The sequence below is a fragment of the Argiope bruennichi genome, chromosome X2 (genome assembly GCF_947563725.1).
Source record: "Argiope bruennichi chromosome X2, qqArgBrue1.1, whole genome shotgun sequence".
Taxonomy (NCBI): domain Eukaryota; kingdom Metazoa; phylum Arthropoda; class Arachnida; order Araneae; family Araneidae; genus Argiope; species Argiope bruennichi.
The window spans coordinates 116065656-116209834 of NC_079163.1; the positions used below are offsets into that span (position 1 = coordinate 116065656).

General features: G+C 28.7%; 3 protein-coding genes across 7 annotated transcripts; 2 read left to right on the plus strand and 1 right to left on the minus strand.

The window, feature by feature from the left end:
* Positions 1–3250: 3250 nt before the first annotated feature.
* Positions 3251–20111, minus strand: LOC129960751 (synaptobrevin homolog YKT6-like). The gene is made up of 7 exons (XM_056074361.1): positions 19953–20111; positions 19015–19226; positions 6815–6971; positions 4877–4922; positions 4685–4750; positions 3449–3550; positions 3251–3350 (listed from the first exon to the last, which is right to left on the minus strand). The coding sequence occupies exons 2-7, from the start codon at positions 19202–19204 to the stop codon at positions 3315–3317; spliced, it is 597 nt and encodes a 198-aa protein (XP_055930336.1). The 5' UTR covers positions 19205–19226; positions 19953–20111; the 3' UTR covers positions 3251–3314.
* An 8032-nt stretch (positions 20112–28143) lies between these two features.
* On the plus strand, positions 28144–61128 carry LOC129960350 (transforming acidic coiled-coil-containing protein 1-like). Of its 5 annotated transcripts, none has more exons than XM_056073729.1 (16): positions 28144–28279; positions 30157–30264; positions 41856–41956; positions 45185–45807; positions 47184–47334; positions 48422–48474; positions 49400–49472; positions 52643–52694; positions 52784–52922; positions 53680–53727; positions 54548–54729; positions 54878–54989; positions 56109–56201; positions 58024–58130; positions 58623–58743; positions 59161–61128. In XM_056073729.1, the coding sequence occupies exons 4-16, from the start codon at positions 45355–45357 to the stop codon at positions 59224–59226; spliced, it is 1650 nt and encodes a 549-aa protein (XP_055929704.1). In that variant the 5' UTR covers positions 28144–28279; positions 30157–30264; positions 41856–41956; positions 45185–45354; the 3' UTR covers positions 59227–61128. The 5 variants fall into 5 exon arrangements, with proteins under 5 accessions (XP_055929704.1, XP_055929706.1, XP_055929705.1 ...); XM_056073731.1 differs by having other exon boundaries at positions 28153–28279; positions 47223–47334; XM_056073730.1 differs by having other exon boundaries at positions 28153–28264.
* A 19251-nt stretch (positions 61129–80379) lies between these two features.
* LOC129961070 (spondin-2-like) lies at positions 80380–118055 on the plus strand. Its single transcript, XM_056074878.1, has 5 exons — positions 80380–80766; positions 98676–98890; positions 110007–110395; positions 111861–112018; positions 117830–118055. The coding sequence occupies exons 1-5, from the start codon at positions 80589–80591 to the stop codon at positions 118033–118035; spliced, it is 1146 nt and encodes a 381-aa protein (XP_055930853.1). The 5' UTR covers positions 80380–80588; the 3' UTR covers positions 118036–118055.
* The last annotated feature ends 26124 nt before the right edge of the window (positions 118056–144179 follow it).

A 144179-nucleotide genomic window follows, 5' to 3' on the forward strand; every position in this document is an offset into this window, starting at 1 on the left:
CAAACATACATATTACATGACTGGACCCGTAAAATGATGCAGCAAAAAGAAAGGGGGAAAAAAAACGGCAGTTATCAGCTGAAGAGCATTTCTCATATAAAAACTACGATATTCATGTAAAGAGGTATATTACACCTTATTCTGCCTTGACAGAGCATCTGAACGCAACAAAAAAAAAATTGAATGCTTGTGGTATCTCTGGTTTGACAAACAAAGTTGTGCATTTGTAGCATAAAACTGTTTTTAAATTGAGAAAAGGTAGAAATTTATTTGAACATGCTCTTGATTTTCTTTCACACACACATCCTGGAAGCCCACATTGTCTTATGTGTATAAGGAACCCACTTGACATCGCAAAAATAAGTAGGCGATTTATTTATTTAAATATTTGAAAAAATAAATACTACAGATTTCGTTCCATTTTACACCACTATGAAAATGCTATAAATGCTTTACATCCGTCAATGGGTTGAAAAGAGGAAAGCTGAAAAAAAAAAAAAAAAACACGAAAAAAAAAACATTTATTCGAACATATGCAATTTTTTTATTCGTGGCTGAATAGTCTACGATATGTACTGTATATCCGTATTCCTTTAAATTTCTAGAAATTCTGGATTTAACTGTTAAGGATAATACATTTTTATGTAAAATATAACTTATTCTTGTCATAAATGCATTCCATAACATTCGACAGAAAGAAATGAAGTGTATATCAAATATCTCCTATAATACAGTTTAGTATGGCAAAATAAATCATCATCAAATTCTAATTTTTTTTTTTTTTTTTTCAGCATCTATAAAACATTTCTCATGAAAAATATCTTTTTTTTTATGGTTAACGGCATAGTTCAGAAAATAGATTTATATCCATTACATACGCACTGATTATATTTATTCCATTACAGATGTTAGCAATTTAGCATACTATGCAAAAGAGGACACATTTTTGAAAGGGAAATTTAGTAGTTTCTTTCATAATAATAAAGAAATATATATTTTATATAATAATATAAAAAAAGATCTTCCAATATTTTAAAATGTCAACCATACTTTAACAACATTATTCCAAGATTTTGTAGTACTTAAAATAAGAATATGTTTGCCATATATTTAAATGAAAAGTTTATTGCTTAAATAAGAAGCAAGGACTCCTCTGTTCAGATAAGTAGAATACACAATAAGTTATAGAAATAGTAATACATACTAATACATTAATTATAAGAATGATAAATTTACTTGTTCCCAATATTCCATTTTCAATAAACTTGAAGGCTAAAGCTAAACCTTTTGAAGTAACAAATTTCCTATGAGAATTAAAGTGACTCAACAAAATTATGAATTATCTAAGATAAAACATTCGTTGCTACAGGAAATTAAATTGAAGAATTAATGAAGGTGCAAAACATGCTTGGTTTAATATTAAGTGATGGAATTTATTACTGGCTATAGAATTTTCATAGCTAAAATTGTTTAATTTTAGGATATATTTCTTTACGTAACATACCTTAATTAAAACCGCCATTTTCATTTCAATACATTGGTCTGTACAAGTAGTTTGTTGTATTTTCATACCTACCAAACGCTGGGAAAGTAGATGTCAGTAGCAGAAAGTCTACAAGGATAGCATGCGGCGCGTGCGCACACACACACACACGCACGCACAAACATACACAAAAAAATTTGTGTCAAAATTTAAAATAATTTATACATTTTATTATATTTTAAATAAACTTAGTTTTTTAAAGAAAATATCTTAACTATCATCATTATCATATTGCCATAAAAGACCACAACTAAAGTGATTGCGTGAAAAGGAGAAAAACTTGTTTCCATGGAAATGTTAATCTTATCCGTACTTCTGTAGTTTACAGAAATTTCAGACGAAATCCATAAATGTTGGCATGTATGTATTCTAAGGTGCGAGGTTTGCTGCACAGTCTGCCTTTGGTAGTACACGAATCCGAGACTTCTGCCTAAACTTAAATTAGAATTGTATTTCCAAAAAAAAAAAAAAAAAAAAAAAACATGATATGCTAGAGACCGAAGTTTGTATGCCCATAAAGATATGTCATGCTACCAATTTCCAATAATAATATTCTTAAAAGTCAATTTGCATACCTGATCTTATTTGCAATTCATTGCATTTGATCTAAAGTATAACAAGGAAAGACTTTTCAGACTAGGTTCATGGGTAGACACAAGATCAAATTACAATGCTAATAAATGATTTAGTTGAAACTGAAAGAGCACAATTCACGTATGTTCATAAAATTAGCTATTACCATTAAGCAGAATTTGGAATAAACAATTATTTCCAAGTGAGCTAAAAACGATTTCACTTCATCTCAAGCTCAGTAAAAATTCAATAACCCCTAAATCTCGGGTTTCAATACATTCACTGAAATCTCAGTATTTCAGTCTATCGTACCGAATGTTAACTACTAGATAAATTAATCTGAGACTAATACAAATTCTTGAACTAAAAAATTCGAACGAATCATTTTTTGGGGAAGGGATCATCACAAAATTTTATATTTCAGAACGAATTTCAGAAACTTCTTTCCTCAAGAGGTATAAGAAACTTATCCAAACAACGTGTGAAGATAAATTTTAAAAATAACGATGCACATGTGTGATATATTAAAAATAATGATGAATGTTATGCAAAATATCCATACTTAAAGGTGAGGTGAATAATTATAAAAGTGGTAAATTAAAATATATTTATATATATATAAATATTTTTATATACAAAATATAAGATTAAACGCTTTCGTCCATGTATCAGCAATATTTTTATTTAATATTTAAAAATAAATTTTAGTTGTGTAAATGTGTAATAAGCAGTCATTAATATATAAACACACAAGATGAAAATTCAGAATGCAAGAAATTCACTTGTAATGCAGACACATGTATTTAAAAAATTTAACTTTTGTCAAACTATCTATATTTTAATAATTTAGAATGAATATAAGAGAAGGAACATATCTGAAATTCTCTAAGTATGCATCTGAGAGTTTATTATGATCAAACCAAATAAAGACACTGTGAAATACACATACGCACAAATGTACAATAATGTATTCATCAAATACAAAAGAATTCACTTTTATAAAATAGAACTAAAAAATAGCAAGTATTAAAAAGTAACATTTCCAATAAGTTACTTAAAACACTCACAATTTGGTCCAAAAATAGGTATACAATATTTAATCATTTGGGAAAAATAACTCCCTCGCTACAAAAATGAGTATTATTGTATTCTTCCAATAAACTTCTTTTAATTACAGCAACAATCACAAAAAGAACTCTTAGAGAATGACACAGCATGAATTTGTTTTCCTTGCCTGTAAAAAAAGAATGTTTAGAAAGTATGTTTCACTGCAGGGAGAAAAATTTAAATACTTTGAATAAATGTCATGTTCTAAAAAGCTTTAAAACTTACAGTTTTATAAAATGTCTTTGATTGCATACTAAGCTGCTCAGATTTGACTACAAGATCATCTAGTTTTTCACCTCTCTCCAGCACAGCTTGTAGAGTATTGTGCTACAATTCAAGTGATAAAGATTAACTACATTGTAAAAAATATGAAATTAAGTCTAAAAAAATAAGAAACAATGTTTTTCAGTTAATTTATGTTGAAAGATAAATGAATGGACCTTACATAAATTCCTTAAAAATTCAAAAAAGCTTAAAATTATCAATCAAATCAGCCAAATGCATAAAAATGTTCGCCTTCTCTCCATTTTTTTATGTTCTTTTTTGCGATTAGAAACATTTAAAAAAGCAATATTTATTCCAAAAGTACTGTCACTCTGAGAAGCGAAATATAATTTTCTATTTCACTGGATTATTACACTGCATGTTTTTAAGCATTTAAGAATTCTAGAAAAAAACATTCTAATTTGATGGGGAAAAAATCTAGCTATTTCATTTAAGCTGAAGTATATCTGAAATGCATTCTACATACATATTCCGACTTATAAATAAGCTGGTATGGTATTTAACTTCTGCTGACAGGAATACATAATTTATGCAAAACTATACAATTATAACTCGATATACAAGCTTTAACATACAGTACACTCCCGATTATCCGCGGAATTGGGTGGCGCGGCCACCGCGGATAACAAAAATCGCGGATAATCCGAAAAAAAACTAAAAACGGGTATAGCAAAAAAGAAAACAGTCATTCCAACTTTAAAAAATTGTTTTATGTACAATAAAACGTAAAATAAATAGCAGGAAATGTTTAACTAACGCTTAATATTTTAGCATATCACTCAAAACTAACCTAAAATGCATTTTGTTAATGAAAACAGAAAAGTGCTTTGTATTTACGAGAGGCGTCAAGGATACACAGAAAAATGAATACATATGTACTGTTTTAATACTATAATGTATTATGTAATTACAAGAGCATAACTGTAAAACTGCACCTTTTTGAAAAAAATCAGTCAAAAAAAAAAAAAACCTTTGTGCGGCAGGCGCGGATAATCCGCACCGCGGATAATCGGGAGTCTACTGTATATAAATGCAAATACAAATAAATACATAAAATTACAAAAAATAATAATGTACAAGATTAATTCTTTAATAAAATTCTGCAAATCTAACAAAAGTTTCCAATTTTAACACGAAAAATAATAAATGAATAAGTTACATGAAACGAATACTAACCAAAATTATTTTCGTTTCATCAAGCTCATCCTGAATTTTTGTGAGGCTATCAGCTTGTCTTGGATCCTGTAGGTATGAATGTTAATAAAAGACATTAAAGCATCATTCTTTATTAAATTTTAATTACAACACACAAGTTTACATTAAGCGTAGATACAAATTTTGCATCAATATATACAGAAAAATGTGTACCTGATAATCAAGTAAATATTTTTCCAATGTCGGAAAAGCAATTGAACTAGTAAAAGAAGAAAAATGTAATGAATATCATCATTTAATACACAATAGTAAAAAATATTATCTATTATGGCATATACTATATTTAAAACTTTCTTTTAAAAGATACAAATAAAATTTGACAAAAGATGCTAAAAAAAATGTTTCATTTTTTTAATAAGCCTAATCTATATGCGGTAAAAATTCCAATACTTAGTACAGAAATGCCCCAAAATTATGATATAGGTCAGATCGCAGTAAAGCACATAAGCCAAGACTTTTTAATATAAAATACTGCTAATTATTAGAAACAAGAACTATTAAAATATATATTTGGAAAAAATACATAATAATGAATATTATTTTCATATATATATATCAATATAAGATATAGTAATATCAATATAATAGTATTATATAAAACTAAGTTATTTCATTGTATGTCAAACAAACTCATCTGACATCTCTATAAGCACACTGACTCTTTCCTAGGCGAGTTCAACATTTCATATATATTATTACATAATTCATAATGTCCAAATCTGACTGACAACTTCTGGCGAAGTCAATTTTTCTTATTTCTGAATTTTACAATTGTATTATAATCTAAAAACAGAAATAATTAAAGCAAAAGGAGGAAATAAAGAACCAAGTTTCTTTGAAATTGCATAATTTCTACAGGGAAAAAAATAGCTGTTATATATAACACAAATAATTTTAAATTTAATGTTAAAGTACAAACAAATATACAGATGAATTAATATTAAATTACAGCAAGACATAAAAATTATGATAAAGAAATGCATTCAAAACAGAAGTTGTCAAACAACAGAAACATTCAAATTGGTAATAAATTATGTCAAGAAGACACAACTATAGAAAATCCCATTGTAAAAGAAGCATGGAATTTAAAAATGTTTAATTCTTGCAGAGTACACTGATTGAAAAGATATTAACAATAAATTATTAGACTTTTCAAAGTTAAGAAGAAACAATTTGATTGTATTGACAAATCACTATTTGCTATTAGCAATATATGCACAATTAATGCTTTCTCGTCTTAAACATTTAAAAAAGAGGCCAATTATATTGATCTAATAAATTTCAACTATTGATAACACTTTAAAGCGGATAAAAAATTTTCATGTAATTGAATTATTGAAATTAGAATTAAGAATTATCTTTAATGAAACTGAACAGGAAAAATGGAAAAAGCCAGTTTTACCATTTATCAAATAGAAATTTTATTTCTGAATTTGATTACTTCAGTGTCAAAGTTCTGATGCTTGTGATTTCTGATTCATGAATTGCGCCATCAATCAAACAATTTTTCAATGTCGTTTTTATACTTTTTAGACTCTAATTAAGTGTTTTTTTTTTTTTTTTTTTGTAAATTTCAGTATTATTTCACACTTTGCTTTTCTTTAAATTCAAATACGATATTAAATTTTATTCTAAAATAAATGATTAAAATATTACAAAATTATAACAATTGACAAAAAGTCCTTAAATATATTCCAAACAGATAAAATCACGTTTGTACTAAAATGTACTCTATCGGGTTGTTCTTTCTTAATTAAATAGAATATATAATGCTTTTTCTAACATGTTGTTATCTTTAACTTAATGATTAAAGCTACTTCTTTAATAAAGTAGTTTTTAAAGAACTTAATGCTCCTAAATATAGCTGTTTAACATGGAACACTGATCTCTAAATATCAGAGGCACAAGTAAATTCAAGAGTAATAAGAATAACTAAACTGTGGACAGATCCAAAAAATATTTTAGAAAATAACATGGTAAATATATAAAATTTGAAAATATTAATACTTTCAGATGAGCTTTTAAAACTATAAATATCATAAAAATTTAATATTTATTCTTATGTGGTCAGGCTACATATTTTATACTTACTTAGGATCACCAGTCCAAGCAGATGGGGCAAACTTATTTGAAAATTCTTCCAGTACTTTGTTAAGCAGAGTATGAGCTACTCGGTGTGGATACTCGTGATCGGATATTAAAGCAGCAGACAGTCTATCAGCTCGTACATAAACATGACACATATATGCTGCAAAAATAAACAAAAAATTCAAATAAATCTTAAAATTAAAAAATTAGAATCAAATAAATTAGAACTGAAGGGACAAAATATATCTAATATAAGCAGAATATACAATCCTATATATTGATTCTTTGCTTTAATAAGTATCAAATGCAAGAATATTGACACAATGATATCACACTTTATGAAATCTAAAATACTTTTATGAAATTGAAATACTTAAAATATGATTCCATGTTGTATAAAAATTCTAAATTCATGAAATCAAAATGGCAATTATTTAAAAAAAAAAACATCTGCTTATTTACACACTTTCTAGAAATAACTTCTTTCAGCACACTGGAAATTGTAACACATTCATTGCTGGTGCAATTTTTTTTAGCGTGAAATTCCACTTTAATTATAAGTAATTACATCTTTTCAAATAAAAATTATGTCCATAAAATATCTTTCACAGCTCTAAAAATCTTGACAGCAGGGTATGTAGTGAGAAATTGCTGCAAAAATTAAGCCCCTTTAAGAACTTTTAAAACACCTTTACATATACATGCATATAGAGACTTGTATTTTCTAAGCATAGGATGTTTTCTGTTTTATAATAATGCATAATTTTTATTGACAAATTTATATAATTTTAAATATGCTTTTTTTAATACTAATATTCATTTCTATATTGCACCACATCATCTATTGTAAAGTAAGAATGTCTTTTTGGTTTGGCAAAACAATCATAACACAAATTGTCACTATATCATAAAATGAAAATCAAATTTTACAAGATTAAAAATGAAAATTATTACTTTTTTCAAGCATCTCTTAAAGTTAACAAATTACCAGTTAATTTGAATAGATATATTACTTCTGAAAATACCAATACTGATGTAGAAAGCATAGCATGACCAAAATTAATTTTAGGAGGGATCGACAAAATTTTCTTCATGTTGAAATCATAACTGAATCAAAAAATTGAAGATGCATTTAAAAAAAAGAATTAATATTTTATCATGTATTAAAGATGTTTCAAGAAACTTTTAATATAATTTATATGTATTTTTTTATTTTAGTAACATTGATTTTTTAAATTCTAATGAATATGGTATAAGGATACTAATAGATTGCAATGGTTGTGCAGAAAAAATCTTAGAGAAAAAAGAACCTTCCATTATTTATCTACATTTTTCTTTATTTATTTATTTTAAGTATCAAATTATCCTTTTTTAAGTAAGACATCAAAAAAAAAAAAAAAAAAAAAAAAAAAAAAAAAACGGCACAATTTTTAAAGCGTTATTGTTTCAGAATTGGACAGATATTTTTTCCACTAAGCAAAGAGCCTTGATGGATTATTCACATTACATATTGGCAGAAGCAGGCAGGTTAGTTTGCTCAATGATAAGTAGACCCCCTGACACATAAGACAATATGGGTCCCCAAGTTAATATGTGAAAAAGAGACAGCACTAGAAAGGAAGAACATGCTGAAGCAGAGATTTTCTAGAATTTCATTTGGCTTTAAAAATTAAATAAACAAAAACCTAGAAATTACTTTTTGGAGCAAACGAAAGCCCCTTCTGAGGTTTAGCCTCAATGATCTTTTAGATTTTATTCTGGATTATCGGCGTCCTGCGGTGTCCTCTTTGTTGGAAGTATGCGATCCTGGTGAGACATGACTAGACGGCGTTCCTTTTATCTCTTATTTTTTCGCAACTGCATTCTACTATCAAAAAACTGATGACGAGATAACAGACTTTTTTAATGAAAAAGAAAGTCTTCTACGAACCGCCAAAACCTTTAAAAGGGGACAAAAAAATTATGTCTTTGATTACCAAAGCCAAATTCGAAAAAAAGAAACACATATACCTTTTCTTAGATTAATAAGTACGGAAGCATGCGTTTCCATGGGGGCAACAGCTAGCATAGAGGGATGATAGAGCGTTGAAATGGGCTCCCCCCTCCCCTTGCTAAGGGGACGATGGTCCAGAAAAGGATGAAAACCTCTGCGTTGGACCTTGATCTACCCAATTTGACCCAGATATACATTGGAAAGTAAAACTTCAAAACTATTTTTTTTTATTTTAGTTACATTTTAATTAAAAATTAAACGAAGTTTTGATGTTTTGCTCCAAAAACAGCTGAAATTCATATAAAACAAAAAAGAATTTTATAACATCTTGAAATTCAAAACACTAATACTAATTTGTGTTCCGTTGTTTACTTATTTTTAATTATTTTTTTTAATATTTTAAAACTTATTTTTTATAATTATATCTCAATGTTGTAAAGAAACTAGAATTGTTTTCATTGTTGCCATAAATATTTTACCCGTGATTCTTCTCTCATTTTTGACGATATAAGTATGAAGGTACGTTTTATTTTTTCGTGATGAGTAGGTTTCTGTTTTAAGTATGCTTTTTTAAAAAACTTTTTGAAAGTTAATTAAGTTTAACTTTAAACGTAAGCAAAGATGAAAGAATTTTTAAGTGCACCTACTTTCAAACAACTTCTGCAAGAAATGTTTTATATTAGCCATAGTTTAATCCATTCCATTTCAAATTAAAATCAAAATTTTAGCTAAGGTGATAGAAAATTAGGGAGGCACACAGTATAATAAACAGAATGGTGTGAGATTTCTAAAATAGCAAATGTTGCATATCTACCAAAGTTTGAAGTTTAAAAATAATTTGCTAAGGAAATCATTAACAGAAAGCAACATAAAATGCTTATATGAAGATTTTAACAATCATCAGCCACGGCCACCAAACAATAAATAAAGTAATAATAAAATGAATAACATATTTCACCACAGAAGACTAGCGTCATGTAAGAGAAAACACAACTTAAAAGCATGACTAAAAACTACATCCATAAATAAAATAGCTAAACTATCTATAAAGTAAATTTATTAGAAGAAATGAAGAAAGAAAAAAAATTGGTCTAAAAATTAGTGAAACAGCGAAATAGAACTTCATTACAACAAATGTTTTATATCGGAAGAATTAAAATAATTTTGCACTCATCTTTTGACAGAATAGCAATACAGAAATTATCAATTTGATGTAACAATAATATGGATTTGATTTTCAACGCGATATTTTAATAAAACATTGAACATTTCGCATAAGGCCTTTTTTTTAAAAAAAAAAAAAAAGAATGCCAAAATTAATAGCAAAAAGTCACGACAACTAAACTGATACCATTTGAAATATTGATGTTAATTTAATGGATCTTAGTTACAAAAACTTTAAAGTTGCAGAGAGGACAGAGGGCCAGATTGCCATCTTGCCGACTAGCAAGTAGGCCTCTTTTATTTCAAATAGTGCGGGAACACTCAGAATATGTATGTTGGCTCAAAAGCTCTTTAGATCGAAGTATTAAAGATTAGTATTGCGGCAGAGTGAAACTTGATAAACGGTGCCAAAATAAAATATCTTCAAAGGCAGTTTGTCTTCTACACGAATATTAAAAAGTACAAGAATCAAATAAAAATTTGAATAGGACCTAAAGGTTATATAAAAAGTTTTGGATCAAGTAAATCTCAATTGCGTTGGAATACATTTTGAAAACATAGAAAATGAGTTAAGATATCTTTTTAATAAGACTGCTCCCTAATGTATTCAAGCATTATGAATTCCACCCACTTATTCTTTTATGTCTCAATGATTTCTAAACGTCGTATTCTAAGAAATTTAGTGAATTTTGGATGCATTTTTCCTCATACGTTTGGAAAGATTATATGTGCGAAGATTATAATAACCAATTAATAACTAATAAACAATATTTCGATATGTGATTAAGGAGATCTGCATATTTATTGCAAAAAGCGCACTTTTTAAATCTATAGAATTAGAAAAATTATACTTACTACTGATATACAAAATAATGCCTTGAAATCCAGTCATAAAATATTGCCATTACTGATTTCTTATAATCATGAAAATTCCATCATTATCGAAAGCTCGATAATTATCGAAAGTTCGGTCAAGACCGATCAAGCATTCGAATTAGTTTTTAAAGGAATTAAAAATTTTAAGAGCCACTAATGGTCAGTGCTTCAGGAGAGCTTGCTTTTATTTACTTATTTACTTATTCATTATCCATTCCTGTGTCCCTTAAGGAGGTGGAAAAAGGACTCCCATTCGCAAATGGTTCGGATGTTTAAAATAAATATTTGCTTGAATTGTAAATATATCTGAAAATAATAGAAACATAATTTATTCTCCTTCACAAAAAATTAAAAACAATTCACAAAAAGTTTACATTTTCAGAGCAGATAGGCTTAACCGAACAGATATTTTGGAATTCAGTTATTTTATGAATTTTAAACTTAATTTGTAAAGGTATTAAAAAATTATTATAGCTGCTTTACCATTATTTCTGGAAGATATTTCGGGTGTTTTAAATAAATAAAGCACAAAACTTTGCTTGAATTATAAATACATCTGAAAATAAAAGATACATAATTCTTTCATTATATTTAAATAGAAATTTGTTGCTGAAATCTCTCAATTTTGGAAATTGAACACCATTTATTCCAAAATGATATTTGAAAAGCAAATATTTTTATATACTAAAATATGACAGTATTTACAGAAATCTAAACAAAAATTATGCACAAAGGAAAAAAACAATGAAGAGTAACAAAAATTAATACTTAAATTTTCATCAAATTCTGTCTTATTTTTGTTTTCGATAGGTGGGATTCACACAAATGCACAAATGATGAAAATAAGCATCAATTTAAGGCTCGAAAACGAAAATTAATTGTAAGTATCGATTTACGGCATCACGATTTATTGTGAACCATGATTCATCATATCAATAAATCGGCCCATGGTCAAGATAACGATAAATCGATATTTTTAATTGATACAAAAAAATAGATTTTTCAAAAATATCGATTTTTTTCCATAAATCGAAAATTGCATGTGTGAGTGAAATAGAGCTTTGTAAGGAAGCCAACGCGTTACTCGGTCTATAATCTTATAGTCACGAAATTCAACCTCGAGCGACAACCGTTAAAACGAAACTAGCATAAATCCTGTAACAGGAAAATGGATAAGTGTTCAAACAAAACGTAAAATCACGACTGGTCTCTTTAGTTTTAACATGCTTAGACATTTTCCAGTGAAAAAAAACCAGAGGTGATGTTATATAAAGATGTATAATTTATAAACTTATAATAAAATTTGGAAGAAAAAAAAGTGATCAGAACGTTTCTACAGAAAAACGTATTTTCGGTAATTGATTTATTTGTTGAATCACTCTAAAATTTCTTAAGATATTCGGACTTTTGGAAAATAACTGATTATATATAATTAGTAATCTGGCATTCTTCCACAGTTTCGCTCAAGGAATGCAATTCTGCAGCATAAAAAGAAAGGACGGCTGAATGTCTTTTTTCAACTTTCAATATTTTGTGTGTGTATGTGTTTGTAGATAGTAAAGTTAAAAAATATTTTAACGGCTATAACTAATTTTTAAGAGCTTCGTTATACACTTGTAGGTTTTCCCTTTCAGCTAAAGATCCATTAAGTGGTCAAAGTTGCCCGTAAAACAGAAAATTTACTACCCAAGAGCGAGTATTCTTGATTTCAGGTTCATGCCAACCGCATTTAAATTCTCCTTCGATTTTTATAAATGGTCATAACTAACCATTATCAGACACTGCAAACGCTTGAATTGCAAGTTATTAGAAAATCAAATTAGCTCTTTGTCTAAAACAACTTGCTAAGTTTCAGTGCTTGAATAAGTAACCTTAAAGTGCACATTTTAACGCTACTATTCCATTTGGGATCGCAATCATCGCCAAGCTTAAATGTTGACATCATTCTAATAGGAAATCATTGCTAAGATTTGCAAGATCAGTCTGAGGCTACAATAATGAAATACAGCATTTGCCGTTTGTAGTGATCGCGGATATAACAAATCTTTGCTGGAACTGATCAAAATATTGAGGAACTGATCTGTACCTAAATACATAGAAAATCCTGTGGTTCTAGTGATCAAAAATTTACTAGTAGTGATCAATTTCGATGGCCAAGCAGTTTAACATGGTTTTATTATGATCAATCAAGAAAATGACTGATTCATTGAAAAGTTAATAGACCTATCCGAAGAAGATTATGAGGGCTTGTTTAACGTTGTGATAAATTGGAATACAACTAAAAAACTAACGAAGAAACAATCTGATATGCACGGATGAATCGAAAAGATGATGGCATAAAGCATGAAGACAATGCCGATAAAAAGGAGCCAGAAAAGAAACCACCAATATTCCACGAAACTCTGTAAGCCCTTTGACCCTTAAGAATATCATTCCAATACTGTGCTGAATCTTTTGCTGAACATTATTCATATGAAAAATTTATCCACTGAATGCTTGATAACTCAATAGTCTCGACAAGTTTTTAAGAAAGTTTTAAGAAATTAAATATATATGAATATTTTCAATACATATTTAATTTTCCAAGTATATTTCACTCCAGTACAATTGTAGCGATTCTTTTTTTATTTCTAATTAAAACGAATGAATAATAAAAATGATGTTGTAAGGTCGGGTTTTTTCCTGTTGTCCTTGCATGCTAATAGAACTGTATTATTTTTAAAACATTTTGGATGCGCTGATCATTTGTATCACTTTGACTTGGACTCAAAGTGATCAACTATAGACGTCGTCCATAGGAGTATTATTTTAGTATTTAGAAGGGGGAAAAAATCCCTGTTTTAATAAACATCATCCATGCGATAAGTAACTGCTCACCAAACTTTAAATTTATAGACATAATAATTGGGGAAAAGGAAATTTTGTCCGGTGCTAACTCACATTTAGTAATCTAGAAAATTTCATTTGCAAACTTAAAAATCTAAGAGCTAAAATTTCCAGGAGACGACTATCGTAAGATTTGACAAAAGTGCTCTGAACTTGACAGAATAATGCCATGCTCTAACTGAATTCTAATTGAACTTTTTTAGAAACAGAATTTATCAAACAGAAAAAAATAGCAGCATTTAAAAATTTATCAAACTGCAAAGAAAATTATCTTGTTATTTCTTACTTCTGAAGTTTAAAAGTAAAGAGCTTTTTACAACGTTTCAGATCTCTAAAATTTAATAAAAAACATTTATTAACTGATGTACAAGACTAAATAAAATTATCTTAATTAACTTTCAAAACTTTAACTTTCAAAAATTACATAAGGACGCGATTAAACATTCTACGGGAAAATCAAGATCATTTAACACTTATTGGTTTTAATAAATAATGGAAACAAATTCACGATTTAAAACGACGCTAACTTTATAGTTAGGCGCAAAATGAAAATTTTTAAAAAGTCAATTGCCCCGCTTTTAAAAAGTATTTTTTGAAGCCAGTGCTAGACAATATATCGCATTACCTAAAAATTTAACAACACTCATCAAGTGAAGAATCTTATACAATGAACTGTTTTAAAGTTTTTAAATTCAAAGAAACATTTTTTTTATCAGAACATTAACAATGGCAAAAATCACGCGACTCAAAGATTTGAGAGTAATGATATTGTTTTGAATTTCATTATAATAAAAATCATTGTTTCAAAAAGTGTGGAAATTAATTTTAAAAAAAGTAATTAAAACTAAAAAAACATGTACTTATTCAAACAAAATTGGTATCATTGAAAAACTCTTTTTTTTTTTTTTTATCTTTAAAACGATGTAAAAATTATTTTTGTCCGATAATATATTGTGATGTTATAGTGCAAGCACATAAAAATTTTGCTTATTTTTAAATGAAACTTCCAATTGCAAATTTATCAGATCCACTCTTAGAAAGCTTCTAACACCCAAGAAGCAATCTCAAATTCTTCACTTCAATTATTTAGACTGCACGTATCTCTTTCAGTTAGGACAAAAACATTACATATATAGAGAGCAAGAATGATTTCAATGAAAACTGAAAAAAAAATGCGAAAGTTACAAAAAGAGAAAAAACAATAGGATCTGAACTCTAATGAATAAAAGTTCCACATTTTTTTTTTTTTTTCTTTTTTTTCCTTTCTTTTTTATAGTTTTTAAGTATCAGGATCTAGCAACTTTTTTTCCTTATAAAAACTAAAATTTCGAATGACTTATCAAAAAATAATAATTTTCAAAAGGATAGGGACTTATAAAAAGTAGCCCACGAAAGAAATCGCGATCACATAAAACCTACGGCTTCAAGATAAAATTTCATCACACCTGAATTTAATGCAACTGACTAACATAATTACGTATCGCAATATAGTACAGTAAAACCCTTTTAGTAGGTCGTTCCAGGGTTCGCTCCAAAACGGCATATTAATGAGAATGATAATCGAAAGTACTAAAAAAGGCTTCATTGTAATAAGAATAAAAACAGTTAAAAACCATAAATATTTCTTATGTGTGTTTTTAGAACAGTCTTCAATTTCAATATATCTATCCCTCTTGCACACCAACAAATTGTTTTCTGTCCATCAGAGTTTATCTGCATATTCCTTTTTAAAAACCCATAAAAAAAATATATAAATACACCTACCAGGCATAACTAAAATTATTTATCTATCTAAAACACTGACAAACACATCTAAACACATAAAACACATCTATCTAAAACACAGTCTGTATTTCTTATTGGCCCTTCTAAGTAACCATTACCGTATTTTAATAATAGGTAACACGTATTGTTGAAGAGAGAGAGAGAGAGAGCTGGGAGAAAATGTCGGGTCATCAATGTTATATCAACATGTGTTAGCACACCCCTGGATTCCTCACCAGAATTCTTTCCTTTCATTGGTTTTCATTTTTCATGTATCCAATAAACAAAATTTTATGTCTATGTTTTTGATTTATTTTTTTCAACAAAAATGTTTCTTTGCCTTTTTTGAGAAAATTAAGCACACTTTAAAGATTTTTTTTTTTTTTTTCCAAAATTAAATGCTTTTAAGGTGCTTAAAAATGTTATTCAAATTTAAATATTCTTTAAGCGTATTTCATAGTACTATACAACTTGGACAAAGCAGAAAACTAATTAAAAAGATCTATAAATTATATTGATAAAACAAATTGCAAAGGTGTATATAAATATATCATTTAATTATAAAAAATAGGTTTTTGTTCTTCATTAAAGTATCATAAAAAAGCAATATTATCACTAATTATTGAAGACCTATAAATATTTCAATTCAGAAATACAGCATATCTCTACCTCTGTTAATCTTTTACCCTGGTTTTACATTTAGAGTAAACTAACATTTATTTGAGAATTCAAAAAATTTGAATGTATCCTGAAATAGAATGTTACACATATTTTTTTACACTAAATATGGTAAGAAATCAATATGCCATCAAAAATATATAAATGATTCACTCAATTTTAAAGCTCTGTCTATAGGAAATATATTAATGAAAATTATTTTCTACACAGCATTTATAATAAGCTACAAGTATTTAAAAGATTATGCAAATCAATAAAATTATAACTTAATATTATAAAGAAAACAGGATAGTAGTCAAGAAATAGTATTAAATCCATTAAGTATATAATAATTTTTCCAATAGTTAACAATTAAGATTTTGTTTTGTTTTAAGGAAGGATTTTACTGTTTGCTTGTTTGCTTCCCTTATCCCTAAGAAATATTTATTTCAAATGTTGCAGGTTTTCCAAGAAATAATCATATTTGAGAACAGAGTATTGAGTGCATCGCATTTTTTGAATTATTGCTATGATCATTTATATGTATTACAGACACAAATGATTCTACTTAAAATATTTAAAGTTAGAACCAAAGTTAACATAATGCATCATATTAAAGGGTTAAACAATTGTTAAGTCCACTTTTAGTCAAAATTTGAAAAAGAGGCAAAGTTCCATTTAATTTACACCTCAATACAACTTTAAAAATAAAGCATGAAGTAAATAAAATGAGAAAAAAATATTATCATCAAGAATGAGAGAATTGTAAAAATTTCAATAAAATGCCAAACAGTGGAATGGTGTACATTAAGGTCTCATAAATTATGAAATGAAATCCCAGATAAAATTGCAGAAAATGAAATCAGTGTTACAAGCTTTCACGTCTTTTTTTCAGATGTTAGAGAAAATTGCCATGATTTGAAACATTCAATTAAAGTATTATAATAAATAAGTTCAAAGTATTATTTTTGTTTTATCATCATTTTATTTTCAAACAATGGGGCTTCAACAAATGTTTTAAAGATAAAAAATGAGACCAGGAAAATATTTTGCAATAAATAGCAATCATCAGCAAAAAAAGTTTTAAAAATTCCAATTTAGATTCTTATTCATTAATATGTTACCCTCAATGTATAAGAGCCAGCATTCTATAGAATGCCAATTACCTGGCACTGTATAAAACGATTAAACATTTTCACACATTTTCTGTGCATTCTATAGAATGCCAAATGTCAAATAGGCAAAGTCAAATCTAAAGCAAAAAAAAAAAAAAAAAACATGAATAAGATTATAATAAATGGTGAATTAAACCAACATGATAATGACATCTTACTAAAGATATTTCTATTTCAGCTACCTATTGCAATGTTCCTACTCTTATTAAAGAAAAAATTCAAGGAGATCAGAAGGAATTCAAGGATCAGTTCAATTCAATTTTAGAAAATTCACAGACATAAATTATTACTTTCATTATTTACTCAAATTACATACCTTTGACATAGAATTACAACTAATAAATTTAAATAAAATATTTTTACTAATAATTTTCAAATGCACGATTATATTTTTGCTTACTTCTTCTAAAAGCTTAATGGAAGAGCACTAAAGATATATGTTATGCTTATCTTTATTAAATAAGCTAAAACTTGCAGTTAAAAGTGGGTTTCAAGATCAAGAGCCTTTACCGCTAGCTACAACACAGTAACTAACTACATGCTAGTTTCACACAAACTACAAAAAGATGACTTCCCGAACACATTCAAAATTTAGTTGAAGTAAAATTCATTAAAAAAATATGAATCCATAAGGACCTCTTAACTTTACTTTTGATCAATTCTTGCCAGAATGAAAAGGAAATGCAACAGACAGATACAACTTAAGAAATTACAATTTAGGAACAAATGAACTGGAAACAGTGTGCCATTAAAGTATTTTAAATTACACTGTTTAATTTCTAAAACTATTTGATTTTGCACTAAAAATCTCTTATTTTCTGCCTTTGCAATTAGTTTGATTGCAGATTTCTACTGTTTAAAAATTGTCTCTTCAATTTTTGTCCTTTTCGATTTTAAACAATTTAGTTGATCTACAATGTGTTTTCTTTTCATATATTTTTCATCATTTTTAGACTAAATATTCCCTTTTCCATTTTTTCAACATATTCAACACAAGCATTTTTCACTCTCTGTGCTAAAAATGATAGAAAGTGGGCTGTCTAAAGAGAAGAATTTAAAAAAATAGCTGAATAATTTTTGTCAATGAGAAGAAAAACCTCTATCTAGTATTTAGCAATATTGTTACATATAGACTAGTGTTACAAAATGCCCTTTCCGCTATATTCAAATCTGTATAATTCACACCTTTTATGGCCATGCTAACAAAGATGATAAAAATGATAATTTTTGCACTTTGTTCCTAGTTTCTAGCACACTGTTTCAATAACAGCATTATCATAAATTTTTTTTCATACTTACCCTAAATAGTATTTGTCCTTCTATAGAATGCCTATGTATTTTATGCAATGCTTAGGGAAAGTAAATAAAAATTCTCATATTTTATATCTTCGCATAAAAATGCCTAGGTATTCAAAATGGTAGGATTTCATATATTGCCAGTAACATACATATATTAATATGTATCTTCCAGTTTCAGCTTAAGAAATTAGGAAGGATTTCATTAAATACCAATTAATTCCCTTTTTAATTCCATTTGTAAGTAATTTCAAATTAACAGAGTTTACATCTATACACACAGAGTCTATAACATTTAAAATATTTCAATATCGAAACAATTATATTCAATAGCACAAAAGTAATTAAAGGCTTAATAACACAAGGGTGAAAGGAAATTTTAAAACACCAACCTTGCTCTTTAACTGATGTTCTTGTTGCAGGTTGACAGCGCTCAACAAGTATTTGACTTGAAAAGTTCATAAATTCTTGAACACTATTTCTCTGAAAAAAGCCAAATGCTGTCAAGTCACTGGCTGAACACAAACAAATAGATTTTGATGGGTGCTTATATAGCACAGCTAAGTGATACAATTTCACCATTGTTTCTGATAGAGTAATATATCTGTAACAAAAAATTACAGCAATAAAGAAAAAGTATACATGCAATACAGAAAATAAGTTCAAACAATTGAAATAATTTTAGGCATTTGAATAAGTGCTATTAAATTTTTTTACATCCTAAAGGAATATATATTTAAAGCTTTATAAAATTCCACACATACACACCTACAAAAAAAGGGGGGGGGAATAAAACAGTTTGTGGAATATGCATAATATATTTTTGCATTTTTTAAACATATTTATTAAACATTTATCAATGCTTTCTGGAAAAAGAAATCAATTTTGTACACAGTAAAAAGATATTTATTACAAGGTTGGATCTACTTAAATTTGATGATTTTTTCTTTTAAAAAATTTAATTTGTAAGTGATTATACTGAAAGTCTTTTTAATCGCTATTTATCCTGCATAACAAACTTTGGAGCCACCTTCAAATACAAATGAGCATGCAGATTTCATCTAATTCGATTCGTCACTGTGCTTCAAATTTTAATACACAATATTCATAAAAATATCAAATTATCAAAATGAAAGGAAATGACTACATTTCCACAAAAGTGTTATTGATTTTAACTATTTATCGTTAGATTTTAAATGAATCTCTCCAATCAGATTTCTTAGAGAAAATAAGTAGTAATTTAAGTAAACAATCAAAATTGAATTTTCATTAGAAAAAGAGATGAGAAAATTAATATTTTGGATTAATACAAATAGACAGCAAAACATACCAATTATATCTTATATACATAAAGTTGATTCCATTTTTGAAATGTGATAATATTATAGCATACACATCATAGCAAACGAACATTCAAAACATAAGTTAAAATACACAGTTAAGGACAGCAGATGTCAGCTTAAGAACCCGAATGCTCGTTATGTGGAAATAGCGTTTTCTGATCAATGCGCTTCAGAGCATGCGTTCTTTACCAGCGTTAATAAGTAGCGTAATAAAGTAGAGAAATAACTGTCGCTGCCCCAACAGCAAAACAAATGGTTTTCTCCATGCAAAACAGTAAATATGAATTCAAAAAATAAAACGGTCATGCATGAAAAAAAGAATTGTTGTATCAGAATTATAAGAGAAACATTGATTTTTAAGTAAAGAGAAAGAAAAATTGCTTATTAAAATTGATATAGCATGGCTTTCTGTATTGTTTCTGTACTGTTTACTTTTAATAATATAATTTTACATAAATCGCTTAAAGATAAATAATTTTTTATCAGAATATTTAAAAAAATTCATTACGAAGCGGAGACCACCATAACTGGACTGTATGTTCCAATATTGTGGTCAGTACACTTGGTTGATGATCTACTGCTTATGAGGTTTAAGTTTGTCGGCTGTCTTATGAGCGCACTTTCAAGTGAAATTAGCTAAGTTATAATAGCGCCTCACTTTAAAGGCAATATGAATGCTTTTCTAGGAAGGACCTCGTAATTTTGAGCGGTGGTCAGATGATGAAGACTAAGCCGGTACTCCTTTCCCTTTCTAAGCTTCCCAACAATATCAAAAATAGAAGTCAGGAGAGTGAGATATTAGCTTAGGTACAGTTTTTACTATCTGATTTTTATACCATATTTATGCAATAAATGTCTGATAGCTGTCGTCTGCTCAAAGTAAGAAATATAAATATCGAACGCAAATTAACTGTTAAAAGAATAATTCAACAATGGTGTTAATTTACCTTGAATCACAGCTAAATAATCAATTCCCCAGGTACGACATCTTTCTTGAGAAAATAAGATTCTCTATAATAGTTCTCTAAGGACTACTAATGATTACCCCTGCATAGACAGAGAGAATAGACACTTCATGCGAAATGCATAAATATTATATAATTAGACATTCCAGAGGATTATGAATCATTTTTTAAAGTAATTTCGCACGTAATTAAACATTTTTTTAAAGATTTCAGTTAAATCAAACATTATTTAAATTTTAATGGTTAGTGTTTTTATATCTTTACTCTTTTTTTTTTTTTTTCGTTTAACAGTCCATTTTAATCAATGAGAATCTACCCGTTTGATCTATTCTGTTAGCACACAAATGTCTTATCCTATCTATTATCGTTTTAACAGCTGCAAAATTATCTCGTTGCTTAAACCGTAAGCAATGAAATCAATTAATTCTAATTTTGTAATTTTTTTTAATCCGGTTTCATTCCCAATGACCCTCGCAAATAGTTTGTTTCTCTCGTCTTTCTGTTTCTGATCACGACCTTATAAAATTGCTCAGAACTTTTTAATCACTCAGTATACAAAGATATGAATTTGATAATACTGTCATGTTCTTTTGTCATAAGTTGTTTTGCTACATAAAGTTTGATACTACAACATACATCAATTTACAAAATTCATTTCTGTTGAAGATTCTTATTCTAAAAACCTTGTATATGTGGGAGGTATATGTGGATTTCAACTATATTTTATATAATTTTTCTTATAAATTTAAAATTGTTTTCACATTAGTATCAAAATTTTTTTCTGTGAGTTTGTCTAATCTATATTATATTGACGTTTTATGAAAGCAATGATAATTATATCTAAACCAATGCGTTAATTACACTTTAAAAATTAGTTTCAGTAGTTCATTTCTTATAAAATATAATTAAATATGCATGCCAGTGTTTTGATAAATCGCTATGTAATGTCATGTGATAGTCGTATCATATCAGGAAAAGACTCGATGCTGAAAGAAAGAAATTTTATTTTTAATCTTCCAAATTTGACCTTAAAAATGTTTTGCATTTTTTAAATATATTTTTGGTTATCATTGTGAAAAGAATATCTTTATTCAAACAGTTTTTATGAATATTTTTGTGCTTAATATCGAAATCCGATTTCCTCACGGTGCTTTGTCCAAAACCATAGCAGCAATAAAATGCTAAAATTCAATCACATTTTATTGAAATTATTTGAAATTCTTGTTTCACATGAATTTAAAGTTGAACTCTTTGGTTTGAATATAACTTCAAACTCTGTTCACTCTGCTAATACCGTGATTCCAAATTTCATTGTTGTCTTCAAAAGACATCAATTAACACTCTTTTAATAAACAAAATCGTTTGCAGTATTATACATCTGCATGAACCATATGTTCTGCACCGGTCCGCCCACCCCGTACAGATATTCAACAATGAAATGGTGAACATATACAATGACATATTTTTACAAGAACGTTCTTACAAATGCATGCTTGCTGTCATATATTCTACTAGATGTAGTTATACAAATTTTCAACATAACTTTCTTTGAGCGTTTGGTTTTCCAAACAAACGTATATGTTAGGCAAAATGAAAAATTCAGAAATATCCAAAAAATATCATGAACATAATAATAAGTAACTGAATAAAATTATGCAAAAATTATTTGATTATGATAAAAAAATAATTTTCAATTATTTTAAACAATATGACAGTTAATAAGTCCCAAAAAATAGCACTCTATAACAGCATTAAAATTTATAAAATTAAACAGTTCCATGTTTATTTTCGAAGAATCATTTCTTCGTCCAACCTTGCTCATTAGAAGGAAAATTTATTTTTAATATATTTCATTTTTAAGTATATCAGCTAGGATATTTTTCAGATAATTTTGTAAATTATTTTAAAGTGTCCCCTTAAAATTTAATAGAAAAAGGTATCGATTGATATCATCACAAGGAAAAAAAAATTTTTTTTTTAAAGAGAAATATGCAGTATTTTCCAAAAAAAAAACTACTCACATTTTTGAGGATTTTTTTTTTTTTTTTAAGTATTCAAAATTACAATCATAACTTTACCGAGTGTCGTTTGAATATCATTTAGAAAAGCTGGATAAGAAAATATTGAAAACTAAATCAGAAGAAGCATGCAATAAAAAGTACATTTTCTTTTAAATTTCCAAATTTATAATCCTTGCGTTTTTTAGACCGACAAATATTTCAGAAATTTGTATTTCTATACAATTAACGCCTACCAACTGCAAATTAAGGATTCTGGTCTTAAAGGTACAAAAACAATTCTATTACTCTTTTTTTTTTTTTTAAATAAAACTCAAATATGTGAACTTTAATCAAAATCGAAAAAAGAACATTTTAATATTTACAACACACAGAAAAATATTAAAATGGATAACAAGACAAAGCATGCATGACAAAATAATATTTACTCATGATTCTAAATTCTAGAATAATATTATAAAGGGAAATTAATATCACCTTTGAATCGTAAAGTGTGCGCTTTATTAATAAGTCTAATATTTGAAATAAGCATCAAATCTTCAACCTTAGTGAAGACAACAAAATGAATATAGATATGTTATTGAGTCATTCCTGTTTTTTCATAAGTAGATGGACTGCTTTTATCTATTGCAAATTTGAAAATAGCAACTAAATGATAAAATCTTTTTTTAATAAATAATTCATAATCATTCATTAATAAATAATAAATTTTCAAATAAAAAACATTTATATATTCGTATGACTGAAATGATGCATTTAAGTCCTAAATATATGATAAGAGTGTAGCGGTATTGTGATACGCTCGGTTAGAACCTGGGATCTTGTGGTTAGCAGTCCCGTAACTAAACCATTATACGAAAACGATCGTTCGGGTGGAAGAGTTGTTAACTGACTTATATGCTATTCACCACAAGAGGATGCATTCATGATTAATTGTAGGGATCATTACATGAATAATATAAGACTCATTATTATTATTTTGAAATATATTATAGTAAAGATATACGCTAAAAAATAAAAATTGCTTATATTATGTTCCAATGGTTAATTTCAAAGCATGTTGCTGCTTAAAAGACAACATTATAATTCTTACAATCAGATCTTGAAACAAAGTACTTCCTTTTGATCAAACATTGGAGGTTGCAAAAGGACGCGGAGAATAAATCGACGAAGCAATAAAATCGGATTCAATTTCATTATGACAGTGAAAAGCATTAAATAATGTATTAAAATTTTCAAAACAATTTTCGAAACTAAATATGTTACCTATAGAAAGTTATCTTTTGGATTTTGAAGTAATGCAAAAGTAATTAATAAATATTTCGATTGATCAAAATTTTGATAAATTTTATCTAATTAAAAATCTAAATTTTGAAATTTTTTCTCCTTGTTGAACATCTACTGAATAATTACGACCCGAATTCGGTAGCTCCAGATTCAATTGCCCTATAGAGCGTTTTCATCGCTTTCTGCTTCTCACAATTCACAGAAAATACTCACCCCTAAAAACATTAAAATATTTACATCAAGAATTCTTAAACGAAATTTTCGTCTAGACCTAATTAGCTTTTTGTAAAATGTAAAAAATAAAAGTGTCAATATCTTGAGAATTTAGGTACCCAGGTATATTATGCAAAGTTATTTATTTCTTTACCTTGCTTTATTTCATTCAAAACTATCCAAACAGTTCATAATATAATATTTTTATTATTGGTATTACAAATAATCTTTCAACCCTTATATGTGTTTAACTTGGAATAATCACATCTCCATTTCGCTAAAATCAGATTCATTTATATATATGTTTTTTTTTTTAATTTTTGCGGGCATTTAAGAATAAATAAATGTGTCATAAGTATTGTTAAAAAATAGAATTAAATATGAAGGCTGTTTTATAGAAAACATATAAGAATAGATTTCTGTATCTTTTCATAAAATATTACCATTGAACATTTACTATGGAAGGATGAAAATATTTTGGTATAACAGAGAAAGAAATTATATTTTGTTTAAATATTTATTGGAAATGAATTTCTTTTCAAATTCAATTTTGAAATGCATTTATATTTTAACGCGTTTTAAATTTGAAACAAAACTCTTTTTTTCTTAAGTAATGAAGCATGAAATTTCTTTCAAGACTTTATTCAGTATTTGAAAAGCAAAGAAAAATTTATGGATAAAGAAAATCTTAGTAATCTTATGTCAAAATGTAAATGCAACAAAGCACTCTTGACTTCGTAACAGATGGTCATTTCTATTTTGCGCAGTGAGATTTTTACCCAAGTATTTATGGTATGGATGAATTTCGATGCAGTGTAGGATTATTATTATTATTATTATTTTTTTTACATAAAAGAGAAAAAAAATAAGTTCAATTTTTGTTGTTGTTATTCCTTTGATGGCACTCGATATATTTTAATAATGTTTAATCAAATATTTTTATATTAAGATCTTCAAAAACGTTTTGCATTATTTTTGAAGATAAGTACTTATAAAAATTTTTATGTCATATTATTAATTTAAGAAAGATTTTTTTCATAAGTTTTCTAAAGCGACATAAAACTTCTCTTACTCTAATCGTTTTCAAAATAAGGAATTCGTTAATCAGCGCAAGTTAATTCTATCTCGATCACCTGCGAATATTTCTAATCTGTCAGTGTCAAAAAAGTTATTTGTGAAAAAAGATAACAAGTGCGGGGAAAAAAAACTTTTTCAGAAGGAGGGAGGGAGGGAGGGAAAAATCAATTGAATCCATCTTGAAAACAACCGAAGAGGACGAAATAAAGAGGCTAGTTCATTGGGAGAAATTACAAAATTACAAAAGGCGAGCACTGGCGGGCACCTTTTCGTATGATATGAAGAGGATGACGTGCTGTTGCAAAAGGCTGGGATACCAGGATTCAGTCAGACAACACAAGTGAAAGGCTCACTATGATAATTTTGTATTGCTTCTTAGACGATTTTCTTGCATTTTCGTGGGTCTTTCATTTTCATTCCGATTTTGACTTGCAATTTTTGCTGCCATATTTTAAATCAGATTATCTGCTCAGTTAGCAAAAGACATTAGAAAGACATTCTGTACATATTTCAATAGTATCGGTTCTGTTTCATTACAAGAAGATATTTGCCTACACACTAAATATGTTAATACATGTTATATTGTAAAATCAGTATTTATAATTTTTGAAAATAATTGAAAATAATTTCTATTTGAAAAATAATTTTTATTTTGATTGAAAATAATTTTTATTATTTTTTGTGGTTGTTAGTAATTGTAACTAAATTACTTGTTAACGATTGTTGTAACAAATAATACATCTCATTCACTTACATCTTTTGTATTGTTTTCACTTATTTTATATCTTAATAATATGTTTCATATTAGGTCCAAATTATTCTTTACGCAGCTACATGATTTTACTCCTGAATAAGCTGATTATCATTTTTAGCATTTATAGTCTAAAGTTAACATTTGTAGTTTGAAAAAATATGTAAAACTATCGGAATACTTTTTACTTGTAGTAATATGCTCTGCTTGTTTGTTGAATAATCTACATTTTTCGTAATTAAAATTGTATTTTTACTTTTATTTTAATAATTAAGAATTTATGAAGCCAAAATTTTTACTTAAAAATCTCTCTCGTTGTTAACTCTTTCAAACATAGCAGTTTATGCAAAAATAATTACCTTACAGCGCATAAATAAAAAATTGTTATATTCGATGGAACCGTTATTTTTACATTCCAAAGCAATCTTTAAAATTTAGACAAAAATTTTTTTGGTTAAATTTTTTAAGCGGTGGTACATATTTAGTACCACAATGTTTTCTATTTTCTCATATAAAATATCAAATATTTTAATGATATCAAGTTAATCAAAATTTCACCGTTTAATATCAAATTTTTTACCTTTTGAAGTAAGCTTAACAGTTAGGATTTAGATAATTAAGAAAAAACTTATATAAAGAAATTATAACAGTAGATAATTTTATTTTTTGAACTAAGTAGTATTTTTCAAATGTATCAAGACATTTTTATTCATTATTCTTTAGTGCAAAATATTTAGTAGATAAGAAGATAAGTTTTTTTTGTGCTAAATATAAAGATACTTGGCAAACTGAATAGATCCACTCAGTACATCTTGCATTTTTATTTGTTACATTGAGCTCATGTTCTTCTAATGGTTATTTCTGATTGATGCATAAAAATCTGAATAAAAATTTTAAGAATACAAAAGGTTTTTATAATGGGGCTCACAGAATGGATTATCACTCTTTAAAAATGTCCTTTCTCCATTAAATGTTTTAAAAACGAAACTCCCATGCACTAAACATTTAGCCATAAAAGGTTCAGGAAGTAAATCACCTTATATGACAACGTTAAATGGTTTCTTTCAAATCTCAAATTAAAAATCAGAGGTGGCGTTAGTACCGGACAAGGGGGGGGGCAACTGCCCTCCTGTCGGTAAATGCTTGTCCCCTCTTCCCCAATCAGCGAGAAATTGAGAGTTTCGCTAGTAAAAGTCTTCACCGCTTGGGAACAGTTGTGGATAGCTGTACCTTAATGAATATAATAATTTTAAAACCATCTAATTTTGTAAACATTAACGTAACGATTTGAATCAGCACATTGACTACAAATGGCAAAATAATTCACAGTGTGACATGCCAATAAGATATCGCATTTTGTCAATAATTTTTGGTCAGTCGATTTAGAAATTAATGCTATGGATGTCGACGACGTTGAATCCATAAATTGTCAGATATCTGATTCAATAGTTGTTCATTAAGCTTATAATATGAGCTTTATGTGGCACAACAACCGGCAATTTAATAAGATTTTGCCAACTGTTTCGAAATTAAAATTAATACATTTTGCTCAAAAATTTGATAGAAATTTACAAATTTGTCGTAAAGACCATATACTAAGTTTCATTTGTCTAGCTCAATGCGGTATTGAGTGATCTTTCTCACAGATACAATTCAGACTATTTCCAAAAATGTGTTTTTTTGGACTCAGGAAATTCTAAAGCGTAGAGATTCATCAAAATCTCAAGTTCGAATTTTTTGACGATTACAATACTTTTTTTTTTTGTACTTTGCATCGGATAAAGAAAAAATTGAAAAAAACCTGAAAAACTGGTTGTTCAAAATATTTGATATAGACATTATGCTTTCATATCGATATTCAGTTTGGCAACAAACGACGAAACTGAGCAGACACTGTTGTGATTTTTTTATTATCATATGTGAAAGTAGCCAGGTGTTTTTAAAATAAATCTCAGTTTAGTGCTAAGTTAACATCGGAATTATTTGAAGTATGTATTGACAAGGTATGAATTTTAAAATAAATTCGTTATGTTTATGAATTCAATTTGTGGTTAAATTAAAAGGTTTTAGACACCTTAACAATGAGTCACTCCATAATTGTATTGATGAAATACATATTTTGTGGATTGAGTGGGTGAATTTTTAAGTCCTTTTTATTTGCGCTTTTATGGTTAATTGTTTCAGGAAATTATTGTAACTTACAATTGTAGTGCCATATTTGTGTTACTACTCCGAGAATTATTTGCTCAATGTAGGAGTTTATTTAATGTTAAATGTTTACTAAAGAAGTTTTTTGTAAAAAAAATTAATATCCTTTTTTTTAAAAATTTTTTAATGTATAAAAATGTATGCAACTTTGAATATTTCTATAAATAGCACTTTGGAATTGATATTAGATGTATTTCTCATTATACTTGCTTTGCAAATCGTGTGGTTTTGAAATAAATCCTTTTATGGACAACTCTCTGTCTAATGTTCGATTTGACGCATTCGTTGATTTGGAAAACCTTTTGATTTTTTTCGTTGTTCAGCATAGAGGAATTATTATTTTCCGCAAAAATTGCTTAAAATATTTATTTTTAAGGATTACATTTTTTGAGTAAATTTAGTAATACTATTTTGAATTTTATTTGAGAAGTGTTTTGTTTGTACGATTTGTATAAAATCTGAAACGATTTGTTGTATATACAATCTTCATCTTATTTGCTGTAAACACATTATGTCAAGTATACTTCTATTTCTTGTCTCTTAATTTTCTGTGTTAAGAAATAACAGCAATTTTCTGTTTAAAAAATAAGTTGATTGTAACTTGATGGAACTTTGGATACATTTAGAACGTCTATTTGGCTTATTAGCTTAACTATATATTTGTTAATATCTTTTTTAATAGTTTACTTTAACTGTGTAATTTAAGCTTGTTAAAAAATTTGATTTATTGAAATATTTAATTTTTGTGGTTGAGTTTGGTTAGTGATATAAGAATATATATATATATATAATATAAATCTATATTTATGATCATTGTTTCTGTTATTTGAGAAAAGTGAAGAACTGTAATTATTTTATGAGAGATTTATATTTTTTTGACTTGTATATTTAGAATTGCTTATAACTTCCTAAATACATTTGAATTTATTTAGTTTATATACTTAAATAAGTTCTTACAAGAATAAATAGAAACAATGATATTTCATAATAACTGTTTTAAAATGTTTAAACTCTTGCAACTAAGTGTTTATTTTATATTTTTCTAAGTACAGAGTGTCGTTTTGGATGTATGATCATTTGAGGTACTAATGTATTGATAAAAATTGTGCTTTATTAGTAATAAATAAACAAGGGATCTTATAAAGTTTTCTTTATTCATATTACCATGTTAAACCATGGCAATTTGTATTTTTCTGTAAATAGTATCTAATAATATATTTTAAAAATAAAATTCTCCTATCTTTATATTTTTTTCATTGTCAGTTTTTCTTTATCATTGGCTTACTTATTTAACTGCAACCTCTGTTGAACATAACTGCAGAGATATATGCTAAGAAGAGAAATTATTTCTTTTTTTTAAAATTATAATTTCTTGATCTTCATATTGTTATTCTGGCCAGTTGATCATCATTGGAGTTACGATGGCTATGGTTGTGGTTTAACTTCCAAATGGAATCTTAGTCTAATAAATCAATCATTTCTTATTTCATTGTGCTCTATTATTGATAGCAAGTTATTACTATTGAATTTCTGTAAATTTAAAGTTTTTTTTTTTTTAATGTAAGACGAAGAAAAACCCTTTAAATTAAGTAAGTTAAAAAAAATTATTTTTAAAACTTACTCTTGAATTTTCTTAAGACAAAGATTAAACATAATTGAAATTTCATTTCAGAATGGGATGCTGTCTTAATCTTGGCTAAAGAAAAAGTTTTAAAAATTCCAACGTGGTTTATGATAAGCAGATTTTATTGCTACATTCCCAGTTACGTCAGGAAGTTTGGTGAGCATTTCATATTCTTTATTTCATAAATATTACTTTTCTTTTATTAGAATACCTACATTCTAAAGTTAAAACAATCTTCTTTTAAATTGCTTGGAAATTGATATGTATCTTTACTTTTTAATGTCTTGTCTGCTTTTTTAGGAAGGGCAAATAATTGCATCATTTTTAGTAATGAGTAATAATGATAGTAGATAAAATTCTTAGTAATGATTGCACATAAAAAATTGATTTTGTGACATTTCAGTTTCTGTATAGTTATTTATTTTTGTATTTCCCTGAAGTTTCAAATTTTTCTAACATAAACTTAAGTAGATTTTGTTAATTAATAATTCATCTTTAAGGTTGTTCAATGTATAGTTTCTGGTATTAACTGTTGTTTGATTCTAAGCTTACCGCTTATTTTAAGGAAGACACAAAATGAGCTGGTGAGGAGCTGTGCGATTGGCTGTTCAACAGCCTCAATGTTTGTCAAGTACCTTGAAACAATATGTGCATTGGTATCAGTACAGTATGCATCAGTACTTTTTCTTACAAAAGTCTTATCTGACCTACTTTACTGCTTTGTGAAAAATGTTGCAATACATTGCTTTCCATACTTTTTTCTCATTTGCATATTTTATGTCCACAGAAAAAAAACTGTAAAAGAAGCAAGAAACAAAAAATTATGAATAATGAACTAAAAAAATGAATAAAAAATAATAGTTCTAAGTTCAGATTTAGAAATAAATACAATGGGAATTTTTGGATTGAATTGATAGATAATCAGCAACAATTTAGCTAATCAAAAATTTAGCTTAAATTAACTAGCGTATGAAAACACATTTTTCTTCTAAAGGGAGAAAAAAAATCCACTCTTAATGTTATTTAAAATTAACCAAAAATAGTTATATTTTAAAGTGTCTTTTTTTAAATAGTTTATATTAAATAATAGTTTGAATAGTTTATATTAAATTAAAACTATTTATCAGAAAGAAATATACATTTTATTTAACAGAAATGAGCTTTTAATGTACATAATAAATCCTTTTTACCTGCATTTTTCAAGTTATAATTACTGTAATTTTTGCTGTCTGAAACTTGATTAGGTGTTCTTGATGAGCTTTACTAGCCTTTTCAAAATATTAAAGTAGTAATTCCATATATATAATGTTTCTAATAATGTATATTCTTTATTTTGAAGTTATAAAAAGGTCAAACCATGAGTCAGATGTTGTCTTTCTACGATTTGACATTTTTTGATGATATGATGTGGTAGTAATCTTTTGTATGTAGCATTCCCAAAATCATCATGGTTTTTAAACTTCAAAATTTTCTTCTCAGAATATTAAATTTATATCCTTTTCAATTCAAAGACCAAATGAAGATTAGGATGCAATATTTATAAGGCTTTTACAGAATGACTACAATCTTTTCAACAATGTTACTCATTATCATTCATTACATTGTTTATGTGTTCATGAAGGAATACTTAGTTTTTCTTTCCATACCCAAAGTCCAAATTTTCTTCTTTTTTCAAAAAATCTAATTAGTAATTTAGCATAGTTTTTTTAACCTTCAGGACATAGCTTAAGCAGAAAGAATAAGAGACATTATTAATTTATTTTATCTGATTAGTATCATTTATAAAGGAATGTGATGTGCTTGAAATTTTTAAATAATACTGAATTGTCTGAAAATTATGGATTATATTAAAATTAGCATGGTTTTGTTTTCTGGCAATTTTTGTTGCCATAGTAAGTTAAATAGGCAGGATGCATAGCATCATTAAAGTACCTACTTTTGAAAACCATTTTAAAGCCACTTAAAAGTGCTTACTTTTAAAAAAAGATCCTTAAAAGTGTTGAATTTCTTTTAGAAATGCAAAGAAAATTTTTTTGCTTCTGTAGACGTTGAATACGGTAAATCAAAAGCATGGTTGTAAAGCTTTTTTTACCGATATCAAGAATGAAAACCAACTAAAGGAAAGTACTTAGCAAAGGAATCTGGAATGAAATAGTTTCAGGGTATGAATGCATATTAAGATAACACTTAATGATTTTTTTTTCCTGCTTACTCTTTCTTCAACAATGAACATCACTGTTTATTGAAAAACTCGAATGGTTATCGTGAAAGGGCAGTACAAAATATGTGCCAGGCCAAACTTGTTGCGACTTAAAAAATGCTAAATTTTTATTATTTTAGATGGTGAAAAATTTATTTTAATTATGCATGATATGCATATTTAACCTTTTATGTGTAGTTAATGCAAATACAAATTGGTCTGATCAAGGTAAAATAAAAATAATACAAGATGAATTAGATGTGCCTAAGAGTTAGATGCATACCGACACAAAAGTTTTGATGTTTTTATAACTTTTAAAAAGAAATATTGAATAAACTACAACAGGCTTGAACAGATTTATTTTCTTGTAGTTTCTACTTAATGTATCAAACAGAAAATTTCAATTACTCAATTTATATTTTGCAGTAAGAAACAAAAATAAAAATGGAAGTGCCTTAAAAGTTAAGACAAATTAACAAAAACAAGTTAAAACAAAATATACAATTTTAAAATTTTGTTGGATTTCCATTTTTTGTAACTAATTCATAAATAATGATTGTTAATTGAAGAAACAAAGTTCTGCTTAATTTTTGGTTCTGTACCAAACCAGGAATTTTCAATCAAAGCTCTGAACTCTGCAGTAGAGGATTAGGCCTGCTGTTTACATAAACTTTACAATACATAATGCCAGAAACATCTTTGATCAGATTTAAACTTAAGACCAGAGCTTAGCAATGGCGACTCAATAAGTTTAAAATGCAGCCTAAGCTATCAATGAGTTCCCACCTTGCTGCCGACTATAGAAAATCCTTGGTTCTCAGTGCAAGTCATGCCAATAGGACGCAACAGCCATCTGGTATATCAAAAAATTCCACTTTTTTCTTCTCTAAATATTACTACATGCCATATATAGTATGCGCCGAAATCTACAGTACTGAAAGTTGCACATCTGGAACATGTGGTTTCGTTTGTCAACGAGGCATAGCTCCAGCTGTATGTGTTCATAGTAGTGAAAAGGAAGTTGTGTTGTGCAGTTATTGTTAGAAATGGGTCTCTCGATTGAGGAAAAAGTATTTATAGTTGAGCATTATTTCTGCTCATACGAAGCGGTTGTGCAGTTGGACCAAGTTTGAAAAGGTAGGCAGAACAATTCCCAGAGAAGTTTAGTAAAATGGCAACAAATAACACAGTTATGCTGTCTATTGTTACGAAATTTCTCCGTTTTGGTTGTGTACTGTGTCAACGGAAGGGGAAGTCCGGTCAATCAGTAGAGTGTGTTCTACTGTGAAGATCTAACCAACAACTGTGCCAGCATTACGCGAGAAAAATCATCTCTTTTACAGGAGTCTGAATCAACCTTTGTTTCAGGATGTGTTTGAGAATCTGGGTGAACAATATGAACACTGTATACAACTAGGTGGGGCTCACTTTAAACACTTACATTACCCATACCGTAGTAAATCAACACACTAATTGTGCGTAAGTAAGTAAGTAAGTATGTATGTATGTTAATTTCTTTTGAGGAAGAATAAACTTGCAGATGACAGTAATGTAATTTTGTTAATTTTTTCATTTCAGTACTGCATATTTTGGTGCATACTGTATTTTAATACCTGAAGCATTTTGATTTGAACGTAAACTCATTTACTGTGAAATACTAAATTCTGAATTCTTCTGTCATTGCGTTTGCTTACGACTCGTGGTCTTCCAGATCTGATTTCCACATTATGTTCTTCATTTGTAGATTAAATTCAATAAATAGATTTCTTGGATCTATTCAAAATGCTAGCAATTTTGTCAGCTCATTTTCGCAACTTGCATCAAAATCCACACTTAACCCATCTCTTCCGATTGAATTTGTTGGTTTGTGGTGTATTCCCTGACTATTGTTATTGAATCTTAAAGTTTAATACCACAAACATGTGACATCATAAGTTTTACGATTTGCATATTTTTTTCATGATTTTTTTTTTCAAAAATTTGCCATGATGTCTAATTCAAATTTTTTGTTAGATGCATTAAGAATGAAGTGTATAAATTTGGTGTAATTCATTCAATATTTCTTTAAAGCAGCATCAAAAACAGCAGTATCTAAACTTTAGTGTTAGGGTGTATATTCAACATAGCAGCAGCTGCTTTAATAACAATTATAGGGAAACTTCCCTAATAATTTACACATCAAATCGTCATTCTTGTTAATATGTCATTTTGAAGCGATCTCTTGAATAATCTATTAAAGGGATTTTACTGTACTATGTTGAATTGTAATTCATTGCAGTATGTAATATGTTGCTAGATTGCTAAAATCCACTATGATGAAATTTTAGCTTGAAGCCATAAGTTTTCAATGATCAAGATTTCTTTTGTGGTGTATTTTTTTAAAAGTCCTCATCCATTTGAAAAGTGTCAGATCAATCTTGCCAAATTTTTTTAATAAAAAAAAATGTGCTAGATCTGGTGCTTAAAATTTTTCAGGGGGGGGGGGGGGAAGTGTTTCAAAATTTTTATTCCTTAGAATTTAGATTCTGCAATTTTTTAGTGATTTTTTCTTTTTTCTGTTTTTGTAGCTCTTATAGATCAATTCCCTCCACTACCAATGAAATCTCTCTCTTTTTTTAAAGGTTTGCCCTGATTGACAGATCAACACACAGCATAAACTGCTGAAGTTAGGAACATAAAATTTGACAAGAAGTTGCTTCTTATGTATAAGAGGCCCACTAAGAATGGAATTTTCAAAATTTTAGAAGTTTAATTCCAAAAATAAAAACAGGATTTTAACATGTTTCTGCCACAATGTCAAAGCTTATTATTACACAAAAACCACTTTTACACTGTCATAAAAGTTTTTAAAAAGTAGCTTTTCAATGATATCAGTTTTGAATTAATGGTTGCATTTTTTTTTCTCTAGTTTTAGTAATTTTTCAAAATTAATTTTGGGCATAATTTATAGCAATGATTTTTATTGTAATGAAATTCCAAACAATATCATTGCTTTATCTAAACATTGAGTTACATAATTTTAATGCTATTAATGTTGTGATAAAAAAAATGCTTTTTTTGCTTTAATTTAAACTTTAAAGCGGTTTATTGAATGAGATTCTTCATTTAAAGAGCATTGTTAAGTTTTGAGACAACGTGCTATATTATCTCATGCTGGCTCAACTTTTAAAAAAATGTATCTGACATTTTTTATTTTCATTTTGGATCTAACTACAGAACTAGCATCTACTTAACTTTTTTTAAAACTTAACTAGAATTTGTTACCATTATTTATGAAAACTAGGAATTATGTTTGGGATGAATTTTCTGAAAACCCCCCTCTAAAATAGCTAAATATTTTAAAGCAAGAGATTGAAAAAAAAAAAAAAAAACTTAGAAACCAAAATATACCAGCTAAGTAACAAAAACTTTTTAAAAAGCTGGAAAGAGGGAGTTTTTGGCTAAAAAAAGAAATAAAGTAAAAATCCTTTAGTTTAGAGGTTTATCAAATAATTTGCTTAAACTTTTGCAGATAGTGTAAGAAATATATTATTTAGCTCCCAAATTAAAAAACAAATTGGATTTCTATTCATTCTTTAAATATTGGGGCTCAACTGATAAATAACATGAAGTTTTCGTATTTTTTTTTTCGCATTGCGAAGATTTAAAGTATCTGTAAAATATTTCTTAACGAATGAATTATTTATTATTAGCGCAAGAGTTGCAGAACATGTTGAAAACCATCATACAAAATTTATACAAAAATATGGATTAGATTTTAATTTATGATTTTTTTCATGAGAAAACTGCTAAAGATTAGAAATAGAGAAAATAATATTTAATGATATAAAATGGCATCAAAATTTATATAAATGCAAATATAACTTCTTGAAAAGTGGGAAAAATTTGAATGATTTTGTAAAGAAAACTGATCAAACATTAAGAATATTGAATTAAAGAAATTTCATATTTTTGCAAGCAAATCGACTTTTTAGCATAGTCACCTACATCATTTTTTTTATAATCGTGTTTTTCTGTAATTTGTTTTTTAAATTAAAAATAAGAACATTTTATTTATATTTTTATATGGATTATAAAGCAGGGTTTTATTAAATTTTCAAATTGTGAAATGTTAAAAAAAATGCCTGTTATTAAACTTCCGAATTATGGAGCGATAGATAAGTTTTATAGACTTACCATTTTTAAATCTTTTTTTTCTGTTAAAAAAAATCTCAATTGGAACATAACATTATTCTTTTGTCAATTTTGTGGCAGTTTTACCATGCTAGAATGCTTTAGTTCTATCTTTATACGGCTGCAAAATATTCTGGATCTCTAAATATGGTGAATTAGCGCAGAAGAAAATTAACACTTTGCATCACAGCTATGTCGAATCTTATTTCTTGCTTCATATATACAAATATAGTAGAAATTTTTTGGCCATGCTATGTTTTTACATCAATATCGCCATTTTCAGAAATAATTTATTGGTCCAAATTAACTGGTAATTAGTTAATTTTTTAGATATTTATAAAAGATCACAGATTTTTATTATTAATCTTATGAAAGTTGACTTAATTTTTTGGTAATGATAGTTCTTTTTTTCATTATTATGTTTTTATCAAACCATTTGCTTTGCAATAGAAGATGGCATGCAAATACAGAATAAATATTAAAATTAAAAAATATATATACAGATAAAATTAAACTTGTCAATAAAATCTATGCATTATTATAAAACAAAAAGCATTCTATGCTTAGAAATTATGCAGGTTTTCGTATGCTAGCATATACAAAGGTGCTTAAAAAGTACTTAATTTTTGCAGCAATTTCCCACTACACACCCTGAAAGGGTTAAAAAATTTGTAGGAGTTTGTACCAATGTCAAATGCTTACTGCTGCACTGTAATCACTGACTAATTTTGCTAAACTGGTGAATACAAAGTACCTTCTGTTGAACTGAACCAAAATTAGAAATAAATATTAAGTTAATAGCCAAAGAATCAAAAAGAAAGATCAACTGAATCCGGCCCGAAGACTTTCTCAAGGGTCACCCTCAGGCAAGGATTCAAACCAGGGATTTTTTCTGTGAGGGGTCTGACTTTCGTCCAACAAACTGACCCCTCATGACCCGAAAATCCCAGAAAATTGAGGTTTTAGAGATAAATTAGTATCACAAGATTAAAACAAGTAAAAACACTAGCAAAAAACAATCCAAATAAAACCACAGCAAATCAAACGACAAAACACATGAAAATAGAACCAAAAAATAATATAAACACAAGGCAAAATACTTACAAATTGAAAGTACAATTCTGAATAAAACTACTTGAGGTTAAAACGTGCTATTGTAGATGCATTTCGTTAAACTAAACTAAAATTTAATTTTTTAATGTTTGTTATTCCAAAAATATAATGATTTAGAATTGAGTAATTCTTTTTGATATGTTCTATATATCTAATGAACAAATACATATTTATGAGTATATTATTTATATCAATATATGAAGTGATGCCATTTATACTGGATTATATCCAATACTGATATATCCCCTTTTTATTAGGAAATTCGCTTTATTCAAAATGTTTCACCTGTATTCAAAACATTTAAGAAAGAAACATCTTTTCCCAAACTATATCCTTAAGAGAAATAGAAGATTAAAAAATGAAGGTCCTTAAATAGTGGGTGAGCTGACAGCATAAATGTTTTTTGTTTTTTGTAACTTGTACTTCATATTCTAAATTATCAATTAACAGATTAAATAAATCAACAGAAATAGACAATTCTTATAAAATTTATTATTTTCTAAAATAAATGCTTTTTGAGTAAATTTAAAAAGTAATATTTTTTTTCAAAAAAATATATATATATATAGTTAATTTTATTTAAAGGAGTTTCATTTTTTTCAGTATGGTACAGTTCTGACTATATTGTTTGGTGTTTCATGTTATTAAATCTAATTTTGCTTTTTAAATAAATATTATTTGGCCAAATAAATTAAAGTTTAAAAAAACCTATTGAAAAATGAAAATTAATATTTGGTTTATTTAAATAATGCAGAATGTTTTTGAGAAGATATCATTCTAATGTTTATATGACTTGATATATTTCTGTGATTAAAAAGCATTGGGAATGATTAATTTAAAACACATATGTAAAGCGTCAACGTTTTCTTGATAAAGGAGAAGCAGTTGTGGAGTTCTTTAAATAAGTTTTTTTTTTTTTTCCGTTCATGATTTTTACAGAAATATTTTTGAAATTTTTTTATTCCAACCAGGACCTAGCACCAGTGTTGTCAGAACTGGAAGGCAGAAAGCTGGAAAAAGATACCATGAAAAAAATATTCCAAACTTCTATTACTTTAGAGTGGGATTTATCTGAAATGGCATTTTTGAACTGAGATAGTTCATGTGAAAGTCAGCATGGAAAAATAAGAATCAATTTTTCTCAAAAATTAAAGTCAAACCTGAGTTCAATTGATTAGAAAATAATAATTCTTAGAATGCAGAAAGATCGGAAACAAAATTACATTCCCCCCCCCCCTTCAATCTTCTTATGAAAGTAAGGGCTTTGTTTTCATAAGATTTTGTAAAGACGGAATAGCTTAGAAAATGTTTAAACATTTAAAAGCTTTATTGGTCATGGTTTGAAATAAATATTCATTATGCAAAAATACAACAGAATAATTCCAAAATGAATATATATTCAAGTGCAATAGATAAAATAACATGTTGCAATAATATAAGAATTAAAACAGATTTTTATTAAAAAAAAAATTGTTTACCTTAAAACAATACATGATATATTATAATTTATAAAATTATTTAAGTGAGAAAAATAATGTTTACTGACACAATTGTTTGATATCAGTTACATTACTAATTTGACATCAGAGACAAATAGTATGAAAATTGATTCTTGTAGATGCTTATTCAGTGAATAGAAATTATCAATATGTCTGTATAAAAAGGATTTGGTTGTGTTTTGCCGTGCTTTCCCAAAGAGAGACAATACACAAGAAAAATCTCACTAGTGTATTACATAATTCTAAAGAATTCCATTCAGTTTTTTTCTGCGAACAATAGCATCCAAAATAATGATTAAGTAAGGATTTGCTTTACATGGGAAAATAATTTAGAATGGGTTAATTCTTAAAGGGATGAAGAATGGAATGATATTTATAAACCATTCCATTTTCATAGATTGATTATTCATGATTCAGTTTTAATTTTTCTGGAGAACAGAAGCGTCATAGTTTTGATGTACGCATTATTTGGATTGATTGTTTTCCAGAGAATTTAATTTATTAATTTCATGCATTTAATATCGTTTAATTATTTCTTTAATTCATGCCTAATCTCTGTGTGCAGTCTGAAGTTTGAAATTTGGTCCTCAGAGATCTGAGAAAATTAGAATTTATATTACTTTTCTCAGAATTACTTTCAGAATTTACTTTTATTACTTTCAGAATTATACAAAAAATATTGACATTTGTAATTTTTTAGGTTTTTTTTTTTTTTTCATTTTGATTTTTTTAAAAGTAGTATGAACAAGGATCATGGTCGAAGTATGGCCATATGAAACAGAATGTTAAACTGATGAAATTGGTATTCATGAAATATTTTTTCTTTAGAAAGAACAGTACAATATGATATTGTTGCTTATTGAAATAAACATATTTGGGTTTTTAATGGTCAAATCTGGGCTATCCCAATATGAGAAAATAACCTTTTATTTTATTAACATCACAACCATGTTCTCTTTAGCAGTCTAGGATAAAACTGGCTCCCAGAATTCTGAGACGGTATTAAGTTAGTACTTTGATATTCTCCAAAAATGATATTAATTTTTGATAAATAAACACTACAACCAAATTCTTTTTAGTAGTCTACAGTTCATAAATGATCTCCAAAAGTAAGAGAAGGTAGAAAATACAGACTGATTATAATTAAATTGACCCTACTCTGACTTATATAGAACCCCTTCTGGTGGACATACTTTATTGAAACTTGGTTTATGTATTATATGGGTCATGGGGAAAAGAAAACTTCAAAAGAATGATACTACTATAAAGTACTTTTCAATGTAGAAAGGTCATTACGCAAATTAGGAATGTTTGGAAATGCTAGTAGTCAGTGCCATAAAATTATTCATTACCATGTCTTTAGAGAAGAAAGAGCAAGCTTTATTGGCTAAATTATTTGTATTAGAACATCAATATAATGGTTTAGCTGCACTGCAAGAATATCGATGCTTGAAATGATTGTCAAAGAATGGATTGAAAACGATGATTAATAAATTAGAAAAGAATTGGGAGTTGAGTGTGCTGCCAGGAAGAGAACGAAATGGATTTCAAATGGAAGTGTGGAAGGACTCTATTTCTGTGTTTGACAGTGTTACATGATTTGTTCCTCCCTTGCTCTATGGTTTGAAAGATTCTGCAATCAATTTTAAAATGGTATCTATACATGTGATGCAAAAGCTGTCCCCACAAGACCTGGAACATTGCCTTGATTTTATTTACTATTACTAATATCCGTTGACAAGGGTCTAGGAACATTTTGTAGTCAGATGCATTGTATGTATGCCATGTAATGCATTTTAACCTAAATGGGGCAGAAAATACTCAGAACTATCACATACAGGATACTGCATGTCCTAACGTTGTGCGTGAACAGTCTCTGCAATTTGATTACTTTATTGTATGGTGTGGTGTGGTTATACCACTTTTTCATTCTTGGTCCATTTTCTTTAAGGAGAATACTCCTCAAGGGCCTGAAAAGTAATCCATCTGAGATACCACTTACTGCAAACGTCTATGGCAGAAAGCCTTACAAAAACGCAAATATTTAAGGACTACTGTCTTCATGCTAGAAATTGACTTTCTGACTGCCTGGCCTCTTTACTATCCAGACTTGAATTCTTTGTGATTGTGGGATATGGAGGTTTCTGAAAGATCATGTCTATGGGGAAATCATACAGACTCTGCTTAAATTGAAAGGAAGAGTAACGCATTATGTTGCTGTAATGCCTCAAGAAACATTTCGTGCTGCTGTTAAACATTCTATAACAAGCAATTGTTACAAATGGAATGCACATTGGGCATATGGTGTGAATAAATAAAGGTGTGTGTCTCAATTTATTTTTGTTCTTTATGTGCCACTTTTTCACCTGGTGGTTGAAACTTGAATTATTATTTTTTTTATTGCAGATTTTTCCTGGTCAAATAATATGTATACCAAGTTTCAACAAAGTACATGAACCAGAACTGTCTCTACATAAATCTGAATAGCTCCACTTTAATTTCCACTTTAATTTTTTTAGTTTAATGAATTAATTACAATATATAATAAGTTCTTTTTTTAAAAAGCTTAAATAGCATTTATAAAACACTTTCAGTTAAATTTATGCAAGTTTATTATTCATCATTAGTTCTCTTTAAAGTAAAATAAAGTAATTAAAATGGCATTTTTTAAGATGTGGTTTTTGTAGGTAGTTTTAAGGTTTTATTTTCCTTATTAAGTTAAGAAATGTTATAATTTCTTCAACTACCCATTATTATTTTAGGGCCTTATTGAAATGCACGGATGCCATTAGCACTTTGGGAAACCCCTGTTCATCCTCTGTCTCATGGTCAGAATGTAAAAAATTATGAAAAGGCTAAAGTGGTAAGTTTGTCAATTGTATTTTTGTCTTTTTTTAATTCACCAGTATTCTGATACATTTGAGAAGTAAGAAAAATTGTATTATGAGAGCTTTAAATGAAATTAATGTGATTATATCTGAATATTTATTAAATTAAAATTAATTATTGTGATATGAGAATTTGATCAATCTTGCATCATGTTTGAAGGAAGTTGCTCTGACTTATACATCAAGTTGTTGCATTTTAAAATTTTTCTGAAAAATTTGATTTAATTTTAGATTTTTATTTCTATGAAAAGAAAAAAATGGCATAAAATATATTTGTATCTATTTTGATATGGCACCATAAATAGAAAAATTTGCATTTCATCAAATTGAAAAAATTTCGAATACTTTATACATTTCTTAAAATAGGTATATCAATGACTACTATGAATAAAATGTACAGTCTTGAACAACAACAAATAAAAAAACACCTTTATAATTTTATTTATTATCGCATCTACACGAAGTTGGTGTCGATGTAAATAATTCGAAGTGGACAGTTTTGTTGAGATAGACAAACTGATTAACGGAGTTAATTAACTATTATCTCGACATTTTTCCATTTTCCATTCAGTTTTCCCCCATTTAGTTGATTTTTCGTAGTGAAATTAACCTCTCAATAAAGTTTTATGGAATTCTGATGATAATTGCGAGAGTTATATGGTTTTGAAAAAACGTCACTTCCAATAATAAATGAATCTTATGAACTTCTGATGACATCTCGGAAACTATTATATATATTTATTATAAACCTTTTCACTCACATAAAGTAAATTATCATATTTCATAAAGTCATGAAATAAATATATGCAAATTTCATATTTTTTATGAATTTTCAAAGTTGAATGTGGAAAAAAGTGAATTTCAACATAATAAATTTTAACAACATAGGAGCAAAGCTGACATATTAAAATGCCAGAATCCAAAAAATTGTGCTCATATCCCAAATAGTTTTTGAAATATTCACAAAAATATTGAAATTCTCACAGTCAATTTGCAGTGCAATTTTTAAGGGATAGTATATTAAATTTGTGTTTATAGATCTAATATTTATGTAGCACGAGCTTTAATGGTCATTATAATATTGCAGTTAGTTAAATATTAAATTTATTTTCAGATCAGACGATTTTAATTTAACATGAATTTTACTTTTTTAAAAAAAATTGTTTTTTTCCTCCTCTCAGATGATATAAAATTAGATTGCAAGACAGATTGATTGTTGGAATGTTAAATTACTTTTTGCTCTTTACCGGCAGTTATCATTTGCAAGTAAATGAAGTCCACCTATTTCTTACCAATCAGTAAATTAATTAATGCTAAAATAAGAAAATTAATTAGCACCTATTACTTATATACTTAATGGCTGAATGTTGAGCACTCATTCATAAATTTCCTTAATGATAATGTACTTGGCTCAATTCTTTTGCATTTATCAACTGCACAACAGCAAGAGTGTCCAGCATTCAGGCATTCTTACAGTAGCATACATTGGTAAACTTGATAAATCTTTTATCCAGTTAACAATATTTTCTGTCTAAAAATAAAAGTTCATCCTTTTAATAAAAACCAATTATTTCATTGGTTTAAAATGTCTTTACGATATTCGCATTTCTCCAATCATCTACTTTTTAAGAAAAAAAATGGGTTAAACACATATTTAATTCGTCTTAAAAATTAAGATGTATGTTAATTTACTAGAGTGGAATAAACTAAAAAAAACTAAGTGAAATGATTTTAAAAGTAATGAAAATATTTCAATATTTAAATAAAAAAAATTATATTTTGAAAAAAGTACTGAAATTATAAATCTATGTCATGCTGTTTACTCATCCAAAATTCCTGAGATAAAAACGTAAAAAAAGTAATATTTTTCTATTAATAAACTAAGATTTTCTTAATATATGGTCTCAACTAGGTTGGGTCTTTTTGGGCAATTTCCAGCAAACAAAACAAAGTATATCTCAAGAATTACTACGAATTTCAGAATGAAATTTGATGCACTTACATACCCCCCCCCCCTGCTGAATAAAATTATTAAAAAAATTCTCTATTTTCATAATGGAAAAATGTCAAGATAATAGTTAATTAACCATATTAATTTACTTGATTGATTGGTTTGTCCTCCCATTAAACTTGTCCCCTCATTTCCATCAACACCAATTTTATGAAGATGCAATAATAAATTACAGTTACAGAGGTTTACATTTTATTTTTGTTGTTGTTGTTGATGACTTTACTAAGTTTTAGCTCATGTAGGCTACGAGAAAGGAAGGGGGTTAATTATTTTGAAGAGTGTTCCTTTCTGAAAGAATTGTATGAAAAAAGGACTGCTGCATAGTAAAATTTAAGTGTTTCTTAATTTTGTTTTAAAAAGTATGTTTTATCAAAAATAATGTTTATGTTCTGTTTTGGACATGTATGTTAATTTGAATTAGTTAATTTATAGAAAATTTATAAAATAAAAATGAACTAATTTTTTTCTCTATAATTCTAAAGTTTATAATGTTATTGTATGATTTTATAACTGATATTTTTCTTTGCTTTGAAATGTTTTGAAATCTTAATTTAAAAATTAAAATTTTTGACAAAATTGACTTTAATTATATAACTTCTCAATAAAGAAAACTCAAAAAACATTATTAAACCTTCAAGTAATTTGATGAATTCCTGCTCAAAATGCTCAAATGTATTCATATATATTGCTTGGCTTGATGTTTTGTGTTTCATCATTGAGTTATTATTGAACTTAGTGCAGTTATTTGTTTATTTATAGGTAGCCATTATATGTAAAAAAGAAAAAAAAAAAGTTCATTTCCTTCACATTATTTAAATTGTAGCATTCTGAAATGTACTTGCTTTTAAGAATGTATTAAGTTTTTGTTATTGTAGTTACCTTTTTCTTTAGAGTGCTTATTAAATAATGTATAAAAATAGTAAATGTATAATCTTATCTGGAGTTTAGCATTGTTTGTTGTATGATTGTGTTTGAATTCAGTTCTCATAAAATCACTCTTTATTTTTGTCTCAATATTTGTAGTCTCATAGTGCATTTATTTATTATTTATTTTACCATTTTATTTGCTTTTTATGTAGGACATTATTTTAATTTGTTAAATTTTGCCCAGACTATTCTTACAAAAAATTTAATTTTTTTTTTTTTGAACAAGCTTTTGCAGTGTTTTTAAAGTGTTTATGTTTTGTTTTAGCTTTGTCAAGTCCAGGTTGCCTGCTGACTGGAGTAATTTATTTTTGAACTGTATTTAAGTGAGCACCTATGATTTAAACCAGCTATAACCCTTTCACTCCTCCTCATTTATAACCTTAACTTGCTGCTTGTGTTATGAAGTTAAAAAGGGGTTAAAATAAAAAAGAAATTATGGCGGAAGATAATATTGTTTCATCTAAGTTAGGAGTACTTTATGGACTGGATGAAAATATTAACCCTTTGAAAGCTACTAATTTACTTCCTTGTTCTACAGAAAGTGAAGATAATCAAAATATGCTTTTCACTAACTCACATGCTGTATCCATCATACAAAAACTTTCTGAATTCAGAGAGCAGTCATCAAATATTTCAAACAAGTATCAGGACTTTGGGCAGCCTGAAAACATTCCATTGGTAGAAAGGAGTGTTTCCTTTCAGACAAGTTCAAATTGTGTGTCTTCCAAATTGTTATTAAACTCTAAAAGTGATATTACTGATGGCGTTTCTAGCATAGATGATTTAAATTCTAAACCAGCTTGTGATGTATCAGCTGGTACAGTATATCAAGATGATCTAGGTAAGGAACACTACACATCAACATACCCTGATAGCAGAAAAGCAGAAGTAAGTTTGCCTATTATTTTTGGTTTTGTGACGTTTCTCAATTTTTAAATTCCAATTGTGTTATTGCAAATATGTAATCATAACTTTTAAAACATGAAGATAGTTTCTAAGCTTGAATCAGTGCTTGTGGATGTTAAAAATACCTTTTATGCTTTGTTATTCAGTTATTTATAAAGGATCATCTATCTCTTTACATTTTGCATATTTTCATAAATTTTCAATATTCTTGTTAGACATGTTTCATTTCATAACTTTCTTTTTGAAAATTTTGTTGTTTAAAATAAAAGTTATGAATTATTGTATTGTAGTTTACATTTTGAAAGAGGAAAAAGTTTCTTTCATTTCTTAAATTATTCTTCCACATAAAGAATGTCTAGTGAGTTTTTTTTCATTATTGATAACTAGTTTGGTTTCTGTCTTCTCTAGTAGTATTATTTCTAGTGAAAAATTCAGAAATTTCTTTCTAGTGGGAAATTTCTGATACATGCTTATATGTCTGTGCGTAAACTGAATGATCACAGAAGTGTATGGCTTAATGAGTATCAGAAGTGTCCCAATCATACAATTATCAATTACAGGGTTTTAAGTGACAACTTTCCCCCATACATTTCGATTCACTGCAACTTTATATTTCTTAGCTATACTTATTTTATTATAACTTATATATTTCATATCTAAAAATGCTCGTCATATATTCTTAAATTTTAAGACAGAAATAAATAAGCGTACAGTAGAATAGTATTATTTAAAATAGATCAAACTAATTTTTTTTTATTTATTAAATATTCATTGTGTAAGATATTTCTTTTATAAAATTTTCACAACCCCAATTTTTCTTTGGATTAGTTATTTTGGATGTTATAATGTAGGTGTTTTAAGTATGATTTATATGTTTAATCATTAACATTGTGTTATGAAGTTGAAAAATTTCCAGCTTATACAGAAATAATCATTTTAAAATAATATTTAATATTTGCATAAACAAAGCAAATATATATATGTATAGCAAAATTGATTAAATGTCTGGTTTACAAGTTTTCAATTTTATTAAAGTATAGTGCCAGGAATGCCATTTGAAATTACCAATGGAATGAAATATGTAGCTGGAAGTATGCAAAAGAGAACCATAAGTGCATGCTTTTTTTTCCTTTTCTTTTTTTGTACCATACAGTGTAGTGACTTTTAGTTTTTCGTTCCCAAAGAGTGATTTTATGGTTAAAAAAAATTTACAATTTGCATAACCTAATTCTTCTGCATGCTTACTAGTATAATACAATTTACTCAAGAGCTTTTAATCTTATACTAATATAAATTCAGCTTTTATTGATACATTTATATCTTTACTCTTTGTCTTCTTATTTATAAATTTTTTATAGCTATTCCATGCTTCAACTGATAAACAAACTTTCTCTAAGAGTGAAGATCTTAAACAGACATTGACCTCAAGTGGTTTATTTGAAAACCATAGTGAAGCAGGTCCTGATGTTGCTGAATTCTCTGAAGAAGAACTTCGATCAGTAGCTGAGCGTAAGTTCAATTGATTGAAGATCACTTGAACTAATACTTTTATTGAAATTATAAGATTTTTGATTGTACTTAAATTGCATACTTCTGTCTCTGGTAACAATAATTAGTTATTTGCTTCTTTTGTTTTTATTATGAATATTTTCATTTCTTTTCAACACTTCTAAGCTCCTGAATAAGATGTTTAAGCTGTTCGTCGTCTTTAACGCGTCTAGCGCGTTCAAGTGAAGCGCTAGACGCGTGCTCATTTTCTTCTACGTTTTAAAACTTTTAAATGCTTTGTAAATGTTTACTTGTTTGAGTTTTTATTTTTGTTTGTTCTAATGCGGCGAAAAACAGTAGAAAAGCAGAAATTTTCGCGAACAGGAGAGGACGGCGAAAGGGTTAATTTGATGATTTTGATTTTTTAATATAAATAATTATGTTTAATTTAAGAAAAGTTGGATTGTGTTTATAATGAGATTAGTAATCAGCTAATTTCTATTTATAAGTTTTTGCCCTATTTTAGTTTTAGATTATAATAAAATGTTCTTTTAATTTTATAATGCATAGTAAAGTGCCAGTAGGATGTAGCAATCCTTCTAAAAGCTAGGAGAAGAAAAAATTAGTCTCCATGCAGGAGGGAAGGGTGTGAGAGAAAGGGTAGAGGGGAGTTCGACAAAGAGAAAGGAGTCGTGAGGCATAATAAAAAAGATGATCGGTATTTTCTTGTGTTTTTCCATTAATGTAAAAAATCCTAGGAATAGAATCTTTATGCGTTGTCTCCAATCACAGTTCACAAATGTTTTAAGTGAAAAAATCTTCGTTGCATTCATTATAAGAGAGTATATTTTACTGAAATTCCTTGTTTTATTTTTTTAATTTATATCTAATTACGTGCCTTATAAAATGCTTTAGGTGATCATTAGCAATTTTATTTCAGACTTGAAGTATTAAGCTAAATTATATAGCATGGTGTTGACAAAAATAAAAGAAAAATACATATTTTTTCAGTAAATTTCGTTAAGTTTCTTTTGCTTTGTGTCAAAAATTCTTTTTAAAGCTTTGATTTTTTAATAGTGTATAAGTAAATTGTTTTTTCTTCATTTAGTTTTCAAAGAACCTTCTGCGTTTGACTTTTTTCAGAAAGCTTCCAATTCCAAAGTAAGTATAATTAAAAGTTCAACTTTTAGTATTATAATATTTTCAATGCTTGTATTTAAAATAGTAAAATCATGAAGAATCTTATTGCATGGTGGAAAGTTTAGCAAAGATGAAAGGTGTTTTAAGAAGTTCATTATTTTAGTAACATATTAAATTAATCTTTTAGTATACTTATGATTCATTGGTTCTATTAAATTTCATCTTTATTAAAAAGTATTTTCCATTTTGTTCTATGAGTCTTCAAGTACAATATTTTTATTACAATACACATTGTGTTGAAACGAACTATGAAATTAAAAAAAAAACACCTTTGCCAGTAGATTGCAATATTTTAAATGTACAGAAAAGCCCTCTTATATTTTGTTAATGAATGGGCATGGACTTTCTACTTGTACTTGTCTGAAGGCCTTAGAAATTGGCTTTTTTTTTGTATTTATGTACATGTAATCATTCTACTCATTTTGTAGATTTTACTTCAACCTAAATTCTATGTAGATGCTTTATAAGTATTTTATTGCGAAAATCGAATAAATTTTGCATATTAAATTAGTCTTATTTTTTAATGTGAAAAATTACTCTTATCATTGGAGAAAAATGTGATTAGTATACCAAATTCCTTTTTGTTATGTCTATAGTTAGATTTCTTTATTTTAACAATATTGTACTTAATATGTAAACAAATCAGGGAGAATGGGGAAAAAAGTACTTTAGATATGATTTTATTAATTTCGCTTTCGTTATTATTACAAGGAGTGTTAATACATTAGAAATAATTTCATTTACACAATAGAAAACATTAGATTGCAAAAAAAAAAAAAAAAAAAAAAAACCTAATCAATTATAGGTTAATTAATTTAAAAAAATTGAAACCAGTAGCTTTTAATCATTTTTATATTAATAAACTTTGTTTTATGTTGTTTTATAGTTACTACGTGAATCTCCTTTGGGGCGCTTGTCATTGTTTGTAAAAGATTCAGCTTATAAGAGTGGTCTTGAAGGTAATATACTCGTTTTCTTAGTTACTTATTATATGGTGAAAATTATTAATTAAACTGGATCTTTAAAATATTTTGAATGTGTAAATGGTTAAATACTTCTCAATAAATTATTTTATAAAGCACTGAAAGAAATGTTGAAAGTTTAGCCCTGTAATTAAGTTCCAAATAGCATCTAGTATAAAAGTCTGATATGTTGAAGCAAATTGCATGCAATTAAAAATTTTAAGAATGGTTTAAACTTACATTTTTTTGACTACTGAAAAATTACTGAAGATGAATTAGAATCGTTATTGAAAGCAAGAGATAATTTTTTTTATTTACTATAAGATTGCAATCAAATTACTGCAGAATATAATTATTGAATTTTAATTTGGTAGCAATTTTGCTTATATTAACACTATGAAATAATGTTAAAGGTCATCAGCTTTTGGTTTTCTAAATTTTTATTTTAAAGTATTTCACTCGTAGAATGCGAGAAATGTGTGCCCATGTCAAAAGTTAATGTTTCTTTAACAGCTAAAGCATAGATTGTAATTACAAATCAGATCTTTAACATACTGATTGCACTTTATCAATTATTTTTTTAAAGTTTGCGTTATATTCTTTAAAATATTAAATGTTGGAAAAACGTGTCTTGATTATTCTAACTGAAAAAGTTAAAATTTGTTGACTTTTATGAAATAATTCCTTAATGTAGCCCCTCTCCTTTTTATAAGTAATAGATTATAGTAAAATTCTTAACGAAGTATCATATTCTTGGTGTAGCATAACCAGACCTGGCTTTTCTATCATTTTAAAGATCAACCAACCAAGAATTCATTTATATTTGAATTTGATTTAATAGTTTCAATACTTCATGCAAATTTTTAAGTTATAAGTAATTTTTGATATTGATTTCCTAGATTTTCATTTGAAAAATTGTAGTATCCAGTAGAGTGGAAAATTAGTATGTTCATAAGTTTACTGCAGAAGAAATATTTATAAATTCCTTATATTTTTTAAACTATTTTGTTTTAAAATAATTTTTTTATGGTAAACTTCATAAAATGTTTTCATTTTAATGTAATAGTTTCACTTTTGGGCAATTGGTTTCCAAAGATTTATATTTCAATTTATGCAATATTTGTAATTTTTTGAATGGATGATATTCACTGTGAATGCAAGTTTATTAACAGTTATTATTAATAATTATGAAATTTTATCTAAAGTATCGAAATAAATTTTAGATTCCAAAATTCTTATAATAAATCACTAGAAAAGTAAAGGTTTTATGAAATTTTATCATAACTGCTGCTTAGTTAGAGAGTTAATGTAGTAACGATTATATTTGAACAATCACTTTTCTTTTTTATTTATACTATCTAATTAATAGTATTACAAGATAGAATATTCTCCAAATTTCAAGTATTTTAGGTTTTCCATATCATTTATTTATGCCATTTCTTGGTAATTATTATGCTGGAAATACACTCATGTCCAAAATTAGGGTCACAAAAATGTTTTTCAAAGTAATTCTAAATGGCTACCAGTAAAATATAAACAAATTATATTTTATATATTGTGAAGGGCCAGTAACACGATATTAACTTTTGTTGTGGGAAAAAATGTTGTTTAGCATTAGGTTTTGAGGAACTACTGAAATTAGACCGTTGAGGCACTCGGATTTTTGCCTGCAATTTTGTGAATATTGCATTAAAACAAAAAATTTAACCTGTTTCAAGTGAGAATGAGTTCTCATAATCATTTAGACGATTCCTTGAGATGGAGAGCTGTTGGCAGGCTTGAAGCTGGGCAGTCTCAAGCGGAGGTGGCTCTATGGTTACAAGTGGCACCGAAAGTGGTATCCAGGTTGTAGAATCAATTCCAAACAAGTGGTACTGTAACCAGGAAGACCGGCAAAGGCCGTCACAGAGCAACAACGCCTGTACAGGATCGCTATTTGGTATTAAGCGCACGACGGCATAGGCTGACAACGGCTCTTCAACTTGCTCGTGACCTTGCTGCTGCATCTGGAATAAGAATTTCCAGGCAAACAGTATACAGACGTCTAGCAGAGAGCCTTTTATGAACGGCGACCATTTAAGTGCGTCCCTTTGACTGCATCCAACAGAAAAGCCCGGTTGTTGTGGTGCCAAACGCATCAGTCTTGGGCACAGCAAGAATGGAGGCGCGTTCTTTTCAGTGATGAGTCGAGATTTACTACACAGAGGGAAACTCGCCAAATCTCCATCTGGAGAGAGAGAGGGGATCGCTATCATCCCTCCTACGTAAAAGAAATCAACAGATTTGGTGGCAGAGGAATCTTGTCTGGGATGGCATAATGTTGGGCAGTCGTACACCACTGCACGTCTTCGATGCGGGTACTGTTAATGTACATCGCTATAAGGATGAGATCTTTTAAGCCTATGTGAGGTTGTTCAGGGGTGCTTTTGACCCAGACTTCATGTTTATGGACGGTAACGCGCGTCCACACGGAGCCCAGATCGTTGATGATTTTCTTGAGGAAGAGGTTATTCGACGTATGGACTGGCCCTCGAGGTCTTTTGATCTCAAACTTATTGAACATGTTTGGGATGGTCTCGAAAGAGCCATTGCACAGCGTAATCCCCCTCCTAATACCCTCCAAGAGTTAAAAGCCGCACTTTTGTAAAAATGAACTTTCTTGCCCCAGGCATTTATTGACACCCTCATAAACGGTATGAAAGCTCGTTGTGAAGCCTGTATAGCAGTGCATGGTGGCCACACTCCATATTAGACAGGTTTTTCCCGAGATAAAAGTTTTATCTCCGATTCATAATGTAACACCTTTTGCTATACCCTGTTTCTTAATTCCCAATTAAAATCTTTTCCATGTTGATATGTGTCTATGTTCTTTCTTCCATTGTAGTGTACCTCTGTGCCAAATTTCGTGGCAACACAGTGAATAGTTTTTCATTTTTCTCAGATTTTATGTTTTTGGCCTTAATTTTGGACATGAGTGTATTTAAGCAATTTCTTTTAGCATTTTATTGTTCATTTTCTGTATTCCCTTCTAATTGATATCATTTATCTGGTACACTTTCTTGAGAAATCAGACTTATAAGCTGTATTTATTCCTAACAGTTATGCAAATATGTATGCATTTTATAAAAATAATTAACAAGTTCCACTTGTATTATATCAATATATAGGAAGTCAGGAAAGAAGTGCTCAAGATTCTGGACTTGATATAAGTGGTGACAGGTAATTTTAATCTGTTTTCTTTTGGTTTATATTCTGTGTTTTATAGCAGTTAGTTTATTAGGCTAATTTATATATTTATATTTATGCAGCAATTCCTTAAATGCTGCTTGTGGGAATGATAAAGAATATGAAGGAGCACAATCAAGTTCATACATGACCGCTGATTCTACAGCTGCTGCACTTGAAGCACCTGTTGAAATTGAGGATAAATCAATGTCTGTGAAAAAAGTAAATATTTTTCTATGTACTTTTAGAAATTTGTATGTGTTTTAAGGTTTTGAAAAATAATAATGGCAATAATAATTACATTACAGGCGAAATTTTTTAGTTGTTTTCGAAATAAATAATATCATTAATAAATGACTGCTGAACATTATCTTCTGAATTCAGAAGATATTTTGAATTTAATTTTTTTATCACTTAATGGAAAAGTTTTGATATAATGTTCAGTGTATGCACAGTATATAATTTCAATATGTTGTGTACATTTGCTCCCTTATTCATTCTGATTTCCACATTTCTGATTAGAAATAGAATTTTTAAATTCTTTTAGAAACAGAAAGCTAATTAAAGTTTAAAATACACCAAACTTATTCCATTAAAATACTTCCATTTCTATAAATAAATGCTAAATTTATGAAATTTAACCAAAATAAGTGTCATTTGACCAATTGACTGCTCTGGTTTTTCAAACATTTTGAGCTTTTCCCATTTGTATAAAAGTATTCTGCATTGTTTTTGTGCTATAATGACATGTTCTATGCTTATAATAAAGTAAAATGACGTACCACTATATTTCTATATTTTATTTTACTCATATTGTGAAACATGTACTCAATGGTTGAAATCAATCTAACTTTAGATTGCAATCTATAATATCTTTTTGATTGATACATTTAACTTTAATGAATATAAGAATTATTGCCAAATTAAAGATGATATTCCCTCTTTTTATAAATAACCAACTTTTGAATTTTCATTGTAGATGGATAAAACAAGTTCTAGTCACCAAAGCAGTTCACATTGTGTTCAGGTAATTATCATTTGATTTACGTACTTTTTATTTGTATCATAAAAGCATTACACATTCATTTCTTTTAAAATACATTTTAATGCCTTAATTTTGTCATGGATTATTGTTTATTCCTATCTGTAACATGGGCTTAAAAGGGAAATTGTATATTAGAAACAAGGGAACTCAGTCGTTAGTATTGATCTTAAAGAAATGTATATGCCCTTAATAAAAACGTCTCTTTAAATTTGCTAGATGATTAATGGAATGTGCTAGATAGGGCTTAGTTTTTTTTTAAAAAAATAATTATTAAATGATAATTTATTTCTTATTAAAAGCTTTATGGAAGACATTTTGTAATGTTAACAGCATTTCATATGCTATAGAATAGTTTTTTGAATAATTTATGTTTGTACTCAGTTTTAAAACAGTCTTAAGTATATTCCCTTCTCCACATCAGCCTTTCTTTCTTTGTAATTAGGGTTTTGTAGATTTTATCTTGCACATTAAGCACAAGTTATATATTTTTTTTCCCGTATTAATCATTGTATCGAAGATTAATTTCAGTTTGGAAGGAAATAATAGTGGTTATAACCAGCTTAAAACTGAATATTTTTTAATTGATGTAATCAATTTTTAAAGTATCATATTAAGTCATATACTATATATGAAACTCCACCTGTTTTTGATTATTTATTATTACTGTATGTTCAAATTTTGTAATTTATTATTCAATATATAAGTTAAAATGATAACTTTTTTTTTGTTACGAAAAAACTTATTTTCTTTCTATATAATCTGTGTTTTCTGTTCACGAAACATTTTTTATTCTGATATTTAGGAACACAAACTGTTCACTGAAGAAGAATTCACCCAAGCTCTTAAAATGCAGGAACTTCTTTTTCATGAAAAACAATTGAAGAGAGAGAAAGAGCGGGGTGATCAAGTAAAGGTAGCGGAACGAGAAAAACAGATGCTCAAGAACCAAGTTATTGCTCTTAGTAAAAGTTATCGAGCATCTAGGTTAGCATTGTATAAACTGTTTTTAATGATTGATGCATTTGCTTTTGTATAAGAATTTACTTTGAAGTTTTTAAGAAATAATTACTGGTATTGTTAGTGGTTTTTTCAACTTATTTTTTAAAAACAAATTTCATATTTTTGGGTTTAGAGTTGTCTTGGAAGAGTTATTGAGTATATTTTCCTTATGGTTGACTGCAAAAGAGCAAGAGCGTGTTGAAATGATGAGTAACAATCAAAAAGCAATAAAAGAGCGAGACCAGGTATGAAAAGTCTCTACTTAGTAAGGCATTAAGATGTTAAGTAAAGAGCTACTCTATCACTATTTTTTTTAATTTCTATTTTTTTAACACATAACTTTTTACCGAGATTTACTATGCAAAGTTAAATTTTGTATAATTCTAGCTCAACATATCATCCTTACAATTTAAAAAGTTTGAAATAATTGTATGATTTTATTTTTTAAAACATAACTGGAACGTTCACGAACTACATGTTACCTAATGTTAATGCATTCGTATATTGTCCATTGGCACAGTGATTCGCTTAAAAAAAATCTTCATTTTAAGGGTGTTTTATGAATTTGAAAACTAGCTTAAAATTAGAGTAGCTGGCCTGCCAAATAGGTGGTAAAAAAGTCACATTGCTTCTCACACTATAGATTCTATGTTTTGACGTTTTTAGATCATTTGCCATCCGGTTGCTATTTGTCTGCTATTTCACTGAATCAATGCAATTGTGTTCTGTAGAAGTTCACTCCAAAAATGTTTTTTTTATGTAATTTTTCAAATTGTAAAATGAAAAAAAAAAAAAAAAATCAGTAGCCCAGTCCACATTTTATACAGATAGCTTGTGTGAGTATCTTTTATAGAATTATAGTTTATCGTCTGTCATGCAGTCTCTCAGTTTTGTTTTCCCATGGAGATAAGGCTCAAAATGGACATCTTGGTTCAATATGTTAGATTTATCTTATTCTAAAAATGGATTCAAGGCTTGTTTGTTACATTTTATTCATGGAAATATTGATTTATAACGGATTTTCCATTAATTCAGCGAAATCAGTTATGATAAATCTTGATTATAAAAACTTGAGTCGTCTTTTTTCACGATGTAGTTTTATATTTTTATGATACTTGTATGGCTGAATAAGATGCTTGCATTTGTGATATTGTGAGTAATATTGTGCATGGTTAAATTCATATATATTGTCAAAATACTTCATTGTAAAGTAATTCTTATGCCTTTAGCTGAAGATTTACCTTATTGATAAATATTTCTTTAGAAATATTTATCCTGAAAGAAATATTCCAATGTATAAAAGTGTACCTAAACTCAAATTTTTAAATACATTTAAAATATCTCCTTCTCTTTGCTTTCTATAGGCTTTGGAAGACTTACAGAATGTTGAATCTGCATTTGCTGATTTGCATAGGCGGTATGAGAACTGCAAATCTGTTTTGGAAGGATATAAGCAGGTAAAAATTAACAGTATAATGAAGAATAATTTTAGTTTTCTTTGTCTGAATAAATAAATGAATCGTATGTGCCTGAACTGTTTTGGCACGATTGTTTTTCATCTTACATGGATTGAATTTTCTTCAATAAGAGTTGGATAAAATTATGTAAATGAGTTTAAGGAATGTAAGAAAAACGATTTTAATTTGAACTTCAATTTTATTTCCATTTATTTGAAAGTATACATTTCAATTAAAAATTCCTTTTTTAAATTATTTTCCTTTAAATCAATAAAGTAGAAATTAAATAATTCTATTATTCACTCATTAAATTATTCAAAATTGATAGGAAAAGATCAAAAGTAATTATGTGGAAACTTTGAACTGAATGCAATTTAAGAATGAAAAATATAAATTTTGCCATAGTGTTGCATTCTTAATATGGTCCTGTTTTCTGCTGATAATGGAATCACTATTTCTGAAATGATTTGCCTCTAATGATAAATACACACAGCTCAAGGGTAATAGAATTAAAAAAAAAATATGTTGGGTGATTTTCTTAGAGTTATCTATGTTTAGTTTGCTGAAAAGTTTTAATGTTCCATTAATATCGTTAACTTAATTCGGTTCGAACGTTGTAATAGATGCTATTCGTTTTCTTAATTTGGATTTGCAATCCAAATGGGTCTTAACATAATGAAGTATGCTTCAAATAAATTTAGCTGCTATTGGAGTGGGAAATAGAGTATGATGGCAATTTTTAAAGAGTATTTTAAGTTGATAAATGTTACCTTTTTTTCTTAGAGAAAGTAGATTCACTTAGTGTTATCTTTTAACTTTAGGCTAGCAATTCTTATATATAATATAATATAATAAATTTCGTGTATCTCGGAAACGGCTCGAATGATTTGGATCAAATTTTATATTTAAATAAGGTTTTGCTTTTTAGGTTAACCTATATATATGTCTTTCCTGAAAAAACGCGATTTTACACTAAAAAAACCATTTTTTTATAACTATCTATTAGAATAAGTATATTCAACTTCGAAGTGTGAGCAGTGCAGTATAATTGTCAGAACAACATGAATGACGCGTGTGTTGTGGGTCCTCGGTTCGAGTCGCGATTTTTGCTTTATTTTTTTATTGATGTATTTATATTTAATATTTTTTGCTTTTTAAGTTTATCTATATAGATGTCTTTCATGAAAAAACGCGATTTTATACGCGCACACACACAAAACAAATTTTATAACTAACTATTAGAGTCTTTTTCTATCTGCTCTCGTGTTGATGGTGTCATATAGCGCCATCTCGCACTGGATTTCCCCATGGTGAAACTGAGTGTAAATTCAAAAATATAAGTAATGATAAATAAACTGTAAAATGAATACTATAATATAGCAGATTGTTTCGAATAACATGTTAAATTAAGTGCATTCATGATTTTTTATTTTTTTTTAAATGACCAGTTTATATGTAGCTAAGATTGAAAAATATTCATATGTAATCAGTAAGTGATTCGTATATAAATATTTTCTCCAAAAAAACACAAGTTTACGAAAAAAACAATAACAAAAAAAAAAAAAAAAAAAAAAAACTGCCGAACGAAGCTCGGTTTTCCAGGTTTTTGAGATTAAATATGCTTAACATTTCAGATTGTAAAAATAATTGGATCAGAATTCACCAGTGTTATATTTGCCATGGAAATTGCAAATCTAATTCATGTTTGTCCCCATCAGAAATCTCTTTCCATACCTCTCTTATTGAAGGATGTATATTGATTGTGATATAAATCGAAAATTTATAATAACGAAATTATTATTGTCTTTTTTTTTTACATTAGAATGAAGAAAGGATAAAGTTGCAAGTATCTGAGATGCAAGTGAAATTAAAACAGCAAGAACAAATGTATGAAATGCTGCGATCTCGAATTCAAGATAAATTGGACAGGTATGATAATTGAGATTTGATGGTTGGGTATGTTTGAATGGATTTATTTAATTTGTGCTTATTTTAAATTATTTCATTATTTTTACATTTAGAGTCTAGTGAGATAATTTTGTGATAAAAATAATAGACAGAGGATTTATTATTGCTTGCAAATAGAGCATTTCCGTAAAAATTCAGTTTTTATTTAAAATTATTTTCGTTTTTAAATTTAAATTTTTTCTTTATTCTGTTCAATTCATTTCCAAATTTTTAATTCTGAACTCGTGCATTAGAATTATTTTTTATATTGATTTTTAATCGTTTTTAGAAAGGCGTAAAAGGATATTTCAGATATTATAAGGCGCGATTCAATCAAAATTATGAAAGTTGAACTGATCTGCAATAAAAAAAAAATATTTTTCAAAACTGTTGAAGCAATTTGTATACAATATTTTACATGTAATTTCTTATTCAGTAATTTCGTTTTTTTTTATTTCAATTATTTTAATTTAGTGCTAATGCAGAAATTGAAAGTGCCAAAAAATCTGGTGATGCAGAGGTTACAGTTTTACGTGCGCAACTGAAAAAAGCAGAAATGAGGATATCAAGTCTGGAGAAAGATTTAGAACAGAAAGTTAGTTGCAGTCTTTTTCTTAATTTATTATTTGTAGCCCAACAAAAATTCTTATTACTATTCTTTTATTAAAGTAAATTCTTGTATTATTAATTTTTTTATGTTTATCATAAAAATATTTTAGAGTGAATAGTTTTTGGCATATTCGAAATTGCCCCTTTATGTGATGTATGGAATCTAATTAATTTTAATTTGTTGTGATATAAGAATGGTCGTATTTATATTTTTAAATTGCCTTTATATAACGGTTATACTTTGTTTGTTTGAATCTTTTATTTAGTCTTGTATGAACTTGCTATGTAGTGTCTGTTTTTAATTTCATTAACCGAAATGTGTATTGTTTTAAGTCGGTTCTATGTGGCCACATATTTTATTTTTAAGAAAAGTACACAATATATACTTGGTTTTTCTTTTCAGAACAAGGAAAACACTGAACTCAGCAACATATGTGATGATTTAATTGCTAAAGTTGGGAAAACATAAACCATAGAGATTTCCTTAGACAGGTCCAATGGATGCATTCACTGTTGCAAAAAATATATAAAGGGATTGTACAATTCCTCTCAAATTACCACTCTGCTCAGCCTGTTTTACACTGTACATTTGTAACTTAATTATTTTTAAGTTGTACAAAAATGTGCAAAAAATCAAGTTAATTTAATTTTAATAATTGTATTGAAGAGTTTAACTTGTATGTTGTTTCTAAAATTTTCTGTCATAAATAAGGACAAAAGAGAATTGTAAATATGTTGAGTATTTTTCTTTAAATGCTTGAATGAAAGATCTGTTGGTTATATTATTTTTTCACAACTGTTAATATGTATAATACAGTTAGTTACTTAATATGACTAATGTATAAAAACGTTTCACATGACAAAACTACTAGGTGTAACATTTTTATCTTTAAATATTCACTTTGTTATTAGAATGTCAGCACCTATATAGAAAATTAAGTTATGAAAATTCCTGGAATTTAGTTATTACCTGCACAACAGCTGTATAAAGAAGTTCTCTCTTGTGTTTTTCATTTTAAACATAAGTGATGATATATTTTGTGTACTGCAAATGTATTTAAATGTGCTTTTTTAACGCATATGTCTGTCAATAATAAATGTAACATAAACTTGATTGTCAAATATTTATTCTATGTTCAAAGTATTTCTTGAAAGTTTCTGCCTTTCTGTCTCAGAAATACCTATCCTCATTCTTATTTCTGTTGTTTTAATTGACGTTTTCCCTTCAATGGTGCAATTTGTATTAAACAAAAATACTCTTAATGAGAAATTCTTTCTTTGTGATATCTTATTTGTATATGTACATATATATTTAATTTTCTAGCATCGAATGATATTTTTACTTTACTTTGTTAATTTTTATATTATACACAAATTCATTTTATTTATTTATTAATAATTATAATTTTTTATTTTATTTCTGGTGTTTGTTTTGTAATTACTGTATAATTATTTGCTAGATTTTGCTTGATGAATCTGTGATTAATTTATTCTGTTTGAATGCATGTAATTTAAGTACTTACATCGATCATAAAAAGTATGAATTTTAAATTTATTTCAATATTACTTTCTAATTTAGTGTATTTGAGTTTTATTTTGAATAGCCGCATTACTGAATTGGACTTTATAGCTTCCATTGCTTATGTATGTACTTTAATGTATATACTTTACTGTTGAGCATACTTTAAATATTAATTAAATTAATTTTATAAATATTGTCTTGTTGCAGAACTAAATTTATTCACTATGAAGGTTTTTCTTCTCAGAATTGAATAAAAAGTTTTTGGCTTAAGAAGTGTATGAAACTCAATCTGAAATATATTTTAATAGTAATTTTTAAGTTTATATTATTGTCCTGGGTTTGATAAGTTTTATTTACTTTTGGATGTTAAAAAGTTAAAAGAAAAAAAAGTTAAATAAATTCTAACAACTATATATTTAATGCTCATGACATTACATAGCATTCCCATTGGTTACAATTGATTATAACGAAGGGAATATTTAAAGCATTTATTTTTATAAAAGATTATTATTAGGGCCATTTATTACCAGAACATTTTTTGACAATTTTATCGATAAAGTTGTAGATTTAATTAATGGGTTAATGCATAAGGAAGCACTGAATGGATTACATTATAGGAAATTTGATGCTATTCTAAAATGCAATTCTATTTGCCAATGCTGTGCTGAAGCATTTCTTTTTTCAACCAGAATGTGACAAAAAAAATAGTTTGTGAATTTGCAAATAATATCACTTAAGAAAATATTATGTAACAAAGTATGTGGGAAAAACATAAAAATCATTTATTAAAAAACTGTTATTTGTTGTTTCTTTGAAAGTTTGTTAGAATAAATCAGAATGATCTTGCTATTTAAGGCTTTTGTCTAATTTTCGTTTTGCGTCATAATAGGACATTATTTGAAACATTGTGTCAAAGTACTATTTATTCACATTACTGTGTTTCCCCACACTCTCATTTTTGAGGGATAATTTATAAACCTCAATAGAGCAGTTAAGTGCATTTTATATCTTTAAGATGGTATAGAAATAGTTATAAAAATTGGAGTCAACAAAAGGAAATCTGTAGCTGCAAAGAAATGCCCGAGGTCATTCTTAAAGGGAAAGAGTGATTGAAATTTAGTCTACAAGAAAATGATCTTGTTAATAAACAGAAGAGAGAGAGAGAGAGAATACTGAATTATTTGTAGTATAAATTAGATTTAATGTGATATGGATATAGATGCAGAATTAAAAATTAAGGGAAATCAATATGAAAATAATAACTTTGGTTTCATTATACAAGCATATCTTAATCGAATTTGAAGTTGGTTAACTAAAGAGCTGAGAAATTTGATGACTTGAATTATCTTAATGACGCAGTGCTTCAAAATGTTGAATTACAGCCGAAATTTACTCTTATCAATGGCGGCATTTTGTAATAATTTGATACTTTAAGACTTTTGGCGTCTAGATAATTTTCTAATGATTCTTTATTTGCACACTTACGTTACACACGTCCTGAAACTGCTTAAAAACCTTAGTAAGCTCAGTCTCAACCGGTTGATAACTGTTACGATTGTTGTGAAAACGCCATGATGAAAAATGTATTTTCTTCGTTGTGGTATCTGATAAAAAGAAAATTATTTCTTTACTTACTAAATTGTTCTTTTATGTACAATAATAACTATTTTGGATACTTTTCCGTGAAATTTATACCATAATAACGAAATGATTAATCGTTTCTCTAGTCGATGCTCTGAAGGCAGATCCCTTGAAGTGACCGATTTCGATCAGTGTGTATGCACTTTTTTGCATATTTGAAGCACGTGTACGTATAAATGAACTAGAATTCTTAATTTATATAACTATAAAAATAGAATATTAAAATGTATTTAAGCTATCAATAAACTATAAATAATTAATTTTTGGAATAAATAATGCTGAATCAATTTTTTTGTATTTGGACAGTGTAGCAATTGTGTACGGCTAAGTTTTAAATATATATATATATATATAATGAATGTAAAACCTTTACTACAAATCGATTCAATTTAATTACAGTCCAGTTTTTACACTGAAAAATGTTATGATCAGGAAATGGATCAGAAATCTATTCAAAGGAAAACTATGTGCTGAAATGAGTACCTTAATTGTTTCCTAAATCTAAAGCATATATCATCAAACCATCTTCATGTACTCTGTAGAATAATTAACCGCCTAGTCAACTTATTTTGATGATTGATTTAAAAAAATTTACACCATAGTTTTTTTATTCACTACGGTTCAATTACCAAAAGGTTCCATTAAGGTTAATCGTTGGAAAACACACGTGAAATCATATTGATTATTTTAAAACCAGTTAAAATTGCTATTTGTGTATTATAATTTAATTGAAACGAAGATGTATATACCGTAGCTGGGGATGTAGTGTGTCACCAGATCAGAAGACCCCGTTGGACAACAATAACTAAAACATCTATTTGCAACAATAAAATTTTTAATTTAAATGTAATAACTAATAATGTTGTCAGCATGAGAGAGAGAGAGAGAAGTCATCGTTCCTTATTGATCTTCACAATGTATATACTTCTCGCTGGCACCCGATGGCGTTACCATAACAAGATACAAACCCAGTGGAATCGCTTGTGATGGGAGCTGGCAGAATTGGTGGTGATCGGTAAATCCAAAACACAGGTTTCCAGGTTTAAGAGCCACTGCAATGTCCACAAAAATCCACATTTCTTTACTATTTTATGATTTTCAGCTGAATTTTGTTTCGCTTCAATGTCATCAAACAGATATATATTGATTTTTGCCAATATAGTGAAATGTCCTTGTATGAGGAATCGACTTTGGTTTTGCTGCTTATCATTTAAATGTATGGACACCATAGTGAAATATACGATGTGTTTTGTTTAGCATGTGTAATCCGCAAATAGAGAATTCCCATTCGTAGCATGCAACAAATTAGCTAAGAATCTTATCTTTTTGGTGCCAAAATTCTCGAAGGAGGGCGGAAAAGAGGAAGTGGGTATGACATCAAACCCGGAATACTGATACGCATTTTTGGAATCGTGAAAATCTGAATATCTTGCACAGGTATTGACAACAACTGCTATAAGCAATCCATCTGCAATTGGAAGTGAGTTACATGGAATGGTGAATTTTAATTCCTGTTGTATCAGTAAGCTAATAAAATGGCAGCAGCTATGAATATGGGCTTGTGAGCTGGGTTGGGGATGAATTAAGTCATGATGGCTCAATGATTGACAGTGACACATTCTTCACCAATATTTTTTACCTGGGCTAAGTGCATTAATTACTCAGAAAATGTGTTTATGTTATCTGATTCCTTCATGCTTTTCTATAATTTAACTGGAAATTGAATGTTTCAGCAAAACAGCTGCTGCTGCCATAGGCCCATTTAGTTACTAATTGGTTCAAGGAATATTCCACAGAGTTTACTTAAATTGTCACTAAAGCCTGGAATAAAATCCCATTAAAAACCTGAGAAGTTGGAAAAACTAAGAAATTCACTCGCCACATGTATCCTTAACTGATTTGCGAGAAATTCTAACAAATATGTGGCAGGTCATTCTAAAACTTTCATATTCATTTACGTGTGGTTGGAAGAGCAGCAGATTGTAACTAATCATGCTCCTTTATTCAATAGTACTTCAGTGTGGTATGAAAATTTTTATATTGAATTCACGTTATCATATATCAGTTTCTGTTGTTTGAAATAGCTAGTGATATGATGCGGAAAATGTTTTGGAAATCTTTAGTCATGCTAGTTATTTTTCTACATTCTTCTGTCTTCCAAATGATTCGACCTCGGTAAAGTCATGCAGATGTCATTTTCAGAATTGCCTATTGGACATATTGCTCTGACTTAACAATTCGATGCCTTTCATACCAATGGACACTATGCAGTGACTTTCACAGAAGTATTTAGCATACGACGCCAGTGTGCTTTATATGCCCTTTCGATTTTCTGCAATTACATCATAACTGCAACTATGACCATGTCCTACCGTAGTCTGATTTTGATTGATCTCCCGATTTTTTATTTAGGCAGTTTTCTCTACTCTGCCCACTGATATTCTAATTGTTCCACTTCGTCCTTAATTTCTACACATCAGTGTTAGAATCCACTGCCTATAAACGCGTTTAATATACTGTTAACTCTCGCACAACGAGGGGATATGTTTTACGTAATAGAAAATCGCGTTAAACGGGATATGCGTCATAAGATGAATTCATGCAAATTAAAATATATCACTAAATTGTAACCGCACATATTGCTAATGAATTGATGCTACTATTTTAAAACTGTCTGCTTCATTGATCACATTTTACAACAGGTAGTGGTATACATTTACTTTTCTAAACAAATAAAGGAAGACCGAAAATAAATAAAGGAAGTACTATGGTTGTTAAATTTATCTTGGTTGTAATACTTAACTATATATTAGTTTGTATGAGAACTAGTCACAAATTTTTCATCACACTATACAATGAGCGTCTTTTACGAGATTCTTTTGTATTGCAAATGTTTTTAGTTAACGTAAAAACTAAGAAATTTGTCAATGTTATTTTATCCTTACAAGATTAAAAATCCATTTAAATCTGAAACAATAGCTACTCATTTATTGAATTTGCAACATTCCTTGCAGTTGATGAAATATCTATTTTTTAGTAATATTTTTCGACTGTTCGTTTATGAGAGATCAGTGGGTGCAGAAAGTTTAGCATCCAGCACTGAATATAAAATTTTGCTTTAATTAAAGTTAATAGTCAGTTTTTGGGAGGAGGGGGTGGGTATTTCTGTTCTCGAAGAATATTTTCTGCACCATAGCTCATTTCTGAATTAATGTTCTGTTCTAATGTCAGAGCAGTGGTGCAGTAAAGCTCAGTTTTTATAGTTCAATGTGCGGCAGATTTAGCCATAAATGTTGCACACTTGCTGCCGTGAAAATGCAAAAATCCGTTGTTGTCCAGGGATTCTGGGGTGGTACGTCCTTTCATGCGAAATGCTGCTAAATGATCGGATATCATAGGTTAGCAAATGGACGGATGATAGTATGAGCGTCATGAGATGGTTACACTGGTCGGATTCCGAAGATTACAGATGCTCCAGTAATGTTTTAGGTAAGTTAGATCAAGGGGCATAGGAACAATGTTTTGTCAGCGACAAAAACAGATACCAGTCATTTGATATCCTTATTAGAGTTTTGAAGTTTTTATTGCAGTGGATCCTTGGAATATTTTTATAAAGAGAATAAATTTCTTTTGTGTTATATTACCTTCATCGGCGAAGAAAGTATCTTAATTTTCCGCAAAGTGAGTTTTAACTACTAGGAACGAATTTTTTCTTTAAATTTAGAAATTATCTAGTTGGAATGTAAATCCAGGGACAATGAAAAGAAAGAACAATGGATATTTGAATTTCATCTAAACAGTTTTGTCCCAAAGACAAAACCAGGGTTAGACTCTTAGCGGTGCTATCCAGTACATATAATGAGGCCTTTCTTTTAATGAGATGGTCAGTTTAGAACCAATAGAACCAATATTATTTTTTTAAAGCACGTAATTATATATTAAATAATACTGGATTAAAGTAAAATAAATAGAATGAATAGAAAAGCAATAAAAGCTCAAAAATACTTTATCAACTAGAAGTATCTAAAGGAATCACTTCTTTTAGCCAATATAATTTTCTGCTTAACTGATTTTTTTGTGTGCATATTTATACTGGTTTTTTTAGAAAAAATTTCCACTTTTTTTTCCTTTTTATTTTCTTGTATACGAAATATGCAAACAGAAAGTATTTTAATCATTAAAAAAAAAAAAAAAAAAAAAAAAAAAAGAAAGAAAGAAAGATCGAATTCGAAATTTTTTGACCTTTCTAAGTCTGAAAAATACAATTTTCCAATTGTTTGTCTGTTTGCGTGTAAACACGATAACTCAAGAATGCTTTGATATAGATGCATGAAATTTAGTATGTGATCTATTCATTCAATTTATAGATTTCTATCAAATTTTTTGAATGAAAACCATTCTCATGAAGTCTGTCTGCCTCATTATCCGAATTCAAATGAGCACGATACCTACAAAATATAAATTTCTAGATGGATAAAATTTGGTGTACAGATTTAGCATATACAGTATAGATCCATATCGAATTTTGAACCAAATCCATTAAGAGGTTGATCGTCTGTTTGTTTTTATTTTCTCATGCATGTAAGCACGATTATTCAAAAATGCAATGACCAAATGAAATTTGGTATGTGGTCTTATTACTAAAATCGTAGTTTTGAATCAAGTGCATATTGTGCATTTGATTTGTGCATTTGAAAATGCATATTCGGTTTTCTTTACTATTTTGCGTAGCACAAAATTTTGGTGTGCGGAGTTCTGAAAATAAAAACCTAAGTACTCATGACTTTCACGGATTTATCCAAGGTCCACAATTTTGAAGCTAGGGGGATGGGAAATGGCACCTTTATTAGACAGCATGCGAGAAAGTTTAGTGTTAACCACACCACTGATTGAATATATAAAGAATAAACGTTAATTATGATATAAATAAAAGGGGAAGTTAATACAGGGATTTGATACATTTAAATGATATTATCGATTTAAATGGTATAATGATAATAATATTAGAAACACACACGTTTGTGTATATATAAAAGTATATTTAAGCTGAATGAGTTTCTGAAATCATTTTTGCTTGTCAGTATCGAATTACCATGCAGAAATGCATAAGTTATGTAGCATTCTTTGTGGTAATAGAAATTACCTTTTTATCGGGTCCATGATCGCTATAATGAGTCTTGTTGATGTTTGCTGCCATTTAGTAGTGCTATTTGGCGTTCTGCGTGTGTAAAATTTTCTCAGCTTATTAATTTTCTCTGCCTTAAATATCAGCTTATGGCTTTGAAGACATTTCACAAAAGTCGTAGAAACATTTTTGAGATTTGCCTTCTGCTTGTTTGATGTAGAAATTTTTCATTCGGAACATATCCTGCCCAATTACGTAACTAGACAGACTCTTATCCCTTCCTGCAAATATTTGGGAAGGGATTCATTTTTCAGTCCTGGAGAGTAGAACAATAACAGTATTTATATGTCTACATAATTGCGGCACTTCAGGTCTAGGCTCTTAAAGATTGTGGGTTTCTTGCATTTCGTCAGTTATGCCCCTTGTTACGTAGTTGGAACTGTGTTTGCTTTTTAGGTTTATCTTTCTTTTAGACTGGGATACCAGCTGATTTCCGAAAATTAAATCGAAAGGATTTCCTGTCTAATCCCATATAATCTATGATGACTGATAGCTCAAGATGACATCAAAGAGAAAACTACAAGCGATATCAAAAATGAATGACATAATTTTGGTCTCTACACATTTTAGGATTGTTGAAACAGCTCCATGGGACTAAAAAGAATAATTTTACCTTATCACATTTTACCATGCAAAATAATATTCTTTGTTGTTTCAAACTAAAATCCATTGAGAAATACCAATTATTTTTAAATATATTAACATCAAGTTCAGAATTTCCTAAATGGGTACTGTTATAATACTATTTAGATTTTCTGTACTGCCATCTCGAATTGCTTTTGACTAATTTCACTAAATTCCATTAAGTGTTTCTAATAATAGTAATTTTATTAGGGAAAAAAATTTAGTGGACATGAGGATATTTCTTGTTGTACAAGAGCTACAAGAATGAATTGATTTCTTTTTTCTTTTGTTTAATACTTAATTTCGACAATTTTATTTTAGTTCTAAGTCAAATAAGTTCTGATAAAAACTTTTTTTCTAGGATGAAGCAAGTTATTTTTTGTATCTTTTAGGCCATTATGCTAATATTTTAGTATATCACAGAATTAAGTGTTTGGTGAATTATTAGTTTCTCTAAAATTCATTTATCATCAGTTTTAAAATAAATATTTTAAGTATACATAATAAAACATGCTTTATAGTGACGACCTTTCTTTCAAACCTGATAAAAAGTATTCAAATAATATATGTAAGACATTGTTTAATGTTTAATTTGCGGTCTGAAGATATAAAGTATTTTAAATCATTATAATCGTCCATTTTATACTATATCTTATTAAAAAAAATTGAATATTGGAAAACATGATTGAAGAATTCTGAGAAATATGCTGCAAATAGTTGCACTCTTACTATTTAGTACAACTTTCGTAATGATTAGATTTAATTTTTTTTTTTGATTTTGTGGTAATATATGAAGGAAAGTATAAGGAATATGATGAAAATGATTAAATATTATTTACTTCTTTTTGTCTGATTGAAAAAAGATACTAGTAGATAAATAATTCGTGACAATACAAATTGAAGTCTCTTCTACTGTTTTGTATCCAATTTTGCTCAACATTTGCAGGATTCCTAAATAATACATCATTAAATAAGAAAGTTTCTAATATTCCTTAAAAAATATTTGAAATAGAATAAAGAACATAGTTTAATTAACCCATTGATCTCCCCCCCCCCTCCAAATTTATTATACTAAAAATTCTCGATTTCCAAACATTTGGAAAATATCTATACTTTCACTATAGAAGATAGAATAGAAGAAATATAATAGAAGAAAAAGAAGGGAAAAAAATGAGAAAAAGATTTTTCCATTCTTTGCAGAGTTTGTATTTTGGAATAATTCATTTCTTTGAAGCAAATGAAAAGATCCAAAAGTTTGAATTTCAATAAGATACCGATAGATGGCAGGGAAGTGAATGCCACTGGATCTTGTTTTCTGTTCGAAGATCGGAACGCATTACAATCAGGTGAGCCATTGTTTTATAAACTATGGATCAGGATACTAGTAAAATATAAGACATGAAAACTCTAATAAGCCTTAATTTTTTCATATTTTACGACACTTGAAAGTAAAAATAGTTCAGGAAATCATCTTGGCTTAAAATATTTCGGCAAAATTGGGCTGAATGACTATTTTTAACCGAATTTCACTTTAGTTATCATTAATTGATGTTTAATTTCTCATATATTTTCTAATTTTGGATGCACTGTAAATTTTTCTTGACAGAAATGGCGGTTGTGAAATTGCTTTGCTACAAGAATGGGATGAGACGTGTTAAAAGTTTATGAAACAATTAAACAAATGTTAAAGATGTCAGAATTATGGAAATCACCATTGGAATAAAAAAGTACATCAATTAGTGAAAATTGAATTTTTGAACTTATGCAAACAAGAAAAGGAGTTCAGTTTCTTTAATATGTATTTTATCAAGTATCAAAACTAAAGAGGATATGAAACAATGAATTATCTTTAGGGCTGCAATATCTGTGAGTTTGTATTTAAAGTTGTGGATCTGACATTCTGAATCGACGAATAATTCATGCAAGTTTTTGAAATTTATTTTTTAAATATTTCCTCTGGTTGTTTGGCAAAGAATTTGGTACAATTTCCATTCATTTTTCTTAATGCGCGAGTACCAATGACGCTTACTACTTTTGAGGCATAGATCCTTCTCTGTATACAGCACCGATATCTCGATAAATCGTCTATAACATCTCAACAAAATGCAGAAAGTAAATGGCACCGAAGATACTCAGTTTTGTTCAACTGGTATACCATTTCCGTGATCTGAAAGTATACAAAAATTATTAACCCTCTGCTCTCGGATGTCTTTTTTCATTCAAGATGGTGCATAATTTTGACCTTTTATTTATTTATTTTTGATTATTGAAAGTATTTACAAAGTGATAAGAAGATCTAGAATAATTTTTTTGGGGAAATTCAGCTTATTTTTTTATATTTATAGTATATTTATTATTCGGAACAGTAAACAAGTCTTTGTATTAGGTGAATTAAGTACATCGAATCAAATTTCCGAGTGAAAGGGTTAAAAATTTAAAAAAAAATGTTTTGAGGAGTATTAATTAAATTTAGTTTGTATTTTTGGTTAATTTATAAGAACAATGAATATGTATTTATTCAAATAAAAATCAATTATCTTTTAGGAATATTATTCTAACAGCATTCCTAATGAATTTATTTTAGCAAATTTTATATTTCATTATTTTATGATTCTATAAATGCATATTGTTTTATAATTTCAACAAATATCCATTCCAATAATAAAGAGTATCTAGGTTGTGATAAAAATTTTTGTACTTTTTTAAAAAAAAACTATTTTGTTAAAATGACTCTCAAATTTAATTTTGAATATTTTTATGTGAGTTGAAATAACATCTCTTAAAGATAACCCAAAATTAAACGTTTTGTTATTTCATTTTGTCAAAATTTATCGTTTAAAACTCCTAATGTAAAGATTAAAATTAAAATCAATAAAATTATATTTGGCAGAATAAGTTCGAGGGTAAAAAGAGGTGTCTTGAGACTTATATTCCTTAAGGCCTTCAAAGATCTTGATCCGGCGCTGGTGGGAATTAAATCGTTTAGATCCTTGTCAAAGTATGTTAACTGTGTTAGATAGTAGGTTGTTTATAAAAGAATGATTAGTGAAGATTATAGGTTTAAAAGTCTCCGTATTTGAGCATTCTATCTAGACAAATAATTATATTAACTTTGATATTATTGAAAAGGCTAGGAAGAAAAAACAGCATGCTTATGTTCCAGAGGATTGGATCCCGATGCTATATAGGCATAGAGGAAGAATTTTTATTTCAAAGTAGTTTTGATATCTATAAATAAATTTCTGAGGAGAAAGCTATTTCAAAATGCAATACCGAACAGTAAAAATGACAAAAAGGGACATCTTGTGAATTGGTTGAAGATACGGTTGATGAGATTCTAAAATGATTTACACTTTATTACTTAGCTTCCTTATTATGATTTTAACTTTATTACTTAGCTTCATTACTTACTTCATTATTTAAAAATTCCTTTCGTGAATTGAGTTTTCAAAAGAAAGGGATAGAGAAAGTTCATTTAATATGTATGTTATCGCATTTTTATAAAATGTGCATCAAGGCTGTCTCTGTATGCCTCCTAGATCTATGAAGGACAAACAAAAAGAAGCAGACATGTTGTATCTGCCATACTCTCTTCCAATTCATCATACTAATTACAGAAATCTTCTTATACTTCTGAAACTAGCAAATGACGCTTTCATGCAAAGTGAAGATAAAGAAAAGGATGAATATTTTTAAGACTAGAACATTTTAAGGTTACAATTTTCATAAATGAAAAAGCTATTCTTTAATTTTATATTAGAACTTGATATTTTTATTTAATTTTATTGTCAGAATATATATCTAGTAAGGTAATAAATCTATTTGATATATTAATATTATAATTAGTATATGAATTCATTTCAAGAGTTTCATAATATATAAAGTTCCGGAGTTCAGAGAACTAAGTCCATTATACATTGGAATACCACGAAATAATGTAATACATTGGAATACCACGAAATAATGTAATAATTGTTGCACATTATTTGAAAAAGCCAAAAAAACTGAAATTAATGTTTCATATTATTAAAACAACAAGAACGATTAGAAATCCATTTTTAATTAATTGCAGCTAATCAAATTTAAAAACTATATCTATAAAAACGGCTTTAAAGTTTTTATTTTTAATTTTCATTGAGTTGAAAAAAGAATTTTTCTTTAAAGCTTTTTACATTCAATTTTGGAATCATTTTTTTTCACTCTAATAATGAGCATTTACTGTGAATTTCAATATTTCTTAATCTTTTTAACTTGAAAATGTATATTAATTAATCTGAAGATACTTTTATATCTATTAATATTTGATACACGTGCAATTTAGATACTTTTCGTGCGTTTATTTCCAGAAATGACAGCATCAGTGGAAAATGAAGAAATTTTAGTAATTCAGAATTATTTAAATTTGCAAGAATGCCATCAAAAGCAAAGAAATTCGTACTGAAAATATTCTCAAAAAAAGTGTAGTATATGGTAAAAGAAATGAGATATAAAAAAGCTATCATTTTTAAGTAGCCTAAATAAAAATAATTAAAAATGCATAGTCATAGTATCGTTTATATTTCCATTTCATACAGGGTGTTGCCGAATTCGACCGACAAATTTAGAGAGGTAATAGTAGGCATCAAGATGATAAAAAATCACCATACAACATAGGGTCCCAAATGACGTTTAGTAGGTGAAAATCGCAAAAGTATAGGAAGTCTGAGAATCGTTGGAAACTGTAAAAAAATTTTTTAAAAAAGGAACAAATGATGTTTTAACTATTAATTTTGTTGAAAGTAAAAACACACTCTTAAAAGTTATCTTTCATTTAGGTAACATTTTAATTTGATGATCCGGGGGTCATAAATTGCTGAAAACGAAAAATTAGTTCAGAACCCTTATCTGCAAAAATATTAAAACTTGAAGAAAAATAAAAGCTAGAAAATGTAAGGAATTTTCTATTCTTTAATTTGATATAAGCATGTAGTGTGGAAACTGAAGAGTTTTTAAGGCATTCAAGGAAAACTAAAATGGGCAGGAGAAAACATCGTTGCAACATCAGTACCGATGTTTGCAGAGGGTGTTCCAAATTCGAAAGACAAATTCTGAGCGAGGATAGTAGGCACTAAGGAGATGAAAAATTACTATAAAACATGCAGTTGCAGGTGACGTTTATTCGGCGAAAATCTCAAAAACAGACGTCGAGAAATCAGTGAGCTTAGCGAAGAGAATGGCCCTATAAATGCTAGGATTAGAAAAAATATAGTCGAGAAGAAGAAGCCTTCTCTTATGTAAAATACTATAAGGGGTACTTTCTATGCTGAGTTGGGATTTGTATAATCTACTATTTATTTAATCGTTTTTACCGTAATAATTATATACATTTTTTTTCAATGTTTTTCAAATTTTCTCATCAGTTTAAAAACCGATTTCAAGAACTCTATTTATCTATTTTTATTTATGCTAACAAGTTACTTCTAATTAAAAAAAGTACTTATAATGAATTTAAATGAAAATTAAAAATTGAACAGTTTGAATGAATTGGATTGTTGTTTAAAATTTAATTGCTTTAATGAATTGCATTAAAAAATACCGCTGACATCTCTCCGAAATATTCAAAAGTTGAAAGAAAAAAATTATGTTGAAATTAGAGCGATAGACGTGCTGACATCTATCGCTCTAATTTCTACAGCGATAGACATGGGTGAGTGTCATGCAAAAAGTTTAATCATATCGAAAAGCCTCTTGGGAAAAAAGTTAGTTTTCCTCAGATTTATGCTTTTGGATCTCATAGACAAAGAACATGAACGGATGATGCTATTTTGTTTGACGGTTTATTCTCGTTGGCACCTCTCCATGGCACACCCAAAACACATTGACTCTCTCACGTAAATCGCCCTCTGAACAAAGAAAAGAAGCGGCAAACATGATATCTTAATGTACGTTTGCCGTTTCACAGGTTTCTTTTTAGTAAAAAAAAAAAAAAAAAAAAAAAAAAAAAAGTGATATTACGCAAAAAATTTCATTTTTTTTTTATGTTTCATTTAATCTGACTTGTTTCATTCTGTAAAGATGATATTTTATGTTCGAATTTTTTACTAACCATACTAACCCTTGTTCTGTAATTTTTTATAGTTGCTTCCGATGATTATTAAATATTTTAATAGTTTTTGAATGCAATTGCCATTTAATTGATTAATTCGAAACCCATACGAATAGCTCCATCTAGGAGTTGATTTGAGAAGAAGCAATTTTCAGATTTTATGATATTTAAACTAGAGAATTATGCAATATAAGTAGAAAATAATGCTAATATGCTAAAGGGCAAAAAAATAAAAATATCAGAAGTATGGACGTCAAAAAATCGTAAAACAGCATGATGCTCTGAAAGCAATAATATGATGAAATGAAGCCAAGCTCACTATCATAAAAGAAGAATACCTGTGCATTCATTAAAAAATAAAATATATTATAAATAGGATTTGAATTAGTAGAGTATTCTATCTGAGCCTACGCTTTTAAGATTTTGGTTTGACGTCTATCTATTTGATAAAATATTTCTACGTTTTAGTATACTAATAGATCCATATTTTCAAAACTTCTATTTTTATTATTTTTACTTGTTTCCGCTACTTTTATTAGGTTAATATATTAGCAAATTATTACTCTTTTTACTTTCTCGTATACGAAATACAGAGGAAGTATTGTTATCGTGATGAAATTCAAACTCTAGATTTTGACGAATTTTCAAGCTTCAGACTTCCCTGAATCTGAAAAACACGCTTTTACGACTATGCATGTGAACTCGATAACGCAAAAACGCTTTGAGCTAGATGGATGATATTTGGTATATGGACTTGCGCTCGAATTTTTAGACTTTTGTCAAATTGTGAACGAAATCCATTGAAAAGAAGTCTGCCCGTCTGGCTGTTGAAGTACAAGTTTTCGATAATTACGAAAATCAAAGAACTAGGTGTATGAAATTTGGTACTCATGTTCAGCATCTAAAATATACATTCAAATTTTAAACCAAATCCTTCACACGGTTGACCGTCTGCCGATTTATACTTTCGCATGTATGTAAAAAAAAAAAAATCATAAGTGCAACGATTTAAGTCATCGAAATGCGGTTTGTTATTTTGTGCCTATAACTGTAGTTCAATGCCAAATTTTTATGTCCATCATTTGGCAGAAAGGCGTCCAAAATGCATGTTATCATGATATATTCAGTAGAAATGCTAGATTTCACACTAAAGATCTATATTTCACAACACCAATGCCATGCAAGGTAATCACGGCCTTACCCTAGGTCCATAATTTTATTCATTTGGGAATAAAGATTCTAGGAAGGAGATAAACATTTTTTGGAGTATATACAAGAAAGTTTCGGGGAGAACATTCCTGCTGATTAAAAAAATATTAATAGGCAAGGATGTCGTTTAAAATCATGCAAAAGTATTTTATTAATGAGGATCAAAGTTACTTTAAAAAATTGCTATCGCTTTATGTCATTGCTCTTTATTTTGAGAAAATAATTTCATTGTGGATGATAATCATATTGACTAATAATTTTGTACAGGTCTTTTCTATATCATAAATGATTTGATTAATCTGAAATTTAAGCATTATAATATTAATTATTATTATTCAATACGGGCACAAGATGCATCAAATTTTATTTTTATCGTATGTGAAAATAGTTTTTTTTTTTGAATTGTGCATAGATAATTTTACTCCTGGGAAAAGTGTACTTAGAATAAATTTTTAAAGATATATGTAAAAGTATGGATTTAATAGAAATTTATGCAGTAAGTGTAAAGAATAATGTAAAGAAAATTTTAACATTATTCGAATGTATTTATCTAATAAAATCTATGGTAAATGAGCAGGATACGATTATCTTTAAATTACAGCTTTATGTATGATCAGGTAGAACGCTCAGTTTTTAGCAGCTTTTATAACTTCTAGATTAAATCCATGATCAGGGACTCAAACGACATGCTCATCACAGAAAGGCAAAAACGAATCTGAAAAAGAGAGCATGGGGATGTATTCAGAGCTTATTAAAGGGATTTAAAAGGGATTTTCCCGGAATCTAGCAGATCAAGCATTTATTTTAGAGGCGATTCATGTGATTCTACGACTTCAATTTCGACAGTTAATGTTACAGAAATTAAATTCTGAGGAGCATGGGAAAGTCAGATACTGAGTCAGCCCTCGAAGTTAAAATTAAAGAGCCTTTTTTAAAGTTTTGAAGTAAAGTGGTTAGAAAATAAATTTAAGAAAAAGGATACATTTAATTTATTATATGTATGCAGTAGAGTTTTCAGTTATGTTACATAAACTGAGAATGATAGTGTTGAATAAGTGAAAATGCCGGACAATAAAGGAAGAAAGGAATATAATTTTTTTCTATCGTACACCGTTCAATTTATGTCAATGTTAATTTAATAGTATTTACATCATATTATATTTCAACGCCGCTTATATACTTAGTTCCTTTTTAACCATGCAGTGGTGCTTTGGTCAATTTCGGGCGATCTGATGATTTTGATTTAAAGACGAAGAAAAGCATTTTGTTGTTAAAGAGTTAAATTAGCACATATCAATACCACCCTCCTAGATGTTTTTCATCTTCCATCAATATTCTTTGTTCTTCTGCAGTCACCAGGAAAAAAGATTAACTTCTAACACTCATTATCACAATGATCAAATCGACTTAGATTCGCCAGCAATACTAACTATATGGCATAGTTATCAACTGTTCTTGCATATGCGCAAATATTATTCAAAGAATGTAGCTTTGTATAGTTGTCAAATGTGTTCATTTTGAGCAGGTTTTTAAGCACTAAAATTAATGTATTATTTGACCATTTTATTAAAGCTGAATAAAAATTAATATTTTTTTATTTTTTGACTCTGTACCTTTAATAATCTTTCTTAAAATTTATATTATCCATGAAAATTGCAACGAAAACCTCGCTCAAACACCGGTCAGAGATATAGAAAAATGGTCTTAGTCAATAAATTTGCACTTTACTATTATAAAAAAATTTACAGACAGAAGCGTGAAATTTTACACTTTTGTAGGCAAGTGTAAGAAAAGTATTTTACTCATTGATTTTTTTTTAGCTACGAGGGGGAGGAGGAAAAATTTCATTTTTTTCATTTTTTACTGTCTTTTTCTACAGAAGCCAAAGTATTTTTATATATTTGAGTATCTTATTTGATGAAATTTTGCTGTTGTAAGTATTAATTGCAATAGTTAAGGAAATAAATGCTTGTTCCACCTTTTTCGGTCGCCTTGATCGGGGAGTTTTATATTTAGCTTCGATATACACTGAAGTACCATTCTTTAAAAGTACTTTTTTTTCCAGTGACCGGTTGGGTTCAAAATTTCGTACGAGTCTATCATTTCGGTGTTCTCATCACGCTATAAAATTCCTGCATTGAGCTTGTTGTGCTTTTGAATTGCATACAAACAGAAATATCTACTCACAATCAACCTGATAAGCGATTTGATTCAAAATTCGATACGCATCTATAACATGATATATATTGATATATATTTGACGTGATAACATCCACGTGATATATATTTGATACACATATAAACGGGCGAACTGTTGTCAAATAGCGATTATCGAATTCGTCCTGGTTTGGCTTCCACATACGCGCATATATTTATATAATGATATCTTTAAATGTAAATTAAATCCTAGTTATTTTCCTAATTTTTATCTTAATTTAGCCCATATTAACTTCATTCTAAAATGTTATCTTATTTCCTGATCCAATTCCATCTTTTTTGTTTAATTAATACTGCAGAAACTCAGTAAAAATGCTTAAGTCAGCTGTTCTCACGCTCTGAGTGAAGGGATAAAAATGTGTCTATCTAAACAAATGCTTTTAAAAGATTCCTATAATTCCCTTACCTAAATCGACACGTGTAAAGAAATCCCTATCAGAATCTCACAGTATATAATCATGGGGATAAATATTTCGTTAGCTCTTTTTTCTTTTCTCTCTTGTGCCGTCTGTAGAAAAAGTGTCTTCTCTCTTCGGCCACGAAACTGATAAGAAATTACGTGTTTATCTATCTATTTATCTATATATGTGTGCGGTGGCCGCGGTGGCCTGGTGGTAAGGTCTTGGCTTCGGAACCGGAGGGTTTTCAGGTTGAGACTCGATTCCACCGAAGAACCGTCGTGTAAGGGGGTCTGTTGCACGTTAAATCCGTCCTGACCAAACGTCCTCCCGCTGGTGTGGTGTGGTGTGGTGTGGAGAGGGGGGTGCCAGCTCAGGTGTCGTCCTCGTCATCTGACCGCGGCTCAAAATGACGAGGTCCGTCCCAAAATAGCCCAAGTGTTGCTTCAAACGGGACGTTAATATGACTAAACCAAACCTATCCATATATATATATATATATATATATATATATATATATATATATATATATATATATATATATATATATATATATATATATATATATATATATATTCCTCTTATAGAAATACCTAAAGAGCAATATTAACTAAGATTTTCCTAACAACCACTGAGGGGAGGATATCTGATTGATGTATAATACTAAAGTATCGAATCAAAGCTACTCGAAGGACATAGTGGACGTATCTTATAATGCTGAACAATCAGATGACGAACACAGAGCCTTAGCTGGCGCTTCATTCTCTAAACTTCTGTATCGCTGCAAAGAAAGGGCGTGGAGTTGGATCTGGAGCTTTTGATACTCTGGGCCCGAAACCAAGACTGCAACTAAGTGAAAGTGGCTTTTACTGTTGAAAAATTCCTCAATAATTGAAAAATTACCTACAGCTGAGAGATAATGATGATAAGAAATGAAATTTTAATTTAGGAGCTTTTACGTTTTAGGAATGAATAATAAATCTGTCGAAGGATGCAAAAGACGTTGGAATATGAATACGAGATAGCATAAATAATGACTTTCTTGAAATTCGCAAAAGCGGATGAATGAAAAAATATTACAGATAAGTGATGTGATAACTATTCTGAAATTCATAAATAAACTCATTAATGGAGAAGATATTGCAGATATATAATATAAGAAATGAGAGAGAAAGAGAAATGAAATTCTAGAAGAACTAATAAAGAATTTTGCAGTGGTATCATTTCAGATGAAAAATGAATTTATTTTTCGTTATTTTTATTTTTATGTCAAAGGTTAAAAAGCGTCGTTCAACTTTTGAATGCTGTTTATTAATTCTGATTTTTTTGGATTTATATTGATCTTTTTAATATTTAGTTTTCAAATTGAAATTTGATTGTGAATAAATATTTCTTCTCAATTCTGCTTTATAGAATGAACATAACACGCGAATGATGAAATAATGAATAAAAAAATTTAAGTAGTTTCTGAGCGACATAATTTATATTTCAAATATTAAATGTAGGATAGTGTATCCGATAGCTTTGTAACTAAAGATGATTTTTTCATTTTTTATAATTTTTCACTTTAAATGATAACTTTGACAATGGAGCGAGCTTTCATTACATTTTTTTTCTCACAAACAATCTACTTTTCGTAAACTTGATTATCAATCAGAAATCGTTTGTTGAAGAATCGTCACAGAATTTGATGTATTTTATTCAATCTTGCTCTGATTATGCGAATATATTTTATTAATATTAATGCTACATTTTTAACATATTGTTCCATAATAAACGAGATACAAACGAATTTGTAAGTTCCCAAATTTCACTTCTGATACTTCAGAGATACCCTTATAATGCATAAGACTGTTCGGATAATAATAAATTTGGTATCAGCAATGTGTATGTTATTTGCAAAAATAAAAACATATGGATATTTTATTCAAAACTGCGCATTGTTAAAATAAGTATATTGAAGAAAATGTGTTTTAACAGCTTATAACTTAGAAGTGTGTGTAAATTGGAACTGTGGCTATATGGAATATTTTTATATCAAGAGTTCTTCCGTTTAGCGAAGTCCTGATTTAGCGAATTTAAAATGGATGAAAAGGCTGTTGTTTCAAAAATCAGTTAAACTTTTTGTTTTGTCATAAGACTGAATTGAATCTAAATTTAAGTCTTTGTATATTTCATGTATTCATCTACAAAAGAGAATACTAAATAAGATCTAAAATCATAAAAAAAAAAAAATAATGCAGTAATTTTGAGCGCGTATTCATATGTAAAATGAGTCATCTGAAAATTAAAAAACAGAGACTTTATTAAAATAGAATAAGATCGATATCTATAAAAAATTAGAAGCTATTTTTCTATTCTATTGAATAGAAAAAAAAAAAAAAAAAAAAAGGGGAAATCATAGTAAGATTTTATCTGCACACTTATCTAACGACGAAAGTTTTTTCTTCTTTCTTTTTCCATCCCTCCAACAGTGTTGAGTTGGGTGTCCCGCGTTTACCAAAACACAAAAAGAGGAAAAGAAGAAAAGAAAAAGGAATTAAAAAAAAAAGACCGGATTTCATTACAATAAATTGTCACTTTTAATTTAACGTCCGCCTACTATTGAAGCATCATTCATTAAGAAAAACACAGGGTGTGGGAGCTCTTGTCTAACGACATAAAAATCAAACTGTTACTTTTCGAGCTCAAGTGAAACAAGCAACTGGAAATGTCTAATCATTCGCTCAGCGAGCCCATTTCTGTCAGCTGGGATCCCTAGCTTATAGTGATATATCGTGCAAGGCCACGCTGCGTCACGGTAGAACTTTTGGATGATGGTTGGTTTCTTTATTTTGTTTCCATTTCATAGGTGGCGCGGGAGTTCAGCTTCTTATTAAGAAGAATAAATGAAGGATATACTAACTGGTGGAAAGGAGTAGAGTTCATTTCGTTTTACTCGCTAGTAATTATGAGTTTGGTATTGTGGTTGTTCCTTGCATGGTCATGCCTGACCCTATCGGACTCGCGCTGTCCCGCGGATGTCCTGGTCATGTACCGCATGGTCCTGCATACCGAATGGTCCGAAGAAAAATTTCCGAAACAGTACCCTGAATGGAGACCACCTGCTCAGTGGTCAGTTGTTGCAGGTGAGTTATCTTTAATAGTGATATGAATACCTGCAGATACCGGTTTAGTAAAGATATCGAATATAAAAATGTGAAACGGAATTTATTATTAGCTTGTAAAATTAGGTTCTGGAGTGAAATGAACTCCTCTTTATTATTAATAAAGGAAACAGATAATTCCAGGAGCTCAAGAGCTTTTGATCAAGTTTTTCCTCTCTATTATGCTTTATAATTTAACGTTAATTTTGGATTGCTTATGCTATTACCTTTATTAATCTGCTTTTAAGAATGATAATAATTCGGAGCGAAATTCTTGAAATTAGAAAAAACTTCCTATGTAAAGTATATTTTTATTATTTATTTAACAGTAGTGATACTATAAAAAATTCCTTTTTCCAAAAAATTTAATCATTCTTTATAATTAGTAAATGATTGATTCATGAGGTGACATAATATTATGTACGAGATCGAATTCCCTAGAAATAAAAGTAAATTGAAAAATTATCAACTTCGCAAATTGCTTTTTAATGTACTTCGTGCTGTATAAAAAATTAACCTTAAGAATAATCAGAAAAAGCACCCAAATGTTTCTTCCATTATAATTTAGACAAATATTCTTTCATTTTATTTTATAAGAAATATTTATACATAGGTGAAAATCTTTTCATTAGAAGTTTTATATTATGTCATTGTACAGTGAACAATATTTAACTTTTTTTTTACAAATAATATAGGAAATATTTTCAAATTCGGAAAATGTTTAATGCCAAGTTACTAAATAATCCATTGCTGATAATTTACAGTAAAATAATTTATGCAAATGAATAGCTGATGTTCTCTTAAGAAAATAGATATAGTGTGTTAAAATTTGAAAACTGCGAATTATTAATTTTAGAGGCAAAAATTATTAGAACTATTAAAACTCATTTACTTGAAGGATATTTGAAATTTTATTTTGCAAAAAGAGTAACTCCTAAAATTCATCATAGGACACACATTTGTGGAATCAAAATGTATATTTTTCCTTGTTATTTTTTTTTTTTTTTTTGCATTAATAAGAACATTTTTGTGTTGAATTTTTTGAAAACAAATGAAAAATTATTAACTCTGTTTTTTGAATATATTTTCCAAATAATTTCTCGTTTTTCATATTTTATGAATGCAATTTGCCTTAATGAGACACAAATATATCCGTGACTGTTAAAATTTTTTAAAAAAGTAACGTTTTCATAATATTTTTTAATTTAAAACATTTAATGCTATTTTATTATTCTTTGTAATAAGTGTGTTCAGTTCCAATTATAATTTATTCTCGTAAAATCTAGATTCGATTTAAAGCATCCTTGCTGCTAACAATACTAGAGATAAAACAATTTGCTGTATATATATATTTTTTATTTTCTGGTTCTAACACGTTTATTTCTCTTTTGTCGCAAGACTTTCAGAATCGCTTTGTATCAGTTTCTCCAAACGATCTCGATTTATAGTAAGTTACCAATGGCAAGAGGCGACGAGTTATTTAATGTGATGGAGATGCGGAAGTTTGTTTATTCTCTCCGTATGCTTGCCTTCTTTTTTACAACTCTCGATTTTCCACACTCGTTTAAAACAGTCAAAGTGGAGTAGTTGCTCGTATGCTTATAACTTCTAGTTGTTTTTTAGTACTCGAGACCTTACACCCTGTATTCTTTCCAATGCACTTTAAGATATATAGAGATGTACAACAGATTGTAGATTCAAAAAAGTGTTTGATATTGTTTAATTTTTTTTATATATATTTAGATAGAAATTTAAAGATCAATTTTAATTTTATAAAGAAATTTTTAAAAAAATCTTATGATTTTTATCTTTACAAATGATTTTAAAACTTATAATTAGCGTTTTTGAGAATAAATAATTTTAAATGAGAGGGGAAAAAATCACTGGAAACCTGAAACTTTCCTAAAGCAATGAAATAGTAATACAGATAGAATATACTGTATTAATGATTTTGCATTTTATATTTGATTTTCAAATTTTTGCAACATTTTCATACTTAGTATAAGATAATATATTAAAATTAGGTAAGATTAATAAAAATTGCAGATCTTCAGAAACGTTCAGTTTATTGCCTTTTTTAACATTATATAGAAATTTATAAATTATAATTATTATTCTTTTATCCTTAAGTTAACTAATTTGCTCTCGATATACAATAATAATCTTGATGATAGGTCAAAAATTATTTAATTTCAATACAAAATGTAATAATCAATTTAATAATTCCCAGATTTTGTGGAAAATAGACTTTTTGAGTTTATCAACAATTCTTTAATTTGGTTCTAACGCATTCAATATTGAATAATAATTAATAGTGCACCTATGTATTTTTTGCGTGTGTTTCGTTAACGATAGAAAACTTCAATGACTATGCATTGGACATGTTAATTAAAGCCACGGACATATAAAGAATGTTTTTACAAAAATAATTGACAAACATTATCAATTTGATGATAGTAATCGATTTCATCGATTGATTTCCTTTAGTGGGAATCCTTTTTCAAACAAGTATAATTTTTGAAAGTTTATAGCGGCTTAGTCACTTCCTCAAGTAGCTCGAATGACTTCTGAATTCCGGATCCTATCTTTCCTATCTGGGAGAGTCGTTCACATCTAGGTGAGAGACGTTTTCCCACTGAATCAGCACCTAAAACGTTTGTTTTGGAGCTGATTCAGTACTAAAAGAATTATATTTATGGCGCATTCACAGTCTACCGAATATTTTTACATTGCCTGTGATTACTATCGTATGTTTCTATTTGTAGAATCTTCAACTTTTGATAATTAAGATGAAAATATTTTGAAATGATTGAACATACAGAGCTCGTATTTGTATTTGAAGTTCATATTGAGTATCGTATATTTATATTTGAAGACGCGTAGAAGTTTGCCTTTTCTCTTGAGCAGAGAATATAAGCAGAGAGAGTATTTATTCTCTCTTTGATTTTCCATACACTATGGTACGTATTGTGTTTAGCCTCGTAGCGCGATTTCTTAACTGATATTATTTGGACTTCGTTGTGTTTACAATTAAGTCCAAATTTTTATATAGATTTATATTTTTGGAAAAAAGATCACATACATTTCGTTTTGCTTGTTATGGTTTTGAGTTATTATATTCACATACACACCATAAACAGATTGTCTGTTCGTTGATTAATTTAGTTAAAAATTAGGTATTCTGCGATTTTATTGGAACTATCCCATACCAAAATCACCCATTTCTCTTACTAGTTTTGAGATCTCACGTTCATATACTCATTGACTGTCAGGAGATAAATTTCCTACTAATGGATTTGGTGAAAAATTTGGTAAAATATGCAATTTTAATGAATGATTGTGTATACCATGTATCATCTATCTAGCTTGTTGCATTTTTCAGTTATCGTGTTAGCGAGATGACAGATGTTATTCTAAAAATACTATTTTTTTCAGATTCAGGAAGATCTATCAAAAACTCGAAGTCAAAATTTTTGGCCATAACAAAATGTTCTGTTCGTATATTTTATATAAGTAAAAGAAAAAAGCACATGTTTCAAACACATAACAAAAAAAAAAAAAACGCATGCTATATATAGCTTAACTGAGTATATAGCTCAATTTTTGCAAATCAATAGAATTACAAGTTGAAAATCGTTCGAATTCGGGCATTTTATTTTTTTATGGCCTATGTTATCAAATGGGGAAAAAATCAGCCTTAAATCTCTTGTAGAAAAATCAGGAAATAATTATAAAATAATTAGAAAATTTTCTAGAAATGTGAAGAATATACAAAAATATGCAGCTTTTCAAGGAAGCTGAAATTTTTTCTTTTCCAGAAAATAATAATTTATTTTTAATACACTGTATTTAAATACACAACACTGCTGATGTCTTTACTGCCACTATTATTTTCGACGTATGCCAAAATCTACAAAATATTCTGGAAAAGACTGGCTGGAAATATTATATTTAAAACACTTTAAAAATCGCTGATTTTCATTCATCTCATATAATTCAGAACGAAAGCCTTATTTAAATTAAATTATTATTTTATGAATTAAAAAACAGAGAATTTTACACATTTTAGTTTCGAAACTTGCTGAAGTATTTAAAATTACTTGAGTTATCTTGTCGAAGATTACTAAAGCATGACTTTTTCATTTTAAAATCATTCGTCTATAGATCATTAATAATTCATGAAACATAAAAATATTTTATAATAAATCTTGTCTCGTTTCAGTTTAGAATTCACTTTTTTAAATATTTAGAAGTATATTTCAAGAAAGTTTTGTGGATTAAGTAATGATTTTTAGTTTACTGATGATGAAGTTCCACAAGTTTCCATTCTTCTGAGCCCAAATAAAAAGTTTTTATTTTTTAAATATAGCGGTTGTAAAATAACTCTGGACTTACGAAAATTTTTGGCAACTTTTGTCGAACACTTGGAAGCACTATCTATGGAATTACAAACAAGCCACTTTCTTTCCGACACTTGATATCTGGAATATCTAAGAAAGACTGCGGAGAAAGAAAAAAGTTGAAGAGTTAACAGCTCTTCAGAAAACATCATTTTCCCACTATCCTTTATGCATACATTGCTTGAATCTTAACTCTTCATCAAGCTGTTTGATAAATTTCAGGAGGGAAAAAGAGAAGGAGGACCGTGAATATACGAGGAAGTACTTTTGAATATCATGTAAATACTAAAACTAAAATAAATTAGTAAACATGTCAAACTTTTGAATTTATTTTCGTTGAATGTATGGTACAATCGAGTCACAGGTTTGATTTCCCGTATCCTAGGGAATAGTAATACCATTATATTTCCGATAACATTATGGAAAACCTTTGATAAATTTTCTTGCCAAATTTTTCTTCCTCAGTTATCAGTTTATTGAAATCATCTTAAATAGTCCGAAGAAGACTCTGATGTAATCATTTTTATTCAGTGAAACTTATTTTAAGGCAACATCCATTGTTTGTTATGTTTTTTATCCTTTCTTCTTCATTGATATGACGAATTTATCAATTTACCATTTATTTGTGTCTCTAGATAAAAATATAATTAGACAACAGAATCTCTTTCCAACGCAAAGATAGAAAGTTGTTATGTCGAATATAAAAGTAAAAACTTCATTGAAAAGTTAAGTACCGCTATGAAACTCAAGCTATGAATTGAAGTTTAATTAGGTTTACTTCCTGTTTTGAAGTTATACAAGGGCTAGTTTGGGATAGACTTCATAATTTTGAATTATTTCAAATGAAATGAATGTTTACCTGCAAGCTACAACACCACACCAGCGACGAATGTAGCCATCACAGTATCTAGAATTGAGATCAGATGATGAGGACGATATCTGAATCAGCGTCTTCTCCAAGCTTCCATACGGGAGAACGTTTGACTCTCGACAAATATAGCATGCACAAGGCCCGTATAAATCATGGATCTACATGGCAATCCACAATTTTTTTACTATGGAGCCACTGTGACAGAAATACTGAAATAAAAGAACTTCTATTTGCCTTGCGAAACTTTGATGCTCCAAAATATATCCATGTATATAAGACGCGGTTTTATGAGCATATAAAAATTTTGCAATTTGGTTTTTATAATTCATTCTTTACAACATAAATTGTAAATAGAAGAGTGTTCATGCTGACTAATGTAAAAATAAAAAATGCATTAAGTGTTTAACTATGAAAAATCAGATTATGCATCATATAAGATAGAAGATGACTAAATCTATCTAAATACTTAAATCATTAAACTAGTCTAACGTTGGTTATGTTAGAAACACTCTTCACTCTAATGTACTATAAAGAGAAATTAGTCAAATAAAAATTATAATGCTTGTTTTCTTTTGGCTTATTTTCATATTTACTATTCCATTGCATACTCAGTGTTTATTAATGTATAAATCGTATTCAAAGTCATGTCTCAGAAAAATTTATCCTGAACTGAAAGAATGAATACTAAATCTATCACATGATTACCGAATTTTCTTTGTGAAAATTCTCGCATTCTCTAGAATTTTATAATTTTTTTTTCAATTTAAAGGTATTGACATTATATGCAAATTTATTTACAATCCTAGTGTAGATTACGATGAACCTCGAATTTATTGTCTTGCGCATATATTTTAGGAAAGTAAACAAAGAAGTACAAATTTTAGCATGTATTTTAATCAACATGCAACATGCTGTCATCTGTAACAATATTTTAGCATCTAAGACCATAATTAAACGAATATTTTGAATTTGTAGTGTAAATTTAATAAATTTTATTCATTATTATTTCTTATTTCTACATGAAACTAATTTCTATTTCATATTCTAAAAGATGCTAATGCTACTACATTCTATGTATTTTTGTATTCGCTCTAATTGAATTTTATACACCTTTTGCAGTCGAAACCATATATAATTTCTTGCGATAATTTCTTGAGTATTCTTTTTTTCCCTTTTTACTCTTGGATGCATCCAAGAATTTTTACTAGAACTTTCTCTAGTTAGCATCTGTCATAGACAATGAATTCTCCGAAAAGCGCTGAGTAAAATAAAAAATTAAAAAAAATATAAAGAAAAAAAGTAAAAGAAAACATGAGTGTTACCTGTACTCATCTTTATTCTTGTTAGAAAGAAGGTTATGATGTCACTTTTAAGAGTAAGGATCTCTTATCTTTCTTCAAGGTGTTTAGAGAAAGCATTATATCAACATGCTGGAGAACAGCCAAACAGAAAAAAGGTGAATAAAAAGCAGACTTCTTCTAAGAAGAATTTTAATAAGATTATTTTTTGCTTACCGGAAAGGTGTGACATACTTTATCTCTTCAATTCTGGATAAACTTACTTCTATTTTTAAGATCACGATAAAATCTTCAATTAACATTTAACATATTAGATGAGGACGCAGTTTCAGCAAGTGATTCAAAATAAAACACATCTAGTAATTAGTTCTCGAAATGATTCTAAATAAAACTCATCCAATAAACAATTCTGTAAGTGATTATAAAATAAATTTATTATTTTGCACTTTATATCTTTAATAAAGCATTTTAAGACAAATGGTTGCCACTTGGCTGCTCAGATATGTTAGTCGTTGGACACCACAAACAAACACCGCATGTCTATTAAATAATGTATTGAAATGCATTTCTGCCTTATAATTCATTTTTAAAATAAATTGAAGCGAAAGTTACTCCAGATTACTTGCACCTTTGTGTTTTCCTGATCATTAGTTGGGTTTTATTACTGATTAGCATTCCTTATTTGCCGTGATTTAATATTCTAACCATTCATATGAATGTTTTCTTCAAAAGAAGATAATTTTTTAATATCGTATCTGCAAAACAAATGCCATGCAAAACATATGCCAAGTTTTAATACTGTTTTTTTTTTATAATTATTCTGTGATATCATTTTCAGATAGTCAATTTTCTATTGTATATCAATTTATGCTTCGAAAAGGAGCGTGCAGATTTAAATAAAATATATATTACGCTATTTAAAGCAAGGCCAATTCTTATACTGAGATGAACATTTGACATAAAATAAGGCATAACTAACTTGGAATAAGACTGCAAACTTAAAAAATTATGTGCAATAATTGTTTGTACTTCATCTCAAAGTATTTTAATCTTTCTTCAGCGTTGAAGTTATTAAAACTTTTGATTTCACATTCCTAAATTTCAGTATCTTATTTTTCTCCTTAAATCTATTATAAACTTTCTTGATAAATACACTTTGTTGACAACCCGGTTAATAGGTGTGAATGTTTTATATTTAATGTTAACATTCAGAATACTGGAAATTTATCCGAATGACTTACAAACAAGTTGCAGAAGCGTTCGCAGTAATTTTGCTTGCAACGATTTTTGCAAATATTAGTCTATAAGTGTAATGTTCAATAGAAAAATTGCACCGAGGTCTCTAAATTATCATGACTAAAGAAAACGAAACAAAAAGAATTCGTTAACAGCAAAATGCATCATTATAACATGATGAATAATGATGAGATGAAGAGATAAGTTGATATATAGACACTATGTACTAATTTACTATAGATTCTTAAAGACATGCTATTCTGCATTTCAGTTTAGAGATAAGCATTAAATTATCTAATCAAGTCATCATTGCTGACAATGAATTTAACAGTGCTTTTTCGAAAAGTATGAAATTTTCAAAATGATGTTGAGTAAGAGTTTATATGTTGTAAGTTATTTCTACTTATTAAAAGTGTTTTTCCACGTGCTGTGATGTGCAGTTCATTGTTCATCGTTTATTATTATTAACATTATTTATAATAAACACATAGTGTTCATGTATTAATTACCCTTATATTTCGACAGTATTTTATAGTTATTTTCCCTGCATTATTTATCCAAAAAACAATTCGTATGAAATTTTCAAAGAAGTCTTGGCATGTTATAATGATTATATTTTATGACATGATCTTTTTTTCTTTCGAAGAATATTGACCATATCTAACATTAAATATTTTGATAATAACCTATTCTTCTTGTTACCTAATACGAGACAATGCATCTACTTCACAACCGATTTTCCTAAGTTCAAGGTTAGTTCCTTATTTATTCTGCTTTTACTTTCGGTTGAAAAAACAAAAACGAGTGATTTCAAGAGCCATCTGTCTCAATGGTCCAGATGCTCTAACTCCCTACTGTTGAAGAGGAACTTAGAATTCAAGATGGCTTTGAAGTCCGTGTTCATGTAGGGATTCCCTGTGGCGTTGACCTTGAATATTGAATCAAGAGAGAATGGGAAAAGGACCAGAGTGTTTTAACAACTCTTTAGCAATCGGAAATCGAGAGGAAGATGTATGGGACTCTTAAATCTTCTTAATGTTTTTTTTTAATCCACTCGCACAAATACGGAGTTAAAACAAGTCGGCTTTTTGATATGTATCATGCAGAAGCTTTTGAACCGGAAAACATGCGAATTTTTTTGTCACAAGTGAAACAGAAAAAGCAAAAGTTCCGGATAAAAATATATTAATGATAAGAGTTTTAAAAGAGTGTATTTATACTTATTTATATAAACACCATATAGTTTTAAACTATATTTTAAAAATACATAAATTATTTAATTATTTTTAATGATTCAATACGAAAAAAGATTTTGCATGCTTAACTGCAATTGAAGGTGAAGATGTACTGTTTTTACCTCATATCAATTTGCTGGCGAATGTGGACTTTCCAGCCTTGTCTTGCTCTTAATTAGCTTCAATAAGAAAATTGATTGACTGAACGTGCATTGTAGTAAAAATTAGTTATCTATGCTGAAGTTTTCTTGGTTTTTTCTGTGAACATAAATATGAGATTGAACACGTACTATTCTGATTTCCGATTTCAACAAGAAAGTACATTGCGTTTTCGAACCTTGTCTTGTTCTTAATCAGAGTTATTGAGAAAACTGTTAAGCTAAACATGCTCTGCTATAAAAATTGATTATCTATACGGAAGTTTTCTTGAGGAGGGTTTTTTCCATATCAGCTAGATGGGTAAAGATACGGTTCTTAATCGGGAGAGTAAAAATAATCATTCACGTATTGTATCTTGCAAAAAGCAATGCGTTTAAATTTTTTGTAATCATAAAATGGCCGAAATTTTGTAAAAAAAATTATCAGTAAGTTTAGCAAGAAAAATCGTGGATGTAACGTAGTTTGTCGTTCAAAATAGAGCTTATAATTTTAAGTACTTTCGTTTTCATTGAGTCATTTGCTCAATAATACTCAAAAGAATGCTTCCATGAACAAATCTAATGCAAATAAGTTAATATTTAAAGTTTATAAACCTTTTTTTCTCTCTAAAACGGTAACATAAAATTAAAGAAAGAAAAAAATAATTTTATAAAAAAAAAGACCATTTACTAATACATTTCTATTGTCTTTCAAAACATTTTGAATGGAACAACTATCTATATATTAGAAGAAAAAATAGAATTATAATGTCTGATTTTCAATCTCGCTGAGCAAATGTAATCAGTCAATAAATTTATAAGGAAATGCAAGAGCGAACAATATCAGATTAAAAAGGAGTGCATACTTATAATTTATATCTGAACGTTTTTGTTACTTGTTTTATTTCAATAGAATATGGAATAGGAATTATTGTAGTCATAACTGTTTAGCATTGTTTTAAATAGTGTAATAAAATGTATTGGAGAAAAGTATTTTTTTCATAGTTTCATGTCTGAAAATAATGTTATATTTCAGATTGTATTGTGTTGTAGGGTAAGTTGTTTAATAGTTTAGATTTTATAACAGTTGGTCGAATTCATCGTCATTTTTTCTGGAATAAATAAATTAATAATTTCAGTATGATTTGTTTATAATTATTTTGTAACAAATACAATTATTTCTGCTTGCTAAATAAGTATAATGCTTTCTTTTACTTTAAAAAGCAGAAATTTTCAAAAAAGTGCAATCAACATGCGGAACGCACTTTTAACTGGCTTATTAATGAGTATCTACAGTAACTTATTCTAAATATATATATTTTAGAAAAAGATTATTAAAAATTAGTGGTATTAAATTTAATAACTTAAAAAAATAGATTAAGGAAAAGTGCAGGAAGGAAGGGGAGAGGAAGAAGGGAAAACTTGATCTATACTTTCTGTCAACAACCCTTGTGACAAATTACGATAATTTGTCCCTTTTCATCTAGCGAGTTCCAGTTAGTCCAAAATTAAACATGGAAGTTGGAAGATGAAACTTCTGTGATAGTACATAAGTAGGTTAAAAGCAATTTGTTCTGCGACCTAGTCATAATCCAACATAAAAGGAAACGTCGGAACAGTTAGCAAAGTATGTTTGTTAGGTAAAAGCTCGAACATAGTATATTTTGGCAGAATTACAGACCATGCACACCTCAGAAATACTAAAACTTAAAAATAGGCATTGGAAAAATCTTTCAAGATGAATGTAGCGCAGGTTAAAATAAAACGATGCATGTCATCGGTAAAAAACACGTGATGACCTGGATGCCGTTGACTTGTCATCGAATGAGTCATGGTTCTTCAAGGTTTGCTTATCCGCTTCCACACAAAGATTGGTAGGACAAAACCCGCTACAAAGCATCATCAAAACATGATGACCCACCACTTTTTCATCAGACACAACAAATGAGTCGAGTTGGACCTTGATTCAAATAAAAATTCATGGAAACTTTAACTTGGCCTTTATATCAACTCCTCAGTTCTGCGTAATTCGTTACAGAATTCATAAAGTTAAGAAGACATTTTGCCTTTACATAATATATTGCGAATATATTGTATGATAGATAATTAAGACAAACAAATGAAAAACAGGTGAGAATCGATTCGTAATTAACAAAAAAACATACTGAGACATTTACCTTATTTTAGGTAAGAATTTTGGTTAATGTATGCTGATACAAGCATTTTGCTCGAGTTTGGACTTCTTAACGCGCATCAGAAGGTTTGGATTTTCGATTCTATCAATAGTTGAGTTCATAAAACACAATTTTAAAATAATTATTTAAAGTAAAAGAAAAGTAAATTTATGGTAAATAAATTTCAGAGTTGTGTCTATATTTAAAAATGTATAAATTGAAATAATAATAAAATTATTTTAAAAATGCTACTCTGTTCCATGTCTAATCGCATAATTGTTAGGCTATGTTTAAAAATGTAAATTAATAAAAATTTAGCTATTTTTTAAAATTGTTGGCACAAAAGAAGCTTTTTTCCCATGACATTCAAATATAGAGCTATTTGACAAAAATTGCTCAATCTAAAAATTACATTAACAAAACGAAATGAGTTTTGCTATATATCAAATTGTTTATCTACGCATTTTTTTAAAATTTAACTTTGTGTAGCACTTGCAAAGAATTATACAAAACAGGTAATGTAATTGTTCAACCTTTTCCTTCTCTTGTCAATTAATTAGTTTCTTTGAAATTGTAAAGAATTAAAAGAAAATCCGTAGAATGATATTTTATGACATAAATTTTATGTGTAGATTCCTTTAGTACTATCATATATGATAGTTTTATACCTTTTTGCTGTGTACTATAGTAGTCATATCGATGAAATGTATCTCATCCTACGAGTTAATCAATGGCTATTCTATTTCACACATATCAGTTTCATGAGTTCATTCCTCTTCCAAAATTTTCGAGTCAAAATGGTTGAATGCTGTCATTAGTGTGCCTCCGCTTTTCTGTTATCTCTTAAAGTTCGGTATCTGTATGACTTTAATTGTGACATTCTCTGTCTTTCACTTCACGTAGGAGGATAGGAAAAGTTGTTAATCTGCAGAGGTGGATACATTTAGCTGTCCAAAATATGAAATAAAACTTGTTGGGTTCGCTTTCATTCTGAATATTAAAAGGGATTCGTTATATGCTAAGGAGCGCTTAAATACATAATGAAATATTCATCTCTTGCATTCAACGTTATACGTTAGATAATATAATGCAAGCAATTTATTTATTATCAATCGCATTAAAGAAATTAAAATGCATATTTTAAACAAAAAAATTTTTTTTGAAGTAACATTATTAGAATTAAAATTAAGGATAAAAGGTAATATTACTGCACTGCAAAATATGCACTGCCATTAAAAATGTTTTATTTGAATACAGGGTGTCCCAAAAAAATGTATACACACTTTAAATAATTGTAAATTTGGGGTTTATTATAATTCGAATAATTTTCAACATGTAAAAGATTCTACAAATATCATTCTATTGTCTTGTTATCGCATGTTCCCAAACTGATGTCCGTTCTGCTCCAGACACTGCTGACAACGCGAAGCGATGGAATAGCACACATGATGGAAGAATTCCTTTGGGATATTCGTACATTCATGTTCAATGGTGCCCTCAATTGAACAGCTGTTGCATTGTAAATTAGAGATAAGTTTGAAGCTGAACAGTTCCATCAGCTTCAAACTTATCTCTAATTCGAGTGATGGTAACTCGTGTAAGTGGTTCTTTGTTAAACTCCCTCTTAAATTGTCTTTGCACTTCTACTGCATTTTCATACTTCCAGTAGCATTTTAGAATAAATTTCCTTTCTTCAAATTCAAGTCTGTCTGCCATCACTCGGTTCAATGGGTTCAGTCCGTATAGAAAGAAGAAATAACTTAGTTATCAACTGCTAAAATGTGTATACATTTTTTTGGGACACCCTGTATGTAGGAATATAACTTAAAAATCGATGAAATAAAGATGAATTTTGTTATAGATCCATAGCAAATGGACCAACATTTTAAATTCGATGAATGAAAAGGATATTGTAATAATCTAGCAGCTGCAATTTCGTTAAACAGATCAAATACAGTAATTCATATGAATTCGTTCATTAAGAGGAATAATCGGCTTTGAGACAGTGGTGGCTATAGAAAGTACAATAAAGCGTACACCTCCGCCCTGCTATGATAACTGAAAAGTGAATTGAGTGAATGTTCCGGCGCTCCGAATACTAAATTTCAGATCTCTGTGAACAACATAAATTTGCCTTTATTTCGAATGTTTCATGCCGTGATCTTTTACACAAAGGCACGACTCGTCATTGGCCATTGGACGAATCAGTTATTCAGCCAACAATATCATTAGTGTTGTCTCTAGGGAAACAAGAATCTATATAATTATATGACGGCTATTCATTTTCATATATGAGGTGTACCTTCTCCAGGGAATGATAACTCTCCACCAACAACTAACAAGAGATAATTTTGTTAAGATGATATAAAAATTTTGTTTCAAATAAATTTAATTTTGTGCAGGCTAATGACCTGCTTTGATACTACGCGAAGACTATTTTAGGACAGATTTTGTCAGTTTGTATCTTGGTCAGATGACGAGAGGACACGTGAACAACACTTCTCCCGAGCTCCAGCAAAAGGGGGAAAAATTATCTCTTGTCGGAATTAGTGTCCCCTTGTGCTGAGCGGATTTTCAGTGGAATTGAGTCGCTGTGCTGTAACCCCTAAACTCAGAAAAAATCACATACTCGCTAGTGTTCTTTAAATTTAACAGAAAAAAAAAACTAATTTTTCTTCTGTAAATAAAATAATTTTTTTGAAAATATTTCGGAATCAGTATTTTGTGATTAGTTTCACTTGGAGTTAGCATACTTGATAGAGAAATGAAAGGAAATGGGACTTATGAAGCGTATCGTACACATTTGTGAGTATATAGAATAAAAATAATTAATGATGATTTGTCTGAAGTAATGTATATTTTGATTCAATTAAAAAGTTTGCTGCTAAGTATTCACGAATTTTGGGCTTTGCTACTCCAAATGGTATTCCGTTTGAAAGAGATATTAAAAACAAATATGCACATTTAATTAATTAAAAAATCATGTCATTTTCATTTCATTGCCATAAAGAGAAAATCAACGAATTAAGAAAATCCTAAAAATGTCAAAACAGTTCTTCGCGATGTGTTCACAGATATGAAGTACGCGTTTTTTCCCTTCAGTTTGTCCATTTCGAATTAAAATCAATTCATGTTTAATAGTAATTGTAATTTTTTTCACAAAATAATCTCAGTTTATCTGTTATTGATTTTTATTAAATGCTAATTTGTAAGTTTGAGAAAATTATAGTAAAAACGATCACTTTCAGAAAGCTAGCATTCGAGGTTAAATTTCTCTGTGTTGATTACAAACAGAGACTTGGAATGAATGCTTATGATATAAAAGTCATAATTTAGCATTCTGAGTTTTTTTCAGAAATTTAATTATCATCCCACATTTAAAGAAACAAGATGCCGTCTCGTTGAGGCACAATATTAGCTCCAATGAACGCTTTCTGCATTTATTGGAAATAATAATCGGAAGCTGAAGGAGTTTTTTACTCTTATTCTCCAGTGATGAACATTGGTAATTAAAAATTGCTAAAAAGAAAATTACTGAACACCACATCGTCACTTTTTTAAGTACGTTAAATTCTTATATTGTCTTGATATGAATAGATAATGTAGAAAAATATTTAATTCATAGATTATGGTGATTTTGCAATTTTTCAAAAGTTGGACGAACTTTGTACTGAATTAAATAATGTGAAATGTAGTTGGTTTTTTTTATGTTTTATTGTTGTCAAATTTTTTAAAGAATTTATAAAATATGTAGCTATGTCATAAAAATTATAAAATGAGTAATTTAACAAATAAGAGGGGGAAAAACTGATTAAATATTTTTGGTAGGTGATTGGCGAGTAATATATTAGGTATCCCGTGTGATTTCTGCAGAGATCCAATGTGGTGCTTTTATACTCTATGAATAGAAATAAGTGATCATTCACCTATTTTTAACTTCAGTTCTAAATGAGAAGATATTCTTAATTGCAAGAGATTCAAATGAAGGTTAAAAGTGATAGTTTCAAATAAAAATTATTACTTATTCCGTCTATGATATTTTTGATTATTACGAATTCTGCCGGTAACAAAAATAGAAATTAATTTGGTCAATATTATATTATTATACACTGGGAATAAGTGGCCATTACCCTAAATTTTATTGTTAATTCTAAATATGAAAATTCATCAAACTGCAAAGGATTTAAGTGGAGATTAAAAGTGACAATTTCAAGTAAAAATTATTGACTATGTCGTCTACGATATTTTTGATTGTTATGAACTGTGCAAGCACCAAATTCAAAAGCAGAAATTTATTTGGTCTTCATGGTATTTTTATACACTGTGAATAAGTGGCTATTACCCTAAATTTTATTGTTAGTTTTAAATATGAAGATTGATCTAATTGCAAGAAATTTAAACGAAGAGTGAAAGTGACAGTTTCAAGTAAAAATTATGTTGTCTACGATATTTTTGGTGATTACGAATTATGGGAGCCTGAAATTCAAAAGCAAGAATTAAATTGGAATTAAATGAAGATAGACAATACGTGTCATGTTACATAAAAATTGTGTGGGTCGTCATGACAATTTTCACTTTCTGCATCGACAACTAAGGTCATATCTCTTGATAAGTGTTTATTATAGAGTTTTTTAATGAACCTATGTTTAGAAATGAGGTTTATTTTGATTTTTACAGTTTTGTTGCTTTAATTGTAGACAAGGATGAATTAATTTCAAATTATAGTAAAGAAAATACAATTTCTCTTTACGGTTCCTGTTCCTCCTGTCAAGTAATTCAACGCATTAATTATGGATTATGTAACTTAAAAATGAATTTTATTTTTTAAAAAATTATGGTGCAAAATGCATCATTTTAGCCTAATTTATACCCAATTATTTTAAATGATGGAGAAAATAAAAGAAATCCAGCATAATGTCGATAAAAGAATTAAAAAGGAAGAAAAAAATAATGCTTAAATGAAAAAATAAAGAATAGTACTCAGCATTTTTTGCAATAATTACTATAAAATCTAATTGGTTTAATTCAATTATTTCATTTTCCGAAGGCAGTTGAATGAAATTTAGAGTATAGATGCAAATTCTAATAATTTAGATTTTAATTTAATTTCTTGCTTATTTTTCAGTTTACTTTGAAATGATATATTGCCAATACCGCAGAATTTGATTTTGACTTATAACTTAAGGGATAACTTCTAGAGGTTTTCTGCACCTTAGGGCATAATCTCGGCATTGTGAATGGAGGGTTATGAATTCGAGATCTGATTCCACGGAAGATTTATCCTGTATATATGTCTATCACACGTTACATCTGTCGAGAGTCAAACGTCTCTCCACTGGTATGGTGTGGAAGCTTGAACACTGGGTTCCAGCTCTGTTATCATTTTCGTCACTATCCCACGGTTCAAACTTAGGAACTCCGTACCAAAAATTTTCGAATCATATTATTATAATATAAATGTAAAATATGAGAAAAGGTGTGATTTTTATATACAATTTACAAAACCTTTCACATTTTTCTTTTAACAGTTTTTAAAAATTTTTTTTCTTGATTTGTTTTTATAAGTTAAAGAATTTTTTTCAAAAGTAGCTCTATTTATTTCAGTAGATATTTTTTGAGAGAAAATATCTTCAATTTTCAATATGAAGATTTGATTTTTCTTTGTAATTTTTATTATTTTTTACAATAAATTCTAGTTCTGAAAATGTATTTTTATAGCTTTTTCTGCTTACTACGTCGATTTGGATGAGGAAAAAATTCGTGTCTCTATTTCCTTAAAAAAAGTTAGCCATTGCAACAAAATTGGAAAACAAGAAAAAAAATGCAAAATTTATATTTTTATTATTTTAATGGAATTTTTGAAACAATCACCAGACTATTTTTATGTAAAAATGTCGAAGAATTTGGAGAAAGAAAGCTTTGCTAGAATGTTTTTGATCTCAATATATATCTATATTTAAATCATATGACAGAAAATAGAGAACGAACTTAAATTTTCAAGACACACTAAATTCTATCATGCGCATTTTAAATAATACCACTGAGCATGAATTATTTTCAAATAACTTTAAAACTTTGTTATAAATTTATTCAGTTTTATCTTACATGCATTTCATCACATGAAAACTTTTTGAGATGGCTGAAATTTGTCAAGCCATTCAGCAGTTGCTGTAAATTTAGGCATTCACAGCTTCGATTGAAGATTGTTGCTTAAATAATAATTCACGGTAAAGGGCATCATAAAAATAAATTAGTTTAAAAGACTGAGCTGTCATAGCTTATTTAAATATGTGATGACAACAATTTAATTTAATTTAAAACTTATACTGACTTATATCTACTCAAGAGGGTATAAAGCTTGAAACAGGCCGGCTGAAAAGAGAAATAATTTACAACATAACAAAATAAGACTAGAATTAATAAGCTAGAAGTAAAATTACAGACGAAAACATTGAACATAACAAACGTAATAAAAGTCCAATGATTTGAAAAAGTTAGAAAAAGATTTCTTTTAATTGTTTTTTTTTCTTTTGTTTTCAGGTCGGAGTCATAACTCCAGCGGCATGCTCTGGCGCTTGGGTAAATTAGCTTCTGATTCTGTGAAATTATTTGTGGAGACTGGGAAAGCAGACATGTTGATTCGCGAAAGCGCGCAACAGAAAAGCGGAGTTTTATCTGAATTTTTTGCACCTCCTATACTTCAAGGGGTTGGGACAACAGAAACTCAGTTCTTCACTGATGCCTCACATGATAAGGTAAGGATCTAGTTTTCTATTATAAAATAAACGAACAGTAAACAAAATGTTATAATTGTTTTATCTCTGTATTCCTGTACTTCGTGTACTTGTCAGAAATTCGAATATATTGGGAACAGAGGCAAAAGAAGAAATTTTTATGTAGAACAAATTATGATAAAATCTGTATGTATATAATACATATAGATTAGCGGATACAAATTCAGGCCGAAGGGATTCAGGATACAAATTCAGGCCGAATTTGTTAATCACCATTTGGCAATAGCTAGTACGCTCGGATTGTTTACGTGCTTGCCTCGGCAGAAAATCAGAGACAATGTTATTCTTTTAGAGTTGAATGATATTGAAAAATAAGTATAAGTAGAGCAGTTTCAATTATAAATCAAAATCGTCAAAAATGAGAGGGCAAATGAAAGTGTCATTAAGAAGATCCAGTTAGAAAGAATGAAATAGAAGGGTAAAGTTTCTTGTGTATGGAGAAAAATTTCCGAACTACAAGAACATCGCCAATTTCCAATTTTCAATTAATTGCGTGTTTTTGATGTATAGCTGACAATACAGAATGTCCTATCATTATTGTTCAAACCCAATTTTAAATAATATGATAAAAATAACTTGGTATCGTTAGAATAATATAGCATATTTTTTGTGATAAGATGTAGTCTATCAAAGTGGATTAACATGATTAAATTAATCTTATTAATTTGACGTCATCCGTGATTATTGCAGTGTTATTAACATTATCTCGACAACTTTAGTCAAATACATCTTATCAAGACAGGGAAAAAGAAGTAAATTCAATTTTGAATTTTAAACATCTTATAATTATATATTTCTGCTTTCTAACATTTTCATATATATCTTTCTGCTACTAGAAATTTTTATTTTAGAAATTCAGGATTTAGTTTTTAATGATTAGTGAAAAATTAATGCTATCGATTTCTGCAGTTTGATGTATGTTAAATTTACTTTTAATTATTTCTTACTACTTGCAGAAATGCATAACTATATGACCAGCGAACAAAACGAGCTGGTAGTATCACATAATGATAACAAAAGAATCATAACATAATTATCAGGGGTTGGTGTGCGGAAAGTAAAAAAATTTTAGTGCGTCCCTCAGCGAACCATTCTAAACAGACATACTTACGAGAACGTCGTATTATCTAATCTTGGTTTCAAATATGATAAATTGCTTATTGTAACTTAGCAACATAATAGTATAATTCTGATGTATAATGCTCAATTATTATTTAATTTCGCAATTATTTAAATAATAGCATTATGTCCATAATATCAGATGATGTTTATAAATTTTGGGTATTTTGAGAAAATTTCAACATTTATATAATTGGAAAGAACATAAAAATAATTTCAGCATTTCTACGACAAAACTCTTCTTGAATAACCTTGTATACATAATTCTCCTTTTTAAAATTTTTATGACAAAACATAAAACGTTAAAATGAAATTCTAAATTATTCAATAAATTGCGGTATTTTAAATCAATTTACTTTAACAAATGATATTTGAAATTATTGCCTTTATTGCAAAAACCCTTCTTGATTTTTCTTCCTATTTATTTTGAATTCTGATTAAATCACCATATTCTTAAAAGTTTTTTCTCTAGTATAATTTTGATATACGAAGAAATTTTTGTAAATGTCGATGTTTCTTCTCAGTATCAATACGATTCCTCTAAATGTCGATGAAATTATTTCTCTTTTTGAAAAGAATGTGAAATGACGTCTTTGTTTCCCTCATCATATTAATTGCCTCTATCGATATCAACTTATTCTGTATCATGATCTTTCTCCCAATTATCCGTTAAATATCGGTTAATCGCTTTAACTCTTAGTTATCAGATTATGTTATAGTATAAAGCTGTCATGCTGGTCGGATTTATAGATTTCCATCATTCTCCTTTACTTCGATTTCACTATCTGAAAATTTTTAGTCATGTCATTCGTCACTTTAATATTAGAATCACCAGTATAAAGATTTTTTAATAACCGATATCTCTTTCTATATCAAAGTCTGTGCTCAAAGGGTCAAAAACAAATTTGTCATCGATACTTTACATTTCTTTCAGTAATTTGCTGTTATTTTTGAGAATTATTTAAAAATATTTTAAGCATTTAAAATGCATAATTACTTGAAAAGTGGTGGGGAAATTCCAACTCCGCCCAACATTATAGATTTCGTTGGTCTTTTCTATTATAGATATTTTACGAATCGAAAATGCGTAATTACACTTAAACACAATTTGTAAAATATTGTTTCGATTTATATGCATCACAGAAACTTGTTGGCTGAGTATAATATATGAGAAGTATACTTCTTTATTGTAGTGTCTGAGCGCAGACATTCAATTGGAACGGTAAAAAAAAGGGGGGGGGGCTTTGGCAGCTGATAGTAAACATAAGACCGCAAAGGGTTAAACGAGACTAAGGAGACTTCACGCTGCCTGATATAAAAATCTGCTCTTTGATGATCGCAAGTGAGTGAAAATAATGAATACATCTGTTTTTATTTGAGCTCAAGAAGAAGATGCGTCGGAAATTCAGAGAAGCGAAACATTATCGAACACCTTCGGCATTATAAAGAATTTTTCGGCATTGAAATCTGAAAGAGTGAGTCAGAACCAGAACAAAAAGACGAATTAAAGAATGACGTACTAATGAGATTTTATTAAAATATAGTGCCAGTGAAATAAAAAAAAAAAATACGCATAAGTGTTACGAAATAACTTTTTTTTTTTTCAAAGTATTCAACACTCGTTGCTTTTAACAAATTAATAATCCGTTTAGTTAAGTAATTCGAAGTAAAAGTGACGTTAAATACTTTTGTAGCTATTTTAAATGATGTTAGTATTCAGGCTTACTTAGTATATGTAATATTAAATTTGGCTGGTTTAGCATCTCGTTCAAGAAAATATTTTTTTATTTTTTTTATTTTCTACTTTTTTCAAATTTTGATAACAAATTGCAATATTTCATGGGCTATGGAGTAATTTTGTACCTTTACTATCCTTCTTTCTCTAGAATGATATAAATATTGAATATTTTTGTTCGCATTCTTTGTAATAATGTAAATGTTTGAAAAACTGAAGAATTATAATTAAAAAAAAAAAAAACCTTCAACTATATACTCTAACTTTTTATTTTTCTTCTCAAGTTATGACTCTTAAATCAATTTATTTTCTGTTTTTATCAGTTTTTAGAAAAAATTTTAAAATATTAAAAATTAATCAAATGCTTTGGATTATGTACAGTTGTTGAAATGCTGAACTACATAATGTGTGAAATATTGGCATACACATAGACCTTCCTACTGAAAATTAATAATTTTTTATTCAGAACATATTCTTTTTTTTGGGAAGAATTCTGAATATATTATTAAAGAAAATTTTTCTTTAAACATAGATAAGCTAAGTTTTTTCTCGTTTAACTTTTTAATGATCAAATAAAAAAATTTAAAAAAAATCATCTAAACATGATTTAATTCGTCACAAAATGATTCTAGTGTAACTTCAAAACAATACATCAATTTAACATAACTAAACAAATATCAAAAAGAATTTTTTTAGCTTCTTTTTTCATGTATTACGAATTAATTCGATAATTTTACACGGATAATGTCCACCAGATGACTAATCTGATAGTTCCATTTCTACACCAAGAAAAAGAATATTGTGTTGATTTGATGTATTAAAGTTTCAGATTGGGGATAACAACAATAATTATTATTTGGATCTTTTGTGCTCAGAGTAGAGGTTGTCATGGCAAATGCTGTGCTATTGCCATAGCTATAAATTACGTCTTTGTTCCTGACAACAGACTAAATAAATATAGATTAATAATAGAAACATGATTGTTTCCATTATAATTGATTTCTTCCCATAAATCAAAATTCGATTATCTGCAAAAGAAAAAGTTTCACAATCCAATTATTATTTATTATGTCTGAATGCTAAAAGAGATCATAAATGGAAATATCGAAATGCTAATTTCAATCATGGCAGTGCAAAAGCTTTCCATTTCATCAAGTACAATGACCTGAAGCTTTTATTATTGATTAATAATGAAGGTACTCATGTTTATGTTTGATAAATGTGATTTAAAGCTAATTTGATGTTATAGAATAAACTTTAAAGATCAGTTTCTTATTTTCAGTTGCAATTGAAGTTGTTGATAATGAATTCAATAACTCCAAAAATGAATTTCAATTTAATCTTCAAAAATTACATAGCGAGATTGGTAATACAATGGATAACACATAAGATGTAAAATCATTCCTTCAATTGAAATTTTAAATAAAACTACAGAATGCATTTGAAAATTCTATTTCTTTTTGTCGCTTAAAAATTATGCAACTCTTTTGAACGGAACACGATATTTTTGGTCATGACCTCTCTGAGAGGAAAATGAATAAACTGTTGGAAGTAGACAGCGTGTCAGCATAAAGCTCACGTCAGACAATTTCTTCTTTATTTTTCTCCGAACTCTCACCGCAAAACTAAAAAAATAAACTCTCCCTTTCATGCTAATGCTTGTACCAGGAACAACAATTTTCTTTTACAACAATTGTGAAGCCTGCTTTGGATCGTACATTAAAGGAATTGTATTTTGCATAAACTCTTCATTATTTTAGATAATAAAAATTCTTTCGAACGCTTATGTGTCTCATCTGTTTTGAAATTAAACCATGAGTGCTATTTAAGCTTACACAATAGTGAAAGAAAACTTCTTGAGCGATATCGAAATGATTGTTTGATTTTCAGGAAAGACATGAAGAAAGTGTTACTTTGAAAAAGTTCTCATCGCATGTGAAGTACTTTTAATATCTTCTTATTTAGTTTCGGCTAATACTCTAAGAAATTCGTCAAGTTCGCTGAACACTTCCCATATTCATTGAAAATCTATTGCAACACTGGAGACAATAGTCCCACTTGGCTTTCAGCGGTGTTAATTTCTGTTGTGTTCGCTGTATTCTTGATTCAATCTTCAACTGAAGATTATAACAAAATCCGCATGTTTCATTTTGCTTTTATAAAATTAATGGAACCAGAACACACATTCCCCTGTAACTAGCGTAAATGATAAATATATGGCAACAAGATTCTCAAAAGACATTATACAATGTTAAATTTATGTGAGAACTAAAGATTTGAGTAGAACCCATAAAATGAGAGTTACCATGCTTCTAAAGCAATAATGAAAGTATAGTAAGTTTTAAATAAAACTGATCTGAATCTGAACCACATTTTCCCATGATTAAAGAGAGCTTATACTGATAAAAAATGCATGTAGTAAAATTTATTATAGTTAAAAAAAGTCAATTAATTTAAATCCCATAGTTTTTTTAAAGTATATACTGCAGATATAAAATAGTTTTATATTATAATATCATCATTATATAAATGTATACAAATTTTCGATGTTTATTCGACTTAAAATTTTCTGGGAATTTTTTAATATACATTAATAAACAATTTTTATCTATAAGATTGTATTTTTAAAAACTTCTAGTGAGCTCACTGGTATCTATTTAGTTTTAAAATGTCGTCTGTTATATTGTATGTAATTGCTATTCACCCCTGAGAATAACAATTTTCATTGTTGATTTTTGCCATGTATTGTAAGAAAACTTGTTACTAGAGATTTAAGCAACGGAATGGTAAAAGTTTTTTAGTTTAAAAATAGTCACGAAAAATACTTACGTTTACAGAAACAGATAAAAGTGGACTATCCTTCTGGCCACAAAGTACTTAAGTATACATAATTTGACTGCTAACTCAGGAAGAAGAAAGTAAAAAGAAATCGATGCATTTGTCTTTGAAGAATGTGGGAATAAACAAATAGCAATTAAATGTTTTTAAAGGTATTAAAATTTCTTTAAGAATAAATTTAAAGACGTCATAATAATTTTAAGTTAAAATATAAAGCGGAAGTAATGTTTATGTTCAATTTAAGTAAAAGGATTCTGAATACTCGGACTAATAATACCAAGAACCTATAGCAAATGAATTGCTCAAAACTTTTCATTGATTTTACATCTAGATACTTTATTAATACTTTTTGTTTACTAAAATAGTTAACTCTCAAACTTCGTAAAATAATGAACTGACATTGTTATTTTTGAGGTCCCAAGTAAAAAATACTTTGTTTTTAAAAATTAGATTAAAATTGATAAAATAATTTATTTTTGTTTATTAAATGCTTTCAATTTTTCTTCTAATGATTCTTCGATAACTATTTCTATATTTATGATTATAGTTAAAATATTTTTACTGGCAACTGATACGAAAAGAATACATTTGCTTATGAAAAAAGTGGTGCATCATTATCTTCTGAGTTTTTATGATATTTTGTACAATAGTTATGTTTGAAAAACAAGAAATATGTAATGAATTATTTCTGAGTTGTTCTTAAGGCATTAAAATATAACAACTGACTTATAATCCATAATCTAATATAATTCATGCCATAAAACCACCCTAAATTTTAGATAAGAGCTTTAAAGCGAATCAACAAAATAACTTTTTCCATTATTAATTAATTTTTATACCAGCTCGCTTTTTCAGGCCTATTTTTAAAGCAGACTGAGAAATGTTCTTGCCGGAAGCAGATCTTGATGCCTCCACTCCGATTCTTGGCGCTTAACAATTTCTTCTTTGGCAACTTCTTCTAAGAGATGTTAACTTACATCACCTTTCTAACAAATTCTACTTAATGCTAACAGATTATATATATATATATATATATATATATATATATATATATATATATATATATATATATATATATATATATATATATTCTGCCTAAATAATTTTTTTTTTCTAAATTTCTAAATTTTTTTTGTTTCCTGTATTCATCTGTTATCTTTTAAGCGCTTTCCGTGATATTTTGTACCGTCTGCAGTTTTTTTTTTTTTGTTACTGTTATTCATAAGCCTCTCCCTGCTTTTTGAATAATATTTGCTCGGATTAATTTGAATACACGAGCTATCTTTGAATGTTGAAGCGTATTCTTTAATCTTTCTAAGTAATCTTTTTTATCTTTGCGCTATATAAATAGTTCGGACTTTGAGATATGGAACAGAAAAAAGCCATTTGAAAAGACGCGGCTCTTCAAATAAAATATTTAATCCGATGAAGAGACATCAGACGGCCAGATGAATAAAATGATGAACAAAAAGAACGTGTCTGGCAAGAAACGAAGTTGCATTTACTGTTTTTATACATTTTAATTGGCGGTGCATTTCACCGCTGTTCAACGAAAGGAAATCGTGAAAATCAAAAGAAACATTTGAGACCATTCATCAACACACTTGGACCAGTTTTGAATTCCAATTACTAGAAACAACATTCTTGTTTTACCTTTTGAAATGTTAAAGAGATTATGAAAAGGTTGATGAACTCTCTACGGTTAAGGGATTAAAGCAAAGTGATTTGGATTACATGAAAAAATTTATATAAATATATTTTGGAAAGCATCAATAGTTTCCATCTTTTTTTAAATTAATCATATTTCGACATTTAGTATGTATAGATGCCTTAAGTTATTAATAGCTATTGTCTTTAAAAGCGTGATTATGGGAGATTAGAATAATGTGATTAATTAAATTTGAGAGACGTGTAGAGTAAAAATTAATGATATTGTTCATTTCTTTATTCCTAGGATTCATTTTAAAGCTAGTGTGACTTTTAGTGAAATATTATGTTTTTCATTTGCATCTCATTCATTTAAAATGTTTTGTTTCACAGCTAATCAAAGTAATAAGAATTTTATATTTTTGTGTGTTTTTTCCATTTATATATTGAAAAGTAAACTGTGTTTGACAACAACAGGTTATAGCAGGTTAATTTTTTTCTTTAAGTTTTAGGTCGCCTTCCTAAGTGGTATCGTATAGAACAAAATTAAGTTTGCGAAAACATCTACAAAGGAATTTTCTTTCATGACTTTCTCTCTTTGCTAAAATATACATGAGAATTCCATTTTTAACCTTATATTTCAAAGTAAAAGAGTTACCGAGTTCACAGACAGATAGTCATAATGGCAAAATTGATTTTCGTAACTCCGGGAGATTTAATGAGTGGAAATTTGTCAAAATTGCAAGCTCAAATTTTTATGATTACAATACTTTGCTTATAAGTGTGAATATATCGACAATGAAAAACTTTATGTTTAATTATAAACTAACTGAGCTTGAACTATTTTTTAAATTCAAAAATGATATTTTTATATGACATTAAAATACTTGATTTTAAGAAAAAGAAAGAAACTGGCTCTAAACTTCAGTATATAATATTGTTTAAAACTTTTATGAAATTTATACATTTTTATTTCTTGACATGAATTCAATCAGCTTATTGATTATTTATTGCTAAAAACTGGGAAACATTTAAATGATATATTAAGTAAATTTTAATTGTTTGGCTATAAAATCTCTCTTAATTGAACCATTTCTTAAAATAGAACTGTACATTCAGCGAAGAAGTGCGGCGTTGATGTTTCTATGAAAGCAATCCCCACCCCCACCTTCAAAAATGGAAACTGTTTTTTTAATTATTGTCCTATAATTCGAGCTTAAAACGAAGTTAGCTTATTCTATCCTCAAGAATCGATAAAAATATTGGAATAAAGTTCATTTTTATATCAATATCATTTTCCATTTTATCACAAGTTTTTTTTCTTTTACTTCCTTTCTACGCTAGGTAGTTTTTCCCCCTAAAGAGATTTATTCCTGATTCTTTTTCTTCAGTTTATCGTATAACCAAAATCAACCAGTGAAGAGTCTTTTCAAAATACTAATTGCTTTTCTTTTATTGGATAATGGAAAAATAATTGAGTGAATTTGAAATGAATAAAAATATGACCTTTCGAGTGATATATAAAATTCGATGGCACTTGGTGATCTTCCTTTCTCCATACAATGCAATACACATTTCAATTACAGAAGCCAGAATCTATTTTTACGAAATACTGTTCAAATGACTCGCTTATGTTACGGTGATATACATCATACGATCAAAAGTTCGAAAAATTGTAAGGTGACAGAGTATTATTGAAGAACTGTATTAAAATTTAAAGTCAATTTTATAGATATTGGTGGAAACCTGAGCATTTTCAGTAAGTAAATTTTAACTGCGTATGTGTGAAATGCAATATATTTTTATAGGTATATTTTATTTCGTATGAAGGTATATTCACATGTGCATATTTTATTCTCTAATTTCAAAGTCAGATATAATTTTATACAAATTCTTGCTGAATGCTGTTAAGATTCAGAAAGATATCGGCCGTGTAGTGAGCTGAGACGAAGGGGTTTCCCGCAAACTGTTATTTTCTAAACTTGAATCTTCGAATAGTTATCTGAATTCTATAGAAGATTAGAGCTATACTAAATACCTCTTTATACTTAAAATAAAGAACATAACAAAAATTGCAGTAAATTAGACATCATGAATAACAAAAAAAAATTATGTTATTCCTTATTCATATATATTTGTCACAAACTTCAGAAGAAACCGATATTTAGTCACTATGAGCGTGGAGTCTATAACATTTTATTTCCATGTGTACCATGAAGAAGCTTGAGATAATCTGTGGTGTTGATGATATAGTATCTGTCTTTTTCTAATAATTTTTTAGGATTGCCGAACTGTATTCTCTTTTTCTCCAGCTGAACAGAAATTTTTGTAAAATGAACTTTCCTTTAACTGACTATTCCTCAGCTAAATTTGACTTCGAACATCATATCTCTTGAACACAAAACTATTTGATATTTTGTTTTGAGAAACCTGATTTGAATTGATACTCAAGTCGTAAAAAGGACGTTGCATTCTTCTATACTTGATTAGAAACCTTTTCATTTTTAAAAATACGTGAAATAAGAGTTTTAAAAAAGCAACTTTTCTCTTATGTGCAACTGATTCTTCAATTTTGCGTTTGCTTGTAATGGCACCCAGGGCGCTTGCACTGCTTAAACCACGCTATTTACGCCACTTGGCCATCCTCTATTTTCGACGAATTTCACGAGACATTTCAAGATGTTGAATCAACGATTTCTTATTTATTGCATTTCAAATTAAAGGCATTCCTGTTTTTGAAGTTATAAGAAAACTTGTCACTTGTTTAAGGTACTTTTACTATGATTTTATTGACCAGTCATTGCTCAAATTCTGTTCTATTTAGGGATTAAAAGCGATTAAGGATCTAAACAAATTGCAAGCTTTTTAAAATCAGCTGTTATTACTAAGAGACGACGCGCCATCTGTTAACTGTTATAAATCTGAGCTTCTTTAATTTTTTCCTAGATAGTTTCTTTTATAAAATTTCTTGCACTGTGATTGTCGCGATCATGGAAGCTTTATCATAATCCTTAATTAATTTAGTTTTCTTTCATTTTTTTATTTGGCATCATTGCTGGTAACTGTATTTGCCGAGCCGCCCTTAAATTATTTGAAAACTTTTTTTACGGGGACATGTCCCCATTGGCATTAATTAAGTTTTATTTTCCGTAATCACATAAAATTAAAACGGAAAATGGTAATTACGATGAGGAGGTTCAAGGTTTTTAGAATCAAAAGAAATTCCTTAAATTCTTTTCTCTTTCCACGATTTGACATTTCTTAAGTGCTCAATATTTATCAAATGCTCATGAACTGGTAATGGCTAAATTTTCTCAAAAAAATTGAATACATTTCATTTTTATCCTTAAACATCCCGTAAAGAGTGCAATAAAAGATTTTTTATGTGTATGAAAGAACCGACTGCACTTATTTTATAAAAAAAATCTACGCAAACAATAGTATATAGTGTGTAATTGCAAACATTATCCATACTTAAGACATTTCGTTTGAATTTGCTGTAAAGGTAAATTAACTTGAATTTAATTTTTATTTATTTTCAATTTATGATTCACTTTCTTTATTTCCTCAAAAATTCTCGTAGTCATATAATATTTTCCCGCCAGAAAAGGATCGTAAGTGAACGAAGCACGCCTCATCTAATGCAGTTAAAGCGGAAGAAAAACATTTCTTTTCTCAGATGCTCTCACCATGGATTTTCCCTTCTTTAAAACTAAAAAAAATCTATTCTTCTTTTAGGTATCCATTATTTGCCGCATCGTTCCAAGTCCCGACTGGTTCATAGGCGTTGATAGCTTCGACCTTTGTCGTGGTAACAAGTGGGTGGACTCTATCACCCTTGACCTAGAGCCCATCGATGGTGGCACAGACAACGGGTACACGTTTACGTCTCCAAAATGGGCCACTGACCCGAGGTCAAGAATCTCTCCTATCCGGTCTCGTTATCCGAAACATCCAGCAAGTTCATTCTTTTATCCGGAACTGGAAAAACTCCCGCGAATTGGTTACGTCTCCTTCTATAAATTAAAAGAATTTTTTCTAACGAAACATATTAATATGGATATGAGAGGAGAAAGTTTAACACTAGAAACAATCAATGGTAACACCACTAGAGCTACTGTGATAAGGTAATTTATTTTCTTTTATTTGAAATTTTTTATTTTATTTTCCTTAATCGAAGATAGTAATTTGATATTATTGCATTTGAATTTCAATGATAATATTATTGGACGATGCAGACATGCAATAAAAAGATTTACACAATGCACAATTTACACAATGAAAGGCATATCAAAAATGCTTTCGTTCTAATGTTTTAAAAAAATATTTGAAGTAAATAAAAAAGAAAGATTGAGCAATTAATTGGTGGAGAGCCATTTTACCTTTATCTCAATGAATAAGCTTCAAATTTCGCATCTTAATTATGGAATCGGAAACATCATTTTCCTGAGTATATGCCATTTTGCCCTACAAATTAAACTAATTTTCTTACAATGAGGGACACAATGCTGCAGATCTAAAAGTAATTTGATTTCATTTTCGACATTTATTACAGTCCAGGAATAATAGCACTTCGTACCAATTTCACTAGTCACCTCTGATTGGGACAAAAAAGGTATTCAATTTGAATATATAGGAAATAACATCAACAAACAGAAATGCTAGTAAAGTTTTCTGTTTATAAAGTTATTCTGCGTTCCGTAATTACCTCATCTGAAGGCTCTAAGCAGTACGATAACTCTACTTTGCTACATGCGATACTGCCTTATTGCCTACTTATAAGCATAGCTACAGAAAAATTGTCCTTTATTTCAGCGAACATTAGCTGAAAAAGTAAATCACAGAAAGGCGGAAAAAGAGATAAACTGAAAAAGATCGACAAAAGCACATCTTCTGCCATTCGATTCTGTTGATCAAATTGCTAAAGAATGCGATCAAGCTGTCTGTTTCCTAACAGGCTAAAACACAAAATCTTGATGAAGAAACATGAAAGTAAAGTGTGTACATTTTCTCTGTTTTTATAGACGGATTCGCAGCAGCTGGTAACTGATTAGCAGAGAAGTTACACTTACACAGTAGAATCGTTTTTATAAAGTAACATACTATCGCAAACGCATTGAATTACTATAGAGATCACTGCAACAATAAATAATGAAAATGACAGGATATCAGATATTGCAGGATAGCTCCTGCTCTTCGAAGAAGTTCTCTCGTTGAACCATGTTGGCAGAAAGTCTGGAATTAGCAAACAATCTCCTATGATGTCTGTCAAAGCGTTGATGCTGAAATATTATTGTGCACATGGATTTTCAAAAATCCGTTGATGCCATTTATGCGTAGTGCCACATGTTTTGAAAGCGTAGCTTCCATCGTACCCCTCTCTCGACTTGAACATAAACTTGCACTTTGGCCTGTTATTTTGCAGTCACTGTAACCTTTTTAGGAATCGTACGTTGGGTATGCTTCCCTCCATATTTCTATGCTATTATTTCTTGGTTTGTGGTCTTTTTGCAATTCATTTAATTGTTGATCTGTTTAGCCAGTATATTTAAATTTCAAAATGTAAAAATCTTGATTTTTATTTTTTTACAGAAATCCTGTCAATGAACTGACGACTTATTCTACGAAACAAGACAGAAGATTTCAGAAGGACAAGAAAAAATTGTACGGATCTGAAATTAGTGCCTTCCGATCTAAAACAGAAGCAACGATGAAAAGCAAAGTTCGGAGCTCGAAAAAACATCATTATAGTATGGATTTTTTTTTACTATTCATTAATTATTTGGCTTTTATCAATATTCCGGGATCATATTTATTTTTAAAATTAATTTCATAATTAAGTGGAAATTTGCTGTTTCCAAATGTTGGAATTACATTCGTTGAAATATTTTTTGCAGTCGACGCTAAGATTGTAAAGCGGTTATTGGAGTATATATGAAGTGAGGAATAAATGAATTAAGATGCGAATCCTTTAGGATTTTCCCGTTTTTGTGTTGTTAGACACAGGCAATTCATGTATGTTTTCTGTAGGAATTCATGCAATCCGAAGTCACACAGTATTTATATCTGAAATGTAAATTCGACATGTAGAATAACCCAACTTAATTTTTCTGTGAAGTTTGTAGTGAATAAACTGACTTTCTTAAGCCATTTATTCCTTAAGAAGAAATAATACGCAATAACGATTGCTAATTATCCCCATCCGCGGTGTAAGTGAATACCGTCGTGAGTGTCTGCGGCTGGTGATAATTCATAGTCGTCGTGTACTGATTATTCTACTTAGGGATGTAAATAGGTTAGTAATAGGTAAATGTTAAATGTACAAACTTAACCATCACTTCTAAGAATGCGCTTCAAAATTTTAAGTTACGGTAAGATAGGAAGGTAATAACTTATTCACGTCCTACTTTCAAAATTTTCATGGGGATACTGGGGGCACAATTTTGACAATCCCTACCTTTAAGTAGAATTTTCTTCGATTGCTTCTCACAACTTCGATGGAATCCCCATTCTACTTTACAATTCGGGGACTGAAATTCTTTAATTTAAAACATGGTGTCTGCTGCTAGCTTTGATATAAAACTAAATAAAAGGGGTAACTTTGAAATAATACTGAAGAATAAGTTGTACTAATGAGGGAAAGAAAATAATTGCCATAAAAAACGTCAAATCTTGGCAATATGTGACACGTCTTCATGTAATCGTGCCTATTCAATGTAATATCTTCAAGCAGAAATTCATACATATAGCATCGTCAACGTGCAATCACTTCCTTTCATTTCGACGGACATAAGAAAACTCATGCATCAGTATTGTCAATGGGGGCTCACCTATTGCCGTATAGCGGAGAAATAAAAAATAATTAAATTTGTTTTCAAAGGTCCGTCGTTATTTAATCCTCTACAATAGCATTTCTAAGCATAATTAAGTAAATGAATCAAAACAGAAAAAAAAAGATGAATAAACATTTTTTTTACTATAATGTTTTTTATCTTAATTTATCTTTGCATTCTGCACCATTTCCATTTCATAATTAGTGCATATAACGGTGAAGATCAAAGTCTGTTTATACAGACGACAATTTTCAATTTTCTCCATTCTTTAATTAGAAATTTTAGAACTTTTTTGGTGCCAAAGGGTTCTTGTGTTGTGAATAAATCGAGTACTGCCAAAATCAGACTTTTCTGTGAGCCAGAATTCTAACTACCCGATATAAAGGATAATTTGTTTGGTTTTCAAATATGATGTCCATAACAAATATTTTGAATTCAAATGTTTAATGTAATCAAGTAATAATGCCAACTTCATTGTTTCTTACGTTGAAGAAGAATATTTTTAATAGTCAAGTATCAGCTGTAGACTTAAAGACTTCAGGTGCAGATATTTTCAATTTAAGCGAATGCTTTTTTGAATGACGATAGCCTCATTTATTTTCAGTCGATTTAAGATGATGAAAAATCGCACAATATCTGTAGTTAGTTAGTACATATGTTAGTTATACATATCTATCAGTAGTTAAACTCATCGAAACAAATACTCCATTTAGATTTCACTTACTTTCGCGGTTTCTGAATAGGTTTCACAGCATTTTTTAAAACAATGATTCTTTATTTTTTTATTTAAAATGGTTAAAAACACAAAATCATATCATTTTCAATAAAAAAGAAATTGTATATGGAAATCTAATCACAATTTCAGAAAATTTTATTCTATGAAATTTGTCTGCCAAGTGATTTCAAGAAATATAAATTCATTGATATCTTCTTTTTCCATCATTGTTTAAGCCAAGTAGTCTGTTGGTAAAGCATCGGTTTTGGAATCACAGGATAATTCTTTGACACCCGATGCTTCCAAGTATCTGCCCTGTATGTAAGCTTGGTGCAGGATTAACTTGGGGCTTGGTGCAGGGTGCAGGGTCACTTGGAGTCAAATGCTCTGATTTTGAGAAGTTTAGGAGGATGAGGACAGCTCAAATGTTGTTCCATCATCTGATTATGACTAACAGTATTGAGATCCATATTGAAATAATTTTCACATGACTTCAAAATTTACGTAAATCTGTTTATATGTCATATAAAAGCCAATTGTTAATTATGGCCCGATAATTAACATATATATTATGGCTACAAAATATGAATATGTGATTATATTTCATATTCCAAAACTTAAAGATATGTAATAAACAGACTCGATATTTATTATTTCATATATTCTCATCACTTCCTTACAAACGTCAAAAAAAGTCGAGTCAACAGTCTTGTTGACATCTTAAGCATGGTGTACCTTTCATGGTGAGTAATTGCGCCCTTTGACTTATCTGCAATTACTAAAGCGGCGATCTTTTTTCAACGGAAGACGATCGAGATCTCGGAGGTTATTGCTGCAGATGAACTCTCCACAAAAAAACTACTGAAGGACAGTTTTGATGGATTAATTCCTAGAGGTTATTAACCTTATATTTTCTGATTTTATTTCACAGATTGTCGTCGGCAAGCTTTGCTTCAATCAGATTGATTGACGTGTAATTTTTTAAAGTTGTCGTCCATTTCAAAGTGAAAGAAGGATGACCCTGTTTTAAAAAAATGTGGGTCTAATAGCTCTATCACCGGAACGAAATGTTTTTCAGAGGTTTTTCTGTCTTTATTTTTTGTTTTACACGACTCATGGCTGTCTTAATGTTTCAAGTTCGAGTAAAATAAAATGTGAAACCAGATATGAAGTGTGGATTGGGAGTGGGAGTCTAATGTGAAGCTTAACAAAAATGATAGCTTACTTGAACTCCTAATTGTCATTATGCTGTGAAAAGTGGCTAATTCGAAAGTTTTTAAATCTAATTTTTCGGTAGTTTGATTTTTTTGTTATCTTGAATTGTTTAATATTATCTGTAATTCTAATTTATTTTGGATAATTCTAGTCCTAAATTAAAGGTTGTAAAATTTATTATTTTTTCTAAATCATTTTCGTTAGTTAAATGCATTCATACCTTGTGTAATTGAATGATACAGAGTGAATAACATTTAAGGAATCTTAATTCATTCGAGGTCCATTACTTTTTAAAATAATCATCAAAATCAATAAAAAATTCCAAACTTTTTAAAAGAACTTTGAACACATAAATAAGAATTTCATTTTTTCTATTGAAGATTTATTGTATAACTGTTACATTCAAAGTACTGTATATTGTTTTCTTATTATAATTATTTATTTATTATTTAAAAAATGATTAAATTTCTAAAAGCTTTGATTATTAATCTTTAATTTATTAAAGTAGCATACTATTTATTTACTTATATATTTTTAATTATAACCATTAAATGGGAAATAAATCTTTACTGCCACTTTTAACTGAAAAACTGCCATTTCCCTGTATTTTACACATTTTTAGACCAAGTTTAAATTGATTAGGGTTTTTTTTTTTTGATGGATCAAGATTTTATTATGGTTCCGCTAGTTTTCGATTGATCTCAGTCCATATTATTATCAACAATATACTATCCAGCTTTTATTTAGCACCGTAGGGTGATGAATTTTAAGGATGGTGCACAGTATTTTAATTGTTTTGTTCAGAATTAATTTTTTCTAATAAGCTGTTTAATATTTCTGTCTTTGCAAATTAATTTAATTGATCAAACTTTAAAGTCTTCGATAGTTTATTTAATTTTATTACATATATATATATAGTAAAATGGTAATGGAATGGCATGGTGTTAGATACTTAAATCGCGTAAAGATTGTTTTTCATGTGTACTAATGTTCCTCGGCTTCTTTTGTGATAAAATAAATCATCGTTTTTCTATTATTTCATATATAAATGAAAAATTCTTCCGGAGTATTTTTTTTCTTTATTATTTAGCGTTACTGAAAGAAAAAAAAAACTTTTATTTTAAACTATCGGTGTATGGCAATTTAGAAACTTTCATGTTTCAAAAAATATGCCCTAAATTTTTTTGAATTTTTATTTATTCGTTTGCTCTCTGAATGAAGATTTCCATCTTATTTTGCTTTATCGAAAAAAAAAAAAAAAAACTGAATAGATATTTTGGATTTGTAGTGAAAAATGGAGGCACTAAGAATAATAAATTCAACGTGAAATCCTTTACTTCCATATCCGTAGTTTCATAATAAAAATTAAAATCTGTAAAAACTATGGAGAATTTGTATCAGTGACCTTTCCATTTTATTTTTTACTTTTATTCCGTTAGACTTTCCAGAAATGTATTATTTGAAATTACGCAATATATGTGAGTGTGTTAAAATCATTGTATCAAGCGCATAAACTCGGTTGTTTCCCTGTTTTCGTAGAATTGAATATCATACTATGCTTTTCTTCGATTTTTTTAAAACTTTTGGTGTTATAGTTTTTAAACATGTTGCTTTACTCACCTTGAAATACTTCACTTTATACTAGACGGTGCTACACATCACATAGATGAAAATAGTGAAATATCAGTTGATCCGAAGGAATAATGTTTTCTTGAGAACAAATATGTTTTCTTTCTGCTTCAAAAGAGTGGCTTTGCTTTTTATAATTTGCGCTTAGCGCCCAGGTTTATTGATAGTGGTTTGAAGTCTATAGGCTCTCCTTGAAAACTCATCGATACGACATGGATATGTCAGTTGATCGATCAAGTGTCAGTGATAATTCATTGTTATGTTTTTTGAGCTTCTGTCATTTGAAAGCATCTGATTCTTTGTATTTTTTGTTGGCACTCATGGCATAATATTCACTGTTTATCTTTTAATGTCACATCGGTGAACTTAAAAGAGATCAAATTGACGAGTTGCAATATTGGATGCTCTACTTTTTGGGGGATTTTTAAATAGGGACAATGTATCGAAATTCGGAAATATCTCAGCTAATTGTGAATGTTTAATAATTTTTACATGTCTTTGTGATTGCAAGAGTCTGTATTTGTCGAATATTGACAATATTAAAATATATTACGATGCTCAGCTGCTCTTATTCACCAAACCATAGAGACAGTATTCAGTGCCTAGTAAATTTTGAGAGGAAAGATGACAAAGAATACGTTTTTTAAAAGTTAGATTTATTTACTTCTAATTTTTTTAACATTATCTGTTTACTTATGAGTAAAAACTGAAGCAACTGGCATACTTAAAGTTTTGGCTTCAGATCTGAAGTGTCAAGATCTGATTCTGAGGGATAACACTCCGTGTAAACTGACCTGGTGTGTATTAATTCGAGGAAGATTAAATGACATCCTACTGTTGACAAAGGTTTCGAGAATAAGTGCCGGCTGAGATATCATCCTCGTTATTTGAAAGTAGTTCAAAATTAAGTGGTTAGTCGCAAAATAGCCCTTATGTAACTTCCAAGCGTTATTATTCTTACTCATCGGTTTAGTTTATAGATGTCATTCGATGATGTTTTGAGCAATAAAAAGGCGTATTTGTGGCAATTTTTAATAGAAATTTATCAAAAATAAATTTTTATTTAAGTCTGAAAAAAATTATAACCTATCCAGTTAAATTGGTCCCGTAATATGCTCAATAAATGTATAATTTATTTTATTATCCTAATTTTATGTTTGTTTTCACAGGGTCGAAATCTTGTCGAGTCAGTGAATGGTCCGATTGGGGCAACTGCAGTAAACTATGTGGATTTGGAGAGCAAGTAAGAAAACGAAAGGTTATTCACTTTGGCACCAGAAATGGTCAGCCTTGTCCACCACTCGAAGAATCAAGGCGATGTCGGAACATAGAAACGTGTCGAAATAAAACAACTGGATTCTTCCGATGGCAATGAATAAAGGCTTTGTTATTAAATTAGAGTGTCATTTTTTCATTCGTTTTTCAAAAACAAGGAAGCTAAAGAGGATTGTTTTTCAACTTCAAATCATTAAATGTTGAACAAATCGTTATTCTGTTCAACATTTTAATGAGTGTTTCTTTAAAAAGTGCTTATAATCGAAAACGGCTTAATTTCTAAGTATGACTATTTCTGAAAATCTTATATTAAAAATCAAATAAGTGAATAAGAATTTCTTAAAAGAAAACATCTCCATGGAAAATATTTGATTTTCATTGCGAAATTAACTCCAAGTGTATAAACAGAAATTGCAAAAACCATTCTTACTTCATTGAATTTCTGAAATCCATACTGTTTCAAGACGAGGTAGTATAGGAGGATTATTGTAAAACACGTACATTGTAGCTGTTTTGTCAAAATGTTGTATGTTAAAATTCATATACAGTACAATTCATAAACTCTTGAGAAACCTTTAAGTAATAAATGTTTCGAGCCTCGCCTTTGTTTTCTCCAACTTTTAAAACCAGATATTTTTTATTATTTTTCCCTTATTCTTTATTTTAATAACTTTTAAATAACAAATATTGTGACAGACTGAATTTATAAAAAAATTTTATTGTGAGCTGCCTACACGGGGATTGTTTTTTAATCCCCGTGCAATATAAGTAAAAAAATAAATAAATAAATAAAAATAAATAAATAAATAAATAAATGAATAAATAAATAAATAAAAATAAATGAATAAATAAATAAATAAAAATAAATAAATAAATAAATATAAATAAATAAAAAATAAATATAAATAAAGTAAAGTTATTGGGAACAAAATGGTAAAAGAACCAAAAAAATTTTTAACACGATTTAAATAGTATAATATAAAGTTTGTAAAGCAAATAAGTGAATAAAATCCACACTGACCTACAAGAGCGGAAACACATTAACAAATCATAAGAATAATGTTCTTAGATTTCATTTGTGGTTGATTTTAATTTGAATAGGTTCGAGTTCGACTTTTGTAAAGCAAAATGAAAGCACAAATTTAAAGACCCTGAAAATACCGAAAAAATAAAATAAAAATTTCAAGGCCGTTGGGAGTTTCAAAACATTAAGAAACTTCTAGAGAGTTACCGATTGATAAACGGTCCTGCACACAACAAAACATACGAAATGATGATATAAATGGCATTTTGTGACAACATATAACAGTTTTACACAATAATCTAAGAACATAACTAACCTATGCAAGTGTTTTGCATCAATACAATGGTTTGACAAATCTGACATACGACAGATCAACAGAGACATGAAATTTGAACACGCCATTTTGAGGTCAAAATTTAGGTTAACTATGCTATTTTCTACTTTCATAAAAGTTTATTTTTAAAAATATTTAATTAGATGAAGTAAAAGATTAAGACAAATTCTTAAATAAAAATCATTACTCAACTGAATTCAAATTAGTGACACAAATATTTGTAAAAAATACTTCATATTGCCTCAGTCTGCATTTTATTGCCTATTCCCATTCACTCCAAACTACTATTTTTCAGCAAAAGTATCATCCATTTCATAGATATCGCACATAAATTATCACAATTATTTAATATCTTGATTTTTGATATTCCTTACGGTTATTCTATCGCCAGTTTTGTCTGGAAACGTTGAGAATTGAACGAATTCAAAAACAAAAATGCCTGAAAGCTGTAAAACAAAGGAAAGAAATATTTATGATTTAGAATTATACATTAAAATTAGCAAAAAAATTTGTAGTGCATTTCAAGCGTAGAAAGTAGATCTTCCAGTCGATTGTTCAATCAACTATTCAACTTGTTTTCCTTTAATATTTTGTAGAAGAACAAATTTCTTTCCTAACATTTAGTCGAGTAATATTAATAAAAAAACGAGTATTTCTTTGGAAAAATTTTAAGGTTTCCCCCAAGAGACGTTATTTGTTTCGTTTTAAATGATATCTCAAAAGTCCACAACTTTCTACTTCGCCATTTTTGTGGAGTTAAGAAAACAGTATCTTAGCAATTTGAGTATCGAGATTAGAGACCGAGGATTTCAAATCCGTAAAAAAACTATGGCTAAAGTTTTATTGCTTAAATCACTTCAGTAGAGGTTCAGTGTGACTATTCAAGTTTCCCCGATACTAAGAGACTAACTTTGGCTTCTATGTGAAAAAAGTGAAGTGAAATGAAATCCTAAATTACTCAAAAATGACACTTTCAGTTCTAAAATGGCTAATAATAAGCTGTAAAGTATAAAAATTTGATTCAGATGAATACCAGAATTATGTATTTTGTTACAAAATTATAAATACTAGTTTTTATTAACTTTCTTTAATAGAGTTCCAAATGATTTTTCCAATTTTCAAAAACAATTTGAAATATGATGTATACAGCCAAATAAGTTGTCTAGGTTTCTTGGCAAAAAATCTTACTTTAAATACTCATATATAAATTTATATATGTAGGTGCCCACAAAACTAAATATCTAGAATAGAGAGGAAGTTTGGAGAGGGAATTCCAATAGTTTGCCTCTATTTAATTCACCACGTTTCAAAATCATAAGATCCATTCCAAAATAGATTCAAGGTAGTTCTAAACAGGGTGTAGATCTAAATATATTATACCAAAACAACACTTTTTCAACAACTGGACGACATATATACACGAACACTAAAAAATGACGCAAATAAGAATACAAATGAAATAATAAATATTACCAGAACGTATTAGCAGAATTCTGTGAGAACACAAAAGGAAAAGTTTGAATGACTAGGATACCTCACGTTGCTGATTTCCAGGAAAGAAAATAATGGGATAAATTACACGAGGGTTAATGAAAAATAAATAAGGTTTGGCTCTTATTAAATTGAGAGTATCGTGATTGTTCCGTGAGTATCTATTGATCTCACATTTTTCTCAGAGAGTGGGAAATAGATCAATTGTGCCTGATTTGTAAAGACACTTTAGTAGAAAGGCCTACAGTTTTAGTAACTTATGGGCTGGATATCATTATTAAGGCGAGTGTTGAGAGACAAGATGAAAAATTCTCATCATTGAAAAATAAAACCTCAATTAAACTTCACATGGATAACCGGAGACACTAAATTCGAAGTACAAATATAAACCGCATTTATTAGAAAACACGAAGATGGTAAGTCTAGTTTATGAATAAGCCATAGAAAGAAAAAAAAATCGACATCAGCACACAAATTTGGTTTCAAATTATTTTTCTTTGGAGTCGAAATTGCTGAGAAGAAAGAAAAGAAGATGCAAAAAATTTTTTTAAAAAATATTTAAATGTTTCTACAATAGAGTTTATCTATACTTATAATAAAGCTCAATGTGTGTGTGTGTGTGTGTGTGTGTGTGTGTGTGTGTGTGTGTGTGTGTGTGTGTGTGTGTGTGTGTTGGCGCTCTACAGGCCAGACCGTTTGACATACAGCTACCAAATTTGGTACATGTATACCTTGGAGGTTGGGAATGTGCACCTGGGGTTTCTTTTTTCGAATTTTTAATTAGAATTTTAATTATTAATTAAAAACTAACTTTCCCGCCAAAAAAATCTTCCATTTTCCCCACCGCCAACTTTTCCGCCAAAAAAATCTTTCATTATCCCCAGCGCCAAACGAGAAAGGCTTCCGTTTTTTTTTCTCCCAACAGTAATGAGGCTAGGGTTAAAATTTTTCGGCGGATTATTTCAATCGGTTCTGTTTATTTTCTTAATGTTTGATGCATTTAAAATTAAACATTGTTAATAAATAAATCTTTTAGATTCATTCTGAAGTACTTTTGAATTAAAATAAAACAGAATAAAGGAAATTAAAAATTTCTAATCCGCATAGCGTTACCCCAACTGGCGTAGAAAAAATCATGTATTTGCGTTACGTAACCGGCGAAGAAAATTCACGCATGCGCATTCTGTTCTGATGGTTGCCATGACAACGTTATCAATGGATGATTTAAATTATTTTTGGGTTAGTTGCATGCTTTTGTAAGTAAATTGTATTTATGTTAGTTATATATTTTTTGTATATGCTTATAGTTTTAAGTACATCGTTTTTTAAGTAGTTTTTTTTTAAATCTGTTTTCAACCGTTTATTTTAAACGATTCGTTTTATTTTCTTAGTGTTTGATGCATTTAAATTTAAACATTATTAATGAATCGATCTGCTCATAATGAATCTACGAAAATTTTGTTGACCAACTCTTGAGATATTACATAAATTAAAAAAGATATTCTTTAGTGCCCATAAAGTTTAAACGCTGAGTGACTCTATTTTCAGTAATCAGATTATAAAAAAATGCTTTGCTTCAGTAAAAAATATTATTATATTAATTGAAGATAAATTCTTTCCACTTTAATTTAAAGCATAAATTCTACCGTTTTCAACCGTTTATTTTAAACGATTCGTTTTATTTTCTTAGTGTTTGATGCATTTAAATTTAAACATTGTTAATTAATCGATCTGCTCATAATGAATCTAAGAAAATTTTGTTGACCAACTCTTGAGATATTACATAAATTTAAAAAGATATTCTTTAGTGCCCATAAAGTTTAAACGCTGAGTGACTCTATTTTCAGTAATCAGATTATAAAAAAATGCTTTGTTTCAGTAAAAAATATTATTATATTAATTGAAGAAAAATTCTTTCTACTTTAATTTAAAGCATAAATTCTACGGGTGCTAACAGAAAATGAGAGAGATACATATTACGTTATGACTGAAGGCCTTTATAATATTATGAATGAATTATATGATAATCAAAATTTGAAGTTTTAAAATATTTTGATGAAGAAGCTATTAAAGTAGAAATTGCATAAAATATTTAATTATTAAAATTTTAACGAACATTAAGATTGGCGAACCGGCTGGTCGCCAAAGGCGGCTAGTAAATAATGTGACGAAGATGGCAGGAAAAAAATATGATTGAGCTAATGTTATGAGGCTGTGCATCATTGACACGATTGATTTGATTGCAGCTGATGGCAAGTACCATGATTCATGTTTTATCAAATGTTCCTTTAAAACTATCAAGGAACAAATTAGATGGCTTTTCCGACGCATATATAATTCAGGACATAGACAATATTTGTCCCAATGAAAATATATTCGAAGATTCATACAAAATAGAACTGTCAATTTACCTTTTCTGAATTGTTAGATGCAATTGATGATTCCGACACTGACTTGACTCTGGACTAATTCAGTCTGATCAAGAAACTATCAAGAATAAGTTTGCTGAGCGTCATGGTGGAATGTTTGTGATTGTCAACGAAGAAGAAGAACCAGCACTTATGATTTGCTTTTTAGATTCAAGTTATTATAAGAGTGCAGGTTTTTTCTGGCTAGCGGAAATCGCTATTTGGCAGCGAAAATGTGCATTCGCTTCCAACAGAAATTTTGATGTATAGAAATTGATACTTCATACATTTATTCATATATAATATTCAATTTATCATTGTCACCTCCTTGAACCCTGTAATTGTATGAATAACGAGTCTTCATTCTAACACCTTAAAACCCCCTCAATTAAAAAAATATATATATTTGTTGAAAAATCAGACACGGATGTTTAAAGATGAGTTTCATCTCTGCAGATTCCTCCATTAGTATTACATTTTCATCTTTCTCGTCCTCAGTTTAGTTGCTTTCTTCTATAATTGTTGCAAGCGGCTTCAAATTAACATTAGCAACTATTTTTCATATGTGAAAAGTAATACATAGTATGCAGAATGCATAGTGTTTTTTTTTAAATATTACCTATTGATTTAACATAAAAAATTCGATAATGGCGGAACGATACTCGCTTTCTAGGTATAAATTTACTTCCCATCGTATAATAAATTTTTTTTCAAACGCATAAAAAAAAAAATCCATTTTTTTTTGTTATATTAAAAGCCTATTCCTAATTACTTGGCATTTTATGAAAATCTAGCTGAGCAAGTATTTATTTTACACACGTGATTTTTACGTGATGCCTCAGTTTTACATTTAGATAATAAAAGTTACAGAAATTAGATCCTTAGAAACATGGGAAGGTTAGAATCTAGCAAATCTCAGAAATTAAAGTGAATTTTGAATTTCAGTGTCTAGAAAATAATTAATTTTAGGAACACGGACAAATTGAACTTGTTACATGCATATATAGAATAAAAAGTTATAAATAATATTTGCATTTTATGATGCTTATTATTATACTTTAAAAATATTTAGTGACAAAACTATTAAAGGGCCCCAAAGGCCGCAAGCGGGCTATTTTGAATCCGTATATCTAACAGAAAGTTTCATTTAAAATTGAAAAAAAAATTCTAAAAGCTCAATTTATTTTGATTAAATTTGTTTATTACTCGAAAACTTTATATTAAAAACCAAAGGTTTCTCTTTTTTTCCTTTTGCAAAGTCTTCATTAAATTCTCTTCTTATAGTTATTCGCTTTCAGTGCATTATTGAAAAAGTTTAAACAATTTCTAACTTCATTATGTTTTCATTTTAAATATTGTCTTAATATTTTATTTTTATAATTCGTCTTTTGTGAGAATTAATATAAACTAAAATCTACTATCTTTAAAACTGGTATTAGTCATAAAATAGGGCATTACTCAATAAATTGTTAATTTTTCAGGTAGTTAATTCCACGCTGACTATTTTGTGTATCAACGAAAGTAATTTTGATTCTACCATCCATTTAGAATAATATAATCTCTTTCTATGTCGACTTTAACAAGAAAATTATAATTGCAGTTCAAATGACAGATTGCAAGACAAAAAGAAAATTATTAAAATTCATCCAAAGAAACTATTTTCCAAATTATGCGTATATTTCTGTTTCTAAGGAGAATAAAGTAGTTGGGAGAAAAAATATATATTTTTTAAATTGAATTTTCATAGAGCCTGAGCCATTCGCCAATGCACAGATGAAATGCGCCCACAAAACTCCCAGAAAATGTACTTTTTTGTCATGTTCTGACTCATTTTTCATCTCAATGGCAAAAGTGTTGCATTTATATCTGCGTAATCATCGGAACAATGGTTTTTCTAAGTAGTAGCAAGAAGAAACAACTTCCTATTCACAACGGAAACGAAAAGAAAGAAAAGATTTCTGTTTTTTTATTGGCTTAGTCGAGGGATCTTTTTACTCAGATCTACTGATAATTCTACTGGGAAATACTCATCTGCAAGGAAAAACCTTTCAGAAATGAAATAATATAAGCCATAACACGGAACTCGAGTCTCTGACACTTCGACACACTAACTGAATACTGAAAATTAAATTAACATCTATTTCTAATGTTTTCTAATTAGATAATATCTTATTCTATCATTTTTGAGAGAGAGAAAGCTGGATTTTAATGTCATATAGCTTTTCATTTTACTGAATATTATCAAGTGCTATTTAAATCTATCATGTAAGATAATTTGGCCTACTACATCATCATTGTACCATGAATAACAACAGTAGAATGCATCCTATCAACGCGGGAAAAATAAAATGCTGGGTACACATTAGTGACGTCAAAATGAAGAATATTTTTTCATACTTCTAAAAAAATCTCAATAGATTCAGCTATTTTTTAAACATTTTAAATTCATTTCCTGTTAATCAGATTTAAAATCTTAGTTATCCCTAGCTATTAGTCGTAATCAGGAGTTGACTTGTAAGGAATGTAAAATTGCAGAACTTTCAACTTTTTCCGCTGAATAAATTATATATATATATATAATTAATTTCCTAATTTTTAGCTTAATTTAGCCTATATTAAATTCATCCTAGACAATAAAGGGAAATAACGTTAAATAAATGAAAAGTAGACACAAAAGAAAAAAATTATGAAATAATTAATGAAAAAAATTTAAATAATTGTCTATAAATTTAAATTAGTATGTTTTTTTTGGTATTCAAAATTATTTTTAAAGCAGCTTTTATTTAAAAATGCCGAAAAATATGAGAGAAGGGTTTTGCATAATGTATGCAATCCAGCAGTATTCTGTACTATCTTATTTAAGGTCGTGAAGAAAAAGCTCTAACTTAAGGGGAAAAAAGCGGAGAAGTCAAGGTAAACAACTTTATAAAGCACTTTTTGTGCCGCATATTATATTATTCACTCAGAATAAAATGCTGGAAGTGTGAATGAATACAACTTTTTAAAGCGCTTCAACTAGTCTATTCGCTTTAGAAAACAGCATGCTGCATTTATGAATAGAAAAAGTACACTACGTTAATTATTTTTTGTATCTTCATTCCGAACTACAGAGGAGTAAGCATTGTATGTGCCAAAATTCTTGTTCTTTAGATTTTGAGGAATTTCCACATATTATAATCTCGCCACCTAAAACAAATTTTAGGAATTGTATCTGCTTGTTCGTGTTTTATTGCTTGATCAATAAAGAATGAACCCAATGACCAATAAAGAAGTCACGCTTTTATTTGTTAATGTGTTTTTTATTGAAAATCAAAATGACATGAAATTTGAGAACTGAAAATATACCGCGATGCAAGCAAAACGTCGAAAATTGAATTCTCAACATAAGATATCTGACTTCATGAATATTAATCACATGTAAGTATTAATAATTCATAAAAGATTTGTCGTGTAAATATGCTTTTTATTGTTTCATCCAACGATTTTTAAAATTACAAAAAAATTGAATATTTTATTTGAAATAAACCAAGTTATTTTGACTAAAGGACTAAATCTATCACATTTTCCTCTTATTGTTATCTATATAATAACTAACTAAATGACGGAATACGTATGGATGTGTATTAACACTCTACTGAACAGTTTATAGGACGCAGAACTACCAAATTCGTGCAAACTTATTTTGGAGGGAATAAATTGCAACGAGCAGAAATTTTTTTTTTGAAATTAGATAGAAATAATTAATTAAAAATTGAGCAAAATTTTCTCTAATTTTGAATTTAATTCCGTATAAAATATCGAGAAAACAAAGATTTTTACATCCTGAAAATAAGAAAATTATTTTTACGTATTAAATTTAGTGATTAAGTTTCATAATCGTGTTATTTTCTCTCAGAATTATACAGATTTTTCTAAAAATTATTCTTATAGCAATGATTTCATTGTTTTAGCGAAATTTAAGCGAATTCTCTTGCTTAATTAAAGCTTTTAATTGGGAGCGGTTTCATTTTTCAAAATTAAGGCTGTTTTGAAAAGTAAATTGCGTACCATGGAAATAGATATTCACCATAGCTTTCATTTCATATTAAATACAAAGAAAAATAATAATAAACCTCTTAAATTCTTTTTATAATTTTTTATTTCTTGGAATTATTTGCCTTTAAAATAGTTAAAATTTTATGTTTGAAATACATTTTTGCATGAACTAAATTTTTACTACGCTCAATGTTATTTTCATCGAATAACTAAGCTAAAATTTTAATTTCAATAGATTAATAAATCCGAAAGCCAATATTTAACATGAACAATTTCATAAAGCCGAACTGAATGATTTAATATAATATCAATGGGAGCATTTCAGCCTAAGTAGATTAATTTATTAAAAAAAATATTTAATCATTTTGTAATAGGATCTTTATTAAGTGGTGAGTTCTTACTAGTTCTGGCAATACCAGGGTACTTATTGTTAACTCAGATAGATAAAAATGCTTAAATGAATTATAATAGTAGAATATTTGCGTTTTTTTTAACTCTCTGAATTTCTAGGACCTACTAATGCAGAATTTTCGAATCTAAACTTCTGTTTAATTGTTTCATGTTTCTATTTGAAGCGGCTAAATGTTTTCATCACAGTCCTTTCATTTTGTTCATTTTCTAATTATAAACCGAGGTTTGTTAAATAAACGCAGATAAAAAGCAAACAAATGCCGAAAGTTGCAACAAAAACTATAAACTATCTCAATGTTTAAGACGTACATAATGCAGAGAAGTAATTCATTAATGTTGTTAAAATTTCAGTAACGCTATTCGCCTCAATTAAATTAATAACAAACATTCTTCAAGTTGATGAAACAAGATAACGACGCAAGCACTCCATTCTTTAAGTGTTAATTTCCATTCCTTCATGAAAAATATCCTTCATATTAAGTGCTTTTTCAATCCATCTTCCCGTAATTTTAATAAAGGCGTGACAAAAAAATCTAAAAAGTAGCTATTTGACTAGCTTAAAAAGAAAATAAATTAAACAATAACCTTGGGGTTGGTTAGTAGGTCAAGCGGAAGGTCTCATTTGCGACACGAGACTAGGGAATTTTTTTCTCATAATTTTCTTTATTCGCACTTTTACAACATTTTTTTTTTTTTTTTTTAGAAGTTCATATAACCTTTCAAATGAAACTGCTGGTATCCATTTCGGTGTGTCATCTTCAACTGTGTGGTCTCCGTTTTATGCTCGAAAGCTTGTAGTTAATGTTATCTTGAAGTTTATGAAAGAAAAATCTGTCAGTGTCCCTCTTGAAAGTACTTGAAAGAAAAGAAAGGAAAAGCTCTTCTTTTTTTAATATTTTTTTCTTCTTCTGCCCATTTGAATGAGAAGGACAAGAAGAAGTAGAAAATACCCAGATGTAAGAAAGTTTGCTTTTCCCAAAATGAGACTGCTTCATTGCGAAAAGTTCAGTCGCCTAACAAATCTTATAACCTTTAACCTAATTTATCGTTTTTAAAAAAATTGGCTTCTGGTGAAAAATAAAATAAACGTTGATTGTTAAGAGAACTTCTACCATTTATCTTTTCTTTCGTTTTTAAAACGCTGCTTATTTTAAAGGACGTCGTCAAAGGCCACCCAGCCTAACTCATGAATTAATTGCTGAATCTTGGTCATCATGGTTCACTGGATGCTATAAGTGAGTGACAACTTGAGCTTAAAAACATCTACCGAAAGAAAGTCAAGAGATTAATGAATCAAAATGTTAAAAATTAAGAATACAATACTATGAAAGTTAAAGTTTATTAGACAAATTTTTTTAATAGAGAAAATCTATTGCTAAATGTTTGTAACTGTACGATTAAATGGCGAAAATAGCGCAATAGAGTTTGTAACTAATTTCGAAGTAGTATGGCATTCCGTCTTGGATTAAGAACTAAGCAATTTGCTCTCCGTTCTTCTAGCAATTATCTAGCAGTCAAGTAATTCGTCAGTTAGCCAAATTCCAGTCAGGCATTCGTTTAGTTAACAAAAGATCTAATCTTAGCACATAAATTGGAAAAAAAGGGGGGGGGGCATTTTACTCAGACAAATTAAAAATGATGCTTCGTATTTGATATTGCAGTCTTTAAAAAATAATTTCCATATTAAGGACAAAAAGCAAAAAACTTTGCTATTAAACTGTGAATTATGTAACAAATTCAAAATTTAGCCTACAGACCTAATATGGAAACGTTCAATAGTTTTAATTCTAGCCTTAACAATGCTTGAAAAAAATATTTATCTGTTATTGTTTATAAAATTATAAATACACATCTTAAGAAAATTATATAATTTCAAAATTTTCTACCACGAAAGCAATTTTCTAGGAAAAAAAATAATAACCATTCCTTTCGATATTCCCAAAATACACTAAAAAATTGTTACTGATAATGAAAATTTATGAAATAAATCTTTTAGGTCTATTCATTTTAAGTGTTTATATATTTTTCTTTTAATTCTTCGACGTTTTAAAATTCTAGATATACTCAATGGTGTAACTTTATAGTAGCAGGTCTGGCAAAATTCCAGACGACAAAGGTCTTAGAGGTGCTCGGTGCAAAGATTTGCATTTACATAAAGATATAGATTCTATTACGGTCCTATCTTCAGGAACAGAGAAAAAAAAAGTCTTATAAAATCAAAGCCGTCCTAAATATCGATGAATAAAATTATAGCTCTCTCCAGTTCAATTATTACAGATTTCTACTAACAAATATATACTTAATTATTCCTTTACTCTTTTTAGATTATTAGATCCTTTAAAATCAATTAACAGCATTCTAAAGTAGATTAATTATCGCACAAAATGATGTATTTCTATAATTAGTGAAATATATGATGAGCTAATTCAATATGCTTCTCACAATATTTCAAGTGCTTCATTTCTTTTAAACGAAGTATACAAATAAAAATTATTATAATCGTTAAAAAATTCGACCTCACGATTAGAACGAATCTCCATATATTATACTTCTTCGAGTTTGCAAGAACGTTTTTGGAATTATGTCTGTTTGTCTATTAAATAAGATAACTCAAAAACACTTTCAGTTGAATGAAATAGATGAAATTTGATATATGGTTTCTACTCCGAATTTGAAGATTTATATTAAATGAAATGGATGAATAGAAATGGTCTAATGGATTTGAATGAAATTCATTTCGGGAAAGTTGTTTGTCCAGCTGTCATATATAAGTCAACACGATAATTACAAAACGAAGACATTTAAATGGGTGAAATTGGGTACACAGATCTAACATCTAAAATATAGATACATATCAAACTTGGAACCAAATAAATCAAAGAGTTTACCATCCGTCGTCAGTTCGGTTAATTTTTTATAATCAGTTATTTATTGTTTATTATTTTAATGTCATTTCCGTCGAAATATTCGGTGATTTCTGAAAATAATTAGGAATTCATCTTCAACATCAATTTTGCTTTTTTGTGTAGGTGCTGGTGCAAAATAAATTTTTTCTTGATAGCAAATGTAAAATTTTACCCTCAAAGTCCAAACCCCGACTAAAGGAAAATAAAAGACCTTTAGTAAATTTTTAAAGACCAATTTTTACTTTGTTTTAACAGATATATAATCATATTTTTAAAATCTTACCAAAGTGCAATTTTTTTCTACTTTTGTTTTAAGCTGTATTGTGAGAAACTAATGAAATAATGTGTCATTTTTTTACGAGTAGAAGTTTTGGAGGTAATGAACTTTTTTTTAAAATACAAATAAAACTCTTTGAATAATTTCTTAGATTCTTTTTTGCATATTAGTTGCTAAATTACTTTCTTGAAGAAAATTTTTTTAATGAATTCGTTGTTTCCCTTAAGCTATAATCAGAGAAACTAACGTGAATATTTGTCGATTTTTTAAAAGAAACAATTTTTAATTAATGAAAAATTAAGTAATTTTTTATAAATAACTTTGATTAGTAGATTAGAATCAATTTATGTAGGTTAACTCATTCATACCTGATATTTTTATTTTAAAAAATATTTTGCATATTGGCTTCAGATGCTGTCTAACAATTGAAAAAAAAATATTAAAAAATATATAATTCAATTTTTTTATATAATTAAAAAAATTAAATGTCCCTGAAAAGGAACGATCTTAAAATGCTGAATATATATATATATATATATATATATATATATATATATATATATATATATATATATATATATATATATATATATATATATATAAATGGATAAAATTGCAAAAATTCGTAAACTAAAAAATTGGTCCTAATGGTAAAGATATCAATTACAATTAAAATTATTCACAAATCATTTCTTAATTTTTTCTTCTGGACATCAGTGGGGGGAGGGGAGAAATTTTTGAAGAACATAAAATAATAATTTTAGAACACACTTTATATCATTTATGGACTGTTATCTGTTAATAATAAATTGAAAAGAAACATGATAGATTCGTTCAATTTTAGAGTTAAAATCTTTCTGTATGTAAAATTGAGGAGTATGTTTCGAACCGTCTCTAAAAACGGACGATAGACATTAATGAGTTAAGAGTGATATCAGCCTTAGAATTTTTTTTTTGTAGTGAAAATAATTCTTTTTCCGTTCCGTTTCTTCTTTTTTTCCCCTATATGTGTGGGAATTCCTTAAACCAAAAAAATATTGATTTCATTTCTATTTTTATTCTATATATTCTAATTTCTACATTAACATTAATTTTGATTCAGAAAATATGCATAAGCGTCAATGTCCTTGAAGAGGTTAACGTAACGCATTGGATAAATCACAGTGAAGACCAGATTTCCTATTTGTCGCAAGATATCTCTCATTAAAGATGCACATATCCATAGCCAATACTCGCTATTTCCGACAACGTAAATTCGAGATGACGAACGACTTCGCTATAAAGACGGAACATATATCTCGAGACTATCAAGGTCAAAACATGCGCGTGGTACGAGAAACGTCTGCGAATTCGAAATTGTGACCGCTCCTTTTATGCTATAGCACTCGCAAATGGCTTTTGCTTAGTTCAAACGTTTTCTGTCTAGGATTTTGATTCGAGATGTTCTGATGCAATCTAAAATATATATCTGTTATTTTGACACTAGTGGGGTAACACTATACATTAATATAAATGGATTTTGCCCATTAACGTTTGTTCTTGATGCCTTTTAATTTATATAAATATTCATATAATGGAGGTTACTTGATTTCTTAAAACGAACAGAAAAATAAAAGTGCCTACTTTTAAATTATGGTCGATTCTGAGCATGTACAGTAGACATTGCATCATTGGAAAATAAAGACTTAGCAAACAGAATAAATAATAAGCGGCGTGTACGCTAACGCATTTCATAGATTTTGAAATTCGTATTGTAAATAGCGAATATGATTAAGCATTTGGTTATGCAGAATTGAATAGTCTCCAAACTGTTGATTAACCAATTATTTACTATCCAATAACTGAATCAATAATAAGAAGAACAGTACTAGTATGAAAAAATCAAATTAGAAACGGTAGTATTCTTCAGTACTCACTCAGTTTTAAAACATACCTGAAGACGATGAAAAGAAGTTGTATGGTACTGATCTTACACTTAATGCTTAGATCTACATTCATCTATTAAATTGGTTTATAAAAAAAACCCAACGGGGATAATCTCTGCCAAACTTCCTGGCATACTCTCTAATAAAGCTGATTCCCAATCCTTCCGAATAACATTGTGAGTCTTGGGTTAGGCAACGAATCCCTTACATGTCACTGGCAAACGATAGTTAAGAAATATTGATCTTTGGCGTGTATTTAGCATTTTTATTGAATTTATCGTGTGATCCTCTGCGATTTTTTTTGTCAATTAATCCCAGCATTTAGTAATAGGTATTCGAAAATGAAATTTATGTCTTAGACTCGGCCTTTTTAACCAATTGAAAACAAAATTTGACAGATCAACAATAATAGTCACAAAATTTTACATTTAAACAACAAATTATAAAATTACAAAGTTTACATTTACATTAAATTCATACATTTTGCATTTTTCAGGTATCGCATTTGCAACTTGCGTTTTTGAATTATCACGTTTACAATTCGACAGAAAGTCAACCCCTTGACAGATTTGGCTCTACATTGGATAGGCATTCACATGTTAAATCGATTTACCAAATTTCAACCATTTAGTTCTCTTCGTTAAGTTTTAACCTATATTCGAATTGCCAGACACAAGACTTCCTCTGAAAGAATTTCGCTCAAAATTTGATAGAAATTTAGAAATTTGGTGTAAAGATCGTATACCAAATTTCATCATCATTTTTGTTATTCTAGTCACAGACTGACAAACGGAGGGATAGGCAGTCATAATGCTAAAAATATGTTTTTCGAACTTTGAGAGGTCTGAAGCATGGATATTAATTAAAATTTCGAATTAGAGTTTTTTGTCGATTGCATCCTTTTTCTCTATACTTCGTGTACAAAAATTCTGCTTTGTTACTTTTCTACTTAGTATATGAGGGGGGAAAAAAAGAGAATTTTCATTTGCATTTCCCTTTCTCTCACTGATTCAATTAACTTTGTATAGTATTGAAATAGTTTATATAATTTTTTCAAAAATAGTTTTACCTCAAAATCTGGATCAAAATTTTGGAGATGATTTTCTGTTGCTTAAGAGATGTAAAATACATACAGAACAATTAACATTTTTAAAAATCTATTTAAAATTTTCATGTAATTTATTTTGTATTAACAATCAGAAATAAAATAAATTATATCAATTTAGTAAATTGCTTATTCTTTATCGCGCTGTTGATTTATTTTGCTAAAAATGATGGACACAAGATTTATTAAAGTATTATCTAAAATTTAATTTAATGATGGAAAAACATTTTATCCCTCATTTTAATTTGCTTCATACCGCAATTTGCATGATATTTTTCATAGTATTCTTTGAACTTTGATCTTTGAATTGAAGTTAAAAAGAATGGCAAAGTTATGCACGTCACATAATAACAACTCAGAAAATTTAATGCGAACGCAAGACTGTTTGATTATAACTTTGATCTGAAATTAAAGTTACGTCAAATGTAAAAGAAATTTCAATATATAATAAGTTTCTTCGTTTTTATTCCCGCAAGAACATATATAATCAAAATACTTTGAAAAAAACTGTGTGTAATAGGCTTCTTTACAACCTAAATCTCCAATAGCTTCAGATTAAAATAGAAAATCTAACAAAATGTTTCAAAGGTTAAATAAATGCTGTGCACTCTGTTATAAATAAAGTATATTTTTGAAGGTTTTTCAAAGAGTTATACAATCCTCTTATTTTTGCTGATATTGCAAAATTACTTTGATTGTGTTTAAACATCATCTAAACTTTTAAACCTTGATTATTATTGATATTATATGGACACATTTGGATATAATTGATAAAATCATTCATATCTTACTCTAGAAATACAGCAACACATTAACCACTTAACTGTTTTGCCCAAGTGCCATACGTGCATCGATTTATCGAATTTTGATAGTTGTAAGCAAAAAATAAACCATTCATAACGATTATAGTTCAATATTAAAATTACTTCGAGTACATAGATAAGTCAAGTATTCAATGAATTTCCATTTAAATCAAAATAAGAAAATATTCCCAAAATAGAAGGCGTCATCTTAATAGATAGTAAAGAAAATAAAACTGTTGAGGGGTTAAATAAACTTTATTAGCAGAACTTAAATCAGCGTCATCAATTGCGAGTCATTATCAAGATAAAAGTAATGCCACTATATAAAACATGTTTTATTCCGATTTTGGTTCCCTCAAGAATGCATATAATCAAAATATTTTGATTATATACTTTGATTATACTTACAATGAAAGATAAAACATTTTTTGAGATTCCTTAAAAAATAATTTAATCCATAAAATTATTTAATCCGTTTTTCCGAATCGCAAATTGCTTCGTTTATATTTAAGCATCATCGAAACTTTTCGATCTTGATAAAGGCATTGATTTTACATGCACCCAATTTACATCCAGCTGATTAAAGTCATTCAAATCCTCCTCAAGAAAAATAGTAGTCCATTATAGAAACTTCATTAGCAGAACTTCAAATCAGCATTATCATTTGCGAGTTAAAAAATATTGCTCTCATTACTTAGCAACCGTTACTTCATTTTAAAACAAAGAGTAAGTAATGTATAGAGGAGTTAAAGTGAAATGTATCCCTCCTTCGTGGATATCCGAGTACCAATTCGGGGTTCGGTTTTAGTAAGACAAATTGCTGTTAAAAATCCCCGCAATTCAATTTAATTATCGTCTCATTCGCCGCTGTTACTTGTCAAGAGGCTGTGTTTTAAGTAAAGACCTACGTCCTTTCTGTCACTTTCTTGGAGAAGGTGCTGATTTTTTTTACCCCATTCCATTGTTCTGTCGCTTTGGCGAGCTCCTCTCTCTCTTGCGTACTTTTTACTTAACGACAAGTTAAAGGAAACAGATGTTCCATTTAAATTTGATGCATCTTCGCTTAGGCAATTTATTTCTTGAAAAGGTGAACTATCCGCGACTTAATATTAATAGACGCAGAAGCGTAAATCAGGAAAAATAAGCGTCTAATTATTCCGCTTCTCCCCCATCGAGTCCGAGGTAATAGTGACAAATGCGGGAAGACGCGTTTAAATATTGCGGCAAATAAAACATTACCTTCTCCGCCTCCGGAGACGTCGAATAAATGCAGGGAAACAATACCTTAATGTTACTTTAACATCCATGACGTCAGTTTCGTTGTGTGTCTTTGAAGTCAACCATAGGGAGCCGCCCCCCCCCATTCCGTTATTTATGACTAAATGGAGTGCCTTCAAAGAAAGTATGAGGTCACCATCACAGCCTTTAAGCCAATCATATTCATTTATCTTCACTTGACCTGTCTCTGAGACATTACGTACCGCCTTGTAGTGACTTTTATCCGAATGCCCATTTGTGGGACGAACCGCTCTTGCAAAGCAAGCCAGCTAACAACCTTCTTCCACCAGGTGATGGTGCGATGGTTGAAGTATCTCGGGATCCACCGCGGTTTGACAAAGAAAAAGAGCAAATGTTGATTCATGATACGAGAAAGGTTCCCGAAATTCCGGTAGGCATACGGAAATCATATATTATCGATGTAAGTGATAGGAATGCGACAGGAAAACGATTTGTTGTCCAGAGAGGCTTGCTGACAGGAGTTCTGTTTCTCTTTAAGAAGTGTCACCAGCAGAGCAGAAATGTCTCCGACTGTAAATCACGAGCGCCATTTTTCCCTCAAGAGTACGCTATCTTCGATTACAAGAAGTTTCTTTTATTACTTGAAGTTCACTATGCAGGGGATGCTGATAGAAATAATACTTTGAGGAATTGAATTTCCTTCGTTGTCATTCGAGTTTAGAATTGCAAGAAAGTGCATATTATTTTATTTTTGTTGAACGCGAGTATTTTTAACATGCTTTTATTTGCTTCATTTGTTTGAAGAGATGGAAATTTGTAATTAATTTTTCATTCACTTGTTGATATACTAGTGCTCTGAAATGTAGTAGACTTGTAAATTCCAATGGAAATGCAATATTTTAATATTTTTTGTAACTTATTTATAAGTTAACCAATGGATTTTCTTCAAATCTTGATTCAGTATTCGTACCACTATTTGGTTTTAAATTTAGGAAAAATAGATTACAAGATTCCATGATAATTACAAAAATTGATTTTAAGGTATACCAAAAAATATATATTTTCTTGAAAAAACAAACTAAAGAAATATGAATGAATGTATGTTTTTTAGTAAAAATGTATTCTAGGATAATAAATTTGGTACTTTTAGACCACTGTCCTCTTTATTAACTCTAATCTTTTAAGTAACAATTTATAAAGTAAAAAATGTGCGCATCCTTCTCTTTATTTCAAGTGTTCCTCCCTTTCAAAAAAAAGGACCCCCCCCCAAACGAAAAAACGATTAATAACAGTGACATGAACATATATGCCATTATTAACCATTTTTCGTTAGATTATATTATTCTCAGCTTTTAAAAGTATTCATTTCTTAAATTATTTAATTAAATAAATTAAATAAATTTAATTAAATAAATAAATTAAATAATATTAATAAATTAAATAAATTATGAGAAATTATTCTATGTAGAATGCATCAATATTGTTCATCAACGTTGATCACTAATAGGAGATTACAAACAATGAATACAATCATGTCTTGATATAAATTTGTAATATATTATAATTAAAATAAGTTATAATGAATAAAGAATGATTTTGAATTTATCCAAGGTAAAGCTGGGTAATAAACCTAGCAATTGTGTAGGGTGTACCAAAAGTCCTTGACACATTTATAAATTAAATACAAATTGAATTAATGTTCATAGAAGAGAGTGATTAGCACTGAAATTCGTTTCATGATATAAAAGTCCATCACGTTTTACGTTCAACGGCATGATTTAAAATAATTGAAAAAAAGAATTAGGAAATAACAATGATAATCATTAAGCTTACCTGATGTTTCCTAATATGCTTAATATTTTTAAGGACTGTATTTACATACTCATCAAAAAATGTGATGAAATAAATAAAGTTAAATTTCGTATGATTTTAACAAAAAAATGAAAAACAAACAAACAAGCAAACAGAATCTTTAATTCTTAGCTTTAAATAATACAAAATAATCCTTAATTAAATATTTGTTTTAATAATAAAAATTGTTTGCACTTCATAATGACAACGAAAAGAATCGTTGTCTTAAAATTTTGTTTTCAAAATTTGGAGAAAATAATTGGTATTGTGAAAAAAATAATCATTAAATGTTAAAGTGCTGCAGAAAGGATTTTTGTGTAATAATATTTTTAAAAATTAAAGTAAAAAAGATTTTGAAATTTTGCTTAATTTTTAATTAATTAAAATTTGGAAAATATTTCTTGCACATTCCTGCATTCTCGCGGAATTTTTTTTTTCGTTCATTCTTAAATTCCAATGCGCATTTATGTCAAATTGGTAATTCAGAGAATGTTCCATGTAGAGCGTCCATACATAGACACGTACAGAGCGAGACATATACTTTTATTATTAGTAGAGATTATATCTAATTAATTGAAATTTGAAGCTTAAACATGAAAGATTAAAAATCAAATATGAAAACTATTTAATCTAAAATGTGATTTAAATAATCTGCACGACAGAGAGAAAGATTATTTTTCGATAAACATACACCGCTTTTACATTTCTGGAAGCCTGAAATATGAGCTACGGTACTGGTTGACTGAGCACATTTTTTGATGGATGGGGTTTCATTCATTATGAATTCTTACTTGATTGCGAACATTTAAGATCCAATCAGTTGTATGTTCGTTAGGATTTTGCAAAGGATTTATTTTACCAATTTTTATAAAACTAATATAAGTATATAATTCATATATTATAACTAAAATCATTAATACAATAATTACTTGGTTCCATACATTTAAAGAAGTCAAGAAAAGTAAAAAAATAATAATATAACTTATGATTCCGGCTTGTCTGTAAATAAATTTATATTAATAAAGAAAAGTAATAACAGAGTGAATTAAAAACATAAAACGAACAATAAAACAACAATTGAAAAATAAAAAAAATTAATAATACTATAAAAATAAAAATATTTCTTTAGTTGAAATTCTCATCATACACGCAGGCAAAAAAAACCGCTGAAAGAAACTTTTATTTAACGAGATCATAAAAACTCCATTTAAAGACTACTAAGTCAGAAATCGCTTTTTCGATAATAGGATTCATCATGAAATCGTGCATCTTTTGCTCACTTTCGTGATCTCTTTAACTTATCAGCCCAGAATCTAATTTATTTGGACTTTACAAATGACAACCAATTTCTGCCTCTCCCGAAAATTTGGACTCACATTATTACGAACCCATTCCGAGATGATAAAAACACATTAAGTCATCTCATGCATTTATGAGATATTTCTAAACTTCCCCAACACCTTTTCTCTACATCCGACTCAAATTGCCAAGTATATTGGATATTATCCGAAATTCTGAAGAAAACTTCACCCCCCTTAATGACTATTTCCGTTTAAAGCGAAGAAACACCGGCGAAAGCTCAAAAGGCAAATTTTCCAGTAAACAAGATGGAAAGGTGAAGATTAGCAATCCCCTTCCGATGTCGTTTAAATACCAGAAAACACATTTGGAGGAATGCAAGAAAGCCATCAACATTTTGGCATTTCCAGGTAAGTAAGTAAATAGAGAAAAGGTGTTTTTCACTCCTCTTCTCCTCGTTTCTTTATATACTTTTTACCAATCAGTTCTTATAATGCAATTTAAATCTCTGCAGTTAGCTGCGGTTCCGTTCCTGGTTGGTTTGGTAGCGCGCATATTTGCGCTCCTCTTTCCCCCAGCCAAAAGTGTCTGCTTGCAAAAGCGGACAAATGTGCCATCAGTCTGCAGCATTCCAACTTTCTTTACAGAAGTCCTAAGCTATCTCGCATTAGCGGCGCTTACATCTTCTCTCTCGACAGTATCACCTGAAGGAGATTATGTCGTCGCTCCACTTTCGCATGCAGCGCTATATAGATGAACCGCTATCTCCTTTAATAGTTCCCTTGCAACAACTTTTCATCCTGCTTTTCCCGAAATACTGGGTTATTTAGAAGTTCTCTTCTGTAAACGACACTTTTCTGTGGTGGCGCGTGCCCTCCTCTTTTGGTTTTTTTTATTTGTCTCTTTTGACAATTTTTTCCCTTTGCTTTTCACCTTGCCCCAGCCATACCTTTAACTCTAAGTGCTCCAATATTTCTCCTCCATCCCATGGTACCGGAAAACTACTCATTCCTGAAAAAGCAGGAGTCTTGCTATCCGGGGGTAAAAAATGTCACTAGAGCCCCGCAAAGCTGGGACACGGTGGGGCGGGGGGGATGCAACAATAAAAAAATAAAAAAGAATCTATAACCGACCTCCCATAAAACTCGAGTTTTACATCGGCTTTTTGATGAGTCGCTAAACCTATCGGACTGGAAATAACCCGTTTTCCCCCTTTTTTCCTACCACTCTTTAATGCCGTGCCCCCCGTGCTCTTTTTGCCTCCCCCCTTATTCTGCAGTTGTGAAGGAGGCATCATCCATATAGAGGACTCTATGTGGTTTATCGCTCTTTTTTTTATTTTTTTCCTTAGGTTTTCAGAGATTTGAGGAGAGCTGGCGAATATAAAATATACTCGGTGTAGTATGCCGAGTTTTGGTAATGGGGTGTGAAATCCTGGAATACGTTGTAAGACATTGCCCCACTCGCCGTGCCATGCATCAAAAGATATAAGATGGACATGGTGAAGTATCGATGGGAAATGGGTAAGAAGAGACAGATCGTTTCTGTGGCATTGTTTTACAACCGGAGAGTTAATTTTCTTAAGCATTTACTTCTTCGAGAAAATTAATGAGATGTGTAATTACGGACGGTTTTAACATCACGCGACCTCATCTTTCTGCACGGTGATTGGTTTGGGAAAAGTTTCTTTTCTCGTCAGTTTCGATTTGGTTCAGGCAATTTTATAGTTGGAAAAAAAAGCAGTTCAGTTTGATAAACTTTTCCGAAGCGAACAACGCTTTTATAAGTTATTATTTTGGCCCTTTTAAAGTTTACTATTTATTTCATATATAGCTAGATATTTTGATAAAGAGGTTCCAAAAATTGGATGATCAATACTTAAGCTGAATAATTATGCTATTTAAATCTACTGTTGGTCGGATTTCTGTTTTAAAAGTTTAAATAAAATTTATGGATATTTAATGTTAGATAATTTTTTCAGCATTTTAAACTGATCTTTCAACTTAATTTGTAGATTTGATGCTTTAGATGAGCTAGATGAGATTGTGCTATGATATACTTTACAATACGTGATGTAGTTCCAGGAGCGAGTAAAGTAATTTTTTTTTTGTTATACCTGCATTCTAAATCAACTACTTCTAAAATTATTATCAATTATGGTCGTGATTATAAATTCAATGGCAAGGATAATAGACTCGCGGGACAAAACATAATTTTTTTTTGTCCCCAGTCGCTAAATATATAGGTGGAATAAAATAATTCGCTGATAAAAGGCATTATTTTATGAAGAGTTCTAACCAACTCTCCTCTTAGTTTTTTTTTTTTTTTTTTTTTTTTTTTGTACCGAAAAGAAAGATGAATGTCAACTACTAAAGAAGCGGTTTTAATACCATTTTATTTGTTTAAAGTTTTTCAAGCAACAGATTTCTTCGGTTACCTACTGAGATTTTAGAGAAATTTTCGTCAGTTACCTAAGAATTCCCAATGCTTCAATTTGAAAAATATATCTAAAATTTGGACTGTTAATCGTGTGATTTTAGCGTTATTCTATTTTAAGGAAAGTTAAAAATCAACTTTGTAATGCTTTGCGTCAAATCTTTTAACGTCTCCTCTACAGTTCTTCGTACTTTGATGATATATCATATATGATATACTTATATCATACTTATACATCATACATTTATATAATACGTACTTATATATCATATAATTATATATGATATATATGTAATACTTGCGGTTTTTTCTACCCAACTAATATTGCAAATACAAGTAATTTCAATTTACACTCATTGAGAAAGAAGTGATTCAATCCCTCCATTACTTATAGAAGTTTTAGTGTAATTTCTGTCGATCACTTAAGTTTTTAATACTTCTGATACAACATTCTTAGAAAAAATAAAGTCTGACTTTCTTCCAGAATTCATTTGCCTATAATGTGAGCTTTTTATTTTAAAAAGAGTCGAAAAAGTGAGCTTGTAACCATTTCCACCAACTATAGATCTTTGAACTTAGCTGATATTTCATATGAATTTATATGACGCTTCTAATTATTGCCTATGAATTTCTACGACGTTACTATTTTATGTTTTTTTCAAAAGCAAGTTCTAATACCACATTCGAAAACAGCTTTCAAATATCATAAACAAGTTATTTTATTGCGCATTCACGGGATGCAAATATAAATTTGAATATCTTCTCACTGTCCAGACTTATGCGTTTTTTCTTCAATAAAAAGCTGGTAAGAAAAGCCCTTAAGTGCTTCTTAAGAGGATATCTGTTTCTTATCACAAAAGTTTTTTCCATTTTTAATTTGAGACGAAAAACAAAGCGTGAAAACGGAGTTCTTTTTCAGAGTGAAGTAGTTAAGGGCTTTTGTGGAGTGTTACTTCAAGCCATCTGATTTTCCTGAATTCTACTCGAAGCAGTAAGCTTTTAAAGCTAGACTTAATTAAGTTGGAGTAACTTGATTCGGTCTCAGTGGTGCGACATCACCTCGCTTCGTTGAAAATATGAAGGTCTTGAAGTATTAAACACATCAGTTACTGTCGTAAATTTCATTTACAACAAAAAAAAACATCAAAATGGTGGAAACTAATGTGACTCTCAACCTACTCGGGTGCCCCCTTTAAGAAGGTGCGAAATAAGAATAAATTAAAAAAAAACAGTTTTTAAATAAATACTTTTATTAGCATACTAAAAGATATAAATTACTTTTATTTTGATTTTTATCTTCTTTTTAGTTTTTAGTTTATAATTTGTTGTTATAAATATTATTGAATGTGGTGCTACTCGTATAGAACCAAAACTTAATTAAATCAATCGATTAATTGATAATTAACTTCTGAATAATTATATTAGAATGTTGTCATTGAGAACAAGTGTGCAAAAATTAAAAAAAAAATAGCAGAGCAAGAAGTGAGTAATAAACCGATTTTTTTTGCAAACTTAAAACAAATGAAGTTAAATAGAAGCGTGTAGAAAAAGCGCAAAAGCATGAAAAAATGCTTATTTAATCCAAAGTAATAAAGGGTATAATATAGTTTATGCAAAAAAGGAAATAAACCTTCTAAAACATATAAAATATAATTAGCATGAAAGAAATTTTTACCTGTTATTATTCAAAATTAAAATTTCGTGTTTTAAAAAACAAATATACATAATTATTTTAAAATAAGTTTATAAATACCGTATAATAGTAAAATAAAATTTATATTAGAGCTCCAAATATTTCAGAAAGGGGTGGCGATAACAAGTGATATGAAAATTGGGGTTCCAAATTCAGAAAAACCTACTATCAACAACTTTTAAGAATAAAATATGAAGCAGCATTAAATTTAATTAACATATGATTCGAAAACGATGCATTTTCAATATTGCTGAATTAAATAATTTCATCTATATTCGGGACTGAAGAGGTTAAATGCTTTTTTAGTTCTTGGGCTTGCATTAAGGAAGTTCTCTTCCTGTTACCTTTTCCTTCATTTGGTTCATTTTGGAATCTACACTTATAATTTAAAAAGTTATCATTTATAGGATGTAAATGATTTATTTGCAATGTACTACTTTTCAACATTTTAATCAATAAAGAATAAAGATTTATAATAATGTATTTTGATAAATTACGATCTTTATCACTTCCAATATGGGCTAGTAAGATGTAAAATGGCCTTTTAGTTCTGTGACTTATACTCATTAGGTCTTAAATCTGTGAATTTTAGGCCTTAGTTTTGAGACTTATTCTCTTTAGGCCTTGTTTCTTAGGTTCCATCTTTCGCCTTTTTCTCTGCCAAAGTAGGTTACACATAATTTATTAGATGTCCCTTTGTAATTTTGTAGTTAAATAATCAAAATTGACTCCTGATTCTTATTGTTACAATAATTTAAATGTATAAACCCTAATGTGCGTAGTACAGAAATCGTTTCTTATTAATTATTATTGAATGGTAACAGTCTCGAATTAAATAAACTCCTTAAGAGAGTTTCAGATTGTTTCATTGAATGTTTCTACAGTAGAATATAATTCAACGTTTCATTTAGCTAATTATGGAGGTGCAAAATATTATAATATATATTCGATAGAAAACTCACTGAAATAAATCAAGACGACAGGCGTCAAATAGAAGATTTAATCGC

Bases quoted from the DNA above. Each gene is read 5' to 3' on its own strand.
- LOC129961070 (XM_056074878.1), top strand. From the start codon at position 80,589: ATGAGTTTGGTATTGTGGTTGTTCCTTGCATGGTCATGCCTGACCCTA. The intron at 110,396-111,860 runs GTAATTTATTTT...ATTTTTTTACAG, and splicing joins ACTAGAGCTACTGTGATAAG to AAATCCTGTCAATGAACTGA. The intron at 112,019-117,829 runs GTATGGATTTTT...TTGTTTTCACAG, and splicing joins CTCGAAAAAACATCATTATA to GGTCGAAATCTTGTCGAGTC.
- LOC129960751 (XM_056074361.1), bottom strand. From the start codon at position 19,204: ATGGTGAAATTGTATCACTTAGCTGTGCTATATAAGCACCCATCAAAA. The intron at 6,972-19,014 runs GTTGGTGTTTTA...TTATTTTTGCAG, and splicing joins AACATCAGTTAAAGAGCAAG to CATATATGTGTCATGTTTAT. The intron at 4,751-4,876 runs GTACACATTTTT...TCATACCTACAG, and splicing joins AATATTTACTTGATTATCAG to GATCCAAGACAAGCTGATAG.
- LOC129960350 (XM_056073729.1), top strand. From the start codon at position 45,355: ATGGCGGAAGATAATATTGTTTCATCTAAGTTAGGAGTACTTTATGGA. The intron at 49,473-52,642 runs GTAATATACTCG...ATCAATATATAG, and splicing joins TTATAAGAGTGGTCTTGAAG to GAAGTCAGGAAAGAAGTGCT. The intron at 56,202-58,023 runs GTAAAAATTAAC...TTTTTACATTAG, and splicing joins TTTTGGAAGGATATAAGCAG to AATGAAGAAAGGATAAAGTT.